Genomic DNA, 144,179 nt, shown 5'->3' with positions numbered 1-144,179 from the left:
TTATTGGGGTGAAAATTTTACATTTTAGCAACTTTACGGTCATTTGTCCGAGAAAAAAAAAACGTGAGTCAAACGTATGGCAAAATCAGCAAAAATAGGAATTATTGGGAAAGTGATGGAAATGGGTCAGAAATGATGGTAAGACTATAGTAAGGCTATTAAAAGGCTTATTGGGGTGAACATTTAACATTTAGGGAACTTTACAGTCATTTGTCCGAGAAAAAAAAAACGTGAGTCAAAAGTATGGCAAAATAAGTAAAAATAGGAATTATAGAGAAAGTGATGGAAATGGGTCAGAAATGATGGTAAGACTATAGTAAGGCTATTAAAAGGCTTATTGGGGTGAAAATTTAACATTTTGGGAACTTTACAGTCATTTGTCCGAGAAAAAAAAAAACGTAAGTCAAACGTATGGCAAAATAAGTAAAAAGAGGAAATATTGGGAAAGTGATGGAAATGGGTCAGAAATGATGGTAAGACTATAGTAAGGCTATTAAAAGGCTTATTGGGGTGAAAATTTAACATTTTGGGAACTTTACAGTCATTTGTCCGAAAAAAAAAAAAACGTAAGTCAAACGTATGACAAAATAAGTAAAAATAGGAATTATTGGGAAAGTGATGGAAATGGGTCAGAAATGATGGTAAGACTATAGTAAGGCTATTAAAAGGCTTTTTGGGGTGAAAATCTAACATTTTAGGAACTTTACGGTCATTTGTCCGAAAAAAAAAAAACGTGAGTCAAACGTATGGCAAAATCAGCAAAAATAGGAATTATTGGAAAAGTGATGTAAATGGGTCAGAAATGATGGTAAGACTATAGTAAGGCTATTAAAAGGCTTATTGGGGTGAAAATTTGACATTTTGGGAACTTTACAGTGGTTTGTCCGAGAAAAAAAAACGTAAGTCAAACGTATGGCAAAATAAGTAAAAATAGGAATTATTGGGAAAGTGATGGAAATGGGTCAGAAATGATGGTAAGACTATAGTAAGGCTATTAAAAGGCTTTTTGGGGTGAAAATCTAACATTTTAGGAACTTTACGGTCATTTGTCCGAAAAAAAAAAAACGTGAGTCAAACGTATGGCAAAATCAGCAAAAATAGGAATTATTGGGAAAGTGATGGAAATGGGTCAGAAATGATGGTAAGACTATAGTAAGGCTATTAAAAGGCTTATTGGGGTGAAAATGTAACATTTTGGGAACTTTACAGTCATTTGTCCGAGAAAAAAAAACGTAAGTCAAACGTATGGCAAAATAAGTAAAAATAGGAATTATAGAGAAAGTGATGGAAATGGGTCAGAAATGATGGTAAGACTATAGTAAAGCTATTAAAAGGCTTATTGGGGTGAAAATTTTACATTTTAGCAACTTTACGGTCATTTGTCCGAGAAAAAAAAAACGTGAGTCAAAAGTATGGCAAAATAAGCAAAAATAGGAATTATAGAGAAAGTGATGGAAATGGGTCAGAAATGATGGTAAGACTATAGTAAGGCTATTAAAAGGCGTATTGGGGTGGAAATTTAACATTTTGGGAACTTTACAGTCATTTGTCCGAGAAAAAAAAAACGTAAGGCAAAATAAGTAAAAATAGGAATTATAGAGAAAGTGATGGAAATGGGTCAGAAATGATGGTAAGACTATAGTAAGGCTATTAAAAGGCTTTTTGGGGTGAAAATCTAACATTTTAGGAACTTTACGGTCATTTGTCCGAAAAAAAAAAACGTGAGTCAAACGTATGGCAAAATCAGCAAAAATAGGAATTATTGGGAAAGTGATGGAAATGGGTCAGAAATGATGGTAAGACTATAGTAAGGCTATTAAAAGGCTTATTGGGGTGAACATTTAACATTTTGGGAACTTTACAGTCATTTGTCCGAGAAAAAAAAAACGTAAGGCAAAATAAGTAAAAAGAGGAAATATTGGGAAAGTGATGGAAATGGGTCAGAAAGGATGGTAAGACTATAGTAAGGCTATTAAAAGGCGTATTGGGGTGAAAATCTAACATTTTAGGAACTTTACAGTCATTTGTCCGAGAAAAAAAAACGTAAGTCAAACGTATGGCAAAATAAGTAAAAATAGGAATTATAGAGAAAGTGATGGAAATGGGTCAGAAATGATGGTAAGACTATAGTAAGGCTATTAAAAGGCTTTTTGGGGTGAAAATCTAACATTTTAGGAACTTTACGGTCATTTGTCCGAAAAAAAAAAACGTGAGTCAAACGTATGGCAAAGTCAGCAAAAACAGGAATTATTGGGAAAGTGATGGAAATGGGTCAGAAATGATGGTAAGACTATAGTAAGGCTATTAAAAGGCTTATTGGGGTGAACATTTAACATTTTGGGAACTTTACAGTCATTTGTCCGAGAAAAAAAAAACGTAAGGCAAAATAAGTAAAAAGAGGAATTATTGGGAAAGTGATGGAAATGGGTCAGAAATGATGGTAAGACTATAGTAAGGCTATTAAAAGGCTTATTGGGGTGAAAATTTAACATTTTGGGAACTTTACAGTCATTTGTCCGAGAAAAAAAAAAACGTAAGTCAAACGTATGGCAAAATAAGTAAAAAGAGGAAATATTGGGAAAGTGATGGAAATGGGTCAGAAATGATGGTAAGACTATAGTAAGGCTATTAAAAGGCTTATTGGGGTGAAAATTTAACATTTTGGGAACTTTACAGTCATTTGTCCGAAAAAAAAAAAAACGTAAGTCAAACGTATGACAAAATAAGTAAAAATAGGAATTATTGGGAAAGTGATGGAAATGGGTCAGAAATGATGGTAAGACTATAGTAAGGCTATTAAAAGGCTTTTTGGGGTGAAAATCTAACATTTTAGGAACTTTACGGTCATTTGTCCGAAAAAAAAAAAACGTGAGTCAAACGTATGGCAAAATCAGCAAAAATAGGAATTATTGGAAAAGTGATGTAAATGGGTCAGAAATGATGGTAAGACTATAGTAAGGCTATTAAAAGGCTTATTGGGGTGAAAATTTGACATTTTGGGAACTTTACAGTGGTTTGTCCGAGAAAAAAAAACGTAAGTCAAACGTATGGCAAAATAAGTAAAAATAGGAATTATTGGGAAAGTGATGGAAATGGGTCAGAAATGATGGTAAGACTATAGTAAGGCTATTAAAAGGCTTTTTGGGGTGAAAATCTAACATTTTAGGAACTTTACGGTCATTTGTCCGAAAAAAAAAAAACGTGAGTCAAACGTATGGCAAAATCAGCAAAAATAGGAATTATTGGGAAAGTGATGGAAATGGGTCAGAAATGATGGTAAGACTATAGTAAGGCTATTAAAAGGCTTATTGGGGTGAAAATGTAACATTTTGGGAACTTTACAGTCATTTGTCCGAGAAAAAAAAACGTAAGTCAAACGTATGGCAAAATAAGTAAAAATAGGAATTATAGAGAAAGTGATGGAAATGGGTCAGAAATGATGGTAAGACTATAGTAAAGCTATTAAAAGGCTTATTGGGGTGAAAATTTTACATTTTAGCAACTTTACGGTCATTTGTCCGAGAAAAAAAAAACGTGAGTCAAAAGTATGGCAAAATAAGCAAAAATAGGAATTATAGAGAAAGTGATGGAAATGGGTCAGAAATGATGGTAAGACTATAGTAAGGCTATTAAAAGGCGTATTGGGGTGGAAATTTAACATTTTGGGAACTTTACAGTCATTTGTCCGAGAAAAAAAAAACGTAAGGCAAAATAAGTAAAAATAGGAATTATAGAGAAAGTGATGGAAATGGGTCAGAAATGATGGTAAGACTATAGTAAGGCTATTAAAAGGCTTTTTGGGGTGAAAATCTAACATTTTAGGAACTTTACGGTCATTTGTCCGAAAAAAAAAAACGTGAGTCAAACGTATGGCAAAATCAGCAAAAATAGGAATTATTGGGAAAGTGATGGAAATGGGTCAGAAATGATGGTAAGACTATAGTAAGGCTATTAAAAGGCTTATTGGGGTGAACATTTAACATTTTGGGAACTTTACAGTCATTTGTCCGAGAAAAAAAAAACGTAAGGCAAAATAAGTAAAAAGAGGAAATATTGGGAAAGTGATGGAAATGGGTCAGAAAGGATGGTAAGACTATAGTAAGGCTATTAAAAGGCGTATTGGGGTGAAAATCTAACATTTTAGGAACTTTACAGTCATTTGTCCGAGAAAAAAAAACGTAAGTCAAACGTATGGCAAAATAAGTAAAAATAGGAATTATAGAGAAAGTGATGGAAATGGGTCAGAAATGATGGTAAGACTATAGTAAGGCTATTAAAAGGCTTTTTGGGGTGAAAATCTAACATTTTAGGAACTTTACGGTCATTTGTCCGAAAAAAAAAAACGTGAGTCAAACGTATGGCAAAGTCAGCAAAAACAGGAATTATTGGGAAAGTGATGGAAATGGGTCAGAAATGATGGTAAGACTATAGTAAGGCTATTAAAAGGCTTATTGGGGTGAACATTTAACATTTTGGGAACTTTACAGTCATTTGTCCGAGAAAAAAAAAACGTAAGGCAAAATAAGTAAAAAGAGGAATTATTGGGAAAGTGATGGAAATGGGTCAGAAATGATGGTAAGACTATAGTAAGGCTATTAAAAGGCGTATTGGGGTGGAAATTTAACATTTTGGGAACTTTACAGTCATTTGTCCGAGAAAAAAAAAAACGTAAGTCAAACGTATGGCAAAATAAGTAAAAAGAGGAAATATTGGGAAAGTGATGGAAATGGGTCAGAAATGATGGTAAGACAATAGTAAGGCTATTAAAAGGCTTATTGGGGTGAAAATGTAACATTTTGGGAACTTTACAGTCATTTGTCCGAGAAAAAAAAACGTAAGTCAAACGTATGGCAAAATAAGTAAAAATAGGAATTATAGAGAAAGTGATGGAAATGGGTCAGAAATGATGGTAAGACTATAGTAAAGCTATTAAAAGGCTTATTGGGGTGAAAATTTAACATTTTAGCAACTTTACGGTCATTTGTCCGAGAAAAAAAAAACGTGAGTCAAACGTATGGCAAAATCAGCAAAAATAGGAATTATTGGGAAAGTGATGGAAATGGGTCAGAAATGATGGTAAGACTATAGTAAGGCTATTAAAAGGCTTATTGGGGTGAACATTTAACATTTAGGGAACTTTACAGTCATTTGTCCGAGAAAAAAAAAACGTAAGGCAAAATAAGTAAAAAGAGGAATTATTGGGAAAGTGATGGAAATGGGTCAGAAATGATGGTAAGACTATAGTAAGGCTATTAAAAGGCTTATTGGGGTGAAAATTTAACATTTTGGGAACTTTACAGTCATTTGTCCGAGAAAAAAAAACGTAAGTCAAACGTATGGCAAAATCAGCAAAAATAGGAATTATTGGGAAAGTGATGTAAATGGGTCAGAAATGATGGTAAGACTATAGTAAGGCTATTAAAAGGCTTATTGGGGTGAACATTTAACATTTTAGGAACTTTACGGTCATTTGTCCGAAAAAAAAAAAACGTGAGTCAAACGTATGGCAAAATCAGCAAAAATAGGAATTATTGGGAAAGTGATGTAAATGGGTCAGAAATGATGGTAAGACTATAGTAAGGCTATTAAAAGGCTTATTGGGGTGAAAATTTGACATTTTGGGAACTTTACAGTCATTTGTCCGAGAAAAAAAAACGTAAGTCAAACGTATGGCAAAATAAGTAAAAATAGGAATTATAGAGAAAGTGATGGAAATGGGTCAGAAATGATGGTAAGACTATAGTAAGGCTATTAAAAGGCTTATTGGGGTGAAAATTTAACATTTTGGGAACTTTACAGTCATTTGTCCGAAAAAAAAAAACGTAAGTCAAACGTATGGCAAAATAAGTAAAAATAGGAATTATTGGGAAAGTGATGGAAATGGGTCAGAAATGATGGTAAGACTATAGTAAGGCTATTAAAAGGCTTATTGGGGTGAACATTTAACATTTTAGGAACTTTACGGTCATTTGTCCGAGAAAAAAAAACGTGAGTCAAATGTATGGCAAAATAAGTAAAAATAGGAATTATAGAGAAAGTGATGGAAATGGGTCAGAAATGATGGTAAGACTATAGTAAAGCTATTAAAAGGCTTATTGGGGTGAAAATTTAACATTTTAGCAACTTTACGGTCATTTGTCCGAGAAAAAAAAAACGTGAGTCAAAAGTATGGCAAAATAAGTAAAAATAGGAATTATAGAGAAAGTGATGGAAATGGGTCAGAAATGATGGTAAGACTATAGTAAGGCTATTAAAAGGCTTATTGGGGTGAAAATGTAACATTTTGGGAACTTTACAGTCATTTGTCCGAAAAAAAAAAACGTGAGTCAAACGTATGGCAAAATAAGTAAAAATAGGAATTATTGGGAAAGTGATGGAAATGGGTCAGAAATGATGGTAAGACTATAGTAAGGCTATTAAAAGGCTTATTGGGGTGAACATTTAACATTTTAGGAACTTTACGGTCATTTGTCCGAGAAAAAAAAACGTGAGTCAAATGTATGGCAAAATAAGTAAAAATAGGAATTATAGAGAAAGTGATGGAAATGGGTCAGAAATGATGGTAAGACTATAGTAAGGCTATTAAAAGGCTTATTGGGGTGAAAATTTAACATTTTGGGAACTTTACAGTCATTTGTCCGAGAAAAAAAAAAACGTAAGTCAAACGTATGGCAAAATAAGTAAAAAGAGGAAATATTGGGAAAGTGATGGAAATGGGTCAGAAATGATGGTAAGACTATAGTAAGGCTATTAAAAGGCTTATTGGGGTGAAAATTTAACATTTTGGGAACTTTACAGTCATTTGTCCGAAAAAAAAAAAAACGTAAGTCAAACGTATGACAAAATAAGTAAAAATAGAAATTATTGGGAAAGTGATGGAAATGGGTCAGAAATGATGGTAAGACTATAGTAAGGCTATTAAAAGGCTTTTTGGGGTGAAAATCTAACATTTTAGGAACTTTACGGTCATTTGTCCGAAAAAAAAAAAACGTGAGTCAAACGTATGGCAAAATCAGCAAAAATAGGAATTATTGGGAAAGTGATGTAAATGGGTCAGAAATGATGGTAAGACTATAGTAAGGCTATTAAAAGGCTTATTGGGGTGAAAATTTGACATTTTGGGAACTTTACAGTGGTTTGTCCGAGAAAAAAAAACGTAAGTCAAACGTATGGCAAAATAAGTAAAAATAGGAATTATTGGGAAAGTGATGGAAATGGGTCAGAAATGATGGTAAGACTATAGTAAGGCTATTAAAAGGCTTTTTGGGGTGAAAATCTAACATTTTAGGAACTTTACGGTCATTTGTCCGAAAAAAAAAAAACGTGAGTCAAACGTATGGCAAAATCAGCAAAAATAGGAATTATTGGGAAAGTGATGGAAATGGGTCAGAAATGATGGTAAGACTATAGTAAGGCTATTAAAAGGCTTATTGGGGTGAAAATGTAACATTTTGGGAACTTTACAGTCATTTGTCCGAGAAAAAAAAACGTAAGTCAAACGTATGGCAAAATAAGTAAAAATAGGAATTATAGAGAAAGTGATGGAAATGGGTCAGAAATGATGGTAAGACTATAGTAAAGCTATTAAAAGGCTTATTGGGGTGAAAATTTTACATTTTAGCAACTTTACGGTCATTTGTCCGAGAAAAAAAAAACGTGAGTCAAACGTATGGCAAAATCAGCAAAAATAGGAATTATTGGGAAAGTGATGGAAATGGGTCAGAAATGATGGTAAGACTATAGTAAGGCTATTAAAAGGCTTATTGGGGTGAACATTTAACATTTAGGGAACTTTACAGTCATTTGTCCGAGAAAAAAAAAACGTGAGTCAAAAGTATGGCAAAATAAGTAAAAATAGGAATTATAGAGAAAGTGATGGAAATGGGTCAGAAATGATGGTAAGACTATAGTAAGGCTATTAAAAGGCTTATTGGGGTGAAAATGTAACATTTTGGGAACTTTACAGTCATTTGTCCGAAAAAAAAAAACGTGAGTCAAACGTATGGCAAAATAAGTAAAAATAGGAATTATTGGGAAAGTGATGGAAATGGGTCAGAAATGATGGTAAGACTATAGTAAGGCTATTAAAAGGCTTATTGGGGTGAACATTTAACATTTTAGGAACTTTACGGTCATTTGTCCGAGAAAAAAAAACGTGAGTCAAATGTATGGCAAAATAAGTAAAAATAGGAATTATAGAGAAAGTGATGGAAATGGGTCAGAAATGATGGTAAGACTATAGTAAGGCTATTAAAAGGCTTATTGGGGTGAAAATTTAACATTTTGGGAACTTTACAGTCATTTGTCCGAGAAAAAAAAAAACGTAAGTCAAACGTATGGCAAAATAAGTAAAAAGAGGAAATATTGGGAAAGTGATGGAAATGGGTCAGAAATGATGGTAAGACTATAGTAAGGCTATTAAAAGGCTTATTGGGGTGAAAATTTAACATTTTGGGAACTTTACAGTCATTTGTCCGAAAAAAAACAAAACGTAAGTCAAACGTATGACAAAATAAGTAAAAATAGGAATTATTGGGAAAGTGATGGAAATGGGTCAGAAATGATGGTAAGACTATAGTAAGGCTATTAAAAGGCTTTTTGGGGTGAAAATCTAACATTTTAGGAACTTTACGGTCATTTGTCCGAAAAAAAAAAAACGTGAGTCAAACGTATGGCAAAATCAGCAAAAATAGGAATTATTGGAAAAGTGATGTAAATGGGTCAGAAATGATGGTAAGACTATAGTAAGGCTATTAAAAGGCTTATTGGGGTGAAAATTTGACATTTTGGGAACTTTACAGTGGTTTGTCCGAGAAAAAAAAACGTAAGTCAAACGTATGGCAAAATAAGTAAAAATAGGAATTATTGGGAAAGTGATGGAAATGGGTCAGAAATGATGGTAAGACTATAGTAAGGCTATTAAAAGGCTTTTTGGGGTGAAAATCTAACATTTTAGGAACTTTACGGTCATTTGTCCGAAAAAAAAAAAACGTGAGTCAAACGTATGGCAAAATCAGCAAAAATAGGAATTATTGGGAAAGTGATGGAAATGGGTCAGAAATGATGGTAAGACTATAGTAAGGCTATTAAAAGGCTTATTGGGGTGAAAATGTAACATTTTGGGAACTTTACAGTCATTTGTCCGAGAAAAAAAAACGTAAGTCAAACGTATGGCAAAATAAGTAAAAATAGGAATTATAGAGAAAGTGATGGAAATGGGTCAGAAATGATGGTAAGACTATAGTAAAGCTATTAAAAGGCTTATTGGGGTGAAAATTTTACATTTTAGCAACTTTACGGTCATTTGTCCGAGAAAAAAAAAACGTGAGTCAAAAGTATGGCAAAATAAGCAAAAATAGGAATTATAGAGAAAGTGATGGAAATGGGTCAGAAATGATGGTAAGACTATAGTAAGGCTATTAAAAGGCGTATTGGGGTGGAAATTTAACATTTTGGGAACTTTACAGTCATTTGTCCGAGAAAAAAAAAACGTAAGGCAAAATAAGTAAAAATAGGAATTATAGAGAAAGTGATGGAAATGGGTCAGAAATGATGGTAAGACTATAGTAAGGCTATTAAAAGGCTTTTTGGGGTGAAAATCTAACATTTTAGGAACTTTACGGTCATTTGTCCGAAAAAAAAAAACGTGAGTCAAACGTATGGCAAAATCAGCAAAAATAGGAATTATTGGGAAAGTGATGGAAATGGGTCAGAAATGATGGTAAGACTATAGTAAGGCTATTAAAAGGCTTATTGGGGTGAACATTTAACATTTTGGGAACTTTACAGTCATTTGTCCGAGAAAAAAAAAACGTAAGGCAAAATAAGTAAAAAGAGGAAATATTGGGAAAGTGATGGAAATGGGTCAGAAAGGATGGTAAGACTATAGTAAGGCTATTAAAAGGCGTATTGGGGTGAAAATCTAACATTTTAGGAACTTTACAGTCATTTGTCCGAGAAAAAAAAACGTAAGTCAAACGTATGGCAAAATAAGTAAAAATAGGAATTATAGAGAAAGTGATGGAAATGGGTCAGAAATGATGGTAAGACTATAGTAAGGCTATTAAAAGGCTTATTGGGGTGAAAATTTAACATTTTGGGAACTTTACAGTCATTTGTCCGAAAAAAAAAAAAACGTAAGTCAAACGTATGACAAAATAAGTAAAAATAGAAATTATTGGGAAAGTGATGGAAATGGGTCAGAAATGATGGTAAGACTATAGTAAGGCTATTAAAAGGCTTTTTGGGGTGAAAATCTAACATTTTAGGAACTTTACGGTCATTTGTCCGAAAAAAAAAAAACGTGAGTCAAACGTATGGCAAAATCAGCAAAAATAGGAATTATTGGGAAAGTGATGTAAATGGGTCAGAAATGATGGTAAGACTATAGTAAGGCTATTAAAAGGCTTATTGGGGTGAAAATTTGACATTTTGGGAACTTTACAGTGGTTTGTCCGAGAAAAAAAAACGTAAGTCAAACGTATGGCAAAATAAGTAAAAATAGGAATTATTGGGAAAGTGATGGAAATGGGTCAGAAATGATGGTAAGACTATAGTAAGGCTATTAAAAGGCTTTTTGGGGTGAAAATCTAACATTTTAGGAACTTTACGGTCATTTGTCCGAAAAAAAAAAAACGTGAGTCAAACGTATGGCAAAATCAGCAAAAATAGGAATTATTGGGAAAGTGATGGAAATGGGTCAGAAATGATGGTAAGACTATAGTAAGGCTATTAAAAGGCTTATTGGGGTGAAAATGTAACATTTTGGGAACTTTACAGTCATTTGTCCGAGAAAAAAAAACGTAAGTCAAACGTATGGCAAAATAAGTAAAAATAGGAATTATAGAGAAAGTGATGGAAATGGGTCAGAAATGATGGTAAGACTATAGTAAAGCTATTAAAAGGCTTATTGGGGTGAAAATTTTACATTTTAGCAACTTTACGGTCATTTGTCCGAGAAAAAAAAAACGTGAGTCAAACGTATGGCAAAATCAGCAAAAATAGGAATTATTGGGAAAGTGATGGAAATGGGTCAGAAATGATGGTAAGACTATAGTAAGGCTATTAAAAGGCTTATTGGGGTGAACATTTAACATTTAGGGAACTTTACAGTCATTTGTCCGAGAAAAAAAAAACGTGAGTCAAAAGTATGGCAAAATAAGTAAAAATAGGAATTATAGAGAAAGTGATGGAAATGGGTCAGAAATGATGGTAAGACTATAGTAAGGCTATTAAAAGGCTTATTGGGGTGAAAATGTAACATTTTGGGAACTTTACAGTCATTTGTCCGAAAAAAAAAAACGTGAGTCAAACGTATGGCAAAATAAGTAAAAATAGGAATTATTGGGAAAGTGATGGAAATGGGTCAGAAATGATGGTAAGACTATAGTAAGGCTATTAAAAGGCTTATTGGGGTGAACATTTAACATTTTAGGAACTTTACGGTCATTTGTCCGAGAAAAAAAAACGTGAGTCAAATGTATGGCAAAATAAGTAAAAATAGGAATTATAGAGAAAGTGATGGAAATGGGTCAGAAATGATGGTAAGACTATAGTAAGGCTATTAAAAGGCTTATTGGGGTGAAAATTTAACATTTTGGGAACTTTACAGTCATTTGTCCGAGAAAAAAAAAAACGTAAGTCAAACGTATGGCAAAATAAGTAAAAAGAGGAAATATTGGGAAAGTGATGGAAATGGGTCAGAAATGATGGTAAGACTATAGTAAGGCTATTAAAAGGCTTATTGGGGTGAAAATTTAACATTTTGGGAACTTTACAGTCATTTGTCCGAAAAAAAACAAAACGTAAGTCAAACGTATGACAAAATAAGTAAAAATAGGAATTATTGGGAAAGTGATGGAAATGGGTCAGAAATGATGGTAAGACTATAGTAAGGCTATTAAAAGGCTTTTTGGGGTGAAAATCTAACATTTTAGGAACTTTACGGTCATTTGTCCGAAAAAAAAAAAACGTGAGTCAAACGTATGGCAAAATCAGCAAAAATAGGAATTATTGGAAAAGTGATGTAAATGGGTCAGAAATGATGGTAAGACTATAGTAAGGCTATTAAAAGGCTTATTGGGGTGAAAATTTGACATTTTGGGAACTTTACAGTGGTTTGTCCGAGAAAAAAAAACGTAAGTCAAACGTATGGCAAAATAAGTAAAAATAGGAATTATTGGGAAAGTGATGGAAATGGGTCAGAAATGATGGTAAGACTATAGTAAGGCTATTAAAAGGCTTTTTGGGGTGAAAATCTAACATTTTAGGAACTTTACGGTCATTTGTCCGAAAAAAAAAAAACGTGAGTCAAACGTATGGCAAAATCAGCAAAAATAGGAATTATTGGGAAAGTGATGGAAATGGGTCAGAAATGATGGTAAGACTATAGTAAGGCTATTAAAAGGCTTATTGGGGTGAAAATGTAACATTTTGGGAACTTTACAGTCATTTGTCCGAGAAAAAAAAACGTAAGTCAAACGTATGGCAAAATAAGTAAAAATAGGAATTATAGAGAAAGTGATGGAAATGGGTCAGAAATGATGGTAAGACTATAGTAAAGCTATTAAAAGGCTTATTGGGGTGAAAATTTTACATTTTAGCAACTTTACGGTCATTTGTCCGAGAAAAAAAAAACGTGAGTCAAAAGTATGGCAAAATAAGCAAAAATAGGAATTATAGAGAAAGTGATGGAAATGGGTCAGAAATGATGGTAAGACTATAGTAAGGCTATTAAAAGGCGTATTGGGGTGGAAATTTAACATTTTGGGAACTTTACAGTCATTTGTCCGAGAAAAAAAAAACGTAAGGCAAAATAAGTAAAAATAGGAATTATAGAGAAAGTGATGGAAATGGGTCAGAAATGATGGTAAGACTATAGTAAGGCTATTAAAAGGCTTTTTGGGGTGAAAATCTAACATTTTAGGAACTTTACGGTCATTTGTCCGAAAAAAAAAAACGTGAGTCAAACGTATGGCAAAATCAGCAAAAATAGGAATTATTGGGAAAGTGATGGAAATGGGTCAGAAATGATGGTAAGACTATAGTAAGGCTATTAAAAGGCTTATTGGGGTGAACATTTAACATTTTGGGAACTTTACAGTCATTTGTCCGAGAAAAAAAAAACGTAAGGCAAAATAAGTAAAAAGAGGAAATATTGGGAAAGTGATGGAAATGGGTCAGAAAGGATGGTAAGACTATAGTAAGGCTATTAAAAGGCGTATTGGGGTGAAAATCTAACATTTTAGGAACTTTACAGTCATTTGTCCGAGAAAAAAAAACGTAAGTCAAACGTATGGCAAAATAAGTAAAAATAGGAATTATAGAGAAAGTGATGGAAATGGGTCAGAAATGATGGTAAGACTATAGTAAGGCTATTAAAAGGCTTTTTGGGGTGAAAATCTAACATTTTAGGAACTTTACGGTCATTTGTCCGAAAAAAAAAAACGTGAGTCAAACGTATGGCAAAATCAGCAAAAACAGGAATTATTGGGAAAGTGATGGAAATGGGTCAGAAATGATGGTAAGACTATAGTAAGGCTATTAAAAGGCTTATTGGGGTGAACATTTAACATTTTGGGAACTTTACAGTCATTTGTCCGAGAAAAAAAAAACGTAAGGCAAAATAAGTAAAAAGAGGAATTATTGGGAAAGTGATGGAAATGGGTCAGAAATGATGGTAAGACTATAGTAAGGCTATTAAAAGGCGTATTGGGGTGGAAATTTAACATTTTGGGAACTTTACAGTCATTTGTCCGAGAAAAAAAAAAACGTAAGTCAAACGTATGGCAAAATAAGTAAAAAGAGGAAATATTGGGAAAGTGATGGAAATGGGTCAGAAATGATGGTAAGACAATAGTAAGGCTATTAAAAGGCTTATTGGGGTGAAAATGTAACATTTTGGGAACTTTACAGTCATTTGTCCGAGAAAAAAAAACGTAAGTCAAACGTATGGCAAAATAAGTAAAAATAGGAATTATAGAGAAAGTGATGGAAATGGGTCAGAAATGATGGTAAGACTATAGTAAAGCTATTAAAAGGCTTATTGGGGTGAAAATTTAACATTTTAGCAACTTTACGGTCATTTGTCCGAGAAAAAAAAAACGTGAGTCAAAAGTATGGCAAAATAAGTAAAAATAGGAATTATAGAGAAAGTGATGGAAATGGGTCAGAAATGATGGTAAGACTATAGTAAGGCTATTAAAAGGCTTATTGGGGTGAAAATTTTACATTTTGGGAACTTTACAGTCATTTGTCCGAAAAAAAAAAACGTAAGTCAAACGTATGGCAAAATAAGAAAAAATAGGAATTATTGGGAAAGTGATGGAAATGGGTCAGAAATGATGGTAAGACTATAGTAAGGCTATTAAAAGGCTTATTGGGGTGAACATTTAACATTTTAGGAACTTTACGGTCATTTGTCCGAGAAAAAAAAACGTGAGTCCAATGTATGGCAAAATAAGTAAAAATAGGAATTATAGAGAAAGTGATGGAAATGGGTCAGAAATGATGGTAAGACTATAGTAAGGCTATTAAAAGGCTTATTGGGGTGAAAATTTAACATTTTGGGAACTTTACAGTAATTTGTCCGAGAAAAAAAAAAACGTAAGTCAAACGTATGGCAAAATAAGTAAAAAGAGGAAATATTGGGAAAGTGATGGAAATGGGTCAGAAATGATGGTAAGACTATAGTAAGGCTATTAAAAGGCTTATTGGGGTGAAAATTTAACATTTTGGGAACTTTACAGTCATTTGTCCGAAAAAAAAAAAAACATAAGTCAAACATATGGCAAAATAAGTAAAAATAGGAATTATTGGGAAAGTGATGTAAATGGATCAGAAATGATGGTAAGACTATAGTAAGGCTATTAAAAGGCTTATTGGGGTGAAAATTTGACATTTTGGGAACTTTACAGTGGTTTGTCCGAGAAAAAAAAACGTAAGTCAAACGTATGGCAAAATAAGTAAAAATAGGAATTATTGGGAAAGTGATGGAAATGGGTCAGAAATGATGGTAAGACTATAGTAAGGCTATTAAAAGGCTTTTTGGGGTGAAAATCTAACATTTTAGGAACTTTACGGTCATTTGTCCGAAAAAAAAAAAACGTGAGTCAAACGTATGGCAAAATCAGCAAAAATAGGAATTATTGGGAAAGTGATGGAAATGGGTCAGAAATGATGGTAAGACTATAGTAAGGCTATTAAAAGGCTTATTGGGGTCAAAATTTAACATTTTGGGAACTTTACAGTCATTTGTCCGAAAAAAAAAACGTAAGTCAAACGTATGGCAAAATAAGTAAAAATAGGAAATATTGGGAAAGTGATGGAAATGGGTCAGAAATGATGGTAAGACTATAGTAAGGCTATTAAAAGGCTTATTGGGGTGAAAATTTGACATTTTGGGAACTTTACAGTCATTTGTCCGAGAAAAAAAAACGTAAGTCAAACGTATGGCAAAATAAGTAAAAATAGGAATTATAGAGAAAGTGATGGAAATGGGTCAGAAATGATGGTAAGACTATAGTAAGGCTATTAAAAGGCTTTTTGGGGTGAAAATCTAACATTTTAGGAACTTTACGGTCATTTGTCCGAAAAAAAAAAACGTGAGTCAAACGTATGGCAAAATCAGCAAAAATAGGAATTATTGGGAAAGTGATGGAAATGGGTCAGAAATGATGGTAAGACTATAGTAAGGCTATTAAAAGGCTTATTGGGGTGAAAATTTAACATTTTGGGAACTTTACGGTCATTTGTCTGGAAAAAAAAAACGTAAGTCAAACGTATGGCAAAATAAGTAAAAAGAGGAAGTATTGGGAAAGTGATGGAAATGGGTCAGAAATGATGGTAAGACTATAGTAAGGCTATTAAAAGGCTTATTGGGGTGAACATTTAACATTTTGGGAACTTTACGGTCATTTGTCTGGAAAAAAAAAATGTAAGTCAAACGTATGGCAAAATAAGTAAAAAGAGGAAGTATTGGGAAAGTGATGGAAATGGGTCAGAAATGATGGTAAGACTATAGTAAGGCTATTAAAAGGCTTATTGGGGTGAACATTTAACATTTTGGGAACTTTACAGTCATTTCTCCGAGAAAAAAAAAACATAAGTCAAACGTATGGCAAAATAAGTAAAAATAGGAATTATAGAGAAAGTGATGGATATGGGTCAGAAATGATGGTAAGACTATAGTAAGGCTATTAAAGGGCTTATTGGGGCGAAAATTTAACATTTTGGGAACTTTACAGTCATTTGTCCGAGAAAAAAAAACGTAAGTCAAACGTATGGCAAAATAAGTAAAAATAGGAATTATAGAGAAAGTGATGGAAATGGGTCAGAAATGATGGTAAGACTATAGTAAGGCTATTAAAAGGCTTATTGGGGTGAAAATTTTACATTTTGGGAACTTTACAGTCATTTGTCCGAAAAAAAAAAAAACATAAGTCAAACATATGGCAAAATAAGTAAAAATAGGAATTATTGGGAAAGTGATGTAAATGGGTCAGAAATGATGGTAAGACTATAGTAAGGCTATTAAAAGGCTTATTGGGGTGAAAATTTGACATTTTGGGAACTTTACAGTGGTTTGTCCGAGAAAAAAAAACGTAAGTCAAACGTATGGCAAAATAAGTAAAAATAGGAATTATTGGGAAAGTGATGGAAATGGGTCAGAAATGATGGTAAGACTATAGTAAGGCTATTAAAAGGCTTTTTGGGGTGAAAATCTAACATTTTAGGAACTTTACGGTCATTTGTCCGAAAAAAAAAAAACGTGAGTCAAACGTATGGCAAAATCAGCAAAAATAGGAATTATTGGGAAAGTGATGGAAATGGGTCAGAAATGATGGTAAGACTATAGTAAGGCTATTAAAAGGCTTATTGGGGTCAAAATTTAACATTTTGGGAACTTTACAGTCATTTGTCCGAAAAAAAAAAACGTAAGTCAAACGTATGGCAAAATAAGTAAAAATAGGAAATATTGGGAAAGTGATGGAAATGGGTCAGAAATGATGGTAAGACTATAGTAAGGCTATTAAAAGGCTTAGTGGGGTGAAAATTTAACATTTTGGGAACTTTACAGTCATTTGTCTGAAAAAAAAAAACGTAAGTCAAACGTATGGCAAAATAAGTAAAAAGAGGAAGTATTGGGAAAGTGATGGAAATGGGTCAGAAATGATGGTAAGACTATAGTAAGGCTATTAAAAGGCTTATTGGGGTGAACATTTAACATTTTAGGAACTTTACGGTCATTTGTCCGAGAAAAAAAAACGTGAGTCAAATGTATGGCAAAATAAGTAAAAATAGGAATTATAGAGAAAGTGATGGAAATGGGTCAGAAATGATGGTAAGACTATAGTAAGGCTATTAAAAGGCTTATTGGGGTGAAAATTTAACATTTTGGGAACTTTACAGTCATTTGTCCGAGAAAAAAAAAAACGTAAGTCAAACGTATGGCAAAATAAGTAAAAAGAGGAAATATTGGGAAAGTGATGGAAATGGGTCAGAAATGATGGTAAGACTATAGTAAGGCTATTAAAAGGCTTATTGGGGTGAAAATTTAACATTTTGGGAACTTTACAGTCATTTGTCCGAAAAAAAAAAAAACATAAGTCAAACATATGGCAAAATAAGTAAAAATAGGAATTATTGGGAAAGTGATGTAAATGGATCAGAAATGATGGTAAGACTATAGTAAGGCTATTAAAAGGCTTATTGGGGTGAAAATTTGACATTTTGGGAACTTTACAGTGGTTTGTCCGAGAAAAAAAAACGTAAGTCAAACGTATGGCAAAATAAGTAAAAATAGGAATTATTGGGAAAGTGATGGAAATGGGTCAGAAATGATGGTAAGACTATAGTAAGGCTATTAAAAGGCTTTTTGGGGTGAAAATCTAACATTTTAGGAACTTTACGGTCATTTGTCCGAGAAAAAAAAACGTGAGTCAAATGTATGGCAAAATAAGTAAAAATAGGAATTATAGAGAAAGTGATGGAAATGGGTCAGAAATGATGGTAAGACTATAGTAAGGCTATTAAAAGGCTTATTGGGGTGAAAATTTAACATTTTGGGAACTTTACAGTCATTTGTCCGAGAAAAAAAAAAACGTAAGTCAAACGTATGGCAAAATAAGTAAAAAGAGGAAATATTGGGAAAGTGATGGAAATGGGTCAGAAATGATGGTAAGACTATAGTAAGGCTATTAAAAGGCTTATTGGGGTGAAAATTTAACATTTTGGGAACTTTACAGTCATTTGTCCGAAAAAAAAAAAAACATAAGTCAAACATATGGCAAAATAAGTAAAAATAGGAATTATTGGGAAAGTGATGGAAATGGGTCAGAAATGATGGTAAGACTATAGTAAGGCTATTAAAAGGCTTTTTGGGGTGAAAATCTAACATTTTAGGAACTTTACGGTCATTTGTCCGAAAAAAAAAAAACGTGAGTCAAACGTATGGCAAAATCAGCAAAAATAGGAATTATTGGGAAAGTGATGGAAATGGGTCAGAAATGATGGTAAGACTATAGTAAGGCTATTAAAAGGCTTATTGGGGTCAAAATTTAACATTTTGGGAACTTTACAGTCATTTGTCCGAAAAAAAAAAACGTAAGTCAAACGTATGGCAAAATAAGTAAAAATAGGAAATATTGGGAAAGTGATGGAAATGGGTCAGAAATGATGGTAAGACTATAGTAAGGCTATTAAAAGGCTTAGTGGGGTGAAAATTTAACATTTTGGGAACTTTACAGTCATTTGTCTGAAAAAAAAAAACGTAAGTCAAACGTATGGCAAAATAAGTAAAAAGAGGAAGTATTGGGAAAGTGATGGAAATGGGTCAGAAATGATGGTAAGACTATAGTAAGGCTATTAAAAGGCTTATTGGGGTGAACATTTAACATTTTAGGAACTTTACGGTCATTTGTCCGAGAAAAAAAAACGTGAGTCAAATGTATGGCAAAATAAGTAAAAATAGGAATTATAGAGAAAGTGATGGAAATGGGTCAGAAATGATGGTAAGACTATAGTAAGGCTATTAAAAGGCTTATTGGGGTGAAAATTTAACATTTTGGGAACTTTACAGTAATTTGTCCGAGAAAAAAAAAAACGTAAGTCAAACGTATGGCAAAATAAGTAAAAAGAGGAAATATTGGGAAAGTGATGGAAATGGGTCAGAAATGATGGTAAGACTATAGTAAGGCTATTAAAAGGCTTATTGGGGTGAAAATTTAACATTTTGGGAACTTTACAGTCATTTGTCCGAAAAAAAAAAAAACATAAGTCAAACATATGGCAAAATAAGTAAAAATAGGAATTATTGGGAAAGTGATGTAAATGGATCAGAAATGATGGTAAGACTATAGTAAGGCTATTAAAAGGCTTATTGGGGTGAAAATTTGACATTTTGGGAACTTTACAGTGGTTTGTCCGAGAAAAAAAAACGTAAGTCAAACGTATGGCAAAATAAGTAAAAATAGGAATTATTGGGAAAGTGATGGAAATGGGTCAGAAATGATGGTAAGACTATAGTAAGGCTATTAAAAGGCTTTTTGGGGTGAAAATCTAACATTTTAGGAACTTTACGGTCATTTGTCCGAAAAAAAAAAAACGTGAGTCAAACGTATGGCAAAATCAGCAAAAATAGGAATTATTGGGAAAGTGATGGAAATGGGTCAGAAATGATGGTAAGACTATAGTAAGGCTATTAAAAGGCTTATTGGGGTCAAAATTTAACATTTTGGGAACTTTACAGTCATTTGTCCGAAAAAAAAAACGTAAGTCAAACGTATGGCAAAATAAGTAAAAATAGGAAATATTGGGAAAGTGATGGAAATGGGTCAGAAATGATGGTAAGACTATAGTAAGGCTATTAAAAGGCTTATTGGGGTGAAAATTTGACATTTTGGGAACTTTACAGTCATTTGTCCGAGAAAAAAAAACGTAAGTCAAACGTATGGCAAAATAAGTAAAAATAGGAATTATAGAGAAAGTGATGGAAATGGGTCAGAAATGATGGTAAGACTATAGTAAGGCTATTAAAAGGCTTTTTGGGGTGAAAATCTAACATTTTAGGAACTTTACGGTCATTTGTCCGAAAAAAAAAAACGTGAGTCAAACGTATGGCAAAATCAGCAAAAATAGGAATTATTGGGAAAGTGATGGAAATGGGTCAGAAATGATGGTAAGACTATAGTAAGGCTATTAAAAGGCTTATTGGGGTGAAAATTTAACATTTTGGGAACTTTACGGTCATTTGTCTGGAAAAAAAAAACGTAAGTCAAACGTATGGCAAAATAAGTAAAAAGAGGAAGTATTGGGAAAGTGATGGAAATGGGTCAGAAATGATGGTAAGACTATAGTAAGGCTATTAAAAGGCTTATTGGGGTGAACATTTAACATTTTGGGAACTTTACGGTCATTTGTCTGGAAAAAAAAAATGTAAGTCAAACGTATGGCAAAATAAGTAAAAAGAGGAAGTATTGGGAAAGTGATGGAAATGGGTCAGAAATGATGGTAAGACTATAGTAAGGCTATTAAAAGGCTTATTGGGGTGAACATTTAACATTTTGGGAACTTTACAGTCATTTCTCCGAGAAAAAAAAAACATAAGTCAAACGTATGGCAAAATAAGTAAAAATAGGAATTATAGAGAAAGTGATGGATATGGGTCAGAAATGATGGTAAGACTATAGTAAGGCTATTAAAGGGCTTATTGGGGCGAAAATTTAACATTTTGGGAACTTTACAGTCATTTGTCCGAGAAAAAAAAACGTAAGTCAAACGTATGGCAAAATAAGTAAAAATAGGAATTATAGAGAAAGTGATGGAAATGGGTCAGAAATGATGGTAAGACTATAGTAAGGCTATTAAAAGGCTTATTGGGGTGAAAATTTTACATTTTGGGAACTTTACAGTCATTTGTCCGAAAAAAAAAAAAACATAAGTCAAACATATGGCAAAATAAGTAAAAATAGGAATTATTGGGAAAGTGATGTAAATGGGTCAGAAATGATGGTAAGACTATAGTAAGGCTATTAAAAGGCTTATTGGGGTGAAAATTTGACATTTTGGGAACTTTACAGTGGTTTGTCCGAGAAAAAAAAACGTAAGTCAAACGTATGGCAAAATAAGTAAAAATAGGAATTATTGGGAAAGTGATGGAAATGGGTCAGAAATGATGGTAAGACTATAGTAAGGCTATTAAAAGGCTTTTTGGGGTGAAAATCTAACATTTTAGGAACTTTACGGTCATTTGTCCGAAAAAAAAAAAACGTGAGTCAAACGTATGGCAAAATCAGCAAAAATAGGAATTATTGGGAAAGTGATGGAAATGGGTCAGAAATGATGGTAAGACTATAGTAAGGCTATTAAAAGGCTTATTGGGGTCAAAATTTAACATTTTGGGAACTTTACAGTCATTTGTCCGAAAAAAAAAAACGTAAGTCAAACGTATGGCAAAATAAGTAAAAATAGGAAATATTGGGAAAGTGATGGAAATGGGTCAGAAATGATGGTAAGACTATAGTAAGGCTATTAAAAGGCTTAGTGGGGTGAAAATTTAACATTTTGGGAACTTTACAGTCATTTGTCTGAAAAAAAAAAACGTAAGTCAAACGTATGGCAAAATAAGTAAAAAGAGGAAGTATTGGGAAAGTGATGGAAATGGGTCAGAAATGATGGTAAGACTATAGTAAGGCTATTAAAAGGCTTATTGGGGTGAACATTTAACATTTTAGGAACTTTACGGTCATTTGTCCGAGAAAAAAAAACGTGAGTCAAATGTATGGCAAAATAAGTAAAAATAGGAATTATAGAGAAAGTGATGGAAATGGGTCAGAAATGATGGTAAGACTATAGTAAGGCTATTAAAAGGCTTATTGGGGTGAAAATTTAACATTTTGGGAACTTTACAGTCATTTGTCCGAGAAAAAAAAAAACGTAAGTCAAACGTATGGCAAAATAAGTAAAAAGAGGAAATATTGGGAAAGTGATGGAAATGGGTCAGAAATGATGGTAAGACTATAGTAAGGCTATTAAAAGGCTTATTGGGGTGAAAATTTAACATTTTGGGAACTTTACAGTCATTTGTCCGAAAAAAAAAAAAACATAAGTCAAACATATGGCAAAATAAGTAAAAATAGGAATTATTGGGAAAGTGATGTAAATGGATCAGAAATGATGGTAAGACTATAGTAAGGCTATTAAAAGGCTTATTGGGGTGAAAATTTGACATTTTGGGAACTTTACAGTGGTTTGTCCGAGAAAAAAAAACGTAAGTCAAACGTATGGCAAAATAAGTAAAAATAGGAATTATTGGGAAAGTGATGGAAATGGGTCAGAAATGATGGTAAGACTATAGTAAGGCTATTAAAAGGCTTTTTGGGGTGAAAATCTAACATTTTAGGAACTTTACGGTCATTTGTCCGAGAAAAAAAAACGTGAGTCAAATGTATGGCAAAATAAGTAAAAATAGGAATTATAGAGAAAGTGATGGAAATGGGTCAGAAATGATGGTAAGACTATAGTAAGGCTATTAAAAGGCTTATTGGGGTGAAAATTTAACATTTTGGGAACTTTACAGTCATTTGTCCGAGAAAAAAAAAAACGTAAGTCAAACGTATGGCAAAATAAGTAAAAAGAGGAAATATTGGGAAAGTGATGGAAATGGGTCAGAAATGATGGTAAGACTATAGTAAGGCTATTAAAAGGCTTATTGGGGTGAAAATTTAACATTTTGGGAACTTTACAGTCATTTGTCCGAAAAAAAAAAAAACATAAGTCAAACATATGGCAAAATAAGTAAAAATAGGAATTATTGGGAAAGTGATGGAAATGGGTCAGAAATGATGGTAAGACTATAGTAAGGCTATTAAAAGGCTTTTTGGGGTGAAAATCTAACATTTTAGGAACTTTACGGTCATTTGTCCGAAAAAAAAAAAACGTGAGTCAAACGTATGGCAAAATCAGCAAAAATAGGAATTATTGGGAAAGTGATGGAAATGGGTCAGAAATGATGGTAAGACTATAGTAAGGCTATTAAAAGGCTTATTGGGGTCAAAATTTAACATTTTGGGAACTTTACAGTCATTTGTCCGAAAAAAAAAAACGTAAGTCAAACGTATGGCAAAATAAGTAAAAATAGGAAATATTGGGAAAGTGATGGAAATGGGTCAGAAATGATGGTAAGACTATAGTAAGGCTATTAAAAGGCTTAGTGGGGTGAAAATTTAACATTTTGGGAACTTTACAGTCATTTGTCTGAAAAAAAAAAACGTAAGTCAAACGTATGGCAAAATAAGTAAAAAGAGGAAGTATTGGGAAAGTGATGGAAATGGGTCAGAAATGATGGTAAGACTATAGTAAGGCTATTAAAAGGCTTATTGGGGTGAACATTTAACATTTTAGGAACTTTACGGTCATTTGTCCGAGAAAAAAAAACGTGAGTCAAATGTATGGCAAAATAAGTAAAAATAGGAATTATAGAGAAAGTGATGGAAATGGGTCAGAAATGATGGTAAGACTATAGTAAGGCTATTAAAAGGCTTATTGGGGTGAAAATTTAACATTTTGGGAACTTTACAGTCATTTGTCCGAGAAAAAAAAAAACGTAAGTCAAACGTATGGCAAAATAAGTAAAAAGAGGAAATATTGGGAAAGTGATGGAAATGGGTCAGAAATGATGGTAAGACTATAGTAAGGCTATTAAAAGGCTTATTGGGGTGAAAATTTAACATTTTGGGAACTTTACAGTCATTTGTCCGAAAAAAAAAAAAACATAAGTCAAACATATGGCAAAATAAGTAAAAATAGGAATTATTGGGAAAGTGATGTAAATGGATCAGAAATGATGGTAAGACTATAGTAAGGCTATTAAAAGGCTTATTGGGGTGAAAATTTGACATTTTGGGAACTTTACAGTGGTTTGTCCGAGAAAAAAAAACGTAAGTCAAACGTATGGCAAAATAAGTAAAAATAGGAATTATTGGGAAAGTGATGGAAATGGGTCAGAAATGATGGTAAGACTATAGTAAGGCTATTAAAAGGCTTTTTGGGGTGAAAATCTAACATTTTAGGAACTTTACGGTCATTTGTCCGAGAAAAAAAAACGTGAGTCAAATGTATGGCAAAATAAGTAAAAATAGGAATTATAGAGAAAGTGATGGAAATGGGTCAGAAATGATGGTAAGACTATAGTAAGGCTATTAAAAGGCTTATTGGGGTGAAAATTTAACATTTTGGGAACTTTACAGTCATTTGTCCGAGAAAAAAAAAAACGTAAGTCAAACGTATGGCAAAATAAGTAAAAAGAGGAAATATTGGGAAAGTGATGGAAATGGGTCAGAAATGATGGTAAGACTATAGTAAGGCTATTAAAAGGCTTATTGGGGTGAAAATTTAACATTTTGGGAACTTTACAGTCATTTGTCCGAAAAAAAAAAAAACATAAGTCAAACATATGGCAAAATAAGTAAAAATAGGAATTATTGGGAAAGTGATGTAAATGGATCAGAAATGATGGTAAGACTATAGTAAGGCTATTAAAAGGCTTATTGGGGTGAAAATTTGACATTTTGGGAACTTTACAGTGGTTTGTCCGAGAAAAAAAAACGTAAGTCAAACGTATGGCAAAATCAGCAAAAATAGGAATTATTGGGAAAGTGATGGAAATGGGTCAGAAATGATGGTAAGACTATAGTAAGGCTATTAAAAGGCTTATTGGGGTCAAAATTTAACATTTTGGGAACTTTACAGTCATTTGTCCGAAAAAAAAAACGTAAGTCAAACGTATGGCAAAATAAGTAAAAATAGGAAATATTGGGAAAGTGATGGAAATGGGTCAGAAATGATGGTAAGACTATAGTAAGGCTATTAAAAGGCTTATTGGGGTGAAAATTTGACATTTTGGGAACTTTACAGTCATTTGTCCGAGAAAAAAAAACGTAAGTCAAACGTATGGCAAAATAAGTAAAAATAGGAATTATAGAGAAAGTGATGGAAATGGGTCAGAAATGATGGTAAGACTATAGTAAGGCTATTAAAAGGCTTTTTGGGGTGAAAATCTAACATTTTAGGAACTTTACGGTCATTTGTCCGAAAAAAAAAAACGTGAGTCAAACGTATGGCAAAATCAGCAAAAATAGGAATTATTGGGAAAGTGATGGAAATGGGTCAGAAATGATGGTAAGACTATAGTAAGGCTATTAAAAGGCTTATTGGGGTGAACATTTAACATTTTGGGAACTTTACGGTCATTTGTCTGGAAAAAAAAAACGTAAGTCAAACGTATGGCAAAATAAGTAAAAAGAGGAAGTATTGGGAAAGTGATGGAAATGGGTCAGAAATGATGGTAAGACTATAGTAAGGCTATTAAAAGGCTTATTGGGGTGAACATTTAACATTTTGGGAACTTTACGGTCATTTGTCTGGAAAAAAAAAATGTAAGTCAAACGTATGGCAAAATAAGTAAAAAGAGGAAGTATTGGGAAAGTGATGGAAATGGGTCAGAAATGATGGTAAGACTATAGTAAGGCTATTAAAAGGCTTATTGGGGTGAAAATTTAACATTTTGGGAACTTTACAGTCATTTGTCCGAAAAAAAAAAAAACATAAGTCAAACATATGGCAAAATAAGTAAAAATAGGAATTATTGGGAAAGTGATGTAAATGGATCAGAAATGATGGTAAGACTATAGTAAGGCTATTAAAAGGCTTATTGGGGTGAAAATTTAACATTTTGGGAACTTTACAGTGGTTTGTCCGAGAAAAAAAAACGTAAGTCAAACGTATGGCAAAATAAGTAAAAATAGGAATTATTGGGAAAGTGATGGAAATGGGTCAGAAATGATGGTAAGACTATAGTAAGGCTATTAAAAGGCTTTTTGGGGTGAAAATCTAACATTTTAGGAACTTTACGGTCATTTGTCCGAAAAAAAAAAAACGTGAGTCAAACGTATGGCAAAATCAGCAAAAATAGGAATTATTGGGAAAGTGATGGAAATGGGTCAGAAATGATGGTAAGACTATAGTAAGGCTATTAAAAGGCTTATTGGGGTCAAAATTTAACATTTTGGGAACTTTACAGTCATTTGTCCGAAAAAAAAAAACGTGAGTCAAACGTATGGCAAAATCAACAAAAATAGGAATTATTGGGAAAGTGATGGAAATGGGTCAGAAATGATGGTAAGACTATAGTACGGCTATTAAAAGGCTTAGTGGGGTGAAAATTTAACATTTTGGGAACTTTACAGTCATTTGTCCGAAAAAAAAAAACGTAAGTCAAACGTATGGCAAAATAAGTAAAAAGAGGAAGTATTGGGAAAGTGATGGAAATGGGTCAGAAATGATGGTAAGACTATAGTAAGGCTATTAAAAGGCTTATTGGGGTGAACATTTAACATTTTAGGAACTTTACGGTCATTTGTCCGAGAAAAAAAAACGTGAGTCAAATGTATGGCAAAATAAGTAAAAATAGGAATTATAGAGAAAGTGATGGAAATGGGTCAGAAATGATGGTAAGACTATAGTAAGGCTATTAAAAGGCTTATTGGGGTGAAAATTTAACATTTTGGGAACTTTACAGTCATTTGTCCGAGAAAAAAAAAAACGTAAGTCAAACGTATGGCAAAATAAGTAAAAAGAGGAAATATTGGGAAAGTGATGGAAATGGGTCAGAAATGATGGTAAGACTATAGTAAGGCTATTAAAAGGCTTATTGGGGTGAAAATTTAACATTTTGGGAACTTTACAGTCATTTGTCCGAAAAAAAAAAAAACATAAGTCAAACATATGGCAAAATAAGTAAAAATAGGAATTATTGGGAAAGTGATGTAAATGGATCAGAAATGATGGTAAGACTATAGTAAGGCTATTAAAAGGCTTATTGGGGTGAAAATTTGACATTTTGGGAACTTTACAGTGGTTTGTCCGAGAAAAAAAAACGTAAGTCAAACGTATGGCAAAATAAGTAAAAATAGGAATTATTGGGAAAGTGATGGAAATGGGTCAGAAATGATGGTAAGACTATAGTAAGGCTATTAAAAGGCTTTTTGGGGTGAAAATCTAACATTTTAGGAACTTTACGGTCATTTGTCCGAAAAAAAAAAAACGTGAGTCAAACGTATGGCAAAATCAGCAAAAATAGGAATTATTGGGAAAGTGATGGAAATGGGTCAGAAATGATGGTAAGACTATAGTAAGGCTATTAAAAGGCTTATTGGGGTCAAAATTTAACATTTTGGGAACTTTACAGTCATTTGTCCGAGAAAAAAAAAAACGTAAGTCAAACGTATGGCAAAATAAGTAAAAAGAGGAAATATTGGGAAAGTGATGGAAATGGGTCAGAAATGATGGTAAGACTATAGTAAGGCTATTAAAAGGCTTATTGGGGTGAAAATTTAACATTTTGGGAACTTTACAGTCATTTGTCCGAAAAAAAACAAAACGTAAGTCAAACGTATGACAAAATAAGTAAAAATAGGAATTATTGGGAAAGTGATGGAAATGGGTCAGAAATGATGGTAAGACTATAGTAAGGCTATTAAAAGGCTTTTTGGGGTGAAAATCTAACATTTTAGGAACTTTACGGTCATTTGTCCGAAAAAAAAAAAACGTGAGTCAAACGTATGGCAAAATCAGCAAAAATAGGAATTATTGGAAAAGTGATGTAAATGGGTCAGAAATGATGGTAAGACTATAGTAAGGCTATTAAAAGGCTTATTGGGGTGAAAATTTAACATTTTGGGAACTTTACGGTCATTTGTCTGGAAAAAAAAAACGTAAGTCAAACGTATGGCAAAATAAGTAAAAAGAGGAAGTATTGGGAAAGTGATGGAAATGGGTCAGAAATGATGGTAAGACTATAGTAAGGCTATTAAAAGGCTTATTGGGGTGAACATTTAACATTTTGGGAACTTTACGGTCATTTGTCTGGAAAAAAAAAATGTAAGTCAAACGTATGGCAAAATAAGTAAAAAGAGGAAGTATTGGGAAAGTGATGGAAATGGGTCAGAAATGATGGTAAGACTATAGTAAGGCTATTAAAAGGCTTATTGGGGTGAAAATTTAACATTTTGGGAACTTTACAGTCATTTGTCCGAAAAAAAAAAAAACATAAGTCAAACATATGGCAAAATAAGTAAAAATAGGAATTATTGGGAAAGTGATGTAAATGGATCAGAAATGATGGTAAGACTATAGTAAGGCTATTAAAAGGCTTATTGGGGTGAAAATTTAACATTTTGGGAACTTTACAGTGGTTTGTCCGAGAAAAAAAAACGTAAGTCAAACGTATGGCAAAATAAGTAAAAATAGGAATTATTGGGAAAGTGATGGAAATGGGTCAGAAATGATGGTAAGACTATAGTAAGGCTATTAAAAGGCTTTTTGGGGTGAAAATCTAACATTTTAGGAACTTTACGGTCATTTGTCCGAAAAAAAAAAAACGTGAGTCAAACGTATGGCAAAATCAGCAAAAATAGGAATTATTGGGAAAGTGATGGAAATGGGTCAGAAATGATGGTAAGACTATAGTAAGGCTATTAAAAGGCTTATTGGGGTCAAAATTTAACATTTTGGGAACTTTACAGTCATTTGTCCGAAAAAAAAAAACGTGAGTCAAACGTATGGCAAAATCAACAAAAATAGGAATTATTGGGAAAGTGATGGAAATGGGTCAGAAATGATGGTAAGACTATAGTACGGCTATTAAAAGGCTTAGTGGGGTGAAAATTTAACATTTTGGGAACTTTACAGTCATTTGTCCGAAAAAAAAAAACGTAAGTCAAACGTATGGCAAAATAAGTAAAAAGAGGAAGTATTGGGAAAGTGATGGAAATGGGTCAGAAATGATGGTAAGACTATAGTAAGGCTATTAAAAGGCTTATTGGGGTGAACATTTAACATTTTAGGAACTTTACGGTCATTTGTCCGAGAAAAAAAAACGTGAGTCAAATGTATGGCAAAATAAGTAAAAATAGGAATTATAGAGAAAGTGATGGAAATGGGTCAGAAATGATGGTAAGACTATAGTAAGGCTATTAAAAGGCTTTTTGGGGTGAAAATTTAACATTTTGGGAACTTTACAGTCATTTGTCCGAGAAAAAAAAAAACGTAAGTCAAACGTATGGCAAAATAAGTAAAAAGAGGAAATATTGGGAAAGTGATGGAAATGGGTCAGAAATGATGGTAAGACTATAGTAAGGCTATTAAAAGGCTTATTGGGGTGAAAATTTAACATTTTGGGAACTTTACAGTCATTTGTCCGAAAAAAAAAAAAACATAAGTCAAACATATGGCAAAATAAGTAAAAATAGGAATTATTGGGAAAGTGATGTAAATGGATCAGAAATGATGGTAAGACTATAGTAAGGCTATTAAAAGGCTTATTGGGGTGAAAATTTGACATTTTGGGAACTTTACAGTGGTTTGTCCGAGAAAAAAAAACGTAAGTCAAACGTATGGCAAAATAAGTAAAAATAGGAATTATTGGGAAAGTGATGGAAATGGGTCAGAAATGATGGTAAGACTATAGTAAGGCTATTAAAAGGCTTTTTGGGGTGAAAATCTAACATTTTAGGAACTTTACGGTCATTTGTCCGAAAAAAAAAAAACGTGAGTCAAACGTATGGCAAAATCAGCAAAAATAGGAATTATTGGGAAAGTGATGGAAATGGGTCAGAAATGATGGTAAGACTATAGTAAGGCTATTAAAAGGCTTATTGGGGTCAAAATTTAACATTTTGGGAACTTTACAGTCATTTGTCCGAAAAAAAAAACGTAAGTCAAACGTATGGCAAAATAAGTAAAAATAGGAAATATTGGGAAAGTGATGGAAATGGGTCAGAAATGATGGTAAGACTATAGTAAGGCTATTAAAAGGCTTATTGGGGTGAAAATTTGACATTTTGGGAACTTTACAGTCATTTGTCCGAGAAAAAAAAACGTAAGTCAAACGTATGGCAAAATAAGTAAAAATAGGAATTATAGAGAAAGTGATGGAAATGGGTCAGAAATGATGGTAAGACTATAGTAAGGCTATTAAAAGGCTTTTTGGGGTGAAAATCTAACATTTTAGGAACTTTACGGTCATTTGTCCGAAAAAAAAAAACGTGAGTCAAACGTATGGCAAAATCAGCAAAAATAGGAATTATTGGGAAAGTGATGGAAATGGGTCAGAAATGATGGTAAGACTATAGTAAGGCTATTAAAAGGCTTATTGGGGTGAAAATTTAACATTTTGGGAACTTTACGGTCATTTGTCTGGAAAAAAAAAACGTAAGTCAAACGTATGGCAAAATAAGTAAAAAGAGGAAGTATTGGGAAAGTGATGGAAATGGGTCAGAAATGATGGTAAGACTATAGTAAGGCTATTAAAAGGCTTATTGGGGTGAACATTTAACATTTTGGGAACTTTACGGTCATTTGTCTGGAAAAAAAAAATGTAAGTCAAACGTATGGCAAAATAAGTAAAAAGAGGAAGTATTGGGAAAGTGATGGAAATGGGTCAGAAATGATGGTAAGACTATATTAAGGCTATTAAAAGGCTTATTGGGGTGAACATTTAACATTTTGGGAACTTTACAGTCATTTGTCCGAGAAAAAAAAAACATAAGTCAAACATATGGCAAAATAAGTAAAAATAGGAATTATAGAGAAAGTGATGGATATGGGTCAGAAATGATGGTAAGACTATAGTAAGGCTATTAAAAGGCTTTTTGGGGTGAAAATCTAACATTTTAGGAACTTTACGGCCATTTGTCCGAAAAAAAAAAACGTGAGTCAAACGTATGGCAAAATCAGCAAAAATAGGAATTATTGGGAAAGTGATGGAAATGGGTCAGAAATGATGGTAAGACTATAGTAAGGCTATTAAAAGGCTTATTGGGGTGAACATTTAACATTTTGGGAACTTTACAGTCATTTGTCCGAGAAAAAAAAAACGTGAGTCAAACGTATGGCAAAATCAGCAAAAACAGGAATTATTGGGAAAGTGATGGAAATGGGTCAGAAATGATGGTAAGACTATAGTAAGGCTATTAAAAGGCGTATTGGGGTGGAAATTTAACATTTTGGGAACTTTACGGTCATTTGTCTGGAAAAAAAAAACGTAAGTCAAACGTATGGCAAAATAAGTAAAAAGAGGAAGTATTGGGAAAGTGATGGAAATGGGTCAGAAATGATGGTAAGACTATAGTAAGGCTATTAAAAGGCTTATTGGGGTGAAAATTTAACATTTTGGGAACTTTACAGTCGTTTGTCCGAGAAAAAAAAAACGTAAGTCAAACGTATGGCAAAATAAGTAAAAATAGGAATTATTGGGAAAGTGATGGAAATGGGTCAGAAATGATGGTAAGACTATAGTAAGGCTATTAAAAGGCTTATTGGGGCGAAAATTTAACATTTTGGGAACTTTACAGTCATTTGTCCGAGAAAAAAAAACGTAAGTCAAACGTATGGCAAAATAAGTAAAAAGAGGAATTATAGAGAAAGTGATGGAAATGGGTCAGAAATGATGGTAAGACTATAGTAAGGCTATTAAAAGGCTTATTGGGGTGAAAATTTTACATTTTGGGAACTTTACAGTCATTTGTCCGAAAAAAAAAAAAACATAAGTCAAACATATGGCAAAATAAGTAAAAATAGGAATTATTGGGAAAGTGATGTAAATGGGTCAGAAATGATGGTAAGACTATAGTAAGGCTATTAAAAGGCTTATTGGGGTGAAAATTTGACATTTTGGGAACTTTACAGTGGTTTGTCCGAAAAAAAAAAAACGTGAGTCAAACGTATGGCAAAATCAGCAAAAATAGGAATTATTGGGAAAGTGATGGAAATGGGTCAGAAATGATGGTAAGACTATAGTAAGGCTATTAAAAGGCTTATTGGGGTCAAAATTTAACATTTTGGGAACTTTACAGTCATTTGTCCGAAAAAAAAAAAACGTAAGTCAAACGTATAGCAAAATAAGTAAAAATAGGAAATATTGGGAAAGTGATGGAAATGGGTCAGAAATGATGGTAAGACTATAGTAAGGCTATTAAAAGGCTTATTGGGGTGAAAATTTGACATTTTGGGAACTTTACAGTCGTTTGTCCGAGAAAAAAAAACGTAAGTCAAACGTATGGCAAAATAAGTAAAAATAGGAATTATAGAGAAAGTGATGGAAATGGGTCAGAAATGATGGTAAGACTATAGTAAGGCTATTAAAAGGCTTTTTGGGGTGAAAATCTAACATTTTAGGAACTTTACGGTCATTTGTCCGAAAAAAAAAAACGTGAGTCAAACGTATGGCAAAATCAGCAAAAATAGGAATTATTGGGAAAGTGATGGAAATGGGTCAGAAATGATGGTAAGACTATAGTACGGCTATTAAAAGGCTTAGTGGGGTGAAAATTTAACATTTTGGGAACTTTACGGTCATTTGTCTGGAAAAAAAAAACGTAAGTCAAACGTATGGCAAAATAAGTAAAAAGAGGAAGTATTGGGAAAGTGATGGAAATGGGTCAGAAATGATGGTAAGACTATAGTAAGGCTATTAAAAGGCTTATTGGGGTGAACATTTAACATTTTGGGAACTTTACGGTCATTTGTCTGGAAAAAAAAAATGTAAGTCAAACGTATGGCAAAATAAGTAAAAAGAGGAAGTATTGGGAAAGTGATGGAAATGGGTCAGAAATGATGGTAAGACTATAGTAAGGCTATTAAAAGGCTTATTGGGGTGAACATTTAACATTTTGGGAACTTTACAGTCATTTGTCCGAGAAAAAAAAAACATAAGTCAAACGTATGGCAAAATAAGTAAAAATAGGAATTATAGAGAAAGTGATGGATATGGGTCAGAAATGATGGTAAGACTATAGTAAGGCTATTAAAAGGCTTTTTGGGGTGAAAATCTAACATTTTAGGAACTTTACGGTCATTTGTCCGAAAAAAAAAACGTGAGTCAAACGTATGGCAAAATCAGCAAAAATAGGAATTATTGGGAAAGTGATGGAAATGGGTCAGAAATGATGGTAAGACTATAGTAAGGCTATTAAAAGGCTTATTGGGGTGAACATTTAACATTTTGGGAACTTTACAGTCATTTGTCCGAGAAAAAAAAAACGTAAGGCAAAATAAGTAAAAAGAGGAAATATTGGGAAAGTGATGGAAATGGGTCAGAAATGATGGTAAGACTATAGTAAGGCTATTAAAAGGCGTATTGGGGTGAAAATCTAACATTTTAGGAACTTTACAGTCATTTGTCCGAGAAAAAAAACGTAAGTCAAACGTATGGCAAAATAAGTAAAAATAGGAATTATAGAGAAAGTGATGGAAATGGGTCAGAAATGATGGTAAGACTATAGTAAGGCTATTAAAAGGCTTTTTGGGGTGAAAATCTAACATTTTAGGAACTTTACGGTCATTTGTCCGAGAAAAAAAAAACGTAAGTATGGCAAAATAAGTAAAAATATGACAAGTTGAGATAGTGATGGGAATGGGTCAGAAATGATGGTAAGACTATAGTAAGGCTATTAAAAGGCTTATTGGGGTGAACATTTAACATTTTGGGAACTTTACGGTCATTTGTCCGAGAAAAAAAAAACGTAAGTCAAACGTATGGCAAAATAAGTAAAAAGAGGAAGTATTGGGAAAGTGATGGAAATGGGTCAGAAATGATGGTAAGACTATAGTAAGGCTATTAAAAGGCTTATTGGGGTGAAAATTTAACATTTTGGGAACTTTACAGTCATTTGTCCGAAAAAAAAAAAAACGTAAGTCAAACGTATGGCAAAATAAGTAAAAATAGGAAATATTGGGAAAGTGATGGAAATGGGTCAGAAATGATGGTAAGACTATAGTAAGGCTATTAAAAGGCTTATTGGGGTGAAAATGACAAAGTTTGGGAGGGTGATAGAAATCGGTCCGGAAAAAAACGTAAGGCTATAGGCAAAATAGGTGAAAATATGACAAGTTGAGATAGTGATGGGAATGGGTCAGAAATGATCTTAAGACTATAGTAAGGCTATTAAAAGGCTTATTGGGGTGAAAATGACAAAGTTTTGGAGGGTGATAGAAATCGGTCCGGAAAAAAACGTAAGGCTATAGTATGGCAAAATAGGTGAAAATATGACAAAGTGAGATAGTGATGGGAATGGGTCAGAAATGACGGTAAAACTATAGTAAGGCCATTAAAAGGCTTATTGGGGTGAAAATGACAAAGTTTGGGAGGGTGATAGAAATCGGTCCGAAAAAAAACGTAAGGCTATAGTATGGCAAAATAGGTGAAAATATGACAAGTTGAGATAGTGATGGGAATGTGTCAGAAATGACGGTAAGACTATAGTAAAGCTATTAAAAGGCTTATTGGGGTGAAAATGACAAAGTTTGGGAGGGTGATAGAAATCGGTCCGGAAAAAAACGTAAGGCTATAGTATGGCAAAATAGGTGAAAATATGACAAAGTGAGATAGTGATGGGAATGTGTCAGAAATGACGGTAAGACTATAGTAAGGCTATTAAAAGGCTTATTGGGGTGAAAATGACAAAGTTTGGGAGGGTGATAGAAATCGGTCCGGAAAAAAACGTAAGGCTATAGTATGGCAAAATAGGTGAAAATATGACAAAGTGAGATAGTGATGGGAATGGGTCAGAAATTATCTTAAGACTATAGTAAGGCTATTAAAAGGCTTATTGGGGTGAAAATGACAAAGTTTGGGAGGGTGATAGAAATCGGTCCGAAAAAAAACGTAAGGCTATAGTATGGCAAAATAGGTGAAAATATGACAAGTTGAGATAGTGATGGGAATGGGTCAGGAATGACGGTAAGACTATAGTAAGGCTATTAAAAGGCTTATTGGGGTGAAAATGACAAAGTTTGGGAGGGTGATAGAAATCGGTCCGAAAAAAAACGTAAGGCTATAGTATGGCAAAATAGGTGAAAATATGACAAGTTGAGATAGTGATGGGAATGGGTCAGGAATGACGGTAAGACTATAGTAAGGCTATTAAAAGGCTTATTGGGGTGAAAATGACAAAGTTTGGGAGGGTGATAGAAATCGGTCCGAAAAAAAACGTAAGGCTATAGTATGGCAAAATAGGTGAAAATATGACAAAGTGAGATAGTGATGGGAATGGGTCAGAAATGATCTTAAGACTATAGTAAGGCTATTAAAAGGCTTATTGGGGTGAAAATGACAAAGTTTGGGAGGGTGATAGAAATCGGTCCGGAAAAAAACGTAAGGCTATAGTATGGCAAAATAGGTGAAAATATGACAAAGTGAGATAGTGATGGGAATGGGTCAGAAATTATCTTAAGACTATAGTAAAGCTATTAAAAGGCTTATTGGGGTGAAAATGACAAAGTTTGGGTGGGTGATAGAAATCGGTCCGAAAAAAAACGTAAGGCTATAGTATGGCAAAATAGGTGAAAATATGACAAGTTGAGATAGTGATGGGAATGGGTCAGGAATGACGGTAAGACTATAGTAAGGCTATTAAAAGGCTTATTGGGGTGAAAATGACAAAGTTTGGGAGGGTGATAGAAATCGGTCCGGAAAAAAACGTAAGGCTATAGTATGGCAAAATAGGTGAAAATATGACAAAGTGAGATAGTGATGGGAATGGGTCAGAAATGACGGTAAAACTATAGTAAGGCCATTAAAAGGCTTATTGGGGTGAAAATGACAAAGTTTGGGAGGGTGATAGAAATCGGTCCGGAAAAAAACGTAAGGCTATAGTATGGCAAAATAGGTGAAAATATGACAAAGTGAGATAGTGATGGGAATGTGTCAGAAATGACCGATTTCTATCACCCTTCCAAACTTTGTCATTTTCACCCCAATAAGCCTTTTAATAGCCTTACTATAGTCTTACCGTCAGCCTTACGTTTTTTTCCGGACCGATTTCTATCACCCTCCAAAACTTTGTCATTTTCACCCCAATAAGCCTTTTAATAGCCTTACTATAGTCTTAAGATCATTTCTGACCCATTCCCATCACTATCTCAACTTGTCATATTTTCACCTATTTTGCCATACTATAGCCTTATGTTTTTTTTCGGACCGATTTCTATCACCCTCCCAAACTTTGTCATTTTCACCCCAATAAGCCTTTTAATAGCCTTACTGTAGTCTTACCGTCATTTCTGACCCATTCCCATCACTATCTCAACTTGTCATATTTTCACCTATTTTGCCATACTATAGCCTTACGTTTTTTTCCGGACCGATTTCTATCATCCTCCCAAACTTTGTCATTTTCACCCCAATAAGCCTTTTAATAGCCTTACTATAGTCTTACCGTCATTTCTGACCCATTCCCATCACTATCTCACTTTGTCATATTTTCACCTATTTTGCCATACTATAGCCTTACGTTTTTTTCCGGACCGATTTCTATCACCCTCCCAAACTTTGTCATTTTCACCCCAATAAGCCTTTTAATAGCCTTACTATAGTCTTACCGTCATTTCTGACCCATTCCCATCACTATCTCAACTTGTCATATTTTCACCTATTTTGCCATACTATAGCCTTACGTTTTTTTCCGGACCGATTTCTATCACCCTCCAAAACTTTGTCATTTTCACCCCAATAAGCCTTTTAATAGCCTTACTATAGTCTTACCGTCATTTCTGACCCATTCCCATCACTATCTCACTTTGTCATATTTTCACCTATTTTGCCATACTATAGCCTTACGTTTTTTTCCGGACCGATTTCTATCACCCTCCAAAACTTTGTCATTTTCACCCCAATAAGCCTTTTAATAGCCTTACTATAGTCTTACCGTCATTCCTGACCCATTCCCATCACTATCTCACTTTGTCATATTTTCACCTATTTTGCCTTACTATAGCCTTACGTTTTTTTCCGGACCGATTTCTATCACCCTCCCAAACTTTGTCATTTTCACCCCAATAAGCCTTTTAATAGCCTTACTATAGTCTTACCGTCATTTCTGACCCATTCCCATCACTATCTCACTTTGTCATATTTTCACCTATTTTGCCATACTATAGCCTTACGCTTTTTTTCCGGACCGATTTCTATCACCCTGCCAAACTTTGTCATTTTCACCCCAATAAGCCTTTTAATAGCTTTACTATAGTCTTACCGTCATTCCTGACACATTCCCATCACTATCTCACTTTGTCATATTTTCACCTATTTTGCCATACTATAGCCTTACGTTTTTTTTCGGACCGATTTCTATCACCCACCCAAACTTTGTCATTTTCACCCCAATAAGCCTTTTAATAGCCTTACTATAGTCTTAAGATCATTTCTGACCCATTCCCATCACTATCTCAACTTGTCATATTTTCACCTATTTTGCCATACTATAGCCTTACGTTTTTTTTCGGACCGATTTCTATCACCCACCCAAACTTTGTCATTTTCACCCCAATAAGCCTTTTAATAGCCTTACTATAGTCTTAAGATAATTTCTGACCCATTCCCATCACTATCTCACTTTGTCATATTTTCACCTATTTTGCCATACTATAGCCTTACGTTTTTTTCCGGACCGATTTCTATCACCCTCCCAAACTTTGTCATTTTCACCCCAATAAGCCTTTTAATAGCCTTACTATAGTCTTACCGTCATTCCTGACCCATTCCCATCACTATCTCAACTTGTCATATTTTCACCTATTTTCACCTATTTTGCCTTACGTTTTTTTCCGGACCGATTTCTATCACCCTCCCAAACTTTGTCATTTTCACCCCAATAAGCCTTTTAATAGCCTTACTATAGTCTTACCGTCATTCCTGACCCATTCCCATCACTATCTCACTTTGTCATATTTTCACCTATTTTGCCATACTATAGCCTTACGTTTTTTTCGGGCCGATTTCTATCACCCTCCCAAACTTTGTCATTTTCACCCCAATAAGCCTTTTAATAGCCTTACTATAGTCTTACCGTCATTTCTGACCCATTCCCATCACTATCTCACTTTGTCATATTTTCACCTATTTTGCCATACTATAGCCTTACGTTTTTTTCCGGACCGATTTCTATCACCCTCCAAAACTTTGTCATTTTCACCCCAATAAGCCTTTTAATAGCCTTACTATAGTCTTAAGATCATTTCTGACCCATTCCCATCACTATCTCAACTTGTCATATTTTCACCTATTTTGCCATACTATAGCCTTACGTTTTTTTCCGGACCGATTTCTATCACCCTTCCAAACTTTGTCATTTTCACCCCAATAAGCCTTTTAATAGCCTTACTATAGTCTTACCGTCATTTCTGACCCATTCCCATCACTATCTCACTTTGTCATATTTTCACCTATTTTGCCTTACTATAAATAGCCTTACTATAGTCTTACCGTCATTTCTGACCCATTCCCATCACTATCTCACTTTGTCATATTTTCACCTATTTTGCCATACTATAGCCTTACGTTTTTTTCCGGACCGATTTCTCTCACCCTCCAAAACTTTGTCATTTTCACCCCAATAAGCCTTTTAATATCCTTACTATAGTCTTACCGTCATTTCTGACCCATTCCCATCACTATCTCACTTTGTCATATTTTCACCTATTTTGCCATACTATAGCCTTACGTTTTTTTCCGGACCGATTTCTATCACCCTCCCAAACTTTGTCATTTTCACCCCAATAAGCCTTTTAATAGCCTTACTATAGTCTTACCGTCATTTCTGACCCATTCCCATCACTATCTCACTTTGTCATATTTTCACCTATTTTGCCATACTATAGCCTTACGTTTTTTTCGGGCCGATTTCTATCACCCTCCCAAACTTTGTCATTTTCACCCCAATAAGCCTTTTAATGGCCTTACTATAGTCTTACCGTCATTTCTGACCCATTCCCATCACTATCTCACTTTGTCATATTTTCACCTATTTTGCCATACTATAGCCTTACGTTTTTTTCCGGACCGATTTCTATCACCCTCCAAAACTTTGTCATTTTCACCCCAATAAGCCTTTTAATGGCCTTACTATAGTCTTACCGTCATTTCTGACCCATTCCCATCACTATCTCACTTTGTCATATTTTCACCTATTTTGCCATACTATAGCCTTACGTTTTTTTCCGGACCGATTTCTATCACCCTTCCAAACTTTGTCATTTTCACCCCAATAAGCCTTTTAATAGCCTTACTATAGTCTTACCGTCATTTCTGACCCATTCCCATCACTATCTCACTTTGTCATATTTTCACCTATTTTGCCATACTATAGCCTTACGTTTTTTTCCGGACCGATTTCTATCACCCTTCCAAACTTTGTCATTTTCACCCCAATAAGCCTTTTAATAGCTTTACTATAGTCTTAAGATCATTTCTGACCCATTCCCATCACTATCTCACTTTGTCATATTTTCACCTATTTTGCCATACTATAGCCTTACGTTTTTTTCCGGACCGATTTCTATCACCCTCCCAAACTTTGTCATTTTCACCCCAATAAGCCTTTTAATGGCCTTACTATAGTCTTACCGTCATTTCTGACCCATTCCCATCACTATCTCACTTTGTCATATTTTCACCTATTTTGCCATACTATAGCCTTACGTTTTATTCCGGACCGATTTCTATCACCCTCCCAAACTTTGTCATTTTCACCCCAATAAGCCTTTTAATAGCCCTAATTATAGTCTTACCGTCATTCCTGACCCATTCCCATCACTATCTCAACTTGTCATATTTTCACCTATTTTGCCATACTATAGCCTTACGTTTTTTTCCGGACCGATTTCTATCACCCTCCAAAACTTTGTCATTTTCACCCCAATAAGCCTTTTAATAGCCTTACTATAGTCTTAAGATCATTTCTGACCCATTCCCATCACTATCTCAACTTGTCATATTTTCACCTATTTTGCCATACTATAGCCTTACGTTTTATTCCGGACCGATTTCTATCACCCTTCCAAACTTTGTCATTTTCACCCCAATAAGCCTTTTAATAGCCCTAATTATAGTCTTACCGTCATTCCTGACCCATTCCCATCACTATCTCAACTTGTCATATTTTCACCTATTTTGCCATACTATAGCCTTACGTTTTTTTCCGGACCGATTTCTATCACCCTCCAAAACTTTGTCATTTTCACCCCAATAAGCCTTTTAATAGCCTTACTATAGTCTTAAGATCATTTCTGACCCATTCCCATCACTATCTCACTTTGTCATATTTTCACCTATTTTGCCATACTATAGCCTTACGTTTTTTTCCGGACCGATTTCTATCACCCTCCCAAACTTTGTCATTTTCACCCCAATAAGCCTTTTAATGGCCTTACTATAGTCTTACCGTCATTTCTGACCCATTCCCATCACTATCTCACTTTGTCATATTTTCACCTATTTTGCCATACTATAGCCTTACGTTTTTTTCCGGACCGATTTCTATCACCCTCCCAAACTTTGTCATTTTCACCCCAATAAGCCTTTTAATAGCTTTACTATAGTCTTAAGATCATTTCTGACCCATTCCCATCACTATCTCACTTTGTCATATTTTCACCTATTTTGCCATACTATAGCCTTACGTTTTTTTCCGGACCGATTTCTATCACCCTCCCAAACTTTGTCATTTTCACCCCAATAAGCCTTTTAATGGCCTTACTATAGTCTTACCGTCATTTCTGACCCATTCCCATCACTATCTCACTTTGTCATATTTTCACCTATTTTGCCATACTATAGCCTTACGTTTTTTTCGGGCCGATTTCTATCACCCTTCCAAACTTTGTCATTTTCACCCCAATAAGCCTTTTAATAGCCTTACTATAGTCTTACCGTCATTTCTGACCCATTCCCATCACTATCTCACTTTGTCATATTTTCACCTATTTTGCCATACTATAGCCTTACGTTTTTTTCCGGACCGATTTCTATCACCCTCCCAAACTTTGTCATTTTCACCCCAATAAGCCTTTTAATGGCCTTACTATAGTTTTACCGTCATTTCTGACCCATTCCCATCACTATCTCACTTTGTCATATTTTCACCTATTTTGCCATACTATAGCCTTACGTTTTATTCCGGACCGATTTCTATCACCCTCCCAAACTTTGTCATTTTCACCCCAATAAGCCTTTTAATAGCCCTAATTATAGTCTTACCGTCATTCCTGACCCATTCCCATCACTATCTCAACTTGTCATATTTTCACCTATTTTGCCATACTATAGCCTTACGTTTTTTTCCGGACCGATTTCTATCACCCTCCAAAACTTTGTCATTTTCACCCCAATAAGCCTTTTAATAGCCTTACTATAGTCTTAAGATCATTTCTGACCCATTCCCATCACTATCTCAACTTGTCATATTTTCACCTATTTTGCCATACTATAGCCTTACGTTTTATTCCGGACCGATTTCTATCACCCTCCCAAACTTTGTCATTTTCACCCCAATAAGCCTTTTAATAGCCCTAATTATAGTCTTACCGTCATTCCTGACCCATTCCCATCACTATCTCAACTTGTCATATTTTCACCTATTTTGCCATACTATAGCCTTACGTTTTTTTCCGGACCGATTTCTATCACCCTCCAAAACTTTGTCATTTTCACCCCAATAAGCCTTTTAATAGCCTTACTATAGTCTTAAGATCATTTCTGACCCATTCCCATCACTATCTCACTTTGTCATATTTTCACCTATTTTGCCATACTATAGCCTTACGTTTTTTTCCGGACCGATTTCTATCACCCTCCCAAACTTTGTCATTTTCACCCCAATAAGCCTTTTAATGGCCTTACTATAGTCTTACCGTCATTTCTGACCCATTCCCATCACTATCTCAACTTGTCATATTTTCACCTATTTTGCCATACTATAGCCTTACGTTTTATTCCGGACCGATTTCTATCACCCTCCCAAACTTTGTCATTTTCACCCCAATAAGCCTTTTAATAGCCCTAATTATAGTCTTACCGTCATTCCTGACCCATTCCCATCACTATCTCAACTTGTCATATTTTCATCTATTTTGCCATACTATAGCCTTACGTTTTTTTCCGGACCGATTTCTATCACCCTTCCAAACTTTGTCATTTTCACCCCAATAAGCCTTTTAATAGCCTTACTATAGTCTTAAGATCATTCCTGACCCATTCCCATCACTATCTCAACTTGTCATATTTTCACCTATTTTGCCTTACTATAGCCTTACGTTTTTATCCGGACCGATTTCTATCACCCTTCCAAACTTTGTCATTTTCACCCCAATAAGCCTTTTAATAGCCTTACTATAGTCTTAAGATCATTCCTGACCCATTCCCATCACTATCTCAACTTGTCATATTTTCACCTATTTTGCCTTACGTTTTTTTCCGGACCGATTTCTATCACCCTCCCAAACTTTGTCATTTTCACCCCAATAAGCCTTTTAATAGCCTTACTATAGTCTTACCGTCATTTCTGACCCATTCCCATCACTATCTCACTTTGTCATATTTTCACCTATTTTGCCATATTATAGCCTTACGTTTTTTTTCGGGCCGATTTCTATCACCCTCCCAAACTTTGTCATTTTCACCCCAATAAGCCTTTTAATAGCCTTACTATAGTCTTAAGATCATTCCTGACCCATTCCCATCACTATCTCAACTTGTCATATTTTCACCTATTTTGCCTTACTATAGCCTTACGTTTTTATCCGGACCGATTTCTATCACCCTTCCAAACTTTGTCATTTTCACCCCAATAAGCCTTTTAATAGCCTTACTATAGTCTTAAGATCATTCCTGACCCATTCCCATCACTATCTCAACTTGTCATATTTTCACCTATTTTGCCATACTATAGCCTTACGTTTTTTTCCGGACCGATTTCTATCACCCTCCCAAACTTTGTCATTTTCACCCCAATAAGCCTTTTAATAGCCTTACTATAGTCTTACCGTCATTTCTGACCCATTCCCATCACTATCTCACTTTGTCATATTTTCACCTATTTTGCCATACTATAGCCTTACGTTTTTTTTCGGACCGATTTCTATCACCCTCCAAAACTTTGTCATTTTCACCCCAATAAGCCTTTTAATAGCCTTACTATAGTCTTAAGATCATTTCTGACCCATTCCCATCACTATCTCAACTTGTCATATTTTCACCTATTTTGCCATACTATAGCCTTACGTTTTTTTTCCGGACCGATTTCTATCACCCACCCAAACTTTGTCATTTTCACCCCAATAAGCCTTTTAATAGCCTTACTATAGTCTTACCGTCATTCCTGACCCATTCCCATCACTATCTCAACTTGTCATATTTTCACCTATTTTGCCATACTATAGCCTTACGTTTTTTTCCGGACCGATTTCTATCACCCTCCCAAACTTTGTCATTTTCACCCCAATAAGCCTTTTAATAGCCTTACTATAGCCTTACCGTCAATTCTGACACATTCCCATCACTATCTCACTTTGTCATATTTTCACCTATTTTGCCATACTATAGCCTTACGTTTTTTTCCGGACCGATTTCTATCACCCTCCCAAACTTTGTCATTTTCACCCCAATAAGCCTTTTAATAGCCTTACTATAGTCTTACCATCATTCCTGACCCATTCCCATCACTATCTCACTTTGTCATATTTTCACCTATTTTGCCATACTATAGCCTTACGTTTTTTTTCCGGACCGATTTCTATCACCCACCCAAACTTTGTCATTTTCACCCCAATAAGCCTTTTAATAGCCTTACTATAGTCTTACCGTCATTCCTGACCCATTCCCATCACTATCTCAACTTGTCATATTTTCACCTATTTTGCCATACTATAGCCTTACGTTTTTTTCCGGACCGATTTCTATCACCCTCCCAAACTTTGTCATTTTCACCCCAATAAGCCTTTTAATGGCCTTACTATAGTTTTACCGTCATTTCTGACCCATTCCCATCACTATCTCACTTTGTCATATTTTCACCTATTTTGCCATACTATAGCCTTAGGTTTTTTTCCGGACCGATTTCTATCACCCTCCCAAACTTTGTCATTTTCACCCCAATAAGCCTTTTAATAGCCTTACTATAGTCTTACCGTCATTTCTGACCCATTCCCATCACTATCTCAACTTTGTCACATTTTCACCTATTTTGCCATACTATAGCCTTACGTTTTTTTCCGGACCGATTTCTATCACCCTCCCAAACTTTGTCATTTTCACCCCAATAAGCCTTTTAATAGCCTTACTATAGTCTTACCGTCATTCCTGACCCATTCCCATCACTATCTCACTTTGTCATATTTTCACCTATTTTGCCATATTATAGCCTTACGTTTTTTTCCGGACCGATTTCTATCACCCTCCCAAACTTTGTCATTTTCACCCCAATAAGCCTTTTAATAGCCTTACTATAGTCTTAAGATCATTCCTGACCCATTCCCATCACTATCTCACTTTGTCATATTTTCACCTATTTTGCCTTACTATAGCCTTACGTTTTTATCCGGACCGATTTCTATCACCCTTCCAAACTTTGTCATTTTCACCCCAATAAGCCTTTTAATAGCCTTACTATAGTCTTAAGATCATTCCTGACCCATTCCCATCACTATCTCAACTTGTCATATTTTCACCTATTTTGCCTTACTATAGCCTTACGTTTTTATCCGGACCGATTTCTATCACCCTTCCAAACTTTGTCATTTTCACCCCAATAAGCCTTTTAATAGCCTTACTATAGTCTTAAGATCATTCCTGACCCATTCCCATCACTATCTCAACTTGTCATATTTTCACCTATTTTGCCATACTATAGCCTTACGTTTTTTTCCGGACCGATTTCTATCACCCTCCCAAACTTTGTCATTTTCACCCCAATAAGCCTTTTAATAGCCTTACTATAGCCTTACCGTCAATTCTGACACATTCCCATCACTATCTCACTTTGTCATATTTTCACCTATTTTGCCATACTATAGCCTTACGTTTTTTTCCGGACCGATTTCTATCACCCTCCCAAACTTTGTCATTTTCACCCCAATAAGCCTTTTAATAGCCTTACTATAGTCTTACCATCATTCCTGACCCATTCCCATCACTATCTCACTTTGTCATATTTTCACCTATTTTGCCATACTATAGCCTTACGTTTTTTTTCCGGACCGATTTCTATCACCCACCCAAACTTTGTCATTTTCACCCCAATAAGCCTTTTAATAGCCTTACTATAGTCTTACCGTCATTCCTGACCCATTCCCATCACTATCTCAACTTGTCATATTTTCACCTATTTTGCCATACTATAGCCTTACGTTTTTTTCCGGACCGATTTCTATCACCCTCCCAAACTTTGTCATTTTCACCCCAATAAGCCTTTTAATAGCCTTACTATAGTCTTACCGTCATTTCTGACCCATTCCCATCACTATCTCACTTTGTCATATTTTCACCTATTTTGCCATACTATAGCCTTAGGTTTTTTTCCGGACCGATTTCTATCACCCTCCCAAACTTTGTCATTTTCACCCCAATAAGCCTTTTAATAGCCTTACTATAGTCTTACCGTCATTTCTGACCCATTCCCATCACTATCTCAACTTGTCATATTTTCACCTATTTTGCCATACTATAGCCTTACGTTTTTTTCCGGACCGATTTCTATCACCCTCCCAAACTTTGTCATTTTCACCCCAATAAGCCTTTTAATAGCCTTACTATAGTCTTACCGTCATTTCTGACCCATTCCCATCACTATCTCACTTTGTCATATTTTCACCTATTTTGCCATACTATAGCCTTACGTTTTTTTCCGGACCTATTTCTATCACCCTCCCAAACTTTGTCATTTTCACCCCAATAAGCCTTTTAATAGCCTTACTATAGTCTTACCGTCATTCCTGACCCATTCCCATCACTATCTCAACTTGTCATATTTTCACCTATTTTGCCTTACGTTTTTTTCCGGTCCGATTTCTATCACCCTCCAAAACTTTGTCATTTTCACCCCAATAAGCCTTTTAATAGCCTTACTATAGTCTTCAGATCATTTCTGACCCATTCCCATCACTATCTCAACTTGTCATATTTTCACCTATTTTGCCATACTATAGCCTTAGGTTTTTTTCCGGACCGATTTCTATCACCCTCCCAAACTTTGTCATTTTCACCCCAATAAGCCTTTTAATAGCCTTACTATAGTCTTACCGTCATTTCTGACCCATTCCCATCACTATCTCAACTTGTCATATTTTCACCTATTTTGCCATACTATAGCCTTACGTTTTTTTCCGGACCGATTTCTATCACCCTCCCAAACTTTGTCATTTTCACCCCAATAAGCCTTTTAATAGCCTTACTATAGTCTTACCGTCATTTCTGACCCATTCCCATCACTATCTGAACTTGTCATATTTTCACCTATTTTGCCATACTATAGCCTTACGTTTTTTTCCGGACCGATTTCTATCACCCTCCAAAACTTTGTCATTTTCACCCCAATAAGCCTTTTAATAGCCCTACTATAGTCTTACCGTCATTTCTGACCCATTCCCATCACTATCTCACTTTGTCATATTTTCACCTATTTTGCCATACTATAGCCTTACGTTTTTTTCCGGACCTATTTCTATCACCCTCCCAAACTTTGTCATTTTCACCCCAATAAGCCTTTTAATAGCCTTACTATAGTCTTACCGTCATTTCTGACCCATTCCCATCACTATCTCAACTTGTCATATTTTCACCTATTTTGCCTTACGTTTTTTTCCGGACCGATTTCTATCACCCTCCAAAACTTTGTCATTTTCACCCCAATAAGCCTTTTAATAGCCTTACTATAGTCTTAAGATCATTTCTGACCCATTCCCATCACTATCTCAACTTGTCATATTTTCACCTATTTTGCCATACTATAGCCTTACGTTTTTTTCCGGACCGATTTCTATCACCCTTCCAAACTTTGTCATTTTCACCCCAATAAGCCTTTTAATAGCCTTACTATAGTCTTACCGTCATTTCTGACCCATTCCCATCACTATCTCACTTTGTCATATTTTCACCTATTTTGCCATACTATAGCCTTACGTTTTTTTCCGGACCTATTTCTATCACCCTCCCAAACTTTGTCATTTTCACCCCAATAAGCCTTTTAATAGCCTTACTATAGTCTTACCGTCATTCCTGACCCATTCCCATCACTATCTCAACTTGTCATATTTTCACCTATTTTGCCATACTATAGCCTTACGTTTTTTTCCGGACCGATTTCTATCACCCTCCCAAACTTTGTCATTTTCACCCCAATAAGCCTTTTAATAGCCTTACTATAGTCTTACCGTCATTCCTGACCCATTCCCATCACTATCTCAACTTGTCATATTTTCACCTATTTTGCCATACTATAGCCTTACGTTTTTTTCCGGACCGATTTCTATCACCCTCCCAAACTTTGTCATTTTCACCCCAATAAGCCTTTTAATAGCCTTACTATAGTCTTACCGTCATTCCTGACCCATTCCCATCACTATCTCAACTTGTCATATTTTCACCTATTTTGCCATACTATAGCCTTACGTTTTTTTCCGGACCGATTTCTATCACCCTCCCAAACTTTGTCATTTTCACCCCAATAAGCCTTTTAATAGCTTTACTATAGTCTTACCGTCATTCCTGACCCATTCCCATCACTATCTCACTTTGTCATATTTTCACCTATTTTGCCATACTATAGCCTTACGTTTTTTTCCGGACCGATTTCTATCACCCTCCCAAACTTTGTCATTTTCACCCCAATAAGCCTTTTAATAGCCTTACTATAGTCTTAAGATCATTTCTGACCCATTCCCATCACTATCTCAACTTGTCATATTTTCACCTATTTTGCCATACTATAGCCTTACGTTTTTTTCCGGACCGATTTCTATCACCCTCCCAAACTTTGTCATTTTCACCCCAATAAGCCTTTTAATAGCCTTACTATAGCCTTACCGTCAATTCTGACACATTCCCATCACTATCTCACTTTGTCATATTTTCACCTATTTTGCCATACTATAGCCTTACGTTTTTTTCCGGACCGATTTCTATCACCCTCCCAAACTTTGTCATTTTCACCCCAATAAGCCTTTTAATAGCCTTACTATAGTCTTAAGATCATTTCTGACCCATTCCCATCACTATCTCAACTTGTCATATTTTCACCTATTTTGCCATACTATAGCCTTACGTTTTTTTCCGGACCGATTTCTATCACCCTCCCAAACTTTGTCATTTTCACCCCAATAAGCCTTTTAATAGCCTTACTATAGTCTTAAGATAATTTCTGACCCATTCCCATCACTATCTCAACTTGTCATATTTTCACCTATTTTGCCTTACGTTTTTTTCCGGACCGATTTCTATCACCCTTCCAAACTTTGTCATTTTCACCCCAATAAGCCTTTTAATAGCCTTACTATAGTCTTAAGATCATTTCTGACCCATTCCCATCACTATCTCAACTTGTCATATTTTCACCTATTTTGCCATACTATAGCCTTACGTTTTTTTCCGAACCGATTTCTATCACCCTTCCAAACTTTGTCATTTTCACCCCAATAAGCCTTTTAATAGCCTTACTATAGTCTTACCGTCATTTCTGACACATTCCCATCACTATCTCACTTTGTCATATTTTCACCTATTTTGCCATACTATAGCCTTACGTTTTTTTCCGGACCGATTTCTATCACCCTCACAAACTTTGTCATTTTCACCCCAATAAGCCTTTTAATAGCCTTACTATAGTCTTACCGTCATTTCTGACCCATTCCCATCACTATCTCAACTTGTCATATTTTCACCTATTTTGCCATACTATAGCCTTACGTTTTTTTCCGGACCGATTTCTATCACCCTCCCAAACTTTGTCATTTTCACCCCAATAAGCCTTTTAATAGCCTTACTATAGTCTTAAGATAATTTCTGACCCATTCCCATCACTATCTCAACTTGTCATATTTTCACCTATTTTGCCTTACGTTTTTTTCCGGACCGATTTCTATCACCCTTCCAAACTTTGTCATTTTCACCCCAATAAGCCTTTTAATAGCCTTACTATAGTCTTAAGATCATTTCTGACCCATTCCCATCACTATCTCAACTTGTCATATTTTCACCTATTTTGCCATACTATAGCCTTACGTTTTTTTCCGAACCGATTTCTATCACCCTTCCAAACTTTGTCATTTTCACCCCAATAAGCCTTTTAATAGCCTTACTATAGTCTTACCGTCATTTCTGACACATTCCCATCACTATCTCACTTTGTCATATTTTCACCTATTTTGCCATACTATAGCCTTACGTTTTTTTCCGGACCGATTTCTATCACCCTCCCAAACTTTGTCATTTTCACCCCAATAAGCCTTTTAATAGCCTTACTATAGTCTTACCGTCATTCCTGACCCATTCCCATCACTATCTCAACTTGTCATATTTTCACCTATTTTGCCATACTATAGCCTTACGTTTTTTTCCGGACCGATTTCTATCACCCTCCCAAACTTTGTCATTTTCACCCCAATAAGCCTTTTAATAGCCTTACTATAGTCTTACCGTCATTCCTGACCCATTCCCATCACTATCTCAACTTGTCATATTTTCACCTATTTTGCCATACTATAGCCTTACGTTTTTTTCCGGACCGATTTCTATCACCCTCCCAAACTTTGTCATTTTCACCCCAATAAGCCTTTTAATAGCCTTACTATAGTCTTACCGTCATTCCTGACCCATTCCCATCACTATCTCAACTTGTCATATTTTCACCTATTTTGCCATACTATAGCCTTACGTTTTTTTCCGGACCGATTTCTATCACCCTCCCAAACTTTGTCATTTTCACCCCAATAAGCCTTTTAATAGCTTTACTATAGTCTTACCGTCATTCCTGACCCATTCCCATCACTATCTCACTTTGTCATATTTTCACCTATTTTGCCATACTATAGCCTTACGTTTTTTTCCGGACCGATTTCTATCACCCTCCCAAACTTTGTCATTTTCACCCCAATAAGCCTTTTAATAGCCTTACTATAGTCTTAAGATCATTTCTGACCCATTCCCATCACTATCTCAACTTGTCATATTTTCACCTATTTTGCCATACTATAGCCTTACGTTTTTTTCCGGACCGATTTCTATCACCCTCCCAAACTTTGTCATTTTCACCCCAATAAGCCTTTTAATAGCCTTACTATAGCCTTACCGTCAATTCTGACACATTCCCATCACTATCTCACTTTGTCATATTTTCACCTATTTTGCCATACTATAGCCTTACGTTTTTTTCCGGACCGATTTCTATCACCCTCCCAAACTTTGTCATTTTCACCCCAATAAGCCTTTTAATAGCCTTACTATAGTCTTAAGATCATTTCTGACCCATTCCCATCACTATCTCAACTTGTCATATTTTCACCTATTTTGCCATACTATAGCCTTACGTTTTTTTCCGGACCGATTTCTATCACCCTCCCAAACTTTGTCATTTTCACCCCAATAAGCCTTTTAATAGCCTTACTATAGTCTTAAGATAATTTCTGACCCATTCCCATCACTATCTCAACTTGTCATATTTTCACCTATTTTGCCTTACGTTTTTTTCCGGACCGATTTCTATCACCCTTCCAAACTTTGTCATTTTCACCCCAATAAGCCTTTTAATAGCCTTACTATAGTCTTAAGATCATTTCTGACCCATTCCCATCACTATCTCAACTTGTCATATTTTCACCTATTTTGCCATACTATAGCCTTACGTTTTTTTCCGAACCGATTTCTATCACCCTTCCAAACTTTGTCATTTTCACCCCAATAAGCCTTTTAATAGCCTTACTATAGTCTTACCGTCATTTCTGACACATTCCCATCACTATCTCACTTTGTCATATTTTCACCTATTTTGCCATACTATAGCCTTACGTTTTTTTCCGGACCGATTTCTATCACCCTCACAAACTTTGTCATTTTCACCCCAATAAGCCTTTTAATAGCCTTACTATAGTCTTACCGTCATTTCTGACACATTCCCATCACTATCTCACTTTGTCATATTTTCACCTATTTTGCCATACTATAGCCTTACGTTTTTTTCCGAACCGATTTCTATCACCCTCCCAAACTTTGTCATTTTCACCCCAATAAGCCTTTTAATAGCCTTACTATAGTCTTACCGTCATTTCTGACCCATTCCCATCACTATCTCAACTTGTCATATTTTCACCTATTTTGCCATACTATAGCCTTACGTTTTTTTCCGGACCGATTTCTATCACCCTCCCAAACTTTGTCATTTTCACCCCAATAAGCCTTTTAATAGCCTTACTATAGTCTTAAGATAATTTCTGACCCATTCCCATCACTATCTCAACTTGTCATATTTTCACCTATTTTGCCATACTATAGCCTTACGTTTTTTTCCGAACCGATTTCTATCACCCTTCCAAACTTTGTCATTTTCACCCCAATAAGCCTTTTAATAGCCTTACTATAGTCTTACCGTCATTTCTGACACATTCCCATCACTATCTCACTTTGTCATATTTTCACCTATTTTGCCATACTATAGCCTTACGTTTTTTTCCGGACCGATTTCTATCACCCTCACAAACTTTGTCATTTTCACCCCAATAAGCCTTTTAATAGCCTTACTATAGTCTTACCGTCATTTCTGACACATTCCCATCACTATCTCACTTTGTCATATTTTCACCTATTTTGCCATACTATAGCCTTACGTTTTTTTCCGAACCGATTTCTATCACCCTCCCAAACTTTGTCATTTTCACCCCAATAAGCCTTTTAATAGCCTTACTATAGTCTTACCGTCATTTCTGACCCATTCCCATCACTATCTCACTTTGTCATATTTTCACCTATTTTGCCATACTATAGCCTTACGTTTTTTTTCGGACCGATTTCTATCACCCTTCCAAACTTTGTCATTTTCACCCCAATAAGCCTTTTAATAGCCTTACTATAGTCTTACCATCATTTCTGACCCATTCCCATCACTATCTCACTTTGTCATATTTTCACCTATTTTGCCATACTATAGCCTTACGTTTTTATCCGGACCGATTTCTATCACCCTCCCAAACTTTGTCATTTTCACCCCAATAAGCCTTTTAATAGCCTTACTACAGTCTTAAGATCATTCCTGACCCATTCCCATCACTATCTCACTTTGTCATATTTTCACCTATTTTGCCATACTATAGCCTTACGTTTTTTTTCGGACCGATTTCTATCACCCTCCCAAACTTTGTCATTTTCACCCCAATAAGCCTTTTAATAGCCTTACTATAGTCTTACCGTCATTTCTGACCCATTCCCATCACTATCTCACTTTGTCATATTTTCACCTATTTTGCCATACTATAGCCTTACGTTTTTTTTCGGACCGATTTCTATCACCCTTCCAAACTTTGTCATTTTCACCCCAATAAGCCTTTTAATAGCCTTACTATAGTCTTACCGTCATTTCTGACCCATTCCCATCACTATCTCACTTTGTCATATTTTCACCTATTTTGCCATACTATAGCCTTACGTTTTTTTCCGGACCTATTTCTATCACCCTTCCAAACTTTGTCATTTTCACCCCAATAAGCCTTTTAATAGCCTTACTATAGTCTTACCGTCATTTCTGACCCATTCCCATCACTATCTCACTTTGTCATATTTTCACCTATTTTGCCATACTATAGCCTTACGTTTTTTTTCGGACCGATTTCTATCACCCTTCCAAACTTTGTCATTTTCACCCCAATAAGCCTTTTAATAGCCTTACTATAGTCTTACCGTCATTTCTGACCCATTCCCATCACTATCTCACTTTGTCATATTTTCACCTATTTTGCCATACTATAGCCTTACGTTTTTTTCCGGACCGATTTCTATCACCCTCCCAAACTTTGTCATTTTCACCCCAATAAGCCTTTTAATAGCCTTACTATAGTCTTAAGATCATTCCTGACCCATTCCCATCACTATCTCAACTTGTCATATTTTCACCTATTTTGCCATACTATAGCCTTACGTTTTTTTCCGGACCGATTTCTATCACCCTCCCAAACTTTGTCATTTTCACCCCAATAAGCCTTTTAATAGCCTTACTATAGTCTTAAGATCATTTCTGACCCATTCCCATCACTATCTCAACTTGTCATATTTTCACCTATTTTGCCATACTATAGCCTTACGTTTTTTTCGGACCGATTTCTATCACCCTTCCAAACTTTGTCATTTTCACCCCAATAAGCCTTTTAATAGCCTTACTATAGTCTTACCGTCATTCCTGACCCATTCCCATCACTATCTCAACTTGTCATATTTTCACCTATTTTGCCATACTATAGCCTTACGTTTTTTGTCAGGGTTCGTGGAATTCAATTGCACGGCAGACAAGAAGCTCAGTTCAAAAGTGTTTATTCTAAAAACCACAGCAGAAGCAAAATCAGGCAAGTTCAAGGTCAAAACCAGTTCCAGGCGCTAGAGGAGGAAATCCAGGAGACAAAGTCGGGCAGGGGAGGGGAACACGGGGGAGGGGAATACGGGGGGGGGGGAGTGAAACCTCTCAGGAAGGGAGGGGGGAGTGGGAGCAGGATCATGACACATTTGGCCTGTCAATAGCCTTCCTATATAGTCTTACCATCATTTCTGACCAATTTCCATCACTTTCCCAATTTTTCCACCTTATTTGGCCATACTATATAGCCTTACCTTGTTTTCCAAACAGATTCCATTATTTTCCCAATTTTACATATTGTGACCTTATTCGGCCTTACTTTTGCCTTACTGTTATTTCTTACCAAATTCTATGATTTTACCTTTCATTCATATTTTCACTTTTTTTGGACTGTTATTTCTTACTAAATCCCACAATTTTTCCCAAATTTGTTCACATTTTCACCTTTTTGCCCTTACTTTAGCCTCACCAGAACATCCTTCCTCGTTCTGATCTTGGGTAGTGCGCAGACAACAAGTAGAATATTAGTAAACAAGCACAGAAATAACGTCTGAAAGTTCAACTATGATGTCTGAAACTAGTCCAATAAAATATACCATTAAAAGTGGCACTGTACCGTTTCTCAGCCTGATCGTCCTTTACTTTAAGGATCTGATTGATGAATTTCAGAGTATGAAATACAAAACTTTAACCCGAAATCTTGGCACACTCTTCAGCCGAGTCAGCAACAATTATAGCAGAAGGTATTTTCACCACATAAAACAGCTTTACAATGAATAACTGCTATGAATCTTGATTTGCGGGTTAAATTAAGGTGTAATTTCTACTTTTAGGAATCTGCAAGGCCTATTCAACTGGCGGCCCACGGGCCGGACATCAGACCGGCCCGCAGATCAGTTCTGCTTACTTTTTTTTTTTTTTTTTTTATTAAAAAAAAGAAAGACATTTTTAAATACATTACAGTCATAACAATTTGCTTTTATAGAGAAAATAGAAAAGCCCAACATATACACATGAGCAGCAGGTGTGTTTGCGACGGTGGAAAGAAAAAACTTCCCAACAGGGAGAAACTTTGTAGAAACCAGAGTCAGAGGTGGAGGAATTCTGAGGACCGGTTGGGGTGAAAGGATGGAGGAGAGGAAAGAGGAAAGGAAAGGAAAGACAGAGAAAGACTTGGTGGGGAGATACATACAATACCCTTGTTAGTGCTACATACATTTTTTTTCTTTTTACTAATACAGTAATCACAGTGATCTACATATTTTCCAACTGCCATGAGATTAAACCAGCCTGAGCAGCAACAGAGCAAAAAACCAAAATAATCACAACAATTATAACAAAAGCAAAAACAAAAGGACACAAAACAAAGAAAAAAAAAAGGAGAAGAGAAAAACAGAACGAAACGAAAAAAACAAAAAACAAAATAAAAAGCTGTGGTATTAAGTCTGTTCGATGAAATCCATTGGCAAGTTCAGCTAATCTTTCAATTCTGATCATCTGTTTGCTCTCTTCTGTGGATTGCTAGAGAGAAAGGAGAGATGTCAGAATTTACAAAATTAGACAGAAAGACATACATAATCTCTCAGATGTTTCAGATATGTGTTTATGGGGCTGTAACAGCCTTTGTTCCAAAACAAAAACAGTATGATGTGTATAAAGTCAGTGATTTGTACTTTTTTGCCATGTACCAAAATAAAAGACTGTTGAATGTGGCAGAGCTTTGTGTCAGGTTGAGATCAGGAATAATAGCTCAGGGAATTGTCCGGCCCCCGGGTCCTCAGCTTTCTGAAAATGTGGCCCTCCCAAAAATAGAGTTGAATAGTCCTGGTCTACACGGTCAAGGTGCACTACACATAAAACTAAAATTAGACAGATATATGATAAAAAAAAAAGGTGAATTCTTGTGATAAAATGAAAATCTCAGCTCCACAACAACCCACCAACATACATTTAAAATATCTCAACATAGAAAACGAAGGTTAAAAAAATGATCAGTCAATAATTCTTTTAGTTTATATATATATATACCCCTATTTTGGCCAGCAGGTGGCGGTGTTACACCACTCTTTCTCAGTGTTTTTTAAACAGAGACTTGAACTCCCTGTCATAGATACACACACTATGCTTTATGATTGATAACAAGCATTACTATATTCGTACTGTAATTTTTACATATATATATATAGCTTGACTAAACTGCACTCAGATTTGTTTAGTTTCCTCTTCCAGCAAACCTCCTGAGTTATTCACGTGCGGAGGAATGTGCAGGGCTCCTTTTGTTAGTGCGTCTCCAAGGTGACCGCAGCGCAGCGGACAGTTTCAGGACAGAGAAAGTCAATCTCAATTTCTACCATCGCGGAGAAGGAGTCCTCTCTGAGCCAGCGGTAATCTGGTACGCGGTTGGATTATGGCGGACTATCGTGAGGCGCAGCATGCGCGCAATATGCGCTCTGACGCGCGCTTCAGCAGCTGGACGCCTCTGCACAACAAGCAGCAGAATCTGCAGGTAGTCAGCAGTCATCCACGCGAACATCTTAGAATTCGTGTTTCATTTGAATGCATGGAGTTTAAAAATACAAAACAAAGGTTTCCTGGTTATTTTGGAATAAGTTAAATAAATATTTTTTTCCCTGGGAGTGAGAACCACATGTCCATTATAATTATTATTAGAATAGATTCAAAGCAGTAATTAGTAAGATTAAAGTTGTGTCATAGTTTTCAACTCACTAAAAACAACAACCTCACTGGACTTGTATTTATTTTTTGATGAAACACAATGAAATAAAAGCCAACATTTGTGTTAGAATTGCCTATAGTAACTATGAGTTAAATCACCTACTCAAAAAATGGGCATCTAGTTTTTCTACAGCCAATTAGATTGAAAAGTATTCTACTTTTAAAATCATAGCTTACTAATGTGTGAATCTCGGTGTACTTTCACACGTTATTCCCATGCTTGTTTACTAATATTCTACTTACTGTCTAATAATCCTATTCCTTTATTTTAGGTATTTATTGAACACATTCTCAGTGGAATCTGTCATGAACACATTATTTGGCACTGGTATTGGCTATGAAATTAAATGTGGTTAAAAGTGACTAATTACGAAGGTAAACTTCATTTAAGTACTTTTAAATGAATCCCAGCAAACGTTTCTTTGAGTTTTCGAGTATGCCATTCGTCGGCCAGCAGAGGGCGGGGTTACACAGCTCTTTACAACTGAGAGCCTTGAAATACAGTGTATAACAGACATACATACACCGACTATGCTATACCCAACATACAAACATATCCAACACACACGCACAAACAAAAAACACATCCAGAGGCAGTGTTTCACAGCTTAAAAAAGACTTTCAAAAAACCTCTTTCCATATCAGTCCATTGAACTTCATTTTTTTTTAAGGAAAACTGTCCTGCTCAGAAAACAATGAAATGCAAGTGAAAAAAAAGCTTGACTTTTGAAATCTGACTATAGTATTTCAAATGGGTCTTAAAGTTCCAGTTCCAATAATAAAACAGCCATTGTTTACAGAGAAATAACCAAACAATCCTACTTGAGCGGCTCCGGAGAAGAACTGGAAAATCGATCCCAGCAATATAAACCTATAGCAGCTTCACTGAAAAAGAATCCTTTGAGCTTAATGCTCATTTAGATGTATTGTTCTTTGTGCTACGTTTTCTGCTACTGGTAGTTGTATGAAGTCACAGCACCCTCATGGTGATTCTGTCCTTTCTTCATTGCTTTGCTCTCCAGTTGTTTGAGGAGAGGGTGAACATGGTGCTGCACTGGTTCGACCTGTGGACGGACCGTCAGAGGAAACACCTGCTGCAACGTCTTCTGACTCGCTGCACCAAGTTCCAGCTCAAGTCAGACTCTCCTCCGTTCACATGGTGTTGATATTGTCCAGATCAAGTCGAAACCAGGACCAGACGGTCCAAGACAAGACTAACACTTTAAAGGGCAGAGACCAAGTCAAAAGCAAGTCCAGGACATCTCAAGACCAAGACTTTAAAGAGCTTAATCAGAGTTAAGACCAAGAAAAGACAAAGACATTGAGTGATCGAGACCAATTCAAGAGCAAGACCAGGGAATGTCAAGACTTAAAGGACCTAAGACCAAGACTTTAAGGGGCCAAGACCAGATAACTTCAAGACAAGTCCAATACTTAAAGTGATCAAGATCAAGTTAAGACCAAGACTAGGAAAGCTAAGGACAAAGACAAGACCAAGGCCAAAACCAGAACATCTCAAGACTAAAACAAGCCAAGATCTTAAGGGGCAGAGACTAAGACCAAGACCAGGGCATTTCAAGACCAATGCTTTAAGAAGCCAAGACATAGTCAAGACCAAGACTTTAAGGGGGGTGAAACTGAATGAGGACCAAGCCTTTGGAAATGTGGACGTATCTGAACGTTCGACAACACGACTCTTTACACATATTTCGAATCACATGATCATTTCTTTTAAGAGCAGATTGTGACTGATAATCTGTGCAGACACTGCAGAGATCTTCTCATTCAGACGGTTCCAGCGACTCAGGTGGACTTCACAGCGGTGCTACCTCGATTTCTGTCCCTCGACGTGTTGTCCTTCCTGTCCCCACGTGATCTCTGCAGGGCGGCCCAGGTCAGCTGGCACTGGAGGGTCCTGGCTGAGCAGGTAAAAGCGATTCTATTGGGACAGTTTGTAGAGAGAGGAAAGAAAGATTTAATGCCTTGCTTCTGTGCAGGACTGCCTCTGGGTGAGTCGGTGCGTCAGGAAAGGCTGGTTTCTTCCCTACGCTCCGGGAGCGAAAGAGTTCGGAGCGTGGAAGAGCCACTACATCTCATGTGTGTCCACACTGGACTGGCTTTCCCCATGGGAGGCCGCCGAGCGGTACGGGACCCGCGACCAGCCCGGTATGGAAGAGGAGGTGGAGAGGAGGAAGATGAGGCAAATCATCAGGGACAAGGTTCAGGAGGAGAAAAGTGAGTGGAAATGAAGGAAATGAAAAAGTTAGAGTTCTTTCGTGACACTTCTACTCACTGCTTCCAGAATGTTCAACGTAAATACATTTGCATTTGTTGTACCTCTGTTATACCTGCAGGGTTGTCTATGAGAACCAGGAGGGCCTGGGGCAGCTATACCAGGACTGATGGATTCCAAGATGGAGTCACGTCTCAAGCCACCTCTCTTTCTAGGATTGAAGGGTCTCCCGGCATCAGTCTCAGTCTGGATCGGGGACGTCCCATCACTGCCGCTCAGAGCCTGGAGACAATTCAGAGCAGTGGTCTGAACAGGTGACCACAGGATTGGTCTTTGCAGGTTTCCTTGTTTTCAATCTTTTACAATAAGTTAAAAATAAGTAACATTTTTTACAGTGAACAACTGGCCAGGCCCAGAGGGCTCCTATCTTTTACTTCTCGCCCTCCACCATCACACACATCCCCTCCTCCTCCTCCTCCTCCTCCTCCTCATTGGACCGCCTCCTCCCTCTTACTGCTTGTCTCCAACTCGATACCAGCCTATGAGGTGAGAGTGCCTCTATCCACCTGGCATTATCATGCATTTCGGGAGATCTGATAAAGACTTTTGGACTTTCATGAAGCTTTTAATAACTATTGCTCTTTAATACCTATTACCAGTCCCTTTTCAATCAGCTGGGCAAATTTGAGATAAATTGTATATAACTACCAAATCCCAAACTTTTTTGGGAGTTTTCTGAAGTTTGTAGCGTGTCGCACTTCCGGTAACAAAGCCTTTGTGGTGAGACGTGTCCCTGACCGCCTTGGGAAGTGGTTTGAGTGAAAGCGCCTTATTGTTTGCTGTTTACGCTTATCTTAGTGCTCGCCCTGAACACACGTTAATGCCAGGCGGAAACAGTCCCCGATTGTCCACAGGCCGCCTCTCAAGTGTGACGATGAAGCTATTGTCTCTCAATCCAGATGGTGCTGACTGGAGTGAAGGCAGAGGTCATGGTGGTGCTGTATGACCACCGGGGGAGCCTCTCGGCTCTGTTGGCCCAGGTGGAGCGAGCCGTCTGTGGCCGACCCATCCGGAGGCTTGGACTGCTCGCCCCGGGCGGAACGGAGGAAGTCAGCATACTGCACAGTGAGTATTTAAAGACTTTCTAAAGAGAAGGCCAATAAAATCCCAAGTTCATGACGTTATGCCACAGAAACAACTTCGTTGTGCTGTTTTCTTGAGAAAAAAGGCAAGTTACCTTTGTTCGGTAAACAGTCATTCAACGACCACCAAAACTCAAAAGTACACAGACGTTATCCCAATTCTTTGATCCATAGACTCATTTCACTGATTTCCTCACTTCAGCATTTGGTTCAAGGACCATATGTAAGGTACTTTGTCTTGACAACTAAAGGTACCGATCAAGTTTTTGAATGTCTCAAACCGACAATTGATGAAAAACTACATAGTTGGAGAAAAGAATATCTCAGTACTTCTGTTTCTTTGACCTGTCAGACAGTAGCCTGTTGGAAAAGAGTCTGCTGAACCCTGATCACAGGGAATTCTGGAAAAAATTGAGTGTCTGGGTGGCGCCGAGTCAAGAGGGAGGGGGAATCGACATCTTCTGCCCACTTGCTGCATCTGGTAACACACACACATATATATATATATATATGATATAATCCAGTGTCTGAATCTGAATTACAGTCATCTCACAGATCAGATCATCTGTGCTACCCTCACAGCTTCAGGAGTCTCTGTCATGAACAATCTCTCTACTCTGACTGGTCTTGAGGTTCAGGCACCGATGGGTCTTGCCACTGGAAGTTTCCAAAACAGTACGTGGAATCTAAATTAAATCTTCATTTTCAAAAGGGCATCACAGTAAATCTAAGCATGTGTCAGTCCTCAGCGAGTGGTCTGACAGCAGGGTCCACGCCGGACTCCCGGCGGCTCCGGCGCTGCGCTACTTGGGCGAGGGTGTGCTGCAGGCCTGGTGCATTCAAGCCTGGTGGATGGCCGAGGCTCTGGGGCAGATCAAGCGCTCCCTGGGGCGACAGCTCCAACGGTCCGGCCTCCAGGCCCGCGGCCGGGCTCTGGGTGAGATTCTCCCGTCACATCTGGATCAAGAGCTGGATGCTCCAGGGTCCTGTTAACGCAGTTCTGGTTTTCATAGGACTTTTTCTGTGGGATAAAATCTGCCTGGACAAGCTCCGTGTGTCCAGAGATGTCGGCGAAGCCCTGACGGAAGGACTGACTGCTCTTTCAAGACGAGACGAGGTGTGGGACGTTCTGCGAGGAACAATAGGGGAAATAAATAGGTGCAACATCTTTTTACTCTCGCATCTTTCAGACCAGACCACTGGAGTTTCTCTCAGCCTTTCTGACAAGATGGAGTGAGGAGAAAGATGCTGAGGAGACAAAATGGACAAACACAGAAGTAGAGGAGGCGTCTTCAAGACCTGATCTGTCACAGGTGTTTGCTTAGAAGAGAAAGGTCTGACGGAGAAGGTTAGATCCTGATCGTCTCTTCCGTGTTTTCAGACCGAGTTGGATTGGAGAGGGACAGTTGCCAGAGAGCTGCACCACAGCGAGCGTCTCTATCTGGAGAGACTGGGCAGTGTCCAAAAGGTATACTGATCCAAGAAATTCTTCCTACATCCATTTATAAGACGTTGCCCCGTTCATTGTGCCTCGTCCCTCTCAGGTGTACCAGGAGCGTCTGACAGAATCTCTGAAAGCCAACCGAGCCATTCTCAGCTTCACCGAAATCCAGATCATCCTGGTTCCTGTTGCACAAATAATGGAGCTGAACAGGTAGGCACACACAGATACCGGAAAAAAGTATCCAGTTTAATGCTGCATACAGCAAACTCATGAAATATAACTGATACAATGGTTGAGTGTTACGTGACGTCATCGGTCATCGAGAGCCCGAGCAACGTTCGCAGTTCAGAGATTCTATAATATCAAAGTTACTCTACATGTAGGAGACAGTTTTAGTCAAATGTCAAATGTCAACAGCTTGTACAATAGAAGCAACTTAATCATTAGATGTATTGACCAGCAGAGTCCGTCCGATGTTGCGTATCATTTGCGTATAGGGTATCAGTAAGGCTCAGTACTTAAAGGTAAGCAAGTTAAGGCGGAATTGGTGCGGTTTAAAACATTGTGGCGTTGCGTTGCCGTACCGCCCGTGCTCGTCGCAGGGCGTTCGAGGTGGACCTCCGGGCCCGGGTGCAGCAGTGGGGGGCCGACCAATGTGTCGGAGACGTGTTCGCCAAACTGTGCTCCCGCCTCAGAGTCTACACCAACTACCTGAACAACTACCCCACGGCCCTCAGCACCGTCGACAAGGTACAAATCAATGCAACATCATCTTCACGCTTCATGAGACGCAATGTGATCATGTACGTTTGCCTCAGTGCAGAGAGACAAAACCGGCGTTTCGGGCTTTCCTGAAGACCGTGGACAGGACTCTCGCGACACACATGCTGAGGTAAATAAATCATGCTAATTTTTACAAAATCCATGCGTCGACTCTGCACTGATCACCTGCATGCTTGTGAAGCCTGCAGGAGCTCCTGCTCAGTCCGGTGTGGAGAGTCGACGAGTACGTGACTCTGCTACAAGCTCTGGCTTTACACACGCGCCCCGAACACCCCGATCACACGGACGTCCGCGTCGGCCTCGACACCATGCTGCGGTTCAGAGACTTCATTCGGAAGGTACAGCGTACGATGTTGGATTTACTCTTCATGCGTGTGAAATTACAACAACGCGGATGTTTCAGTTGAAGTGGAACTCTGAGGCGGACGGGCTGATGGACGAGACGCAGCAGATGATCCAGGGCTGTCTGGTAAAACTCGTCTTTGATAATAAAACCATTGGAGATCCACCTACATAGCTTCGCTGTGGGCGACAGATAAATGACACTGGTGTCAGAGCGTCCCTAAAGACCCCATACACTGAGTCATGATTTGAATCAGGACTGGGTTTTGTGTGTGTTCAGTCCCTCCATGAAGGAAACAGGCATCTGATGACGAGTCAGGACGCTGCGTTGCTCCGGAGCGCCGACGAGAACGCCCCGGACTCTCTCAGGTAAGCTGATATTTACCTCCGCATTTGTTTTCTGCATCAAAGTCTGACTTCCCCGCGGCGCTCGCATTGGTCAGGACCTTCGAGCACGTGTCCGACGTGACTCTGTTCCTGTTCAACGACGCCCTGGTGCTGACCTGCCGGAGCGTGCGCCACGCGCCGTTCGCATTCGCCCACCGCAGCACGCACACGTTCATGGCATCCGTGGCTCTGGACAGCCTCGCGGTCAGGGAGATCACACACACTCGCTGTGAGTTGGACCAGGACCGCACTCCGGCTTTGGGATCTGCGAACCGTCTCTTCACCCGAGGTGTTTCGTTCCAGACGTGCGCCACGCCTTCGTCCTGGACGGCCCCAGGCGCTCCTGGGTTTGCGCCACCGAGCGGGGCGAGGAGAAGGAGCACTTCCTGTGCGTGCTGCGAGCCGCCATCAGCTCCGCCCTGAGAGGACGGTGACGCCAGGTTCCTGACACTTAAATATGACCCAGTCACAACACGACCCCGCCACCATCCATCATGAAAACATGTTACTTTTAGTATTTGCTTTTATGTTATCATTGCTATGCATGCAAAACCTCCGTTAATTTCCCCGCAAGTCTTCAAACTGCCTTAAATCTCAAACTTTCCAAAATCTCCTCAAAACCCTTCAAACCTCTTTAAATTGCCTTAAAGTGCTTTGATACCCTAGAAAGCCCTTCAAAGTTTCTAAAAACTCCAAAATACTCTGCAACCCTCTCAAAACTCTGCAAACGTCCATAAAATCTCGTCAAACTTCCTTAAATCTCCTCAAAACCCTTCAGACCGAACATCCTCAAATTTTCCAGCAAAAATGGAACGGTAAACCAAAATTACTCACGAAGTGAAGAGTCAGGTCGAGCTTGTGAATCTCTTTTGCCGTAGGTGTGTCTAGTCAGCTGATTACTGTGACACACACACACACACACACACACACACACACACACACAGTCACATGATGGTCACTGTAATGAGAAATGTTGAATAAATGAGAAAATTCAGTTCAAGGTACAAAAAGTCTTTATTGATAACCAAAAATAACACAAATATGACATTTGTTATTGATTATCACTATGAATGAGCAACATTACAACACATCAGGTTTACATTTATGTACATTATTGCCACTGTAATTAAAAAATACCCATAATCCATCTCTACAAACGAAGAAACAGTTTTCATTTACCTGCATGTTACAACAGATAAAGATCCGAGAAAATACAGTCAAAACATTGACACGTGAAGACCCCGTTTACACGGCAACGTTTCAAGTGAAAACGTTTTTGCGTTTCAGAAAAGTGTTGCGTTTCCACGGAAACAGCAGAAACACCGAAAACGATGTAGTTCGCATGATGGGCCATCTACACACATATGTCTGGAAAAATGATCTACTGTGGCCGTGATGCGTATCTGTAGAAGCAGAGTCTCACAAAAGTTGCGTCTCTTCTCTTTCTACAGAGAACAATTTGGAGCATTTTCAAAAAGTTGCATTATCGAATTCACCTAAACTCACCCCCGTTTCCACAGTGACGGAGGCGTGACGGTGTCGTTTTCACCCGGTTGTACGATGACAGATCCTGAATGTTCCACCTTCGGAACACATTTCAAAAAGTTGCATTTTAGCTGCTTCGAGGTGGTATGGTCCGAAAGCTTTGTGTTTTCACTTGAGACGGTCGCCGTGGAAACAGGACCTAAGAGCACACACAACATTCACATTTTGTTGTTTTCCTACTCGACTCGACAAAACGTTTCCTTTCGGGGAAACACAACATGACCGGACACCTGAACCACGACAGTCATCAGAGCACCGCGGACGAAGTTACAGCAATGGCGGAACGGGTGGCGAGGGTCTGTCACAGCCGCCGGTTGGCGAGATTTGGGTTGTTGTTGTTGTTGTTGTTATTGTTGTTGCTGTGTGGCAACGGCGAGTGTGCGTGCGACTCCTTGCCCACTTTGTTCTGGAGGCCCGGCGCGCTCACCGCCGTGCCGTTCGCCACCTTCTGGGCGCCGTAGCCCTTCGGTTTGGGGATCCTTGTAGGACCCGGACGTCGGAATGCTTCGAGAGGGATCTGCGGGTGGAAATGGAGAGAAAGGTGTCAGAAACAGGAACGAGCTCACAGGAGAAAGTTACATGCAATGTCCTCAAATAACCACTAGATGGAGGCATTTACACACTTTCCAGTGAAAACGCAAAACTTTCATCGGAATGTTTACGAGACAAAGGTGCTCTGAGCCGCTGAAAACAAAAGGTTGTTTTTTTTTTAAAATGGCTACCGAGGTGGAACTTCATGAAAGTGTTCCAACTTTGTGGAAACAGGGGAAATACGCAACTTTTTGAAAATGCTCCGATGTCATGTGAATGACTGAAAATGCATCTTTTTGACCACAGGGTAAAATTCTCAAGGTCAACAACAAGGTAAATTATTCAGATAAACAGCCGCCGACAACAAGAACTCCTACACTCTTTCAGATCGTCGAACAGTGTTGCTTCGTCTCCCATGTTGTATCATTTCATGGTGACTTTCGAATCCGTTGCATAGCAACCAGTGTTTGTTTGCTCGGCGAGGACACTTCCTGGCAAGCAGCAGGGTTCTTCCTCTCGCTGAAACAAGTTGGAGTGGAATCATTCCTCCATCAGCGTGTTTACGTGTCGGGATGCGACGGTACATCACTTCTCCGCGTGCAGTAGAAACTACTTCCTGTTTACAGAAAGTCTGATAAAACGTTCCGACAGTACGGAGAAACCTTGGCTTGATTGTGTGTTTGGAGTGGATTCAGACCAAGTGACCAGACATGGCAACTTTTTGAAAATGCTCCAACTCAGACTGTGTAAATGGAGGATAAAGCACATTTTTGAAACAAACTTTGTCTCTGTGAAAACAGGGAAAATGCACCTTTATGAAAACGCTCAAACTCCATCTCCATGTAAACGGGGAAAAACAATTTTTTGAAAATGGCTTATCGTTTTCAGCATTTTGGCCGTTGCCATGTAAACGAACATTATTTCCAAAACATAAATGTAAAACTTTTCTGACAGTAAAACTTGAAACATTGTTGTGTAAACGAGGACTGATAATTGTTCACTGATGACAACGATGTGACGAAGTTGTACTCGAACATTTTGCCCTCTTTTTCCCATAATGCATCTTTTCTAAAATATAGAATTAGGAAAAAACTATGTTTCGTGAAACGCTCGCTTTTAGTTTCTGGTATTTTCTTGCAAATGAGGCAGAAATCTGACTCATGAGAGAGCATTTTAAACTATAAATATATATAAATCTAAAATAGGTGTGATTTTGATCAGTATAAATGTGTATAAAAACTCACACATGCCCAGAAACAGACTTTAGGGGTTTTGTATTATAATGAGTACAACATAAAATAGTAAAAGTATAACTTAGTTTAAAAAAAAAAAGAAAAAAAAATGGGAGAGAAAAGCTGAAGGATTAAAGTCAGCATTTGTGTCATGGATCAAATATTCCATCAATGTGTGTGAGAGTGGTGGGTGGGGGGGCGGGGCCTCGTGGTGCAGAAAATCGAAGATCGTAATGTGCGGCTTGCTGCTCTCGTATGTCCGCGGTGCAGCCGGAGTTCAGCCGCGAGCGTCACGCTGTCTCCATGGCAACCAAACATGGGCTTTTGTTTTGGATTGTGGTGGGGGGGTGGGGGGGGGCTCGCAAACGTCTGCACTCGCACGGCTCGCAGGCCCCTTTGTTTGCGCCGTTTATCATCCCTTTCCTGGGTTTTATGTTTTACGGGCCCCCCGTTGGTTGAGGTGAGCGAATTCCTCGGCGGTTATCACGAGGACGCGGGGAAATCCGCCCGGGGCGTTTCCTCCTGGTTACACTCTCCCGGCCAGCAACCGATTCACATCAGTAGCTAATTGTTTGAATCGACATCCGGATGTTTTTTTTTTTTTTAATGCTATATTTCAACCCTGGTCGCGCAGTTATTAATCAAGTGTGATTTTGGAAGAGGTCACACTATCGCCCGGTTTTATCCGCGACATCGTGCGGAGACCCGTCTCCCTGCGCCGGACGAGCCCGGGGGGGGGGGGGGTAAAGCGAGGTCGCAGACGGCAAACCCCAGCTGGCCGAGGCTTTCTAATGAATAGCATCTTGTTTAGCTTACTGCGTCGCTCCGTCGCGCCCAGGGGATCTGGTTTCCCCAGCTGTGCCGCTTCTCGCCCGTTCGATTTAACGCCGGATTTAATCGTCTCGTCATCGTCACTCTGCCGCGGCGCGTTTACTGCAAGGTTTCAGACCCCGTTTACGCGTCGGCACGTCAAGGGAACTCGGATCGTTTTTGAGTTTCTGTTTCAATAAATGTTCACGTTTACATGGCGACGTTTTGAAAACAATGTCCGCTTCCGGGAGAATGGCAGGAACCTTGAAAATGTAGTTAGCATCTCAGGCCAGGAGGTGGCGCTGTTGGCTGTTTTTGTAATGGAACACCACACACACACACACACACACACACACACACACACACACACACACACACACACACACACACACACACACACACACACACACACACACACACACACACGCACACGCGCAAGCAGGGAACAATGTGTTTTAAATGTTAACAATGGAAGGACACGGATATTCTGATGAACAGATGACCACAATGACTGTCAAAATAAAAGTACCAAGTCCCAGGAGAAGGTGGATGGAAGTCATGACGCTGAGGAGGAAAATATTATCAGTCTACTGAGCACGTGCAGAACATTTACCGCGGCGTGCATGACCAGGAGCATCGTTTCCATTGTCGACATGGAAGAACGTGCTAAAAGTGTCGTTAGCATGACAGTGGGTGCATTTTCAAAAAGTTCATTTCTGCATTTCTATAGAGATTAAGCCTTTTTTTAAAAGATTGTGTAGTGTTTTACCAGTTTCCATGGCAACTGAGGTTGAAGTTTTCCCACCATTACTGTGAAGACAGAGCATTTTAGAAAAGTTGTGTTTTCACAGAGATGAATCATTTTGAAGTTGTTTTCCCACCATTTACTTGTAGAAAAGTTTTGTTTTCATGGAGACGGATCGTTTTTAAAAAGTTGTTTTTCCCCCCGTTTCCATGGAGAGGGAGTCAAAGCATTTTCAAAAAGTGAAATTTTCTCCCATTTACAGGGAAACAGTGTGTTTTCAAAAAGCGTATTTTCCCCCATTTCGATGGCAACAGAGCGGTTCTGAAAAGCTGCATTTTCCTTTGTTTACATGGAAACCGAGTCAGAGCACTTTCAAAAAGTGGTATTTTTCCATTTCCATGGGGATGGATGTTTTTCAAAAAGTTGCATTTTACCATGGCGACTGAATTTGAGCATTTCAGAAAAGTTGTGTTTATGAAGACGGATCGCTTTTAAAAAGAGATGGGAGTGAAACCTTTTTCGAAAAGTTGTTTCCCGTCGTTTACATGGAGATGGAGCATTGTCAAGAAGTTGCACCCCCCCCCTCCCCCGATTAGCACAGAAATGGAGCATTTCTGAGACATTCTTTATCCCTGTTTACACATTTTCAAAAAGTTACATTTTCAGTGACCCCGACCACCCAAAAATGCCACAAAGGTTTTCCATTTGAGCATGAAATCGTTTGACTAATTAGTCATCTGCAACAAATCTTGCCACATCCTCTCATCTGCGTCACGTCTTTGACGCAGACTTGATTTAAGCGGATCGCACGGTGAGGTTTCCACTGTGAGGCAACGCGGGAGTTTTGCAGATGACTCATTTCGCGGGACGCGATTCGAAGAATAAAGCCGCTGAACTCAGTTCCACATCCAAACGAGAACATTTATTTCAAGCACCGGGATTCACCTCCAGCGGCAGTTTTATGGAGCTCTGAGGTTTAAAGGTTTTTTTTTTTTTAAATAAAAAAAGTTTTCCATAGTGTCACTTCAGAAAACTGTGGGCTCTCGGTTTTCTCTGTGGGTCAGTGGGTTTCTATGCTCTGGGTGGAGGAAGAAACCAGGACGTTTCCAGCCTCATGCAGTGGAGTTGTCGGGTGAGACCCGGTCGGGCGTGAGCACAAAGATCGTCCAGGCAACTCGTACACGTGGGTGAATTTTAATCAAGAAAGTGTGCGACAGAAACACATTGGATTGAAGTCGTCACTGTTCGAGAAGTTACCGTGCATGCAAGCCAAGAATACGAAACAGCTGATTTCAATGTTACACATTCAAAAAAACAAAAAACATAAACATGCTTGATTTAGTGAATAAATGAAATCGGCAAGCATGGATGACAGACTAACATTTCTTTTTTTTGTTTGGTTTTTTTTACACACTTTAATTCTCAGGAAATCAAACAACTTATAATGCAGGATATGGAAGATGAAGTATAAAAACTGATATGATACATCAGTGTGAAAAGTATATGTGCCGTTTGAGTACAATACAGTAAGTGCACATAAGTTAAAAACAACAACAACAACAACAAAAACCCCGGTGTTAAATCAGATTAGGTTTATAACGCTTTTAGAATTTGTTTTTTTTTTATGTTTCTATTTGGGCATGCAGGCAAACAAGTTGTTTGAACTTAATCACACAGAATCGAGCAAACCGAGTAAACAGAAAGAAAAACATCAATGAAGTGAAACTGGCATTTTTTTTTTTTCTTTGAGGGGAGTTTGGGTGGGAGGAGCTAAGGCGTCGGGTCTGACGGGCAAATGACGGGACGGAGGGAGTCGGGGATGATGGGGTCAGTCGTAAGCGTTACTTACTGTAATTTGTGACGGCCTTTGGATTGGGGTGGAGGTGGGCTTAATCATGATGCTACTTGTGATTTTGCTGTTGCCCCTGACAACGGGCGAGGTGCAGTGAGTCCTTTGCTCGGCGAGCGCCGGCACGCCGACGCTCTGGATGAACGGGCTCCCCAGGTGGATGTGGATTTTGTTGTCCTCCGTCGTGATGACGTTGGGCCTCTGGACCTGCCAGCTGCTCTGTCGCTCCGGCGTCACGCGGAAGACGGCGTGTCCGCCGCCGCCGCCGGCCTCCGCGGTCTCCGCGGAGGCGGGGCCGGTCGTCACCGACACGATCTGTATCGGCGACATGGCTCGGTCCGGCGTGACGGAGCCGCACGAGTCCGGGGTCATTGTTCGGGAGTACGTGGACGTGGCGAACGGCGACAAGGCCCTGTCGGGGGAACGCGGCTCGTCGGGCACGGGGGAGCACTTCACCCTCGCCGTTGGGGAAATGGATTTGGCGGTGGGCGACATGGACGCGTTCTGGATGATGGTGATCCTCTGCTTGGGCGGGCCGCCGCTCGTGGGTATGACGGCGGTGCTGGTGAACGACGGGGCGCTCTCCGCCGTGGGACTGGTGATTTCCAGCGTGGCCGTGTTGTGTCCGTGGTCGGGGGTCACCTTGATGTGCAGCGGCTGCCCGGGGCTGTGGGTCAGCACCACGTCACCCGGCTGCACGGGGCTGCCGTTCTGCCGCGGCGGCATTTTGCCGTTCGCCTGGTGATGGGCGGCGTCTTTGCTCTTGAGGAACGGGCCGCGCGCCCTCCTCAGGTTGTTGTTGAGGTTGTTGACGTTGTTGATGAGCGACGGGCTGCACTTGGCGAGCTGCAGCTCGTTGCTGTAGTTCACGCCCTCGTCGGACTCGCTCCCGTCGTACAGCTTCCCGTTGACCACGGCTCGTTCCAGGGGCGCCATCGTCGGCGTCATGAGGTCCAGCGGCTCCGTCTGGACCTCTTTGGTGGAGACGTGCAGGTCGGAGAACCGCCTGCCGTTCATGCCCGGGCGGAGGCTTTTGCTGAATCGCCGGTACCTCTCCAGCTCCCGAGTGAGCGTCTCCATTTCCCTGGCCAGTTCTTTGTTCCTCACTTCCTGCTGAGTCAGCTTCCTCTGCAGCGTGGAGTGTTCCGCTTTCATGCGGCAGATGGACTCCTCCGTTCCCATGTACTCGTGGATCTTCTCTTTCAGGGCGGCGACCTCTCTGGTCAGGTGGCTGGACTTGGCCTCCTCCTCCTTCAGACGCTTGTAGAGAACGTGCTCCTGGTTGCACTCCTTCTTCTCGGCCAGTTGATACTTTGAAAGCTCTTTCCGGGATATTTCCAGCTCCTCCAGTAAAGCTTTGGCTTTCTCGCGCTCGTTGGTGAATCTCTTCTCCAGCGATTCCAGCTCCTCCGTCTTGGACGACTCGCCCTCCACGACCTTCATGTCCTTCAGCTTGCGGTGGAGGCGCTCCACTTCCTGAGTCAGGTCCTTGACTTTGTTGTCTTCCTGCTGGAATCGGTTCGCGATCGGTGTCTTTATGTGCTCCTCTTTGGCCTTGCTCCTCATGTATTCCCTCTCCACCGTCTCCAGGGACTGCAGCCGCTTCTTCATCATGTTGAGCTTGGAGTCCAGGTCGCTGCTCTTCTCCTCCTCGGCCTTCAGCCTCGTCTTCAGGTCGTCCCGCTCTTTTGTGGCGCTGCACATCTTCTCCTCCAGCTCGGCCTTGGACCGGAGCGCCTTCTTGCTCTCCTCGATCAGCTTCTCCGTGACCGACGTGACTTTGTCCTGCTCCGCCTGGAGCTTCCCGGTGCTGTTCTGGACCTTGTTCTCCATCTGCTTCAGCTTCTCCGCCATCGCCTTCCTCTCGTCCACCAGCATGACCGTCAGAGTCTTCAGCTTGGTGAGGTCCTCCTTCAGCGTCAGCTCCGTCTTTCCCAGCTGGCTCTCAGCCGCCTCCAGCTCCTTGACCCGGACTCTCAGGACCTCCATCTCGCCGGTCAGGACCTTGGACACCGTCCTCTCTCTCTCCAAGTTGCTCTTCAGGGAGCCGCACTCCTGCTTGCTCTTGCTGAACGCGTCCTCCAGTTTCTCCAGGTCCATGATCCTGTGGTTGAGTTTATCCACCTCGGCTTTCAGGCCGCGGCTCTGGGCGGCCTCCTTCTCCAGCTTCTTGTTGAGGTCCCTGCAGTGGTCCTCCATCCGGATCAGCTCCTCGTCCTTGCCCTCCATCTCCAGCACCCGCTTCCGGAGCTCCTCCAGCTCCGACATGAGGCTGGAGTTGCCGCACTCGCCGCGGCTAATTTTGTCCCTCAGCTCCTGCAGCTCGTCCTCGGCCCGGCGCAGCGTCTTGTTGGTCTCCTCCAGCTCGTCCAGCTGCCGGCTGAGTGCCGACAGCCTCTGACGCAGCTGCCGGTTCTGGGCGTCCTCGCCGGCCAGCTTGGCCGTCATGGCCTCCTGTTCCTGGTGGTGTCGAGTGGCCTGCTCGCGCAGCTCCGCCTCCAAGCGGCAAACCTTTTGCTCGTCCTCCTGCAGACGCGCATTCGCCGAGCCCAGCTCCTCCTGGGCCTGGGAGGAAGTGGCGCTCAGCTCTTGGACCTTGGCCGTTTGTTGATTAAGCTGCTCGGTGAGACGCTGCTGCTCATCCACCACCATCAACGCAAACGACTTCAGCTTGGTCAGCTCCTCCTTCAGACCGCCGACCTTCTTGTTGTTCTCCTCCTCCTTCCGTTCTTGGTAGGCCTTTTCCTGATCAATTAGCAGCTTTAACCTAGAAACACAAACAAAAACACAAAGTGTTGGTCAACTCGTTCCGCAGTAACATTCGCTGTCCTGGAATTGCTCCCGAGCGAACGTACTTGAGACGCCAATAAACTCGAAAGTTTGCGTTCTTTATCGCCTCACAATATACACCAAAGGTACTAAAGAAACTGCCATTCCTCCGAGCACCGACACGTCGTAAACACTTGCTTTCCCTGCATCTCGAAGGAGGCCGAAGGGTTTTGTGTCATGGAAAATTTAACACGTCGTTAAAACACGGCATTACTTCAGGAATACCTGCGGTTAATCCTTTTTGTTCCGCCGTTGCCAACTAATTCTCCAACGCTTTGCGAGCCTCTCAACAGTGGGTCCTTGAGTTTTAATGATTTCATAATGGGCGAAGGGTGGAGCATGAGACCTATTTTGTTCTTGGACCGCCGAACAGATTTCGTCTCGCCACACAAGGTTAATCGCCGAAACCAAATACATGGACGTTTGTGACCCAGACGGGGTATTTATGTGTTCAAGTGTTCACAGAGTCAGACTGAACAGAAATATGATATTACATAGTAAGTGGAAGGATGAATAATCGCCTTGTCCTTGAGAGCGGATGCCGACATCATAATCCAGCCATAACAAACAAAGACAAGCGATTTCAGATATAACGTTGGGATCATTCCTCTCCGGTTCTCAGCCCATATGAGTGCTGTCATTTCCGGACTATAAGATACTACTTCTTTTTTCACACGCTTTGAACCCTGCAGCTTAAACAACGGCGCAGCTCATTTATGGATTTTTACGGGTGATTGAGCTTCATGCCAATACATCGGTGATGCGTTCAGGTGCATCACGTAACTCTGAACTTTCTTTTTTTTTTTTCCCTCAATATTCCAGAAATTACGGTTGTTTTATACCCCCAATAGCATGAAATTCGTCGTCTGTCCTGACAAATGTCGGGTACTCTCAATTGTTAAACGATTCCAGAGTATTGTTCTCTTATGTGTACGTAGTTTCATTACAAAAACATCAATGCAAAAAATAAAATCTGGACACTAAATTTAAATAAGTTACAGTAAAAACATTGTTTTTGGCGTTGCTGCTGTTGTAGTGTCAATGTATATAGTTTTCAAAAAGTTGCCTTGTAAACGCAAAACATTACTTACGAAAAGGCAAAAATGATACTTAACGTGCAACATTCCTGAAATGAATACATTGTTTTCAACGTTTCTGTCATTTCCATGTAAACGGACTTTGTTTTCAGGACGTTGTCATGTAAGCACAGAAGTTTTCTAAAACAAAAAACAAATGCAAAAACAATACTTTTTCACTTGAAACGTTGTCATTTAAATGCAAAACACTGCCGCCTATAGGTCCGGCATGCTCATAGCAGCTCTTACCGAGGTGTTTAAGCTGCTTTGTGTAAATGAGGAGGGAAATATATATATGATAGTTATATATATGATCCACCTGATGCAGTTAGCGCCTTAAGTAAAGCGTATATCCAGGCTTCTGCTGGGTGGGTGGGGGGCGTGTGTGTGTGTGTGTGTGTGTGTGTGTGTGTGTGGGGGGGGTGGGTGGAGGTCATCTGGCACATGCACACATCACCAGTCTGGAGTGATTCCAGCCCCCGAGGGATGGGATGTTATGACTGCTGTGTGCGCAGCTGCCAGGCATTTCCACACAGAAGGCCCCACTGGCATGGAACAATCCTTTAATTAAGGGGTTCCTTTACTACCCCCCCCCCCCCCCCCTTTTTTTTTAAACCAAAACCACCACCTACCCTTATACATTTAAAGGAATTCCCCCGGCTTCCAGAGGCAATTACAGCCCCGCAGAGTTTATACAGAAATCCCCCCACGTACACTCCCGGGATCACTAATTCCACATGTACGGCGCGGCTGCGGGGCGAGATGATGATGTAAGTGTGGTGCGGCAGGGCGGGTCGCTTCGCGCAGCAGCAAAGTGTAGGTCATTTATTTCATCGGTAGCTGCTGAGAGAGGGGGGGGGGGGGTAACTGAATCCACGTGTTGCTCTCACACCGAACCGCACGCGGTTAAAAAAAAAACAATCGTTTGTAATCATTGAATATTAATTATTAGTGCGCTTTGGCTCCATTTATATAAGTCGTTGTTAGGAACAATGTTTTTAAGTGAAAATGCAAAATTTCTGTTGAATTTCTCGGGTTTGCCGGATGAAGTTAGTCGGAGCTACTGAAAACGCAACTTTTTGAAAAAGGTGGTACTTTCCGAAGAGATAAAAAATACTATTTGGAAATGGGAACAAGTGCAACTTTCTAAAAAAAAAAAAAAAAAAAGCTTTGACTCTGTAGAAGTGGGAAAACAAAACTTTTCTGAAATGCTTCAAGTCCATCTCAGTGGAAACGGGGGCAATGACCACTTTTCGAAAATGCCTTGAATTTCGTCTCCATTTAAACGAGGGAAAACCTAACTTTTCGAAAATTCTTTCAGTCCATCACCGTAGAAATGGGGGAAAGTACAGCTTTTTGAAAATGCTTTGTCTCGGTCTTTGTGGACACGAGGAAAAATACAACTTTTTAAAAAATTATTTAATTCCGTCTTCATGGAAATAAGAGAAAGTGCAACTTTTAGAACATTCTTTCAGTCCATCTCCGTGGAAACAGGGGAAAGTACAGCTTTTTGAAAATGCTTTGTCTGTGTCTCTGTGGACACGAGGAAAAATACAACTTTTTAAAAAAATGATTTAATTCTGTCTTCATGGAAATGAGAGAAAGTGCAACTTTTAGAAAAAAATACCTCCGTAAACCTCGCTTGTTTAGTTTATCCTCGTGTCCTGGTTTCGTACCAAAAGTTGCAGGACTTGACACAAAGTAAAGAAGAGTGTGTTTCAAGGCTCTATGATTAAAAAAAAAAGTGCATTTTTCCGTCAGTGTTTGTCGTTGCTAAGCGAAGTCTCCTTGAAAACACTCAGACGTCTCTGCTGCAAAGCCGCCCCCGTCGCCTCTAATCACTATTTATCCAATCTCTTATCTCACGCGTGGCTGTTTCTCAACTGATGTCATCCAGCGAAAATAGAAAGAGAAATGCACTTTGTCCCCCTCGACTGGAAACTCAACTTTAAGAGCCATTTTAAAGTCTTCAAAGAGGATATTACCGGTGGGGAAGCTCTCTCCGAGCCTCTAATCCCCGTGTCGCTTGTGGGACGACAAGACGTTTCAGGGGCCGGATCGTTTGTTCCTGGAGGTTTTCTCAGTTTGAGCACATGAGCAGATCAGCGCCTTCGGCTCGCTGAGAACATCAGAGTCCGTTTTAGTTGTTGGATGTAATTTGGGTGCAGACTTGTGAGTTGATGTGTCACACGGACGACGGGCCAACTTGACTCTAAAACTAAAAAAATAGTACATTCGTCACATATAAATACAATTTAGATTCACTTTACGTGACTATTTCTTTGGTATGTTTCTATAGAAAACTTTATGCATCTTTACTATTTAAGCCATTTTAGCTATTTTTAGCCACTTTGCTATGGAGCAAATACTTTTAGCTTCATTTGCAATGTTAAGCTTCATGACTGCTTTTAGTGATTTTATAAATTGTGTTTAGTTTTTTTTTTTTAGTTTTTGTAGTTTTAACCAATTTAAACTGTATATTTTCAAACGGTTCAAACAGTTTTTGCTACATTAGTAACTTTAAGGTTTTTTTGGACAGTTTTTCACTATTTGGAATTTTTCTTTTATTTCAGCTGGTTTTTTTTGCAATTCCGACTGTTAGCTTTTCTTTTTTTTCCCAAAAATTAGTTTTTGCTACTTTAGCAGTTTTTCTCTCAGAAATTATTGGAGCCTTTCTCTTTTTAATAAATGTTTTTGCTATTTTAGCCATTTTTACACTATTCCAACTGTTTTTGCTGTTTTTCCTGGAGATTACATCCTTTTTGCAAAACAATCTGTTGTGCACATGAAGGTGACAATTTTATATATTACGCCGATGACGTCCCGGTTTCACGGCCAGTACCGAACACTTTGCCGCAGCCCGGTTCCTGTTCCCTCCAAACGCGAGTCGTCAGAGCGTCACGGAAACAAAATGCGCTTGTTGGCTCACTGTGCAAAGAGGACATCTCAACTTTACCAGATTGTTTCTAGTCATTTGTTTTCGGCGTCGTAAAACGAACATGAAGTGCATTAAATCCTCAGAGCAGACGTCCCGTAGGGACCGACGGGGGAGCCACACATCGCAGGGCTTTTCCTCTCTTTAAGTGACTCCCGGAGCTGGAAACCGCGACTCGCGCGCTGCCCTGGAGCCGCGTTACACGTTCCATATGTCAGCGCCGGCTGTGCCGCTTCCTCCGGTGTCTTAGGTCATGCGTTCACGGACCGTTATCCCCTCGCACACGGGTGCAAAGGGTGTAAGGGAGGGGGGTGCGGGCGCTGATTGATGTAGTGCATGGACCCTGTACTTCAGTGGTACGTCCCTGGAGCGCAATCAAAAAGTCTCGGGATATTTATTAACTTCCTAAACGCTCAACGCTTCACGTCCAAAACACATAAATTCAACCTTCGTGCAGACATGTGAATCAAACAATGGAACTGAATTCGTCTTGTTTAAAGGCAAAACTCTAACCTTTGTAATGCGACGTTCCTCTTTCGAGGTGTCGATATTTAGTCATTAGGTGTGATTTTCAATCGACCAAGTTAAAGACATGCACTAAAGCCATCTGAGCTCAATCCAACAAGACGGATCGTTTAGACTGAAAGAAGCAACTCTGAGGGAGATTTAAGGTTTCTCCCTGAATAAAGCCAAAAGTTTTGGAGTCCAGCGTTCCTACCTGTGCCGAAGGTTGTTCCCAGCCTCACGGCCAAAAGCTCATTATCTGGCCCCGTACGACACCGACACAACTCCCTCGCTCGCTCGCTCGCTCTCGTTCTCCCTCTCTCTCTCTCTCTCTCTCGCTCCCTCAGCGTCTCGCTCTCTTAGCAGCTGTAATGTGGGCATTCCTGCAGTCAGACCAAACAATAAGGGATGTGCTCCCTGCCTATGGACCATTACATCATCAGCATGCCCTTAAATGGAGCTGCGTGTTGCAGACGAGAAAGAGGGTGTGTGTGTGTGTGTGTGTGTGTGTGTGTGTGTGTGTGTGTGTGTGTGTGTGTGTGTGTGTGTGTGTGCTTTCCTCATATGTGCGACTCACGTCTGAGAGTTTTTCTGCTGAAGTGACAGTTTGATTCGGACAAAATGCATCGGGGAGGGGGGAGGGTGGGGGGGGGGGTTGGGGGGGGGTCTTGACGTATGTGACGTGTGAAATATCTGCCCCGTCTGTCACTGCTGGGGGAAGAGGCAGGGCAGTAGGTGAGGAGAGACGAGCATCTCGGATTACTGCCTTTCCTCCTGGCTCTCGTCGGTTTTTGGCCCAAAAAAGAAAAAGAAAAAAAGAAAAAAGACAGAAGGGCGGGAGACGGTTGATGGACTGACGGAGTTAATAAGAGATCTCCGAGTGATGGTTTGTTGTCGGGACGAGTGCCGGAACAACAAGACGGGACGTGTAAACAACACGTGTGAAATGGATCCGGAGATAAGGCAGAGAGTCCTCTGGGGATTGGCTCCCAAGGTGGAACTTTTCGAAGATGCGAAGCCTAAATCTTGCACATGCTCAGTAGATGTCATGAGCCCCCCCCACCCTCGTCCATATTCTCCTGGGACGTGGTGCTTGTATACGCTTCCACAAACAGAAATAATCCACTTTCTGCTGCTTCATCATGTTTATATCACAACGCTCTGCCTCACCGAGTCCCTGCGTTTAAAAGTCTTAACACCGTGCGTCATCCTTTTGTCAAAGAGTATGTTACTCACATCGCCGGCGTCGTAAGCGACTCCAGCCGTCAAGGAATAACAAGCGCGAGCGTCTTCCCGTCGCCAGGCCGCAAAATAAAACATGTCACGGCGTTCACAATGGCTGAGGTCACCCTTGCTAAATATCGGGGGCTTCGCCAAGCAAAACGAGGAAACCGAGGGTTGATTTAAAGCACGAGGGGCAAGTTTTAGAAGACGACACAAGCGTGTCATGACCCCGCGGTTAACTGGCGGCGACGACACAATGGGAATCCGGGCTGGCGAGTTCATGTTGAATCTGCCCGCTGCCCACGAGGGACCGTCTTGGAGCGGAACATAGAGCAGGATTTGTCCTCGGCCAGCAGGCGAGCCGTGACTCAAAGTCCTGTTTATTCGGGGGGGGGGGGGGGGGTAGCGGGGCAACGTTTCCATGCGTCGCTCAACTCAAAGGGAAGATTTCCTGAAAAGAGCCAAACTCAAAACATGTGGTGGAGCGACTTTGCAAATAATGACGGTGCTTTCAAGCAATTTGTGGGAAGGGGGGGGGGGGGGGGGGGGGGGGGGGGGACAATGTATGATCCTGTTTGGAGTTTGGATGGTCAGTGTGCTGATGGAGGCCAAAGACGGCTTCTCTCTGCGGACGGATACTTCCCCAAGTTGCTTCTTGCACAAACATACAACGCTTGGGTTTGTTTGGAGACTTGGATTTGTTGCGGGAGGGTGGTGGTGGATTGGGGGGGGTGCTGGTGGTGGTGGTGGGTTCAAATCTCGAGTCAGACGCTATTTACACCACATTCGAAGTGAAAATGTGCTGTTGTTTGTTTCAGACAATTGTCGCGTTTTGAAAGCAATGTTTGTTTAAACGGACATGGCCGAAACAAGCCTTTTCTAAAAGTTACGTTTTCGTCCGTTTCCATGGACATGCAGCATTTTCTAAAAGTTGCTTCGTCCACCGTTCACACGGAGATGATAGGGTTTTAGAAAAGTTGCAATTTATCCTCTTTTCATGAGGAAAAGAGGATAAATTCATTTCCATAGAGACTGAGTCGCAGCATTTTCAAAAAGCTGCGTTTCCCCTATTTTCATGGCGACAGAGTCTCTGCATGTTCAAAAAGTTGTGTACCCCCCCCCCCCACATTTCCACAGAGGCGGAACATTTTCAAAAAAGGTGCAATTTCCCCAGTTTCCACGGAGACGGAGCAGGAGCGTTTCCAATCAAATTGCGTTCCCCCCCCCCCCCTATTCCACAGGCCTACGGGGACTTTCAAAAAGTTCCACATAAAGTCATTGTCCCGAAGCAATCTCGGTCGCAACAGTTAAAACTCATTTCCTCATCTCGGTGTCGCAGAGTTCAGCCGCCGTTCTCAAAGCGCCGAGCGATGATGTATTTCAGGTTTTGTATCCGTTCCAATTTCGCCGCAACAAACTGTTTGTTCTGGGAACAAACAACACGGTCATCCAGAATTAGACTCTATTTCCAGACGTATTCGGGGGCCGCGCTTTTCAAACAGATGCCGGGGCTCAAACACACACAAACATGTTTGCTGTGACAGCCGTATGACAAATAGCAGGGGTGGGGGGTGGGGTGGGGGTGGGGGGGGGGGTGAAGACGTGTTGCGTAACGTTTGCTGGAACGACAACAGACAGAAGAATGTCGAGGTTTGGGTTTTTTTTTTTTTTTTTTTGGCTCGAGTTCTTCTCGTCCTTCTACTTCAGGGCCGCGACTCGCCGGACCTTCGCCGCGCGCGGGGGGGGGGGACGTCAACACAAGCGGCCCCGTGGCGCCCACGTGGCTCGCCGTCCGCCGTCGTTGCGCGAAACTTGACCTGCCCTCCGTTGTTGCACCGCGTGCGCCGAGTGGCGTGAACGTCGGCACGCGATGCGAGGAGGGAACGATATCTCCGTCTGACGCTCGTGTTTTGTCGTGCGAGTTAAATCTCTGAGGTGTCTGCTCGCGGCCAGTGAGATTTGTGCGTCAGACGAACCGTCTGACACACACACACACACACACACACACACACACACACACACACACACACACACACACACACACACACACACACACACACACACACACACACACACACACACACACACACACACACACACACACACACACACACACACACACACACACAAGCGCTGGCGTGAAACACACAGGCCCCGGGGCTGATTACCTGACATATTATACATGACATCACCGGCTTGTAATTAAATCCACATGTCTCCGTCTTCCTACAGTCTATCTCACCGGCTCGTCCAATCTCTTGTCCTTCTTGTCTGTTGTTTCTCCGGCTGTTAAGAAGAAACGTGATTCGGGTTGCCAGGCCATGAGAAAAAAAAGAAAGAAAAAAAAAAAGTCTCTCGCTGACTTTCGCCGGCCTTTTATGGCCACAATGGGGGTTTTTATGGTCATTCTCTGGCAAGAGGACCTTTTGTTCATTCGTTGTGATGGCACGCTGCAGAGACCGAATAATTGCAGATTACAGTTTGTCTGTGGTTGCATTCTTCCTCTTTAAAGCCAGCGTTTGTTCTCTTCTATAATGGACTCCTCATTTCGGGACTTGGTGGCCGTAAATACTTTGCTTTAAATATGATCCACTCGCACTCATCTTCCATTTATCCAAATTTGGATTGGAGGAGCAGCCAGCTTGTTTGCCTCCGGTAACCTGCACACTGTTTGGCCAGAATTAAAGAACAGTCGGCTTCATTTATTCGTTTAAACAAAGAGGCGGGAGGTTTTCCAGAGAACGCGTCCATGTACTCCTGCACGATGATGCAGGAAGCGCGTCACCGGAGCGGGACGAGATCGCGGGGAGGGAATCCGCCGCGCGGCCTCTGATTGAGGGGCCGACCCCCTGCAGCGAGGCTGTAATTTACCGGCATAGACAAACAGCCGTCGCCTCGCCAACCCTGTGGCGGAGGAATTAGGAGCGGTTGCGTCAAAGTGTGCTTGTGTGTCTGCCACCTTAACTCGCTGCAGCTGATAACCATTAGCCCGCCGGGCCGCGTCCACTTTGATGTAAACGGCAAACACTTAAGGAGGATGTCGCGATCGTTGTTTGCACAGACGCGGTGGATTGTAACCCCCCCCCCCCTTCCATTACGTGTACGAAAGTGTGAGAACTGGGCACCATCTGTTTTTACGTAACGGGCCGTAGACGGTTGTTCGGGTTGGTTTTACTTTGACGCTTCTATCAGCATGCTGCTGGATTCTCTCCAAAGACAAATATGGAGCTGGATGAGTATTCAGTCATCAGTAATTCGGTAAAGGATAGTGCTCGCATGGGTACTCCGTATCGGCAAGTAGCTAAAGATTAGTACTCGTATCGGTACCCTGTATTAGCGAGTAGCTATTAGTCCTCGCATGGGTACTCCATATCAGCAAGTAGGTAAAGGTTGGTACTCGTTTGGGTACTCAGTATCGGCAATCGGCTGACGGTTGGTACTCGTTCTTTAGAAATACCAGGGATGCACCCAGCTTTTGCTTTTTCTTGCTACCCCAGAAGCTGCAGAAGAACCCCCCCACACAGGATCGAAGTCCCCCTATTAAGACAATTTGGAGCAAAACCTCCGCCATTAAACTCCCACAGGCCAATGATTTCATCCGACTTCTCACCCAACTTTCGTAAAGCGGCGCAGCTAAACACAAGCATGTGGGAGAAGCGCAGCCGCTCGTCCGTCCAGCTGTCGGGTGAGGAGGGTGCCTCTGGCTCCAGACGCTCTTTGATGGCTTCCCGAGGGATCAGCATTGATGTGAAGCCAAACAAGCGCTGCTCTGTACGACATCAAGGAGGTACACGTGCATCAATCACGCCAGCCGCTCCCCCCTGCCGTTGTACGCCGCCGAGATCAGTGCCCTTCATTCCGCCAAAGCCCTGTTTGCACACCTTGCCCGGCTTCCCGGAGAATTACGAGGTAGGAAGGAGCCGCTACCTGACTCGCCGTAATCCCTTAATGTTTGCCTTCCCAGGGGGCAACATTCCCACCCCAGCCTTTACCGCTCTCCTAATCAGCACCAAAACAAAGATGGTGTTTACACAGTGGCGAGATAACCGTGCCTCTCGGGCTGTGATTAACGGGGAGCATGCATATCTAAACGCTGGTTCAGCCTTGAGAAATTACAGTGGGACCGGCAGAGATTGAAGGAAACGCTCACAGTGTTTCTTATCAGGGTCTTCTAATTCTCTTGGACGCAAACTACAGCGTATCTATCCTGGCAGTATGGTTTTTAACATAACCACGTACTATTGCTCTGACGGCAAACAAACGTATGTCAGATTTACGGGAGAGGAAGTCCCCCAGCGCCGCGTGGCCCGCTCTGCCTTACAAACACCGTCCAGCGTCTCTAAACACAGGAAACGTGTTTCCTGATCTGGCCGCCGCGTCACAACTGCAACAGCAGGAACAAGTGGAAGGAGCTCCGTCCAGTGAGAAATTAACCGGGGTCTGGGGTGTCTGTTTACGTGAAAACAGCTTGAAAGTGGAACTTTTTGAAGGCACTCCAACTCCCATCTTCCTGGAAACGTGGGGGGGAAAAAAAACACTTTTTGAAAATGCTCTGACTCACATTGAAAAGCAGGAGTGAAAAAAACTTTTTGAAACTGCTCGGAGTTTGTCTGTGGAGACAGGGAAAAACAGAACTTTTTTGAAAATGCTCTGACTCAGCCTCCGTAGCAATATGGAAAAAAAATGCTACTTTTTGAAAATTCTCACACCCATCTCCATGGAAACGAGGCAAAGTGCAACTTTTGTGAAACCCTGCTACTGTGCTCACGGCTTCAGTAAATTGTTCATCTGCACAAACAGACACGGTTTGTTTTCACTTGAAAGTTGTAAACAGCGTCTAAAACTTTGTTTTTTCAGTTTACATTTGCGTCTAAATGTTTGCGTTTGAAGTCCTGGTCGACTTAGACATGACATGAGGACAACCGAACTGTAAATAATGTATGTCGATATATACAAAACAACAATATACAAGTACTGTAAGTCTGGAAAATGCGGTTGTGATTGAGAGACGAGCAGAAGAAAACATGTTTCACGCAGTTCACCATGTAATTGAAGACTAAAACCAAGCATCTTTTGTCTTTCTCCACCTCCATCTTCCTCTCACCATCCCTCCTTTCTCCCTCTCCGTCTCCACAGCATCTCTGTGGACGCCACACCCCGGGCTAAACTCGCCAGATGTCCTCATCCGTCATGCACCCGAACCCTCTCATAAGGTTTTGGCTCGGCGGTGCGACGGAGACCTCGGATGACACACTCCATTTATCAGGAATAATGACTCGCATGCGAAAGGATTTGAGGGATTCCATATAAATGACGGCTCATTTGGTTATCGGATTACCGCGAGGAGAGTCGAAAAGTTTGTGAATGGAACGAAAGCGTATGTGAATGTCTCGATAATTCCCCGTCACGTTGAAAGCTCAGAGGGTTGTTTCACGAGAAATTGATGCTTCAATTCCCCCGTAGTCGGCCGCTGCCTTGAATACTTAATTGTCTCGCAGATCTGAAAACGATCCCCGGTGCAGTCTTGACTTGTCATCCACTTTGTTGATACTCATCTCCTAGAATGGGGTCGGTGCCAAGTACCCAGGGACAAATGAAGTGGGAGTTCAGCCATTCGAAACCCGTTTTTAGTGAGTAGCATTTATTCTAAAGTAAATCCATGCTAACGTGCTAATCGATGCTAATCATGGCAATACGTGCGTCCATTACGTCCCACTGAGGGTATTTACTTCTCAGGACCGATAAGACATGGAGTATAATCCTCTTTGTCACCCTGGATGTGTTCGACATTGTGTTCAGGATGTGAAACGGCGACCTGTCCCCTCGCTCTTTGTCGGCCATCGCCACCTCGACAACTTCCTGGACGCGGTTCATTGGGAGGTCTGCTCCTCTGCTCACACTCTCGCTTCCTGTTTCCATCCCTGCCGGGCAGCTGCTTGCTCCCACTCGCTCTCCGCCTCTCCGTGTTCGGCAGGAATGTAAATGATAGTCATTGGAGACGGGGGCTGTGATGAAGCGTGAGTGTGCGTCTGTGACGTCGCCGCCCCCCCGCAGGGATCAGAGGGGAAGGGCCCCGGGTCCTGGATTTTGTATCGGCGGGTCTTTTCCTCCTCGGGCTGCATTATTCTATTACCTGGCAACTTGCCTTGGATTGTCTCAGGCTCCAGTTTTACTCGTCGTCAGGCCAACGACCTCAGATCAGACATGACGAGCCGCTGAGTTTAGAGGCATAATGACGGAAAAGAACAGGACAAGAACGTAACTACATTTAGGGCGAGCGTAGCTTCCGCCTCAGGGCTAGCTTCTCTTTGGAAGAGACGAGGCTAGCCCTAATGGAAGAGTTCGTCTCTTCCATTAGGGCTAGCCTCATCTCTTCCATCAGGGCTAGCCTCGTCTCTTCCATCAGGGCTAGCCTCGTCTCTTCCATCAGGGCTAGCGTCGTCTCTTCCATCAGGGCTAGCCTCGTCTCTTCCATCAGGGCTAGCCTCGTCTCTTCCATTAGGGCTAACAGTTGTCTCTTCCATCAGGGCTAGCCTCGTCTCTTCCATCAGGGCTAGCCTCGTCTCTTCCATTAGGGCTAACAGTTGTCTCTTCCATTAGGGCTAACAGTTGTCTCTTCCATCAGGGCTAGCCTCGTCTCTTCCATCAGGGCTAGCGTCGTCTCTTCCATCAGGGCTAGCCTCGTCTCTTCCATTAGGGCTAGCGTCGTCTCTTCCATCAGGGCTAGCCTCGTCTCTTCCATCAGGGCTAGCCTCGTCTCTTCCATTAGGGCTAGCATCGTCTCTTCCATCAGGGCTAGCCTCGTCTCTTCCATCAGGGCTAGCCTCGTCTCTTCCATCAGGGCTAGCCTCGTCTCTTCCATTAGGGCTAACAGTTGTCTCTTCCATCAGGGCTAGCCTCGTCTCTTCCATCAGGGCTAGCCTCGTCTCTTCCATTAGGGCTAGCGTCGTCTCTTCCATCAGGGCTAGCCTCGTCTCTTCCATCAGGGCTAGCCTCGTCTCTTCCATTAGGGCTAACAGTTGTCTCTTCCATCAGGGCTAGCCTCGTCTCTTCCATCAGGGCTAGCCTCGTCTCTTCCATTAGGGCTAACAGTTGTCTCTTCCATTAGGGCTAACAGTTGTCTCTTCCATCAGGGCTAGCCTCGTCTCTTCCATCAGGGCTAGCGTCGTCTCTTCCATTAGGGCTAGCCTCGTCTCTTCCATCGGGGCTAGCCTCGTCTCTTCCATCGGGGCTTGCATCGTCTCTTCCATTAGGGCTAGCCTCGTCTCTTCCATCAGGGCTAGCGTCGTCTCTTCCATTAGGGCTAGCCTCGTCTCTTCCATCAGGGCTAGCCTCGTCTCTTCCATCAGGGCTAGCCTCGTCTCTTCCATCAGGGCTAGCCTCGTCTCTTCCATCAGTGCTAGCGTCGTCTGCGCCTCAAGGCTAGCAACGTCTCTGCGTTATCCCTCGCGTTGTCTCCATGTTAGCCAAAGGTCAATTGCAAACAGTGAGGAATTATTGCTTTCGTGACTGTGAAGAAACGCTTTGAACTTAAGTCTGTAAAACAATAGCATTAATGATTTTATCTGGCGGAAACAGGTCTGACTTCCACTCTGGCGGCATGTTGGAGCCCGTTCTTTCGCGGCGGCGGCCTGTAAAACGTAAAACGTCTCCAGGGGGAGGAGGAGGCGCCCCGTTGGGGTCCAGGTGTTGATGAAGTGGCCCCGGAGGGACGCCTCGGTGCACGTTGAGGGGGGAGCCGCCTGGACGCACCGGGGCGGCAGCGTTATTAATGACCGTTGGGTTGTTAGCCGTCTTTACTCGGGGGGTGACGTCACCGTCTGGATCGACACGGCGAGTCTCACCGCGCTGACTGAACGCAGCAGATGGCTCACATCTGGAAGGATTCCAGGCAGGCGTTGGAGCGCCGGGGTTTATCTGTGTCCGCCGACTTCCAGTCACGAGGAGGATTGATGGAGGCTTTCTTTTCTTTTTAAGTGCAATTATCTCTGGAATGACTTTCTTAAAACCGGGCCCAGCGGAGGGGCCTCTTTCACTCTTTGATAAGAATTTCACATACAAAATCTTTTAAATTAAAATATAATCATTCCTCCAACTGCATATACGTATATTATGTAATGGCGTGTGAGGATATGTTCAAGTCGGTCAGTGTATTTACATTCAATGCATGGATTTTTAAAGTAATTTATGTATGTTGTTTATATAGTCAAACATCAGATCTTGATGAATACAAAACATAGATTTATTTAGGCTATTGTGATTGATTGAATAATATCCTTACATAATCATGATTATACTTTATTATATTTATTCTACATTGTATTAGAAAAATTATTTATTCAAAAACATGTGACTTACTTATACATTTCAATCTGATAACTTAATATAATAGATCTAACATGTTTAAATGAATAGATTATTAAAACAAAATCCCATTCTTTTTGGAGTTTAATAAGTTTTACTCTCCTTGATTATATTGTTTTGCTGTACTTGAATGAATTATATTTGTGTGATCGCTGTGCACTGTTGACTTTGATATTTGATTTTGACCATGTCTGAAATAAAAGAAAAAAAATGAAATGAAATGTGTGCAGCTGTATTATACAGGGTGCGCTCGGCGGCTCTAATTAAATAAACCTGCACTTTCTGAACTCTCTTAAGTCTTTAGTCGAGGGAGACTAATTAAAAACCAGAGAAAAACTGCTTCAGGCCCTGAAAACGGCTAAAAATGTCATTTGAATGTAATATTCGCCAAAGCCCATCGACACATATAGAAAAGCATCGTAATTCTTTTTCTTTTCTGGGTTGAGCATAAAAGCGGCTGTAATATACGGCTTCTGCAAACGAAAGCTCGTAATTTTCTTTGTTTGTTAAAAAAAAAAAGAAAATAAAATAAAAATAGAGTGAGCCTTAGGAATGAGCTCATGCTATACTTACTTTAAATTAGAGAGATTCCCGGCATGGCATTTATTCTCGCTTGCTTTCTGTCCAAACCGCGGATGCCATTCCTCCTCTTCCTCCTCCTCCTCCTCCTCCTCCTCCTCCGGCATGTTAGTGAGAACCCAGAGATACGAGAAGCGACACCGTGATCCCGGCGGACCGAAATTCGGACTTTCTCAGTGTTTATTGGCGCCGTCGGACCTTTAATGATCCAAGCTGATTCGTCTCCTCGCCGACACGGATACTTCCTGTTGCTTCGTCTTCTCAAAGTCTGAAACTGGAGAGACCATTCAAACCCGGTCGTCCCCCCCCCCCCCCGCTCGCCCCCTCCTCTGCCACTGCCAGGAGGATTTGCTCGGTTTCAGGCTCAGAAACACATGTTCTGATACATCTGGCTGTGGATTTTTGGCAAAGGCCTGGTTTTTGTCAGTCTAATCTGAAGTGCACAAGGCATCCGGACTCCTGTCATAGCCATCACTCCGGGACATCTTCATCCGGGTGGGGGCGGGGGGGTGTCCTTTTCTCGTCCGGTCGGTACAACAGCCGGGCAGGAGGGAACCCAAGCACAAGCGACTGCATAATTTCATCTTGGAAGAAGACGGTGTAATTGAGGTTTTGGACGTGCGGAAGGTGGACTCTGTTTGTTGTGTTGTTAAGGCCCGTCGCTTAAGAGGACTAGAGATCCTGTGGTGTGAAGATGAAGCATCGGGGGACGGCCCGGCCTCGACTGTGGGCTCAGATCCTGATCGCAACAACGACGACATCTAAACATCCAAGCTTACGACACAACGCAATGAAGTCCGTGGTCCGAGTGGAGTTATCTCTGTTGAATGGAGAATCCCTACAGCCATACCAGAACCAGGGTCTGAATCCCTACCTCTGCACCAGAACCAGGATCTGAATCCTTACCTCTGTACCAGAACCAGGGTCTGAATTCCTACCTCTGTGCCAGAACCAAGGTCTGAATCCCTAACCCCATACCAGAACCAGGGTCTGAATCCCTACCTCTGTACCAGAACCAGGGTCTGAATCACTACCTCTGTACCAGAATCAGGTTCTGAATCCCTACCTCTGTACCAGAACCAGGGTCTGAATCCCTACCTCTGTACCAGAACCAGGGTCTGAATCCCTACTTCTGTACCAGAATCAGGTTCTGAATCCCTACTTCTGTACCAGAATCAGGTTCTGAATCCCTACCGCCATACCAGAACCAGGGTCTGAATCCCTACCTCTGTACCAGAACCAGGGTCTGAATCCCTACTTCTGTACCAGAATCAGGTTCTGAATCCCTACCGCCATACCAGAACCAGGGTCTGAATCCCTACCTCTGTACCAGAACCAGGGTCTGAATCCCTACCCCCATACCAGAATCAGGGTCTGAATCCCTACCTCCATGCCAGAATCAGGTTCTTAATCCCTACCTCTATACCAGAATCAGGGTCTGAATCCCTACCTCCATACCAGAATCAGGGTCTGAATCCCTACCTCCATACCAGAATCAGGGTCTGAATCCCGACTGAACCAGGGTCTGAATCCCTACCAGACCAGGGTCTGAATCCCTACCTCTGTACCAGAACCATCTTCCTGCTTCTCCTTTCCACCATCACATGTAGGAATTATGGTCTTTTTTTTCTTCCTGTGTCTTGAATTGACAGTTTTATTTTTCGCCACAGACTAAAATTTAACTGAAAATACTCATCTTATAAAAGAGAAAAAAAAAAAAAACAGGTCAAGGTCGGTGGTTCAATTCCCTCTCTTGCTCTACTTATTGTCTTGGTGAAGACACCGGAGGTGGAGCAGCATTGCTGAGACTCCCGAAGCAGTAAAATTCGATATATTTAAGTCCATTCACAGTAAAAAGAGCAATAAACTTCCTCGGTCTTGGCTTTTTAAAAGATAAACTGCTGACCTGGATGCGTTTCAGCACATTCCTCACGGATGCATTTTAACTTTTTTATTAATTTCCCCCTCAAATATGTCGGCGAACAATCATTTCTATTGAGGGAAGAGGTGTGTCTGAAAAGATAATGTTTACCCTTGTGTGCGTTACGCGAGCGGTGCCAGCGTTTTCTACAGGCTCATAACCTTACAGGAAAAACTTCTCATCAATCATCCCCTTCAGCTCGGGGAGGAGGGGGATTAAAGACCCAACTGTGACTGCCATTTCCTGGTTTTCTTGGAGTTTTCACGTCAAAGCACCAGGATGCACTGGGGGTCGGCTTCCATTGTTCCCCGCCAAAGACTCAACCCCCCCCCCGGGGGGATTTAAATTTTGGTGTACGTATCACTTCTCGGATTTTACTTTCCCGACGTCTGAGATTCCCGATAAACGTCGGGTTTCTCGGCCCGGCGAAAGGTAGCAACGACGGCGGCGTGACTCCGCCGCGTCGGGGAGCGAACACGTGGCAGATGTTTCCACTCCGGACCGACGGGCGGAGAAACGATAAGCCAAGAGTCGTCTGCCGGGTGCCGGAGTGCGATCCCAAGGGTGGGATTTGTTACGGCCGCCTGAAACAGGATATGAGGTCACGACACCAGTTTCCTTCAGGAGTTTAATGCTTAAAGTCACTGTCGACAAAGGAGTCAGGATTAAAGAGGACAACTTAGTGACGGGGAAATCAGTCTTTCTCCGAGTCGGGGGTTTTGGGGTCGACGCGCGAGCAAAAGAGACGTTTTCTTAATTTAGGCTAAATAAATTGTTAATGCTCTGAAATGCATTAAAAAGAAAAATCCAAAGAAAATTGGGGTACATACAAAAACTGAGGTTGCATTCGTGACGGTTCAATAGATGTGAAAACATACAAAAGCTCAAAATTACAGGTTTTTCCCTTTTTTTTTATGGATTTTTGGCCATTTCAGCTACTCGTGCTCTTTATAACTGCTCTGTGTTTCCTAATTCGTGCAGTTTTCCCTGTTTTCTTAACTTTTTTTATTTTTTCAGTTTTTCTTTTCAAAAATGTTTCATTTTTCATTTTTTCTTATTTCCGCTTCTAAATTATTTTCTATTCATTATCTATTATTAAATTTTTCCTTTTTCTGATTTTATTCTCATTTTTCTTATATCTTTTTGCTGTTTAAATGTGTTTTTTTTATTTGCACTTTTTTCTTTTTTTTTCTCCGCCTATTTTTGTTTCCTGAAAAGAAAATTGTCTCTTGTAATTTTGAATGTATTATTACTTTTTTCAGTATTTTAATCTACTTTATCCTTTTTGTAGCAGTAGCATCTATTATAGCTGTTCTCGCTGTTTTACTATCTTTAGTAGTTTTATCTGGATGTATTCGTGTTGAACACATGTGCCTTAAAAAGGGTCACATACTCCAGCTTTTCAAAACTTCCACATGGTCTCATTGATGTTAAATTCAAAGTTGATTAACTCCAGCTTTTCCTCAATTTTCCTCCATTTGAATATTGGATCACAGGAGCTACATTCAGAATCTGCTGTGTCTGTGTGAGCTGGACTGGCTCCGCCCACACATGCCCATCTTGGAGAGAGGAGGAAGCACTTCCTCTGGTGATGCCATGTGCCAGAGCAGAGCTGCCTAATTGTGGGAGGAGTCAAAGGGGAGGGGCCTACCTTGATTGTGATTGGCTATACCCCCGATGACACTATATAGGGTTTGATTTCTGATTGGCTGGTTGGAGCAACACACTTTTTAAGAAGTGAAACAAGCCAGAGAGAGAGAGAGGACACACTTTCTTCACTTCTGGGGCGTCGTTCCAGGTATGAAGACAATTATTACTGTCGGAAAACCTTTAGAAAGTGAATTTTTCCCAATATGATCCCTTTAAGATTCACAAACGTGACTAATGGCCAAATCCCAGCAAACACGACGGGCGTGACTCCCTTTCCGCGTTCGCACAATTCACCGTAGCCTCGTCCAAATCGCCACGGCGGGGCATTCCAATTGGCAAATCAGCGCAGGCTCTGGCGTCCCTCCATATTTCACCCGCTATCTTGGAACTCATTGTTCCGGACGCCGCTGCCAGAAAGTGAGACTTTTCTCGCCGTCACTTCCTTCCAAGTCGGACGGGGCGGCGGCTTCCCTCCGCCGAGCCGTAACTCAGGAGGCTGTCCACTCCAACAAACGTGGGAGGAGGCGTAAATCAGCAGCCTTGCCACCGGTGGGGGTGGGGGGGGTCTCAGTCTGGCCTGTTATCCCGCCGTCTCCAGCGCTGGCGGAGGTTGCACGCGGTTCACGGCAAGCGCAGAAATGTCACGGCGAGTCGACACCGGCCTCGCCCCCCCCCACCCCTCCTTGACCTCCCGCCCCTCGCTGCTATTTCCTTCCACAAACAGACGACCGGGCTCGTACATCAATTCCTGCAGGTTTCACTCTGTCGAGCGCTAATCCTCGCCCCCCCCGACTCCACGCGAACTCCCACAAATCACCGCCTCGCCTCCTCCTCTTCAATCGACCGTTCAAAGTCTTTCAGTCCCGCGGAAACCTGCAGGTATTTCACCGTCGGCCTTAAAAGAGGGAAGCCGCGTCCAAACGTTACCACATCTCACAGAAATCCAGGTTGTTAATCCACTAAGTGAGTCCTACACAATGTGGGGAAACTTTCACGCAGGAAGAGACGCAAGAAAACATAAACGGTTGTTTCAAACCTTCGCCTGAAAACGTCTTGAAAAGGAAGAAAAAACGGAAAAATTCGATTCTATTTGCTGCATTCTGTCAGGGAGATGTAATCGCATTACACCATCGTGATGACAAAGCTCTTTTTTGAATATGTTCTGGGACATGGGAAAGGCACAACTTTTTGAAAATGATCCGCCTGTTTCCATGGAAACAAGGGTCAACTCAATATTTGAAAATGTCCCGACTCCGTAGACAATTGCAAATGCAACCTTCTGAAAAATGATCCAATTCTGTTTCCACGAAAACCGGGGGTAAAAATGCAAGTTTTTGAAAATGTATTGAATCCGTCTACAGCTAGACAATAGAAAACGCAACTTTTGAAAAAACTCCCTGACTGAGTTTACATTAAGACAACTTCAACTCTGCCTCTGTGGAAACGGTGCAACTTAAAAAAAAAAAAAAAAAAAATGCTTGTGCTCATTCTCCATGTTGGCCGAGGAAAACGCAAGTTTTTGGAAATGCTGCTCTGTCTGTCCATACAATGTCTCTGTACTCCCACATTTATAGTTTAGTGTGGGATGGTAACATCGTTTTCAACATTTCTGCCGTTGCTATGGAAACAGACTTCATTTTCAAAACTTTTCTGCAATGAAAAACCAAAAATCAATGCGTTTTCCCTTGAAACATCATGTAAACAGGCTCTCAAGATGTTGAAAATCCTAAATTCATAATCACACGCGTTCTATTAGGTTCATGGAAACCGATTCCAATAAAAATGGCCTTGAACTTTCGTCCGATTCCGAAGGAATTCCAGCGAAAACAAGGCCCGGAGTGTTTTCTCCTCCCGGCGTTGGACTCGTCTACATGCCATGTGTGTTGAGAGGCCGTGGAATTTCACGTACGCGTGCGATTCCCGACCCGGACGCGGGTCTCACGGGTCTCACGGGGGGAGACCTCAGAGTCCCGTCGCCGTCCTCCCCATACATGGAGGCGTGGGTCGTCGAGGCGTCGCGTATCTCCGGGAGGAACGCAGGTGCGACTCCCTCCGCTGACGAGCGGGGCCGACCTCCTGAAAACACGCCGCCATTTTGTTCAGAGTTCACAACCCGCCTCCGAGGCGAACGTGCCGCGGCAGGAGCCGCCATCAATAATAACCCAGAAGCCCCGGAATCACGAAAGAGAATCAAAGCGCGGTCTGGATAATGAGCATCTCGGCGGCGATGACAACATCGCTGTGGAATGCTCCCGATCACGTCCACATGATGTCACCGCCAGCAGCTCGCCCGGCAAGATGGCGTACACGGTGCGACCCGCAGAGGGTCAGAGGGCCGGGGGGAAAGGTCGCGGCGTGGCACAGCTACCGTAGCGGCGATTTTTTTTATTATCAGATAATTACTTGACGTGCAAATAAACTGCTGTGTTCTGAAAAAGTTGAATTTTTCTGGTCTCCATGGACATGGAGTCAGAGTGTTTTCGAAAAGTTGCATTTCCTTCCATTTCTGGAGAGATGGAGTGTTTTCAAAAAATTCACGTTTGCCCCTCTTTCCCCGGAGACGAATTCCGAGCATTTCCTAAAAGTTGCAACTCTACGAAAGCACTCCGACTCAGTCTCCATAGAAATGAAGAAAACGCAGCTTTTTGAAAATCTGGGGTGTTTCGAAAACGTTCCTTTACCCGTTTCCATGGAGACGAAGTTAAAGCATTTACCAAAAGTGGAATTCTCTCTCATTTCCAGAGACGGAGTCAAAGTGATTCGAAAAAGTTGCATTGGTCAGAGTCATGGAGTTTTCCCTGTTTCAAAGTAGCCTGAGTTGGAGTGTTTTCAAAATGTTTTCGCCCCAGTTTCAATGGAGATGGAATCTGAGCTTTTTCAGAAAGTTCAGTTACACCTGTTTCCATTCATACAGAGTCTGCGAGTTTTTGAAAAGTTGTGTTTTTCCCATTTCCATAGATGGAATAGGAGCATTTTCAAAAAGTTCCGCTTTGGGATCCATTTTCAAAAAGTTGAATCTCCACTGGCTCCAAACATTGTTGTCATGTAAACGGACCGCTGAAACACTCTGGACTTAAATCTTGTCTGTTTTGATACATTTTGTCTTTTGAGGCTCATAAGTAGGAATGGAGTTTGGAACGCTTTCAAAAAGTTGCATTTCAGTGGGATGAACCTGGCTCCCTTGTGATTAACCGCCCGCCGAGCAGCCGTCGGCGAGCGGTGACCTCATCTCGCAGAAGCAGCGGGAGTGTGAGAGCCAGAGCGGCATTCTAACCGTCAACAGATGTGACTTTTTAAAACAGAACGGCGCGAACATGCGGCCTCGACGGGCCGTTGGCGCTCCCCCGTCCCATCCCTCTGCGGAGTCTTGAAGACTTTTTGAAAACACCCCATCTCCGGAGAGAGCGGAAAATGCAACTTTTTTAGTGACTTCACGACTCTTGTAGTGTTTTGGGTGTCCGTTTACACGGCGGAGGGACTCAGAGCCACTGGAGAGGCAACTTTTTGAAAACGCTACTGGTCACGTGCACCATGGCTGGACTGAATAGTGAGTCTGCACATGCTCAGTAGATGACGATAAAAAGTGGGGTTAAAAAACACAACTTTTGAAAATGCTTCCACTCAGGAAACGGGAAAAATGCCACTATTTAAAAAAAACACCCTAAGTCATTCTCCATGGAAACTGGGGGAAAACAGCTTTTTGAAAATCCTCCAACTCCGTCTCCTGGGAAAATTGCAACTTTTTGAAAATTTGGAGTCTTTCCTAGAGGTTGCAGACATGAAGAGTTTTCAAAAAGTTGTGTTTTCTATGTGGATGGATTGAAAGCCTTTTTCAAATGGTTGTTCAAAAAGTGAGACCTTGCACTTTCAAAAATCTGCGCGTTTCCCGTTTCCGACGGCTGAGCGTGCATGTGCGTGTCATGCTATCGGCGGGAGTCCATCTTTATAAACAATTCATCTCGCGGTTCGTCTCGCGTCACGAGCCCTCCGCGGATCATCGTTTCGCCATCCGAGGCGTTAAGAACCCGCCTGAGCAGCACTGCCAAATACTTGTGACGTCTCCATAACAGTTTATATGAAAAAAAATTAATAAACAAACAAAAACAAGCCGATTAGCAACATGGATGAAGTGACAGCAGTGGCGTGTTGTTAGCTTATTACTGGCGCGCGCAAAGGATTACAGAGAAATCAGTCATACTGAGTAAAGTCGGTTCATTCTCCTTGTAGCGTGATGATATAATGATGGCAATTAGCTCAAATGGAAATGTGTTTTCTGAGTATCATTATGTTGTTTGTTTTAATACTTGAATTGACGCCCTTAATCAGTTTCATATTGTTGCAGTGCTGCGAAAAGAACTGAAGATATCAACGGAATTAAGTAACGACTGAAATAATGGATCGTCTGTGTAGAAGGACAACAACGGATTAACGGCTCTCTGATTATGTGTAATAAAGACACGATTAACTCTTATTATGGTAAAGCCAAGCTGTGACAAAGGGGCCGTACTGGCTATTTCTACATAAACAACAAAACTGGGATAGAAAAAAGATACAAATAATAATAATAAATAATATTTTTTTAGGGGCTCGGATTCCCTGAAAGCTTAAAATCTCACTTCCATCTTAATTAGCATTTAATGACGTTGCGACTACCGTAATTTCCGGACTACTGGGCCACACCCATCACATAAAAAAAAAAGAAGAAGAAGAAATATCGGAGTTACGTGATGCACCTGAACGCATCGCCCTTGTCAATTGTCAAAGTGTGTGAAAAAAGTAGCGACCTATAGTCCGGACATTACGGTATAGACAAGCCGCGCTGAACTGGCGTGAACCGGGCGACGATGAAGTCATTCTCTTTTATAACCTAGCGACGGACGTCCTCAACTCCGTCATCCCCCCAGACTGTTTGACTTACGTTACCGGCGGAACTGAAATGAGCTTTCGTTTTCAATCAAAGCCCATCTGACCAAAGTCAAGCCTGAAGTTTTGCTCCGATCCCGCCAAAGGAAAAGTCAGCGGACCACCAAAGCGACGACAATCCATCGGGTACAGCGACGTGCCAACAATTGCAGCGATCCGTCAAGTCGTTTCTCCGGAGACTGAAAAGATCCCCGACGTCATGAGGCATGGGGTTCAGGCTCGACGGGAGAATTTCCAGAAACAACTCTCGGCGCGCTCCAGCCCGGCGTAAACTTGTTCGATAAACGCCGATAATAAAAGTAAAGGACGTACTTGAGGTCATGGGAACAATAATGACGGAGTACCCTTTGTGGATTTTCCCCTGTAATCCTCCACACTTTGATTTAATGCTGACATTACGCCGGATTGCGAGGCCATTTGTACTCTGGCAGCCGCAGCTGGATCCAGGGTTTGGACGGGGTGCATCGTGGGTAATTAGAGGTGGGCACTGACCTCTCGCGCTCCTGCTCCAGCAGGTTGGTGAACTCGTCGCTCTTCTTCATGAACTCGCCGTGGTTCCTCTTCTCGTCCTCCAGCTTGTACAGCGCCTGCTTGTGCGACTGCTCCACCATCAGCAGCTGCTCCAGCATCCGCCGGTGGGTCTCCCGCTGCTTCTCCACCAGCTTGTCCAGCTGCGGCGGGGGGGCGGGAGGTGGGGGGGGGGGGGACACGGCAGAGCACATCTGTAACGTCTGGACGGAACGCCACGACACAGCCGTTTGAGGCGCCGTTTGAGGCGCCGTTTCCACGGCAGCGTTTCAAACAACGCGGTTGGCGTGCCGGGACAACAATACGCTATAAACGTTAACAACGGGAGTGGGATGATTCAGAGCATTTTCAAAAAGTTGCATTGGGCCCCGTTTCCATGGAGACGGAATTGGAGCGTTTCCATGGGGACGGAGCATTTTCTGAAAAGTCGGATGTCGCACCACTTTCAATGGAGACGGAGTCAAGTTACATTATGTCCGGTTTCCATGGGCCCAGCCGGAGAATTTTCGAAAAGTTACGTTTGCCCTCGTTGCCATGGAGACCGAGTCTGACTATTTTCGTAAAGTTGCTTTTTTCACCACTTCCATCGAGACCGAGTCTGGAGCATTTTCAAAACGTGACGTATTCAAAAAGTTTCATTTTCCCCCGGTTTCCATGGCGATGACTGTTTTTGCGATGACCGTTTTGGGAAAGTTGCGTTGCCCGCTGTTTCCATGGAAACGGAGTTAGAATATATATTGTAAAGTTGCGTTTTCCCCCATTTACATGGAGACGCAGTTGGAGTGTTTTTGAAAATTTGCATTTTTTTCACCTGTTTCGAAGGAAACCGAGTCGGAATGTCTGGGAAAAGTTGCATCCCCCACCCCCGCATTTTGAAAAGGTTCCACCTTGCGAGCCGTTTCCAAAAAGTTTCGCATTTTCAGCGGCTGGGGGCACCGTTGCGTGAACGAACCCCCGAAACGCACCGAAGGTTTGGCACGGCAACGGCTGCAGGTCAGAGTGGGCGTTACCTCCACCATGGGCCTCTCGTAGATGTCCTCCTGGTAGGCGTCGGCCTTGCCCTGGACGTCGTCTCTCTGCAGCGCCTGCAAGACCTTCGGAGGCGTGACGAAACCGTATTTGGCCTCCAGGAGGGCCAGGTCGGTTTTCTCCGCCTTCAGGACGGTGATCACTTCGTCTCTGGCCTGCGATGGAGAAAGACGGATTAGGACCTAGTGGTTCCATCCAGAGGACAAACCACACACACACACACATACACACACACACACACTCCTCATTGACGAATTATCAAAATCAAGTTGTTGTTTGCTCTTTTTGTTGTTGTTTTTTTTTTTCCTCTTCCTGTTTTTGTTTGTTTCATTTTTTGTGTTTCGTTCTGTTTTTCTCTTTTCTTTTTCTTTTTCTCTTTCTTTGTTTTGTGTACTTTTGTTTTTGCTTTTGTTATAATTGTTGTGATTATTTTGGTTTTTTGCTCTGTTGCTGCTCAGGCTGGTTTCATCTCATGGCAGTTGGAAAATATTTAGATCACTGTGATTACTGTGTTATTAAAAATGAAAAAAAATGTATGTAGCACTAACAAGGGTATTGTATGTTTCTCCCCACCAAGTCTTTCTCTGTCTTTCCTCTCCTCCATCCTTCACCCCAACCGGTCCTCAGAATTCCTCCACCTCTGACTCTGGTTTCTGCAAAGTTTCTCCTTGTTGGAGGAGTTTTTCTTTCCACCGTCGCAAACACACCTGCTGCTCATGTGGATATGTTGGGCTTTTCTATTTTCTCTATACAAGCAAATTGGAATGACTGTAATTCAGTGCTTCTCAAATGGTGGGGCGAGCCCCCCTGGGGGGGCGTGGTGGGGTGTCAGGGGGGGCGTGAGGCGAGTGCGACTTTCAGTATTAGTGTCTTTATTCATGCTTGAACGATAAAAAAGGGCCTCCAGCTCATTTTATTAATTTATTTTGATAATCAGGCGATTGTATGCAGAATGCTGGTGCCAGCAACTCATACAGTAAATAAATAAATATTATCAGGTTCTCAATGGTAGTACAATTCGGGGGGGGGGGGGCCTGAAAAAAATTCTGTCCTCTAGGGGGGGCATGACAGAAAATAATTGAGAACCACTGCTGTAATGTACTTAAAAATGTCTTTCGTTTTCTTTAATAAAAAAAAAAATAAAACAAAGGATTAGGCCTTAGTGGACAGACACCACATCTCTCTTTTTTTGTTTCTTTTCAAAATGTGCGTTTGACAGGACTTCCTCACCTGCAGCTCTCCCTCCAGCAGGCTGAGGAGGAAGACCAGGTCGTCCCGGGAGAGGTCCCTGCCCTTCTCCCGGCGGGCCCCGCTCTTCGCCGCCGCGTCGCCACCGTTCCCGCCGCCGCTGCCACCGCCGTTCTTGGGCACCTTGTGGTTCCGCTGCACGGTGCCGGTGTCGTCCGGCGCCTCCCGGTGGCGACTCCGACCTTCGGCCCGCCCCGAGGGATCCTCTCGCAGGTGCTGCTGCGCCAGCTTGGCCTTGGTCACGTCCTCCAGGCTGTTGCTGCGAGAACGCATCTTCCTTCACCTGGCGGACAACAGGAACGGGCTCGGTGAAAACGGAACTTTTCGAAAACGCTCCGTCTCCATTGGAAACTGAGTAAAACAATGAAATGTTGAAAATGCTCCACTTCTCCATGCAAACGAGGAAACTGCAACTTTTTAAAAGTATGCTCCTTGAGAACGGAGTTTTCCAAAACACTGCTATGCTCACTCGTGGCCCAACATGCTAACTACGTCGTTTTTGGCGTTCTTGCTATTGCTGTGCAAACGGACTTGATTTGCAAGAAGTTGCTGTGGAAACGCTGAACTTATCCGAGAGGAAAACGCAAAAATCGATATTGTTTTTGTCGATCATTCGCATGATGTGATGTTTTAGGAGCCCCAAACAAGTTGTTTACAAAAGCGGTGCCAGTACGGCTTCGAGGTGGACGGGCATTTGTGGAAAACGATGTGACATCATCGTTTTCCCAGCCCGTCGCCATGACGCTCCCACCCACACTTCATGCTGCACAAACTACTGATGCTAATCGGTTTAATGAGGCGATATGTTGGATTCACGTCTTCTCCTACGTTTGTAGCGTATTTGATGAGTCACGGCGCCCCCGACAGGCCTGGCATATGTACTACACCACACTGACGTGTAGACGGGATTCTTTTCAGAGAAAAAATATCCTTTTTGGCCCGTGTGGACGGGGTCCACGACACTTTTGACGATTGCTTCTACTATTGGACCGATCCTGTCAGAGACTGATGTCCAACATGCAGCTCCACATTTGTCATGCGTCGCCTGCACTGTTATTATTAGGCGCTGGGCGGAACAGAGTCGTCATCGCCACAGCTTGCCGCTCGCCACAGATTCTCCGGCGGTGCCAGGACTATTTCCGACCTTCATCCTTGTCCCAACGAATTACGCCAAAGTGCCCGCCGTCCTCCACAGCTGGCAAACCCTCCCCACAGAGTGACGGAGGAGCTCGGGTGGTCTCCGTGTTCGATCAGACGAAGGGTTAACGCCGGGTTGGATGACATCACGAGCGAGGAATAGGAAGCGTGGCGGCCCACCAAGGTCTGCTTGCGTTTAAGACTTGTGTTTCTCTGAAGTCTGGTTATGAATGGACCATTGAGGCCTTTCGTACGACAAATCCAACTGTGACAAATAGACGCTCGAAGCTCCTTTTGCCAAGTCATTTATTAGCCTCCAGCTAAAGTAAATAATTCCCCCCGGTTGGACGCGAAGCATGCCGAGACTCATTTGGGACGGTTTGACGAACGCCTGCGAGGGTCTGATCTAATCTGCCCGGAGGCACTACGTCATCTTCTATCCGCTCTGTTTGACTTGTAGTGTTCTCCGAGAGGGTTCCTCTCCGAAAGAACAACAGTTCAAAGCCGTTTCGTTGGGGATTCAGTGACGGTCATCAGGAGGCGTCCGTCCACATCGTCCACACCGTAGCTGGACGAGAAAAACCCAACAGACCTTTGATGGATTTGCCAACGGAAGACGCAAGTTATCATCAGAAGCAACCGAGATAATGTTTTGCCGGTCATGTGGAAAATGAGAACATCAAGGACAACAAAGGGGGAACATGTTGACCCTGATGGCGGCGAGGGGGAAAAAAGATAGAAAATAGAAGAGAAAAAAAAAAAAAGGATTTTTCTTTTTTTTTTTTTAAATTGGAAAATAAATAAATAAATTTAAAAAATGAATAAAAATGAAAAAAAAACACGGAAAAGGACAGATGACAAAGGGGGAAAAAATTAAAAATGGAAAGATAATTTAAAAAAAAATAATGCTACTTTAGCTAAAACTGCAACAATTGGGAAACAGAGTAGCTAAAATAGTTGCAGATCCATGAGAGGAGAGAACAAAAGAGGAAAAGAAAATCTAAAATTAGCAACAAAAGCTAAAAATGTAAAGACGTCTAGTAAAACCTCTGATGTAGGAAGCTCTAAAATCCCAGGTTATTCTTTTGTTTTTGACATTTCACTGTATTTTGCACCAGAATGTTTCATTTAAAATAGACTTTATTTAGTTTAGTTATTATGGGAAAATTTGACTGGTGCTGTCCAGTCAAGATGAAACTGGACGAGAGAGAGAGAGAGAGAGAGAGAGAGACAGAGAGAGAGAGAGAGACAGAGAGAGAGAGAGACAGAGAGACAGAGAGACAGAGAGACAGAGAGAGACACAGAGACAGAGAGAGACAGAGAGACAGAGAGAGAGAGAGAGACAGAGAGAGAGACAGAGAGAGAGACAGAGAGAGAGACAGAGACAGAGAGAGAGACAGAGACAGAGACAGAGACAGAGACAGAGACAGAGACAGACAGAGACAGAGACAGAGACAGAGACAGAGACAGAGACAGAGACAGAGAGAGAGAGAGAGAGAGAGAGAGAGAGAGAGAGAGAGAGAGAGAGAGAGAGAGAGAGAGAGAGAGAGAGAGAGAGAGAGAGAGAGAGAGAGAGAGAGAGAGAGAGAGAGATGACTCAGGGCTGAGGTCATTCCCCCGCAGTCCAACATGGACTCCACGCTGGCTCAGTTCTAATCTGGACGGATTTCGTCACCGTTCCCTCCGGTGCAGCGCGTTGAAGAGTGTGTTTTCACATCAGATGAAGAAACGACGCAAACGTTGAGGGGAATTAGCCGTTTGGAGGATACGAACACAAACAAACACAGAAGAGATTTGGGAAACAAGTTGGGTTTCTGTTCTGTGTGACGGCGTTTCTCTAGAACGGAGGCCTGAAAACTTCACCACCAGAGGTTTTCAGGATTTTACAACAAATCAAATTTGTCCTGGAGCCACAAAACATGATTAAAAAACATATATTAAGAAAAAAGAACAATCTAAAGGAAATGACTAAACATACAAAAACTGAGGTTGCATTCATGAAGGTACAATTTAGAGATTTTTAGCTTTTGTGGTGAGTTTATTCCGCTTATTTTAATGGATTTTTTGGGGTTATTTTAGCAACTGGAGCTTTTTATAGCTGCTCTGTCTTAAAGCAGTTTTAGCTCTATTTAAAAAAAATTATTTTCTTCATTTAATTTTTGCTTCTTTTTTCCTTATTTCACCTTTTTTTGTAATTATTTTTTCTGTTTTCCTCATTTCTTCTTTGTTTTTCCCCCTTTTTCTTTTTCTAAATTACTTTTTTCTTTTTCTTCTAACCATTTTTCTTTTTTGAGCTTTTTTTTTTTGCCTTTTCTCTAATTTTCTTTTCCATGTTCCCTGATCCGGCGTAAGCGCTCGGCGCCTGCTGGGATTCCTGCAGGTCTCACGTATCTACTAAATCTCCAAGATGGATCAGAAATATATCACGTACTTCATAGGAAAAGTTCAGCGAGAGGACGGCTGGGGGGGGGGGGGGGGGGGGGGGGGGGGGGGGGGGGGGGGGGGGGGGATATCTCCCGAATGAATTTGATGCTGCAGCCACAAAACCAAATTCGTACGCTCCTAATTATAAAGGCAAATCTAAATAAACGCAACTGGACTCTCGCGCTGCCAAATGAACGCTAAAAATGAAGCGTCTGATAATGTCTTCCTTAATAATTCGTGGGTATTTTTACCTGGGCGGCTGCGTCAGCATGAGAAAATGTGTGAATATACAAGTGTGGATTTATTAATTAGCCTCTGTCAGTTTGGATTTTCCATGACGGCTGCCTCCAGAGTCGTGGAAATAAAGATTTAGATTTTTGGAATTGATTACAAATTACTGTTACAAAATAATAAAATTAATAGTAAATAAAATATTACTTAGTTTGGATCTATTCAGGAAAAGAAAAAAAACGGGGAGAAAAAGGCACAAGGGAAAAAAAACAAGAAAAAATTATAGTGAAAAATAAGAAGAGGAACATTTAAAAAAGAAAACAACAAAACCGAAAACTGAAGGACAAAGGAAAAAGAATAAAATTAACAAAAAAGAAAAAAGGCACAAAGAAGAAAGAGAAAATAGAGAAAAAAAGAAGAAGACATCAGGAAAAAGAAGTAAATAGGAAAAGAATTAAGAAAATGAGGAGGGGGGGTTGCTAATAACTAAAACTACTTTAATAATTAGGAAACACAGCGGCTAGAAATGACTCCAGTAGCTAAAATCCATGAAAAACAGAGGAAGAAAATAACTGCAACTGCTAAAAATGGAATGAAGCATCTCTACATTGTACCTTCATGAGAGCAAACCTTGTTCCTGTAGTTCTACATTACATCCCTGCGACCAAAAGGACGAATAAAGACGTAGCTGAAGCTGATTGGTCGAAAACCTCCAGGCGTCATGTTGGAACCTGCCGTCTCTAACGCAACACGCACCGTTTCCATCCGCTGGAGTTCTTGTTATTAACGATGACGGCATGAATGAGCGACGTGTACGAAGCTGCCCACAATGACGACTTCATTCTTACTAATCCCCCGCCAGTCAGCGCCGAGCGTCTCTTTGTCAAAACCGACTCCCGGTCGGGTTTTTCTTTCCGTGTGAACGGGGATCGGTGCAGGAGGCGGCGTCGGGACCGACAGGTGCCTCGGATCTTACGCAACACTTGGCGGCTGCAGCGGCGGGGACCGAGGGTTGATCAAGTGCAATTTGTGAACCGGCCCTTTAAGGAGGAGGAAGACGGGCAGTAAATACCCGCATGACTGTTTTGATACGGGTCATTTGGATGATCCCACACTCAAAACTCTCAAGGGTGAAAATCCACGTTTTAACGATGTTGCGCATTCAGACGTCCAAGTTTTACGACCAGAAAAGCGCTTCAAGAAACATTTCGGTGCACATTTTGGTAAATCAACTATCGGTGCCGTTTAGGACGTCTGTTTTACACAACATCTGTGCCCGGAGCTTGAAAACGGCACCCAAGGTGAAACTTTTCAAAATTGCTCTGAATCCGTCGCCATGGAAACAGGGCAAAACGCAACTTTTACAAAATGTTCCAAACCCGTCTCCGGGAAAACGGGGGAAAACGCGGAGTTTTTGAAAATGATCCGATTTTGTCTCCATGCAGGCAGGGAGAGGACAACTTTTTGGAAAGACTGACGTTTCAAATTGTCTCTCTGAATAAAGTGACCAGGTGGATGCTCCACTGAACGGAGCAATCCCAGAATGCTTTGCACCGTGGACGTCCAGCCTGCAGTTCTGCGTGTCTGCAATGCTCGTCTGGACGTTTTCCAGTCATTTAATCCGTCCAGCGCCGACACTCAGCATTCATACAGCTGTGCAAACAGCAGGCAGCTCTCAACCGCCGAGGCCATTTATCATCCATTCATGGATTTCTGTGTCAAATCCAGACGTGCTGTTAGCATACTGGTACAATAGCATGTTTCACTGCATATCAATCCAAAACACAGTGTTTAAGTCTAGACCGGGTCTGTATGAGTGGTTCTGATGGACGCAGATGTCATTTTCAGAAAGCTCCAGGGAGCCACGGCAGAAGGACGAAACCGTTCATGACGCCAACTCTTCACTGAGCGGAATTAGCATCATCAACAGCGCGGTCGTTCATCCGTTGGATTAGCTCAGCCAAAAGTAAAGGCGTCACCGGGAACGGTGGGGACCGCCGAGGTTCGCCCAACTCGCTACCGGGTCGAAAGGCTCATTGGGAAGTCTCGCCCGGCAGACGCTCGCGAGTCCACAAACCCTCCGTAACGTCCGACCTTGGTAATGGTTTCGCGCCCCCCCACGGAGCCCTCGAGAAACCGTTCCCAGATGTGATCCGCAGTCCGCCCCGTGCGCTTTTAAATAAACAGGGTGAAAGAGACGATTTCGCAACGCGAGTGTTTCGGCGGTGACTTCACTTTTTCATGCGAGGCGGAAAGCCGAGCCGTTAAAAAGCGGGAGGGTGAAAGGTGAGGAAGCAGGTGTGCTACAAAGAGACGTACCTCCTCGTGCGCACACACACACACACACACACACACACACACACACACACGGCGAAATGCAAACAGCAGGCCGTGTGGACGCCCCGGTCAGGCAGAATATATACCGACACACCCACCGCGGCGCACAGGCACACACAAATTACAGAGTAAATTCCTGCAGCCTGACATCATGCTGCTGTCAGGGTGATTGAGGGGGGGGGGGGGGGCACACAGATCAAAAGGGAAAGGAGACGAGGAGGGAGCTTATCCTCCGGAGGATCTTCTGCTCGTCTGCAGATTCCTTACTGCTCAGAGTCGTCTTTCTGGCGACGTGCTGAGTGGATTCAGGTGCGTTGAGCAGCGGCACTTCACCGCGTTACAAACGCCGCGGGATCAACTCGGACGTGCAAAGTGGAATCAAAGTGACTCGAGATCAAAGCGAGGACACAGCAGAGCTCCGAGAATCGCAATGAGATCTTAGTTTTTGTTGGAATTAACCTGGAGGTCTCTCCTGGGTTAGCCTGTGGTCATCCTAGAAGTCTGTACTGTGTTATCATATATTATCTTAGAGCTTTATCTGAGGTTGTCCTGGGGTTCTATGCTCCATCATTCTAGCTTTTCTGAGAGGATCCCATTTCTAGGAAATTCAAGAATTCTACTCAAAGGTTTCCTAGAGTTCTATCCTCGGAAAAATGCCAGGGTTCTATCTGAGGTTATCCAAGAGTTCTATCCTACATTGTCCAAGATTTTTCCAAAGGGTCCCACGTTCAGGTTATGCAAAAGTTCGATTCAAGGTGACCTTCAGGTTCTACAGCGGGTGACCGTTGGCTTCTCTCCTCGGTTATCCTCAGGTTCTATCCTAGGTTCTTTCGTAGGTTGTACTTGGGTTCTAGCTGATGATATACTATGGTTCTATAATAGGTTATTGTCGGGTTTCTTTGCTAAGTTATCCTGGGGTTCAATCCGAGGGTTCTATTGCAGGTTAATTTTATTATCCTAAATCACAGTTGTAGGCCTGTACTTGTGATTTTTCTGCAGCTGTACCACATTCTTTGTTTTTTTTTTGCATCATGAAAATCCTCCACACGTTCCGGGCAGACAGTGTCTGTATTTTTGTTCGTGCACATCGTTATTCACCGTCGTAATTAAGCGTTTGGGGGTATGCGAGGACACGCACCGAGAGAACTTGAGCATTTCCGGCGTCTCTGATGATTAAAGTACAAACTCATAAGGAGGTCAGAAAGCCCCAGAACTGTGATGAACTCATCCCGGTTTTTTATTCGGTTCAGTGGAATGTGTTTTTGGCAGAAACTGGAAGAAAACATCCTGAAATATGAAAGATACTTCATGTGATGTATTCTTTTGAGTGCTGTTTGGCCTCTGGCTGTTTACACATACCAAATGTGTTTGCTCAGAGTGAAGACATCGCGCTTCGTTTAACTTGTTCGTGTGTGTGTGTGTGTGTGTGTGTGTGGGGGGGGGGGCAATAAACTCCTGAGAGCATAAGGACTGTTTTAGTGAGAGAAGTTAATCCACTGTAAAATGTAATATAGTTCAGCGTCGGATGCAAAAAAAAAAAGAAGAAAACAAATGGTGAAATGTTTACAAACAGTGAGGCTGTTTCCGTGGCAACGGGCGGTGATCAGCCCCCACCCCCCCCCCCCCCCCCCCCCCCCCCCCCCCTCCCTCCGAGGCTGCCACGAGAGGTTTCCCCGGGTGGATTGTAACTGTAACTAGCACATTGAGGCCCGCTGGTATTTAAAGCGTGAGGATGTGTGACCGTGTGGTGGAAATGAACCCCGCTACACATTTTTTCACATCGAGGCCTCCGCTCAGAAACATGATGCAATCCTCGGAAATCCCGCGGCCGGAGTGTGTTGCACCGTCGGCTCTGGGAGACGGACATCATGTACCTGGCAGTTCTCGTGTCTGGCGTATGGGAGGAGCACGAGATCCTGACGGGGGCGAGAAAACTCATCTCAGCAGTTTGGAACAATGAGAAATCTTCCTTCCTTCCTTCCTTCCTTTCTTTCTTCCCTAAATTTACTGCCTACCTAACTAAATTACTTACCCGCTATACCTTACTAATCTACCTACCTACCTTAACCTAACTTACACTACCTTCCTACCTTAACCTAATTTAATCTACCACCTACCTACCTAAACCTAATTTAACCTTCCTACCTAAACCTAATTTAACCTACCTACCTACCTAAACCTAATTTAACCTACCTACCTTAACCTAATTTAATCTACCACCTACCTACCTAAACCTAATTTAACCTACCCACCTACCTACCTAAACCTAATTTAACCTACCCACCTACCTACCTAAACCTAATTTAACCAACCCACCTACCTACCTTAACCTAACTTATCCTTCCTTCCTACCTACCTACCTACCTAACTCCCCTAACTACCATAATTGACTAACTACCCACCTTACCTACCCTATCTACCAGCCTACCTTGCTTAACTACCCATCCACCTTACTTTAATAACATTAATTTGTGTATTCTTAAAACAGGTGGTCTGACTTTAACCGGTTTTCTCCGTGGATCTAACATCAAGGACAATTCTGATGGATTATGTTTCAGTAAATTCTCAAATATTCTAACAATAATGTAAAAAGTTGCAGTGAACAAACGTTGAAATGAAAACAAACTTTGTGTTTTCAGGATGAAACACCGTCACATAAACGTGGCCTCAGCTGATACCAACGTTACGAGGCCACGTGGAGTTTGGATTATTAGAATCAAATATCTGGGCCTACTGGGCCAACTGATGCAACAAAAAACAAAATCCAGAAATTGAATTCCTTCTTACGCAGAAAGCTGTATACAAAGCTCATAGCTAATGTTTCTATCCCTTCACCCCGGCTGCTTCTGTTGCTCTTTTCTCTCACGATAAAGTGACGCTATGTTTAGCCGAGCGGCCTCCCAGGTCAGCATCAATACACGTCCCGAACACGCCCAATATATTTAACATCCCAGATCGTCTGTCGGTGGTTTGGCAGGCGCTCCCCGCACCGGTGTCATCAGACTGTAACCTTGCCTGGTCGGCAGCAGGTGATTATGAGGAGGACTGAGGGGATTTGAGCTGGCAGAGAGGGGGGGGGGGTCGCTGGGTTCACTGGGCGCTGGAGCTTCACACTCAACAACACGCCTTGCAGGTGCACTTCTTTATTCAGTTTTCTCTTAAGGAACATCGGCTGCAGCTCCAGAAACTATTGGGATCCCCGAGTCCCTCCAGTTTAAACTGTAGTCATGCTTGAATCGGTTTCTAGCCCCAGTTCTACCTTCGCTCTGGTTCTACCAACCTCTCGCTCAAGGTACCCTCAGTTCTATCTGCCCTCGGTCCATCTTCTGAGTCATACCACCCTTTACTCTCCCTACCCTCTGTTCTCCCTACCCTCTGTTTTACCAACCCTTCATTCCATCTACCCTCCATTCTACCTACCTTGTGTTCTACCCACCGTCTGTTCCTTCTACCCTCTGTTCTACCCTCAGTTCTAGCCCCAAATACAAGGAAATCTGGCATCCCAACCCTCCCTGATTACTAAAATACACACGTCAATGTAAATATACACGTGATGCACTCATTCGTCTATTACATTGCGTTGTAATTTCAAAGTCACAAATCCGTGTCAAATGTCTGTTTACAGAGGAAACAGGAACAGGAAAACTTGTTCAGCTCAGACTCGGGATATTCTCAGTGCAAACCACTACAAACAGGCCAATGTTTAGCGAGAGCATGATTATCTTATTCAAAAATCGACACAATTATGAAACCATTAAATTGTCCGCCTGGTTTCTGTCCTTGCACGGAGCGTGACGTCATCACAGCGCTCTTCCGCCACTTGGCAGGGAAGATGCTGCACCAGATAACGAGGGTTACGGGAAGAGCGGCGCAATTATACCCGGACCGATAACGCGGAGAACAAAACCAAGCGCGTTGGCATGTGTGTCACATCCCTACATTTGCTCTCAGTGACACTGAAGCCGCGGTTTCAGCTGCTGCGTTTCAAGCGGTTGGGCAACATTTGTAGAAAACGTTGAGGACGTGCCCCCCCGGGCCCCCCCCCCCCCCTCTTCCAGGGGGCCCGTGTGCCCAAAACGACAGAGCAGCTCCAGACGGATCCAGTGTTTGGAAGGTGTGAATAGCTTTAATGGGCTGTGGGAGCATCAGGCCACCGGGGGCGAAGACGGATCATCAACAAGCATAAAGAAACCACGACCCTCTCAGCAGAACAAACATCCACACACATCCTTGCATGCAGAAGTATGCAAAATCAACATTAAGCGCCCAAAGAAATAGAGGCCGGTAACAACTGGGCCTGCCAGCAGAGGGCAGCGCTTATTTATTTTTAGATGAGGCCCAGAGGAGCGTCTGTGCTTCAAATGATGCCCCTTGTAGGCCATTTAAACCTGTAGTAGTGTACATACAGGGGTACGTTTTCAACATTTTGGCCTTTTAGTCCTCAATTATTTGAGAATATGCCAAAATGTGGTGTGTTCAATTGTCATAGACCTTGAAAAAAAACTAAAGATTTCTCACTTTCTCACAAAATGAGAGAAAATCATGACTGAAATGCCTAAAAAAAATGTAATATAGGTATTTGTATGGAGTGTGCATGCACTAACTGTGGCTTCCAACCGTCTGTGCAGAGATGGAGGATTGACCCACGGAGGATTACAGGGTCACTGGATCCATCACCTGTCGCTTTGCCCTCAGCCCACCTGAAAAACTTTGGACTTCCAAAAGTCGGTCAAGCTGTCGTCAATTAATGCGTCGGCTCAGAGCACCTTGCTAGCAGAACGGCGAGACGAGAGCCGAAACATCAAAAAGACTGAGTCCGTTACAACGGTGGCAGAGAGTATAAACACCACTGAATCAGGGTTATAAACTGACAAATAATAGAATTACATTATGTTTCAAGCCAAAAACGGTTTTGCCAGAAAATCTGCAGAAGTTATTTGTTTTTACTTCAGAGGAGAGGATTTGATTTTAACCACCAAGTTGTGCAGACTAATTTGAAACAAATGAGTATTTTAATTACTGGTGTAAAAATATGGAATTTCTCAATGACAAGCTTGTAAATTTTGTTTGTTTATTACATCATTGTGTTGATAGTAGAGGGTGTGATGTGCATGTGTCAAATATTGTATTGTTTTTTTATCAATTAGACATTTTCTTCTTGCTGCTGATGGAAAATCTGAAGTGCATTTTTGTATAAATTCTGGTTCCACTTTGATGAAAGGAACAAATAAATGAATTACAATAAAAAAATTTAATAAAATATTTTATTTGAAACATCAGTCCATCACTTTGTCCACTACTTGAAGATAACCGCACTCTTATACGTCGGTTCACATTTGCCCGGCACCAGAACTAATGGCGTTCCCTTCAGCCTCAGCTGTTCTGTACGTCCAAGGCTCATCCGCGCTGAGTTAGCATGCTAACATGCTAAATTAAGACGGCGGCAGACATACTAGCATGTTAGCGTCGTCACTGCGCGTACGTACGAACGCTGCCGTTCGCGTTCAGCCCATTAGCACACTACGGTGTAGCAACAGATTTAAGAATTGTTTTAAATAAGGTGAAAAAAAAAAAAAACATTGCTTCTTTTTGCTTGTAATTGAAACTGTCCAGCGGCAGACGAACTCGCGGCTAAAATTAGGAGGTCATCCAATCTGGAGCGCGGTGAAGGAAAGACCTGAGTCAAGAGTTGCGCTGCAGACGGACACCATCAGCCTTCAGCGGCCAAACTTTCAGGTATCGAGAGTTAAATTTACAACTTGGGGAGGTGATGTGAAGTTATTTTAGCAGCAAAATAAGCACAAAGTGTCAACGGCTTTCTCCAAACTGAAAAAGACAAACTGTGACGGGTTTAACACCGCCAATGGACGTGCGATTGTCGGTCCGTGCCGCTGCCGGAGGCTCCAGATGTCGGTGATCACGGGAAGATTAGCAGTTTGTTGACACACTTGAGCTCCGCTTTAAAGTCTTAGACCCACACGACCTGCAGCGGGAAACGCCGACGGATCGACGGCTGCCACTGAGCAAAGCCACACAAAGTCGTCAGGAGTAGAATACTTCAATATTAATGATCGTCCCTTCTTGAATTGACCCTTGGTTAAGCCACACCCCCAAGCGAACCAATAGCATTCAGCTGCCAAGTGCGAGGAACTCGGACAGACGATGCAATTGAGATACAAGGGATCCCGAGAGGACAAACAAGGATGACTTTCTCTCATTTCCAAAACAAAACGTGGACAAATGTCTCCTGTGGATGGAGGCGTGTGGCCGACCACACAAACTCTAAAGAAGGACGTCTACACTTGTTCCAAAGTAAGACAATGCCTCGTATAACTCGAGCGTTCAGTACCGTATTTTCTGGACTACAAGTCACACTTGTTTTCATAGTTTGGCTGGTCCTGCTACAGATCAAAACAACCTCTTCTCCACCGAGATGATCGAGTATGAAGCCAACTTCACCAGTCCGCCATTAGCACAGCCGCCTGCATCGCCGTCAACCAGCTAACAAGCTAACAAGTTGTTCAGACTTGCCACCAATGGTCATTTTCAAACAGGTAATTTGGTGTCCCAATTCCACTTAATGACCAACTGATGACGTGACACAAGTTGTTGAAACACGGCCATCGTCATGGGTACAGCTCCCCAACTCGTACAACAAATGCACATTTCTTAAAAATGTGGGTCAATTTAAAAGGAAAATACTTTCCAGTGTTACAGCAACTATTCCCAATATGACAGAGACTTTATAGAGTTTATATTTGCTGGAGTGTATAACGCAATTCCCATAAGCGAATACTGTGACGCACTTGTGAAGTTCCCAGCGATTTTCGAGAGAAGACGAGCTCGTCCCACTTGAAGACGCGTCCCGGAGTATTCCCAGAGAACTTATTGTAGATTTGGGACAGCTGTCGTTCCGTTAAACCGTCGTCATCCGGGGAGCGAGCCAGCGTGGATCCAACTCCTGTGTCTAAAGTTATAATTACATGTGGGGGGGCCTTTCTCTGCCTCCTTCCCGGTTGCCCGGCAACCTCCTCAATAAACTGTCAAATGTGTCGCACCTTTGGTTATTTACAAGTACAAATGTCTCGGCTCTAATTATACCGTAGACCTTGTGACAGGCGGCGATCGACCGACCTTCCCCAGGATCAGGCGCTTCAGCGAGGTACCTTCCTCACACGGGAAGCGACGGTACGATGAGAGATTATGGACGTTAGTGCGCCCGATGTCCCGAAGCTCGAGATGAAGCTGTACTTCTTAGAGGGAAGTATTTTCCCTGGTCGGTGGTTTAAACCCCGACGTCTGTGTCCGCCCGTCCGCAGTATGAGAATAGCATTGTGGATTACAGGAGATTGCCTGGCGAGGTTACGCAAGAGACGGTGTGCTTTTCTAACCTGGTGAATCTTAACGTTGATCCATTCACTCGAAACTCTATTTGAGGCTGTATGATTTATACCGAGCGATTTCTTCCTAATCCTTGCGTTTTCACACCCCCGTGGAGTCGTTTCTGGCCATATTAAGAGGTACCTCTATACTTCCATTGCTCCATTAGCTGACTCATTGTTTCCTCTGAGAACAGACCTTTGTAGTTTACTGGTGCGAGCTGGATATTGGTGCACTGCCGGGTTTAAACTGTGAGTCATGACTGCAGACGAGAGGAAGAAAACAAAAAAACAAAAACGCGGTTCCAATTTGAGTTGGGTTCGATGTAACCGATTCACAGAGGAAGACAATCAAAGGGACGCGAAGCGGTGCTCCGCAGCCTCAGTTCATCCGTCATTATTTGGACGGAGAACTCTGAAGCACCATTGTGGCTTTGGCCCCTCGGCGCTGGTCGTGAGTCATCCTGTCAGACGGGTGTAACGAACCCTCTTCCTCCCTCGCCGCCGTTATTTGCTCTCTCGAGCTCTGGGCCTCGTCCTTCTGCTCAATACGACGACGTACTGGACAAAACTCACACGACACCGTGCCCCCCCCCCCCCCCCCCGTTTGACACTGAAACAGCATTTGTAAAAAGTTGGGTTTTTTTGCCCGAAAATTGCGTTTTCCTCCGTTTTTATTGAGACAGTCGAGGTGTTTTCAAAAAATTAAGGTTGCCTCCGTTTCCATGGAGATGGAGCCTTTTCAAAGAGTCATGTTTCCACCCCGAAGCAGTTTTCCCGAAAAACTGCTTCGTCCCCAAAACATCATGCTTTCCTGCATTTCCATGGAGACGGAATCAGAGCTTTTTCAAAAAGTTGCATATTTCTCCATTTCCATGGAGACCGAGGAGGACAATTATCCAAAAATGGCATTTTCCTCAGTCTCCATAGAGACGGAACGTTTTCAAAAGTTGCATTTTACCTCCTGAGTCCATGGAGACGGAGGCAAAGCATTTTCAAAACGTTTTACCTTGGGAGCCGTTTTCAAAAAGTTGCCCCCCGCCCCCACGCTGGACTGAACCCGAGCGTTTCCAGATCGTTTTCGCTCGTGAACACAGCAACCTGAGCATTTTCAGTGACTCCACGCACCGCTGTTGTGTAAAATGACGCCCAAAACGTAACGACAGTTTAGCGTTATCACTTTAAAGTCTTAAGTGCTTCCCGTCTGCCCCTCCTCTGCTCCTCTTCAGCTCTCGCGTCTCTTTAAACAAGAGGCAGCGAAGAAAATGTTAGTGGGTCATCAGAAAATAGCCCCATAATTGACCCTGTCATTTAGCGAAGGCGCGAGCCGCTAAGGCTCGCTGAGCCCCCTCTCATCTCGTTCCCATAGCAACCGCAAACACAGAGAACTTCAACAATGGCGGGGCTTAAGCCCCCAGAGGAGAGCTGCATGTTTAGCATCCCGCCGCCACCTGTGTCACTTTATCCAATCATGTTACTTATGCCAAGAATTTCACAACCAGAGCCGAGCGGCCCGGCGGGAACACGACGCAGGAATAGCAGCGAGCATGATGGGAGTGCTGCGTATAGACGGCGCTTATATAAAGCATCGCTGCGTCGATCGCTACATAATCCAGTGAGAACGAAATCTGACGGTAACAGATGGAAAAGGAGTGGTGCAGTTTGAGTTGTACTTGCAAGTAAAATTACATTTATTTTTTTTAATATTCCAAAAATCAAAATGTGCAGATTTTTCAGAACTTTCCGCTACAGCTTTTTAATATCTTTTCATAACATTAAAACTTTTCTACAAAGTTTAAGTCAGACTAAAATGCTGGGAATTGGGAGCATAGCCATTTTACGAAAAGGAAAAAGAGGGTAGGAGAAAAATAAATTAGAAAGTAAGAAAAAGGGCAAAGATAAAAAAAGAAAAAGAAAAAAGGTGGGAAAAAAAGAACCAAAAAAAGAGGGAAAAAGACAAAAAAGTAAAAAAAAGAAAAAATAGAAAAAATGTGAAAAGAAAAAGGCTGGAAAAAATAACAAAAAAGAAAGGAAAAATATAGAAATAAATTGAATAAAGATAAAGGTAGTCAAAAAAATAAAAAACAAAAGGCAAAAATGAAGAAATAAAGGAGAGCAGGAAAGGGGAAAATAAAGAGAAAAAAGGAGAAAATTAAGAAAAGACAAGAAAAAAGAAAAAAAAAGCTTGTGAAACCTAAACTGCTGGAACCGGATGGGAACGGAGCTAAAGAGGTGAAAATGGTCAAGATGCATAAAATGACAAAAACAGAAAAATCGACGAAAATTAATCTCTAAAAATGTCCACAAAAGATAAAAAAAATAGTGGACAGAGACGTTTGATTTGTTGGAAAAATACAGGAATTTTTTTAATTCCGGTAATAAACATTGCAGAACTCTGGTCTACATTTACTGAAAATCTTTTTACACCAGCAATTTTCCCACATATGTGCAAAACACAACCAGCTGACATCAGCAACAAAAACCACCTCTGGATTTTTGCAGAGTTTCTCACAAACTCAAGAAGCTGGAATCTCTATGAAATCCAGTTCACGTACGTTGACCTTGAGACGTTTGGAATCAGCGGAGCGTCTTTTTCTGCTGCATCATGGAAAGAAACAACGTGGTGGAGCAGCAGGCGGAGGAATCCGGCTGCATATTTAACATAGAACATAAATAAAGGCGCTGACGCACGGACAAACCCCTGCAACGCTCACGACTAATAGGAATAGCAACAGGAAATTAAACGCATTGAACATTGGTGGAGGCGATAAAGGTCTCCTGCAGAAAAAAACGTTTCAAGCGAAAAATGCATCAATTTCACGCTTTTTGTTTTTTGGACATTTTAAATTTATACAGCACCGTTTTGAAAACGATGACCGTTTTGACCATTTTAAAAGTTGCGTTTTTTCCTCCCTTTCCATGGAGATTGAGTTGACGCGTTTTATTTTCACAGTTGCAAAAATTCGCGTTTTCATAAAGTGGCATTTCCTCCCCATTTCCACGGAGTCGGACCATTTTTGAAAAGTTCCACCTTGCGAGTCATTTTTTCAGGAATGTTCAGGCTGCCAATTTTTCCATGGAGACGGAGTGTTTTCCCCGTTTTGGATTCTGGAACCAGTTTTGAACGCGTCAAGTGAAAATGCATTGTTTTTGCGATTTCTGGTTTGAAATGTTTCACGTTTATACGCCAATGTTTCAAGTATCCTTTCTATAATAACAACGCATTGTTCTTTCATGTTCAAGAAGATGCACATTTGGGGACTCCAAGCACCGTTGTCATGGAAACCGACACCCGAAATACTGTAACAGTTTTGCGGTTTTCAATTTGGAATCGTTGGCGTGTAAACGGACGCTGGGCCTGGTCTGTTTGTGAGGATTCGCTCGCTCATCATGGGAACGGCTTCTGCGAAAGCACTCGGCTCGTCTCTCGGGGCGAGAGAGAGAGATAGAGAGAGATGGAAGGAGAGAGAGAGAGAGAGGCTAATGTTGGACAACACTGGCGTTTCACTCCCGGTATATTTAGCGCTCTTTTCCCAGAGCTCTGAGCCGTTGCTATTCTGTGAGAGAAACTGGATCCCCACTGGCGAAAAAGAGCATGTGTCCCTCGATCCACAAACTTCCTGGACTATCTGACCCCAATCCAGCCTCTCGTTCTTGTAAGGGACGGGACGCCAACAAGCAGCGTCTCCGACGTCGAATTCTTGGAATTGATTGGCCCGTCCACTACCTCTTTACGGCGTCGTCTCTCAGAGCTCCACCGTCGACTGGCGTTTTCTCCACGACGTTAATAAAACATGAAACCGTTTATCAGCCCGGTCTCAGTCCACCTCAATAAGTAACGCGACTCTTTTATTGATTCCTGTCGGGGAACGACTTTTTCTTTTGGCGTCAGTTCAAGCCGGCGATTGGGTGTCCCGCTCAAGGGCACTCCGGCGAGGTCCGGCCGGGAGTTACGAGGAGCCGTGGACACATGTGAACGAGACAGAATGACAGTTACGACCCATGAACTTTTCACCCGGCATGTTCCCGTGGTGTCGCATGGATTCAATTCAACTGTATTTATATAGCGCCAAATACAACACGGTCACCTTAAAGCAATTTTGCAGAGAAAAACCAACAATTCTATATAAAATTTCCTAAAGAAACCTGCAGAACCAGGACCAGAGGTGGAGGTGGTTGGGGTCGGGATTCAGACCCTGGTTTGGAAACGGCGGAAAACGCAACTTTTTGTAAACTAACGAGCCAACTAACTAACCATACTTGACTAAATCCTTTTTCCACATTGGCCAACCCTATTCCTAGGAAGTGCAGACACATGCATCGGGTTTAAAAAGCCTGAATATAAAAAGAATGAACAAGCGTGTTTGATCTGCTTTTTAAAGCCTCATCAAGGGGATCTCTGCTCTGATTGGCTCTTTCACATACACACACATTCGACACCAGTCTCTTCTCATTGATGAATCAAACACCCTCCATAAAGCCTTTGAGCTGAGCCGTCTAATCCAACCTACAGCTGGTGAAGCTTAGGGTGCCAGGAGGTTTCGCCGTAAAGCACGTTTGGCTAATGGTCTTTGCCCCAGTACCCTCAAACTGTCAATCACCCTGAAAGAGGAGGTAGTTTGTGTCCAACTCCCCTAAAAACCCAAGGTAATCATGGTCCGTGTACCTCTGTCGCTCTAAAAGTACACCGATCTATTCCAGATATTGGGATCATGAGGAGCTTGTCAGAACGTTCTCACCGGTTTAACCTCACGGATTCTTTGCATGAGTTAGTCCGAGCACGTATACAATACCGCCGTCCATACGGTCGACCCCACCCTAAATCCGCAGGGGGTTAACCGGCTCTTTTGTTGCCTCGCAGCAAATTACCGGCACCAGAAGGCCGCGGACCCACTGCCCCACTATCGTCCGCACCTAAACTGATTAACTTGTCACTCCAAGTCATGTGCTAAGGCGTAAGCCTTTTAAAGCTGCATCTGGAGAGAGCGTGCCGGGGTGCCCTTCTGTCAGCACGGATATTCGCACACAGGGAGGTCCGACGGAGGAACACGGCGAGGCGTCTTGAAATACCCCATTTCTCAGATCATCAAAACGATGTTGTTGGATGGAAACATGCGCCGTCGGTCCCGCTAGAAATGTGAGCCACACCTGTGAGAGTAACCACGAACCATCATCTTTGGTGAGGATTAGCGATCCCAGTGTCCGGTATCAGGTCTGATACTATACAGAGTACTGTAAAGATCCTCGATACAACCAGGCAAGTAACTACGTGAAGTCATGCATCAACATCACTGTGCTACATGCTAAAGCATCGCAGGGCTCACACCACAGTGATGCGACATGCTCCACATTATTAAAATACGGCAATATACTCAATAACGGCAGGATCAGTCCCTCAGTCTACTGTCTATAGTCCACATAGCAGTGTGTAGATAGATGCTATGCACTGCGCTATGTGTACTACAGACTGTTGGAAGTGACGTGTAGCGGAGATGGTTCACTGTAACACGTAGATCTTGCATATCCTTTGCGTTCAGAGTATGAATTGGGCTTTATGGCATTTAATAAGTACTCGCGTCAGTACTTTGTATCGGCAAGTACTTAAAGAACAGTACCCGTATTGGGTACTCGTTAAAAGTTAGTACTCGTATTGGTACTCCATATGATCAGGCTGCCAAATGTCAATAGTTATGCATCGGCACTCAGTATTGGCATTAATTAAAGGTTTAGTACTCGTATCAGTACTCAGTATCGACATAAGCTAAAAGTCAGTACTCATATCGGTATGCCGTATTGGCATTAGCTAAAGGTTGGCACTGGTATCGTATCGGTACCGTATCGGTATCGTATCGGTACTCTGTATTGGCAAGTAGCTAAAGGCTTGTACTTATATCAGTAGTTATCGGTATTAGCTCAAGGTTAGTACTGGTATCGGTATTCGGTATGAGCTCAAGGTTAGTACTTTTATCGGTACTCGGTAGCCAAAGGCTAGTACTCATATCGGCACTCTGTATCGGCAGATGGTACTCGTTCTTTAATACGAGGGTATCAGTGCCTCCCCAGAGATGATCTTTGTTAATCCACCACCAAATCCCAACACATCATCAAGGTGTGGATGAAATTCCTCCAGAATTCATGTGCCGAGAAAAATACTTTACTGGGCTGACATTTGACTGTTGTGTCTCTCCTGTGGCTCTTCACGGGTTCAAACTGAGCACCCGTGTGCAGGCCTGGTAACTTGACCCCCCCACCCCTCCCCTCCCGGCACGTACATACTGTATGACACTGCTGCAAGTTCTCATGGACACGCTGCCCTTTGGAAATTCCCCGGCTGCAACCCATATGGCCGCGCGGCGCGGCGTCCGCCCCGAGTATCACTGCACAGACGGGGATGAATTATCGCCGCCAGCTTTTGATGTGGTGGGCAAATTGACCAATGGGGCGTGCGGCACACGCCAAGTGGCGAGGTCATATTCAACCGTCGTCAGCATATCGAAAACGACGGGCGATTCAGTCAAAAACGACAGACTTTTTTGTCTCGTGGCCAAATCATTTCAACCCCGTTCGGTTGAATCAAGATCTGCAAGAACCCTTCCCCATTCGAGTCCAACGCTCTTCTCTGGCCTCTAATCTTTATCTGTCCAATTAGTAGCAAGCGTGCCGAAAAGCTTCAGATCACAGGGTTTTTGTGCGTCTCTACTTTGGGACAAATAAGCAAACATCGCGAGAAATATCCCAGAAATGGATAAACCAAAGAGGCTGGGTCGTCACTGCATCACACGGCGTCTCCGGTCTCACCTCTCACAGCCGACGCTTTAGTCCACAGTGCTGCTGGCTGCCGTCGCCTCTGCAGTGACGAGCCGCTAGCCTGTCCTCCCTCTCGGCGACGGCGTCCTCAGCTGGCCTCCAGAGCCATTCAGGTGGTCCGGCGAGTCCAGGAACGAGGGAGGAGGAGGAGGAGGGGGGGGAGAGAGAAGGAGAGCGTCTCCTAACAGAGCGGCAGAGCTGCTTCTCGCTGCTCGCCGACTGGCTGCTGTGACGATATGTAAGAGAGAGAGAGAGAGAGAGAGAGTGTGAGGGAGGGAGGGAGAGAGAGGAGAGTGCAGAGGGAACCTGCCATGCAGATATCAGCAGTTAAATTTAAACCACCCTCCCTTCTGACACCTTGAGCCGCCGCCGCCCTCCCTCTCCCCGCCCGGCACCATATGCCCCCCCCCCCCCCCCCCTGCAGGAGGCTTGAGCCTTTGGGAGTGCGTCCCATTCGTAATCGCTTTTGACCGCACCGTTGCACCCGGGGGAGGGTTTCGGACGATCGTTACTTCGTCACGACAAGCGGCTCGCGTCACCCCACGGCGGGAGTTCCCCCCTCTCCGCCGAGCCCCGTCCTCCGTCCTCTCGGAGTGGGTGGGGCTGCAGCAGAAAATAGGCGCCTCACGCTTTACGGGCCACTTCAAATGGAACCGTTTTACCTTGTGATGCAGTCCAGAGGCGGGAGGGTCACAGACGGTCACTCCTCCGTCGGCGGACGTCAGCGCTGTAATAGAATTATGGGCATTGTTCAGCTTGAGCCGGCATGAGGAGCCAAAATAAACCCAGTTAGTTTTCTATTTTAGAGTCGGCCCTTTTAACGGACGAGAGAAATATCAGCCCGATAAGAGCAAGGAAGCATTGACCTGTAGATATGTGTGTGTGTGTGTGTGTGTGTGACCTGAATTGCGTCAGCGCCCGAGAGTCCTCCAGCTGTCAATTGCACCTCTCCTTGACACGCTGCCATTAATCCCCAAGACGACTCTCTGTTCTTTCACCTCTATCTACCCAGGTGTGTGTGTGTGTGTGTCATTGCACTCTTTTCTGAATCACAGTTAATCTCTCACATACATAAATCATCTCCGACGACACGGAGCTACAAAAAATGTACATATTCAATATGTGACCTCTGCATGAAGTCAGGATAAGATTCAAAAGTCCAAAAGTAGCTAAGGATTCAAAATCAATCCAGAAATGTTGAAAAACCTGCTAGAAGCCTTGTTCAGAAATCAGTCACTAAATCCAGCCCCAAAAGCATCAAATTAAACTGTTAGTGGGCTTTTTTTTTCCAAAAAAAGGACCAAACCCAGTTTGGCTTTAAGATAGAAACCCAGTCTGACACCCCTGACTCAGCGCCTTACGGAGCCCTGGTACTCCCAAACACTGTCGCTTCTTTAAAAACCCATGCTGAGCAGAATTAAGGGAACCTTTAACGTCGGGACGGTCCGGGACTCGGTTCACTTGGGAGCCGAGAAGTTTCACCTCGTCATTTGGTTCGCGAGGTGTTTACATTCACTTGTGAGACCGGATCAAACGTCACGCAATTACACCAGCTGCTCTTTTGGGGGCGCTGTCACCCGAAACGAGACTGACCAGAGAGGAAGCGAAGAAGAGACACGGCTCATTGACCGGTTTGACATGACACGTGATTTCGACGCACCAATGCGTCCGTCAACTCCGCATTACATTGGTATCGGCATATCGGATATCGGCACGTATCCAATATCGTGCGCCTCCAGTTTTCTGCCGTTTCCATGGAAACAAACATAACGTTTCCAAAACAATGGAAGACAAAACCACTGCATGGAAAAAAAACAAAAAAAACCCCAAAAAACAATAAAAACTAAATAAATAAAAGTTGATATATAAACAACTTCTGGTTTCCACGGTTACGCCCCCGGCTGCATGCGGTGACTTTCCACTGCTCCGCCAATCACAAACATCCCAAAATTCACCACACTGACAGCTTGGCGAGCGGCAGGGCAGAAAGTTTCCAACGAGCCAGCTCTCATCGCTTTCCCATGGTGTGTGTGTGTGTGTGTGTGTGTGTGTGTTGTAGAAGCCTATATGCACGTGTGTATACATGGTCAGCAGCATCACGTTACCGCTCCCCGGGGTGTTTACTCTCACGGGTTATTTTAGATTGAGGAAAATTGCAAGAGGAATTAAAGTCGGGCTGCACGGTGGAGGAGTGGTTGGGCAGTATTACCTCACAGCGGGGGGGGTCTTCGGTTTGAGTCCCGCTGAACCCTTCTGCAAGTTGTCCGAGCAGGAGCTTCACTTCTTCTGTGTGGTTTATTTAGTTGCTTTTTTTATTGTGTGATTATAATTTGTTGCCTGGTTAATTAATAAATACACCAATATATCATGTATTTATGTTTTGTTTTTTAACCCAAAAGCAGTGTAATGTGATTCAGCCAATCGGAGCAGCGCATGCATTGACCTTTGAACTCACAGCTACTTGTTAATACCAGCATGCAGCAGTGAACAGAATCCCAAAATGGAAGGAAAGTTTCGCCTTCTCAGTTGAAAACGTTGCCAATTGAACAGCAGAGCACCTCGTGCTTCCTGCTCTTACCTTCTTCCCCGTCACACCTGGGCCCAATGATTGCGTGTGTTGCGTTCAGGGGCAATGAGAGATAACATGATTCATATATGAAGGTGCTTCCATTAAAAAAAAAAAAACCCACAATAAAGAGATCAAAACACACAGCACAATCGTAATGATGGAAAATAAATAAATAAATGCAATTAAAAACCTGAATCATTGCCCAAAATAATTCTCTATTTCAATAGTGGATTCAATTGTTGATATTTTAAGATCTACAATCACATTCTCACATTTTACAACAATACCTTTTTTTTTTTTTAACCTTAAATGACATTTCAACTCCATTAACTGACATTTTAATACCATAACATTATTTGTTGACCCCTATAAAGACATTATCATCCAAAAATGACATTTTGACCTCCTTAAGTAACATGTTGACCCCAAATATATAACATTTTGACCCCCCCAAAATTGCATAATGGCCCCCAGAGTGACATTTCTGTCTTTGCATCACCTTCATTGCTCTTAAACAGTAAATCATCTGAGATTTTGCTTCTCATAACTCACTGTAACAAGACAGGAATACAACATGGACCTCCTGCCGGAGACAACGTGGACTACACCGGCGAGGAATCATCGGCACGAGGGGGGCGAGAGAAAAGTCTTTTTTAATTTGAAATTTATTGAGCAGTGATTTGTGAGCCGCCATGTGAAACCATGCAAATGTTTTCCACTGCAGTGTGCCAGGGCGGTGTCATGAAGACACACACACACACACACACACACACACACACACACACACACACACACACACACACACACACACACACACACACACACACACACACACACACACACACACACACACACACACACACACACACACACACACACACACACCCTGACCCTCCTCCTCTGCGGGTTTAAAAGCAGAAGTATTTACGACTCAGCGGTCTGCAGTTCCTGGAGCTCTGCTCAACATGTGGGATGAGCTGCCAGGGGTTAAAGATAGCCGGGGGGGCCGGGGGGGGGGGGGTCTGTCTGCACACCTGCCTGTCTGTCTTCAATATCTACCTGCATTTCTTATTCAGGACAATAAATTAAAATTAATTACATTAATTAATATTCAAATTGTCACAGATTAAAAGTGAATCCATGAACAAATAAATTAATATATCAACGAGATGGATTGAATTAACTTAATTTCTTTAAAATAAAATTGAAATAATTGAACAAACAAACCAATAAACAAATACAAATTATGAAAAAAGCTCAAATATTCCCTCTTAAATTATACATGACTAATGATATTTAAATAGCAGGAATTTCCCCATTGCATTTGCCATTTAATAGATTAATAAAGAATGTGGAGCAAATCTAAATTACCTTACCAGGGATTATTTGAATAATAATTTTAAAAACATTTTGCAGTAAAATGTGGGAAAACTCTTGGTTTTAACTATCCATAGTAGTTTAAAAATATATTTTTCATTATTCCAGTGAGTTCCTAATGATAGGTTGAGCATAAGGTGAATAAATGTATTGGTAATAAATTAAAATCCCAGTAAAAATGTTTAAATGTAATATGTCATGGACATTTTTGTAGCAAACAAATGAAACTTTTAAAAAGTGCAGCCCTGCAACTGAATACTGTGTATTTCACAATTATACTAATGTTATATACAGACACCCTTCAGTTTATTTGCCTTCTAGAATACAGACACAACCGATTTGCACCATTGGATTTTAGGAGCCGTCAGTGGTTTTTGTTGAAACTCTGCTTCCTCTAAGATTGTAACATGTCTCCATCTGGTGGTTGAAGAGAGAAACTACACTAATTCTCTGAGCCACAATCTGTTGGGATGAAGTTCTAAATTGTAACCATTGAAACCAGATGTCTTATTCAAACTCTACTCGTGAGTTGAGTGATGACGGTTCAGCGGGAGATTTTAACCGGTGCAGAAGAATTATCCTTAAAGCCACAGAACGTCACGATCTCTCGGAATCCCATACACTTGAGATGGGGCCGTCATCCAGCAGCAGCCCCTTCTTGTTTCCATAGAAACCCCAACGGCCTATATTTCCGCACGTCAGACTCGTACAGGCATTTTTAATGGATTTTATACTCCCCCTGAAGTGTCGTCGCTTCCCCCGCTCAAAAAATGCGAGATAAATGTGAAAAATGCTGGATGCTTTAAGTTCGTAAAGTCTAAAATTCCCATAAATACATGTCAGTGTGTTTAAACAATATGCAACTTTTTGCAAACCCTTCGATTGAGGAAAAAACAAAAGAATAACTTCTAAAAAAGGCTCAGACTCCGTCTTCAGGGAAACAGAGATGAAACGTGAATTTTTACAAACGCTTCAACTCAGTTTCCATGGAAACCATGAAAAACATTTTTTTTTTTTTTTTTTTAAAAGCTTAAAAGCTTTAAAATGCAATTTTTTGAAAAGGCTCCTCAGTTTCGAGGAAAGTCGCAACGCTTTGCTTTCCATTTTCATGAAAACACGGACAAGTGCAACTTTTTGTAGACGCCCCATCAATGTGCAATGGGGAGACGCGCAACTTTTCGCAAATGCGTATAATTCTTACCTGTACACGTTGCGTTGCCCAGGGTGAGGAGAACAAACAAACAATATTGGATGACTGAACACAAAAATGACAGACGTTCATCTCCTTCAGCACGGTCAGACCACTTCCCATTAAGAATCCATCGATGAAGTGACATTTTGAGAAATGTTTATTGACGAGATGATGGATGAAAAGACGTACAAAGCAATTATAATCACATAGAGTTTGACTCATCAACATTTCCCAGTTCGCTCTTTCTTCCCTGTGACGCTCGAAACTATTCAGACCCGTGTCCAATACTGGCATACATGGATGTTGTATAACAGAACATTTGATCCAGCTCCCATAATAGTAATACAATTGTACATTCTACCACTTTCATAATGGTCTATGGCACAAAAATTGCTGCAAAAATTGTCGCGTCAACATGCGTTTCGGGTGATCTGAACCCCTACGGAAGACCGTTTACAATTGTCCATATCGTGCGATGAAGTCAGATTGTGTTACTACCTCTACGAAATACGGTCTTGAAAGATACGAGAACTGCATTTCCGCCATCTCTTGCCAAACGCATTATGGGTAATTTGGCTTCCCAAGTCCAGTCTTGATGCATTCTTGACAATGTGGGCGGAGCCAGGACACATCCGGGCAATTCACTTGTACTTGGCGTGTACCCTCCAGGCATGGACGTCCAGGTTCTTAAATGACTTGCGCGTTCCCTTAAACGAAAAGGTGGTGCGTACTGACCAAGTTTACAAGCGATGTATTTCGTCCCCGGTCACACTACAAAGACCTTGACCACCTCGGGAAGCGGTCCAGTTCCTGTACACATTTTAGGACTCGCCACTTGTGATCAGATCACCTGAAACGCATCTTAACGCCCGGAGACGAGTACGGCTCAATGACCACTTGGCGACACGTCGCGATACAAGAAAGCATCATAAATTAAATACCAAGTGTTTCATAGGGCGAATTCTTTGACTTGACCTAAAAACGCGCTTGTTTTTCATCACTATATACATTCAAAACTGCCGTTGCTGTTCATATATGTAAATACATGTAATGTAAAGAGTATTTCAATGATGTACGTTTCTACGATGAGTGTCTGCGGACACTGGCTGGAACCTATTCCATTGGACCTGCGAAGTGTGGCTGTCCTTGCGTCACTCTGTTCAGTTTTTGATTACATGGGGTACAACAAGTACCCTGAGAACGTCGAGTGAACGTACTGACCGGCGTAAAGTCCAGCCGCCTGGTCAGACGGTAGCTGCATGTGCACCGTGTCTCCTTTTCGTAACGGGAGCACTGCGCTTCCCGAAGCCTGGTCCAGTGATCCCTTCTTGTACTCGTCGTAGGTGTACATGACGGGTTCGTTGTTTTTCATCAGCGCCACCCAAACGTTCCCTCCTTTGCAGTGGACGTGGTACGCAAAGTAGTAGACCCCAGGGACGCTACACGTGAAAATCCCATTTTGAGGATTGTAATCCTGCCTGCTGTTGTGCAGCAGTTTGTCGAAGACCACCGGGGTGCCCACCAGAGGGAACGGATTCGTGAGCTTCGCCGTGAACGCCGGCATTTCCATCCCACTTCCACTGACCTCAGCGCCGTTCTTGGGTTTCTGATAAACCTGTTTTTGGCCGGCATACGGGCCGCTCACAGGTAGGATCCCGCCGAGGTCAGGATAGGCAGCTGGCGGTCCTGGAGGACCAGGTTGTCCTGGTTGCCCTGGAAGCCCAGGAGGGCCGCTCGGCCCGGGGCTGCCCTGGGGACCAATCTGACCAGAGGGTCCTGTGTTCCCCTCGCCAGGATAACCAGGTTTGCCTGGTTGGCCTACTTCACCTTTTGGTCCTGGTAGCCCAGGAGGTCCAATTGGTCCCCCCGGCCCTGTAAGTCCCGGAATACCCTGTGGTCCCTGGTGACCTTTGTCTCCTGACTGCCCCCCTTCTCCTCTTGGTCCCAACATTCCAGGGGCACCAGATGAACCAGGTAAGCCCTTCATACCAGCTTCTCCTTTGGGGCCAGTAGGACCCTGCAAACCCCTTGGTCCTGGTTGTCCACCCTCTCCTGGCCTTCCAGGTTGTCCTGGAAGACCAGGAGTCCCGATTTCACCCTTTGCTCCAGGATTTCCTCTTGGCCCCCCAGCACCATCTTCTCCCTTTTGTCCTGGGAAGCCGAGAGAACCAGGAAGCCCTATTGGACCTGGGGGGCCTGGAATTCCATTAAGGCCGGCAGGACCAATGACCCCAGGCATACCTCCAATTCCTTTATCTCCTTTTGGGCCTGATGGTCCGGGAAGTCCTGCATGTCCCTTATGACCTTGAGGTCCTGGAAACCCTGGCTTACCATATCCTGGCAACCCTGGGGTGCCAGGTAAACCAGAAAGTCCTGTTTCTCCTTTACTACCAGAGTTCCCAGGCTGACCCTGGAAACCATCTTTCCCTGGTTTGCCAATTCCTGGTATGCCTGGGAGTCCTGGTTGTCCTCTTTCCCCAGGTGACCCTGCCAATCCTGGTTCTCCTGGAAAACCAGGTTTACCAGGAAGACCTGTTTGCCCAGGGACACCATTGAGACCCGGTTTACCAATGCCAGGAATTCCAGCATTTCCAGGTGGACCCGATGGTCCACTGGGTCCTTTTAAACCTGGAAGACCAGGGAGGCCTAATCCCTTGTCTCCCTTAGGACCAGGAAGACCAGGAAGTCCAGCCAGGCCTTTTTGGCCAGGCTCCCCAACAATCCCTGGCTGTCCTGGTAGACCCTGACCTCCTGACTTCAAAATCCCAGGGAGTCCTATTGGTCCTGGAAGCCCAGGAAGCCCAGGTGGCCCAGTTTGTCCTTCGCCACCATTCGGACCGAGTTCACCTTTTGGTCCCGCTAAACCAGGTCCTCCGGGTTTTCCTGGCAAGCCCGGCACGCCAGGTTTTCCGATTCCTGGATAGCCCCGAGGGCCCGGCGGCCCCGGCTTTCCTGGCACACCTGGAATTCCCTGTCCTGGAGGCCCCATGGGGCCCTGTGATCCCGGTGGTCCTGGGTGGCCCTGAATTCCTTGGGGGCCCTCTCTCAAGCCATCAGGAGGGACGGGGTGAGGTGGACCTTTAGCTCCCCGGAGGAACGTCTGTCCTGTAAAAACGACCCACAGGTTAGAACCCATTAAATCAAGTCAAGTCGAGAGGACGTGTGAACACCCACCTTTTCCATCGGTCTGTAACATCAGCGGTCTGTCCTTGCCCTTTTGGACGGGCAGCTGAGGAAACTCTTTCCCATACTGAGGCAGCAGCGGCCCTTCTTTGCTGTACGGCAGGTGCGGCATCTCGTTCCCCAGGAACTGCTGCTGGGGGAATCCGTCATTGTACTGGGGCAGAGGCTGGACCACTGGCGGCGGCTGCTTCGGTCCGTAATACGCCCCGCCGTCAGCGCGGTGGAGCAAGCACAGGTGGAGCATGGCGCCGAGCACGTGGAGGGAGCGAAGAGGTACCGCCGACATTTTCTGCAGCGGGGGAGGGGAGTAAAAAGAAGCGTTAAGTACTTCAAAAACCCCAAAACCAGTTTGGAACGCAGCTAATCGGACGGGAGCAGTCGGTGTTTCGGATTAAGTCGTTTCCCTGTTAACTGGTGACCGACTTCCTTTTGCGTACCTTGTTGCTGTGGTCGATGTTGAAAACTCAACAGAAATCTGCGAACGCCGTTTAACCACATTCACAATAAAGTTTCGACACGTTGGACCTATAGGAGTCTTATTTTGACATCTGCTGTCGCGAGAGGTAGCATTTTCCACCAGTTACACGGATATGGAGTTTTAAAAAAAAAATCTGAATTGCTCCATTTCGAGAGTCGGAGCAAAAAGTTGCATTTTCCCCCGCTTGCACAGAGATGGTGTGCTTTACAAAAGTTGTATTTTCTAAAAAGTTCTCTCTGCTACGTAGTTTTCAAAAAGTTGTGTTCTCATTTCCACGGGATCGGATTGTTTTCCAAAATGTGCGTTTTCCGACATTTACATGGAGACGGCGTGTTTTCAAAAAGTTCCACTTTGGGAAGCAGTTTTTCCGCATTTCCAAAGAATTGGACCATTTACAACAAGTTATGTTTTCACAAAAATGGAGGTGGAGTGATTTCACAAAGTTGCGTTTCTCACTGTTTCCATGGAGACTGAGTTGGGCCAATTTCAAAAAGTTGCTTTTTTCCACATTGCCATGGAGTTGGAGTAATTACACGTTTTTAGTAAAAACACGTTTTTTCACAACGTGTTTTCAGTGGCTCACGTAAACAGACGCCCGAAACGCTACAAAAGTTGTCCATGAAGTGAAAACCCAGACCTTCACTTCTCAGGAAACACCGATCCTGCATGTAAACAATCGCCTTGGACGTTAAGTGCGTGTTTATTATGATGTCGACTCGAGGCCGCCGCACGGGATGCGGGCGGTGTCGAGCGTAATCCGTTAAACATGTGCCGCCATGAGCACGCTGTGAAAATAAACCGCGTTGACAGCAGTGTTTGTGTTTCCTAAAACCGAACGAGATCCATCAAGACGTTGGGTTTTTATTTTTCTACCCGTGCGTGTCGACCTGGTGCGACGTCACTCGTCTGGGACGGCAGCCGGGATCCAGCTGAGAGAAATACTTAAAAAAAAAAAAAATGAATGTCAGGAGATGACCTTTCACACAGGACGGAGGTTTTTAACACCGAGCCGCCATCCCCACGTGTTCTACAATATGAGGCAACGTTTTTTGCGTGTATGCACACACACTGATGTTTCCATGTTGGGACACTCGGCGGTGCTGTTGATTATTTATGTAATGAAAAGAGTAGAACAGGTGCGTTTGTGCCCCCCCCGTTTCCATGGAGACAGTAAGAACATTTTCAAAAAGTTGTACCCCCACCATTTCCCTGGAGATGGATTCGGAGCGTGGTTTCTTTAAGAACTTTTCTTTTCTCCCATTTTCAACAAGACGACTTGTTCTTGAGAAGTTGCGTTTTCTTCCGTTTCCATGGAGACGGAGCATTTTCCCTTCATTTCCACAAAGAGGAATTCGGGGTGTTTTTTTAAATTTAATTTATTTATTTACTTTCTAAGGAGTTGCGTTTCCCCGTTTCCAACGAGACGGCGTGTTTTCGAAAAGTTGCAGTTTCCTCCGTTTCCATGGACATGGAGTCAGAGCATTTTCAAAAAGTTCAACCCAGGAAGACGTTTGAAAAAAAAAAAACAGTTCCATTATTTCACTTTCACTTTTCACTGTTCCCCTGATATACGGCTTATTTTCAGATTTGGTTTGGCTTGTTTCCAGAATGTGTGGAGAATAATAAATAATAATAAACTTATTAACAACAACAACAACCTTATTCTGTGAGGAGAAGAGACTTTATGAGTGGTTTCATTTACCAACTTCTTTTTTGCTTGTCATTTTTCCTAAACCTCAGAGTTGGAGAGAATCTTTCATTAAAACTTTATTTTGTTGTTTTTTTCTAAAAGCAGCCAAAACCGCAAGAATTGTTGTTGAGCGACTCGAGCATTTACACCACAATGTTTTGAAACCAGTTTACCCGGCAGAAACACTGAAAATAATGTCGTTGGCATATTGCACGCCCCCCCGTCTCCATGGAAACAGCAGGAAGCGCAACTTTGTGTAAATGCTCAGACTTCATGGAAACATGGGGGAAAAAAAGGTCACTTTTTAAAAACTTCCTGACTTCATCATCGTGAAAACACAACTTTTTGTAAACACTCCAACTCCGTGGAAACCTAAAGTAATGCAACTTTTTGAAAATGCTTCGACAAAGTCTCCATGGGAATGGGGGTAAAACGCAACTTTTTGTAAACAAGCTGCTGCTGAATTTTTCGCTGAAACAAGCTTCGTGAAAGCGAAGTAAAATTTTACTTTTTGCAAATGCTCCGACGTTGTGGAATCGAGGAAAAAAAAAAAGAGTTTGAGGAAATACTCAGACTCCATCTTCAAGAAAATGCAACTTTTTGAAAATGTACGGACTCCGGCTACGTGGAAAGAGTGGGAAACTCAACTTTTTGTAATTACTCCAACTCCACGGCAATGTGGAAAAAAGCAACTTTTTGAAATTGGCCCAACTCAGTCTCCATGGAAACAGTGAGAAACGCAACTTTGTTAAATCACTCCACCTCCATTTTTGTGAAAGCACAACTTGTTGTAAATGGTCCAATTCTGTGGAAATGCGAAGTAACGCACACTTTTTTTTTTGAAAACTCCCCGGCTCCATCTTTGCGGAAATGGGCGAAAACGCAACTTTTTGCAAACGTGCCGACTCCATCTCCATTGGAAACAGCGGGAGGCGCTTTTCTTTTTAAAAAGAAAAGGGTGATAATGTATCAACGCTGCTGCTGGTACTGCTCCGTTAGCTCTGGTGCCACTTGGCCAGGATTCCTACACCCGAGGTTAACGCGTCCCGACGACTCCGCCGTTTCAAACATTCCTGGATCCGTCGTTTCCCCGCGTCATGAAATCCCGGACTCCGGTTTCCTTCCTCCTCCGTCTGCAGTGGAGCGTCGCTCTCTCTCTCTCTCTCTCTCTCTCGCACGCCGTCGGATTCCAGAGCGGCCCGATCCGTCTGCAGGCAGGTGATTTATCCCGAATCGTCAACTGACACTTCCAGGTTTCTTCCCATCCCTCGCATTTCTTTTTTTTTGTCTTCCTCCACTCGCTCCTCCGCATTCCTTCACACCTACTCGAGACTGAAAAGGCTCATTTTTGACCCGGGAACAAACCATCGGAAACCGGGAGGAAGTCGCGCCCTCACGCCTCCTTTGACCTTTTACCGCGAACGAAAGAGTACGTACTTCTGTCTCACCCGTCGACGGAAAGAATGTCAGATTTCCCCTTTCAGCTCTTGAGTATCGCGGCTGGATAGAAGCGGATCAGAATCACTTCGGGGGGGTTTTTCTCCCTGGAATCCCGACATATTTACACTGAGGACAGTTTATTTGACCGGACGTGTTCCACAAACTCGCGCAGCGCGAAGGAAACGCTTGAAAGGAGCGTCTTCCAGACGCTTTCGGCCCTCCGGTTCCAACGTCCTTGCGGTTTCCGCCACATTTCTCTCTCGCCGCCCCTCATATTTGCTCTGGCTCGCCGAGGGATGTTTTCACAAGCGGCAACAATGTTTGGCCAATAATCAGATACGATCACTTACACTGCGCCGGAGCCACAGACGCCACGGAGGGAATTCTGCACGGTCGCAGCTGCGTAAATACGCTTCGTGGAGTTGGTGGATCGGGAAAAGAACCGGTTCAGACTCTCGTTTGTCTCCGAGTCGCCATTCAGCTGCTCCTTTGTACACTTTATACACATCTTTGTTAGATTTACCGTAATTTCCAGATGATAAGCCGCTAATATTTTCACATACTTAAACAGAACGGGGCTGATTGGTGGAGTTTTACATGGGTGATGCGTTCCGGTGCATCACGTAACTCCAAACTTTCTTTTTAGCTTTTTTAAAATTTGATGGGTGTGGCTTATACTAAGGTGTCCTCAATAATTATAGTAGTTAAATCTCGACTTTGACGTCCCATTTACGCAACGCTTTCAAGTTTTTGTGTAATTTCAGAAAACTTTCACAATTCGATGTGACTTTTTGAAAATCCTCTGTCTCCGTGGAAACAGGAGAAAACTACTTTGTTTTAAATGCTCCAACTCCATCTGCATGGAAATAGTTGAAAACGGAAGTTTTTGAAAACAATCCGTCTCTGTGGAAACAGGGGAAAACAGCATTTTTTTTTTTAACGCTCCGTCTCAGTGGAAATGGGAGAAAACGCAATATTTTGAAAACGCCGACTCCTTCACCATGTTCATGGGGGAAAACACAACTTTTAGAAAAAGTTCTGTCACCGAGGAAATGGGAGAAAATGCAACTTTTTGATAACACTGACTCCTTCTCCATGTCAACAGGGATAATTCAACTTTTTGAAAATGTTCCATCTTCCTGGAAATGGAAGAAAACTTTATGAAAACGCACTCCATGGAGACAATGGAAAGTGTGACTTTCCTGGAACTCACGTGCCAACTGCATAGTTTTAAAAACGTTGTCGGGTAAACACAAAAACGGTGCGCTTTCAATGGAAACGTCGTCGTGGAAACGGGGTCTAAACTTTAAAATGATGGAGAAAGTTTTCATGCGAGTGTTTTCAGACTGGACCTGCTGAGTGAGACTTGAAGAAAAGCCTTCAAGTGCTTCACGCGGCGGATAAATGTCTAAACAGACCTCGACTCTCATAGGACATATGAAACCTTCCAGGCGAGCGAAAACTCCAAAGTACCTTGGAGGACGGGAATGATTTTGAAAAATGGCTCCCACGACGGTTTCGCTCTTTATAATCCTCGGCCTTCGCCGAGTTTCTTTCTGCATTCGCAAGAACGCTTCCTACTTCGGTACGTTTATTGAGATTGCAAAGTCGTCCCGGGGATCGTTCACGGCTTCGCTGCAGCACGCGGCCCGACCGGTAACGCGATACGAACGACGGTTTGGGGTTAGCTTAATGCGTTATGCAGTCGCCCCGTTAAATGTGTCACTCGGAGAAAAACGATCCTTCCTTTTCCGATTTCCCTGCCGTCCAGATGTTTTGGGGTTTTTTTGTACCGAGGATGATTTATGAGGGGTCGTAAGAACTACGACTCGGAGGCGTTCAGGTAAAAGCCCGTAAAATTCGACGCTGTAATTTTAGTTATGCGTTTCCCCATTTCCAGAGTTGGAGCGCTTTCAAAAAGTTGGGTATTAATCTCAAGGTTTTTGCCGTTTAAATAAAAAGTAAATAAAACATTTGATGCTTTGACGCAATTTCAAAAAGTTGCATTTTCCAGTCTATGCCGATAGTGTGTTGTCAAAAAGTTGTATTTTGCCTCATTTCCATGAAGACGGAGTCTGAGCATTTTCAAAGAATAGTCTCCCCCATTTCCATGGAGTCGAAGCATTTTCAAAAAGTTGAATGGTTCCCCAATTACAGGTAAAATGAGCATTTAAAAAAGTTGCACTGGCCTCCATTTATATGCAGATGGAGTCGGACCATTTTCAAAAGGTTGCAATTTCCACCCCTTTCCATCGAAATTGAGTTGGAGCATTTTCAAAAAGTTGCGTTTTCCCCAGGTTTTCACGGAGTCGAAATGTTTTCAAAAAGTTGAATTCTTCCCTGTTTTTACGTGAACTGAGCATTTTCAGAAAGTTGCATTTTCAAAAAGTTGAGTTTTCCCCCCATTTCCATGGAGTAGAAATATTTTGAAAGCGTTGAAGATTATTTAAAGCCAAAATTCAGTTTCTGAGGATTCATCTATGTCCTGGAGCAGTTTATGCAACTCGTGGTCCAGGACAGGTGAGCAGACTGTCACCGAGCAACATACAGTAACTGTAACTGTACTTGTAACTGTAACCTGTGTTTTAAACTGACGCGGCAACGATTTCAAGTGAAAGTGCAAAAAACTGTTGTTGCTTTTTGAAAACTGCTCTCAATGTGATGCTCGACAAAAATGCAAGGACTTCGACTCCATGGAAAGCGGTAAAAAAACAACTTTTTGAAAAGGCTCCATCTCTGTCTCCATGGTAACGAGGCAAATCCTCAGCACCATCCTTGAGCAAAGCCAGTACCACATATCAATACGAGTACAAACCTTTAGCAACTTGCTGATACCGAGTACCGATATGAGGCCAATGCAACTTTTGAAAATGTACGACTCCGTGGAAACGAGGAAAACACAAGTTTTCTGAAATAGTCCTTGGAAATGGAGGAAAACTGAACCTTTTGAAAAAGCTCAGTCTCAGAGTTGGACCGGTCTCCCTGGAAATGGGGGGGAAACGCAACTTTGTGAAAATCCCCCCGACTCTGGAAATGAGGCAAATGCAACTTTTGGAAAATGGTCAGACTTAATGGAAATGGATGGGATGCATCTTTTTGAAAATGCTGACTCCGTCTCCATAGAACCGGGATACACAACTTTTCTGAAATGGTCCATGTCTGAGGAGACGCTTCGACTCGGTCTCCGTGGAAACAGGGGAACATGCAACTTTTCGAACACGCTTCCACCCCTCCTCTGGGGGAACATGCAACATTTCAAATCTGCTGCTGCACATGCTCAGTAGATGACAATCAGAACAATCATTCCTCCAGTGTCTCATGACTCCCAGTCCATATCCTCCTGGGACTTGGTACTTTTATTTTGACAGTCACCATAATAACAATCCAAATTAATTGGACGTCTGTCCACTAGAACATGTGCTCTCCAGTTGTTGACGTTTACAACGCATTATTCTCTTTGTGTGATCAGTTTCATTACAAAAACAAGCAATCAACACCCACATGACATCGTTGTCAGTGTTGCCGTGGAAACTGACATGGTTTTCAAAACGTTGCTGTGTAAACACCAAACTTCACTTAAAGCTTTATCGTACAAAAGACGACATTACGGATGAAATTATACACAATCAACTACTAGACCTTGAACGCCTCATCTCATAAACGATGTCATCAGGCCTCCGTGTGAAGCGCGACAGAACCAACACGTCCAACGACTTTACAGAGGAATTTTATTTCTGTGCCAAAGAAACCAAAGTCCAACCGTTGCCATTAATCCACGTCGGAGGAGGAGACGGGATTCCCGGCGGTTTCCTGGCAGGTGCACACTCGTAGTCCAGAATCAACGCTGGAGATCAAAAAACACGAGTTGCCAAGAAGTTTGCCCAATCCAAAAAAAAACAAACAAAAAAAACCAAGCGGCCAGAAATCCCTTTGAAATTCTTTTTTTTTCTTTTCCCCCTGGTATTTATGATGTCTGACCTGAAAACCTCATGTCTTCTCCTCCGTGCGTCTGAAAGATCGAAAAGTGTCGAGACATTCCGTTAACCGGTGCTAAATCCTGTCAAGACGCTCGGCATTTATTTCAACGAGCTTAAAGCCCCGAGTTATTCCTCCCAGGTGTCTCTTTTTTGGATTTGCTTTTCTTTCTCCCAGTCAGGCGCCCGCCGTCGTCCCCCCCCCCCACCCTCCTTCAAAAAAAATTGTAAGAGAAAGCCAGACGGAATGGAAACGATCCCTTTGCAGTCGGACGGTGCAGAGGAAGGATACGAAGGTGACGCCCCCCAGACGACGACCCTAGCGCTCGTCGTCGCAGGTCGTCAGGTCGTCAGGTGGTGGTTTTTACCAACCAAAACATGAAAACCTGACGGGTCATCACTTACCTCCGTGCTGCTGCTGCAGAGGATCCCAGAGCTCTGAGGGCTCCGGGACCGACGCCGAGCAGCAGCCCCCGCTGAGGGTTTGGCTTTTGGCTGCTGGGAGGTGGAGCTGAGAGAGAGAGAGGGAGAGAGAGAGAGAGAGAGATCATGCAGCGAAAACCGCGACTGGAGCCGCGGACGAGTTGGTGGGTTCAGAAACGGAGCACAAGAAGAGGAGAAGAGTTCTCATTTGACTTGGACCGCTCGGCGCATTCTTTGCCTGAGCACAAGTATTTGAGGGGTCGGGTCTGAACGTCGGTTCAGCCAGCGTCGCCTCAGGTCAAGCTCAAGCTGGGGGGGGGGGGGGGGGGGGGGGGGTTAGTAGTTGAGAAAGTGGGAGAAACTTTGCGAAATTAAAATTTCCCGGTTTCCTGATAAAAGAACTAACCTTTAGTCACTTGCCGATACCAAGTACCGATTCCAGTACAAGCCTTTGCTATTTGCCGATACAGAGTACCGATAAAAGTAATAACCTTTAGTCACTTGCCGATACCAAGTACCGATACAAGTACCACATTTAGCTACTTGCGATACTGACTACCCATAAAAGCACTAACCCCTTCATACAAAGTACCGATAAAAGAAAGACCACGCATGAAAATGAAAATACCTACGACAATGAGAGTCGAGGATTAAAAGGCAAGACCTAACATTTCGCCACGATTGTTATCCTCCGTCTGCGTCGACCAAAGGTTGCGCGACGCGTGTCGCGGCCTTAAGCCTGCAACAGTCCAGAAAAACAAAAACAATTTGGCCAACGACCGAAGTATTCTTTCAAGGTCCCGATTCCCTCCTGCAGAAATGGTCCGAGGCGACGTAGCGCAGTCGCTTGAGCATCTGACCGCCGCGATAAAATAGTTCCTTCTGCTCATGCACATGTGAACAAACATGCATTGGGGTTTAACGGAGTTGGAGTCACCGGCCGAGGCAAAGGCAAGAAAAACAACACACAGCTGCTTCAAATTTAAGAAATTATACTTTGTGCTGCTATTTTGGTTCTCCTACCTCGAGAAAGAGTTGCTTATACCCCCCCCTCCCCCACCCCCGAGGTCACTGTCGGTTTGCGTCCAATCTCACTGTGCTAATTTTTGCCCATTAAAGCAATTTGAAAAGCAAACAGTCATGAATCCAGTCACTGTTCAGCTGCGATGACGTCAAAGCTTGAAAACACTTTATGTTCTAACGACCATTGTTAATCCTCTGCTCGTTTTTTAAAATTCTGTTTTCTCAGCATTACAGCAAAAAAACAACAAAAAAAGAGAACGAGATGCAGTCGGCTGCATGGAAACACTGAGCTCATACTTGTCTGCTAGCTGGATTCCTGTCCGTGTAGCTATTAGCCTGCCGCTTAGATCTCAACGCCAAGTTTCTCCGGCAACGTAAACGGCGCTAATGACCGCCATCAGCCGCCGTCCAATGTTCTTGAGTCCTTTTTTTGGGGGGGTAAATGCTCAGACTCAGTCTCTGTAGAAAAGGTGGGGAAATGGAAGTTTCTGAAATTGCTCCGATTCAGTCGCAGTGACAAGTGGACATACTTTATAAAAATCAGAGACCGTGGAAACGTGGATAAACAACTTTTTGCAAATGCTCAGTCTCTGTGGGAGCAAGAAATAACGCAACTATTTGCAAATGCTTCACTGCTGACCGTAGAACCTGTGAAAAATTTTACTTTTTGCAAATGTTCCGATTCCATCGAAGTGGGAATAATGCAACCTTTTGAAAAAGCTTGGATTCCACCTCTATAGGAAACACACGTTTTTAGAAGTATTCCAACTCTGTCTCCACAGAAACAATGCAACTTTTTGAAAATGCTAAAAGCTTTTGGGAGGATCCTCATTCGCTCCTCGATCAACAGACGTAGAAGGGTTAGGGTGAACCCTCCCTTTTCACCACATCTTGACATCAAACGATCAAAGTATTTCTACTCTGTCCAAAATGACCTGACATTTTTTCAAAACTTCAGCTGACCGGTTTGGCCGTCGTCCGTTAGAACATCTCAGTAAGACCGAGGGAAACGCAGACCTTCCTTTTCCTGCTGTGCCTCTTGGCTGCAGCACTGACGAGACAGAACGTTGGACAGAAAGAGGAAAAAAACGTCATGAGCGTTTGATTAAAGTTCGGCGTTGACGGCTCAGATTTAGACACTTTGCACTTCTCACATCTCGCTCACGATCCAGCGAATAATTCCAGTGGCGTAAAAGGCAACCACCGACTTGGCAAACCTCAGTGAGTTCACACTCGACCTCGACCTCAGTCCACCTCTCAGGCGGATCGAGGCATGAAAGGGTTGCTCGGTACTCAAGAGTCACACTTATTAAAATACTGGACCCTGGACGACAGTATACTTGTCGGAGCGCAAGCTTAAGGAAGGTAGTTTGACGAAATGGTCTGGCTGGCTTTGTGGCGCCAAACGTCGAGACGAAAAGGTAAGCAAGAATAATCCCAGAATCCTCGAGCGCAAGAAGATAAAGTAAGAAAGTAATCAGATACCAGTGTTGGATCAGGAGGATTTCACTCCAAGCTGTGCTACATGCTAAAGAGTTTCAGGGTACACAAACCACCAATGCTACATGGCAAATGCTACATGCTAAAGAGTTTCAAGGCTCCCACACAAACTATGCTACATGCTAAATGCTAAAGAATTTCAGGGCTCACATACCAGTGATGCTACATGCAACATGCTAAAGATTTTCAGGGCTCACATAGCAGCGATGCTAAATGCAACATACTAAAGAGTTTCAGGGCTCACACACAGGTAATGCTACATACTAAAGAGTTTCAGGGCTCACACACAGGTAATGCTGCATGCTAAAGTGTTTCAGGGCTCACACACAGGTAATGCTACATGCTAGAGAGTTTCAGGGCTCACACACAGGTAATGCTACATGCTAAAGTGTTTCAGGGCTCACATACCAGCAATACTAAATGCTACACGCTAAGGAATTTCAGGACTCACGCACTAGCGATGCTCCATGCTAAATGCTACATGTTAAACAAATCAGGGCTCACACACCAGCGATGCTACATGCTACATGCTAAAGAGTTTCAGGGCTCACACACCAGCGATGCTACATGCTACATGCTAATGAGTTTCAGGGCTCACACACAAGTGATGCTACATGCTAAATGCTACATGTTAAAGAAATCAGGGCTCACACACCAGCGAGGCTACATATCACATGCAAAACAGTATTTGTATCAGTACTCCACTGTATCAGTACTTTACTGATATTTACTATACCACTAAAGGCTAGTACTTATTTCAGTACTCATTCTTCCAAAAAGTGGTATCGGTGTGTCCTCAGTTTCTTCTCAAAACAGGGAAGAAAAAAAAAGACATCAAAAGGGAAAATTCTAAACCTGTATTTTGTTTATGGTCAAATCAGACAACTCCTTAAACCACATGCGAAAACTGCACGAAACGTTCAACAGATCCATGTCTAACAAAGCGGATCTGCTTTCTGTTCTCGAACTGCACTTTTCACATTTTGGCTCTGGTCCTGATTTTAGTCATCAACAGATGCGTCTCCTGACTGCAGTTACATGATGTCATTACATGAAGCGCAAGCAAAGTAAATACCGGCTGAAGCTGCGAGGCAAAATGCATCGAGGCAGACCTGCTGCGGTACGACCCCCGGAGCGGCGCACACAAGCCGACATGTGGTTTGAAGTAAGAGGCGAACACATCCGTCAGTGCCGTCTGCGGCACTTCCTCCAAGCGAAACAAGCAAACCCTCAGATTCCTCGTGTGGCGACCGGCGCTTCGCTCTCTCACGGCCACCTCCAAATTCTCCTGTCTGGCCGTTAATCCAGTTTGGCTCAGAGTTGGTCTCCAAAACACGTCCACCCACCACCACCACCGCCGCCGCGACGACTCGAGAGTTTGGGGAAAAACTGCGAGCAATCAGATACCGACGGCCCCCGAAAGCACCAGATTTGTTTTCATGCAGAAAATGGATCTGGCACTTTTGAGAAACTGGCGCAGGTGGGTGGCACATAGTTGGCCCCGCCGCCGTCTGAGTTTACCGTCAAACATCTAATGAACTGGAGAAGTCACAAGGAAAGTCACGTGAAAGTACTGAGAAGTCGAAGCAATCGCAGAATAGAAACTAGATACTTGCAATCTTGCCTTTTAAAAGGCCACTGCACACATTTCCGACCGTCCCATCATACGAGAATCGTGACGCCATCTTTGGTCTTGGTTCGAATTTAACAGAGAACTGAGAGACGACTGTATTTCAGAACTGCGATTAAATCTGTTTAAGTTACGTTTTCGAGCGAGGAACTAAAGTTCAACACCTTCTTGACGACAACTTTGCCAAACTTCATCAGGACGATCTGAAGCATTTAGATTCAGCCAAAAGTGTTCCAAAGGTGTCCTTTTAACCTCGTGGATGGAAAACACAATGTTTCAAAAATATGTGTTATTTCAATTACATGAGGCCGTGTTCCAATCCCGTCAGTCGCAGCTCCCTGAAGCGTTCAGAAAAGTGTGTCTAAATATACATTTTATCTTCTTTTTGGATTATTTAGGGGGGAAATGTTCCAACAATTTTTTTTTAAAAAGAGGAAAATTAGGTACTTAAAAGAAAAAAGCTTTAAAATGAAAGTAAAGCATTCACAGAGAGCTGAAATGGTTAAATTCTTGGGAGTTTCTATATAAAAGTGCCCCAAAACGATTTTGTTGTATTTGCCGAGATATAGATAGTTGACGTGAAGTAAAATAGCTAAAATGTAAAAATTGTCTTAAAAAAACCAACACTTTAAAAAAAAAGGGTGAAGCTGCAAAATCAGATCCTAATTAGGATCCTAGTTTAATTTTTTTCAATTAGTGTCAAGTCAGCAGATCCGTAGTCATTAGCGCTTTTTGAAAACGGTAAATTACGGTTGAGGGAAGGTTTTTGGGTAATTTCACATAATGGCACGCGGTTGGTATCAAGATTCCTGATGTGTCATTAAGTTTAATTTGTTCACCTCAACCTCCTCGTGAAAATTAAAAAAAAGTCGTCTCTTAATGAACCACGGCCCCAAAACTCATTAAAGCGAAGTCGTCATGATGAAATCAGTCGAAAAACGACCGATGGCGTCTCGAGCGTCGCCTGCAACAGAACATGACCCATGATCAGTAGCAGCAGTTTAGAAAAGTAGCATTTGCCCGGTTTCCACAGAAAGTGAGGTGGAGCGTTTTCGAAAAGTTGCGTTTTGCCCATTTTCCATGAGGACCAAGTTGGAGTGTCTTCCAAAAAATTTGAGTTATACTGTTTCCAAGGACTTGCAGCAATCTTTATTAAAAGTTGCTTTGGGCACATTTCCACAGAGAGAGTTGGAACGTAGTTAAGGATGGAGCACTTTCAAAAAGTTGTGTTTTCCTCCCCTTTTTCGAAAATGTATATTTTCCCCTATTCCAATGAGTCGTCGCATTTTCAAAAAGTTGCTTTTTGGCCCCTTCTACAGAGACAGAGTTGTAGCGACTTTGAAAAGTTGTGTTTTCTCCCATTGGAGACAGAGTTGGAACATTTTCTAAAAGTTGCATTCCACCCGTTATCAGCAAAGCGTGTTCTCAGAAGCTCTGCGCACCGTTGCCGTGGAAACGGGCCCGAAGACCAGAATCTGTTGTTGGACATTCAACAGGAACAGAGTGTTTTCAAAAGCTGAACGTCTCCATCAATTGGACCATTGTACGTTTTTTCTTCAGGATTGTAACAGTTGGCAATTAGAATGTCGGAAAATCTTGAACACGATCCACGACTCTTTTCTCCTTCTGCAACTCGTCTGTCAGCGACTGGCTGACCGAGTCGTTTCCCCACTTTTAACTATTCCTCGGACTTTCGTCCACGGTGACGATAAGACGGTTAAAACTTTCCACAGTCTTTCCGGCGCGGCCCTCCATGTTTTCTCGCAGCCATCCGACTCTCCAGCTTTGTCGGCCTTGAACATGAAGCGCGAGTCTCCCTGCCCGTGCAGATGAGGGAACGCCGCCACTTTAAGAGCGGCTCCCTAATCGAAGGTTTTATTTATTTGGCTCCGAGCTGAAGCCAAACGCTTCGGTTTGCGTTCCATTCCTCTGCCGGCCTTGGGACGGCGGCCAGATTAATGCGGACTGGGGATGGGGGGAAAAAAAATGGTGAGAAGTTGGTTATTATGTTTTCGACGGACTCTGGAAAAAAAACTGCTGAGTCACCGTTTGCTCGTCTCATCTGGCCAGAGATTGTGAAATTGCCGTTGTTTGGAAACAAAGATTGTTGTGATCCTTTTTGGTGTTTTCGTTCCAGAACAGCATCGTTTTCGTGTTTGTTTCATTGGCGCTTACACAGCCATGTTTTGAAAACTATGTCTGTTTATACAGAAACGGCAGAAAAGCCGTCAACTATACCCAGCATTGACAAGGAGCTAAACATTAGCACTAGTATCGGCACTTGGTATTGTCAAGTAGCCAAGGGTTAGTATTGGTATCGGCAAGTAGCCTAGGGATAGTGCTGGTATCGGTACTTGGTATTGTCAAGTAGCTAAAGGTTAGTGCTGGTATTGGTACTTGGTATTGGCAAGTAGCCAAAGGTTAGTACTGGTATCGGTACTTGGTATTGGCAAGTAGCCAAAGGTTAGTACTGGTATCGGTACTTGGTATTGGCAAGTAGCCAAAGGTTAGTACTGGTATCGGTACTTGGTATTGGCAAGTAGCCAAAGGTTAGTACTGGTATCGGTACTTGGTATTGGCAAGTAGCCAAAGGTTAGTACTGGTATCGGTACTTGGTATTGTCAAGTAGCTAAAGGTTAGTACTGGTATCGGTACTTGGTATTGTCAAGTAGCTAAAGGTTAGTACTGGTATCGGTACTTGGTATTGGCAAGTAGCCAAAGGTTAGTACTGGTATTGGTACTTGGTATTGGCATGTAGCCAAAGGTTAGTACTGGTATCGGTACTTGGTATTGGCATGTAGCCAAAACTTAGTACTGTATCGGTACTTGGTATTGGCAAGTAGCCAAAGGTTAGTACTGGTATCGGTACTTGGTATTGGCAAGTAGCTAAAGGTTAGTACTGGTATCGGTACTTGGTATTGTCAAGTAGCCAAAGGTTAGTACTGGTATCGGTACTTGGTATTGGCAAGTAGCCAAAGGTTAGTACTGGTATCGGTACTTGGTATTGGCAAGTAGCCAAAGGTTAATACTGGTATCGGTACTTGGTATTGGCAAGTAGCCAAAGGTTAGTACTGGTATCGGTACTTGGTATTGGCAAGTAGCCAAAGGTTAGTACTGGTATCGGTACTTGGTATTGGCAAGTAGCCAAAGGTTAGTACTGGTGTCGGTACTTGGTATTGGCATGTAGCCAAAGGTTAGTACTGGTGTCGGTACTTGGTATTGGCAAGTAGCCAAAGGTTAGTACTGGTATCGGTACTTGGTATCGGCAAGTAGCCTAGGGATAGTACTGGTATCGGTACTTGGTATTGGCAAGTAGCCTAGGGATAGTACTGGTATCGGTACTTGGTATTGGCAAGTAGCCAAAGGTTAGTACTGGTATCGGTACTTGGTATTGGCAAGTAGCCAAAGGTTAGTACTGGTATTGGTACTTGGTATTGGCAAGTAGCCAAAGGTTAGTACTGGTATCGGTACTTGGTATTGGCAAGTAGCTAAAGGTTCGGACTGGTATCGGTACTTGGTATTGTCAAGTAGCTAAAGGTTAGTACTGGTATCGGTACTTGGTATTGGCAAGTAGCCAAAGGTTAGTACTGGTATTGGTACTTGGTATTGGCAAGTAGCCAAAGGTTAGTACTGGTATCGGTACTTGGTATTGTCAAGTAGCTAAAGGTTAGTACTGGTATCGGTACTTGGTATTGTCAAGTAGCTAAAGGTTAGTACTGGTATCGGTACTTGGTATTGTCAAGTAGCTAAAGGTGATCTCCTTTCTGATCCCAGGAATGTTGGCGTGTGGACTTACTTCGTAGTAAGAATAAGCTCCTGTTGTTTCAAAGTCGGGACTGGCAGCTGGAGATGAATGTCAGAAATATTATCGCTTCATGAACATTGAGCCAAACTCTCGTCTCTTTTTTAAATTTTATTTTATGAGACGCGACTGTCGGAGCTGTCTGGACTAATTTAGGGATCATTTTCACATAAACGATGGATTCTTGTTCCTCCAGCAGACCCTATAGGAGTGGGAGGGCGAGAACGTACAAGCCGTCGACTCTCCGGGCTGCTTGCAGTGTGCATTACTTACTTTGAACTACAGAACCAGACCGCAGGTATTTCAGGCTCACTTCGTGAAACAGTCGACGGAATCCTTAAAGAGTCCTGTCGTGCGTGAGCAGGAACATTTGTCAAGTCAAGCAGCGTGACGACGAACAGGAATACTTGTGACCGTGGCAAAAAGCGAGGAATTCTTTCCCGCTTGTGTGTCAAACGAAGCCACAAAGTCCTGTTTTATGTCTGCGCTTGGCAAAATATTCCCATTAATACCTTCAAAGCGGGTTCATTTTCTACAAGGAGATCGGAGGGCTGCCTTAAAGGTCCCATATTATGCGAAATCGACTTTATCGTGGTTTTTGAACAGTCATACTGTCGACGTTCTCAGAGTCTGTGTACGACGCCCCAGTTCATCCCCGTGGAAAAAAAATTCCCGTTTTCAAAATGCTTCAATTCCTTGGAAGTGGGGAGGGGGAACGCAAGGTTTTGAAAAACGCTCCATCTCCACGGAAATGGGAAAAAAAATTTTACTTTTCAATGCTCCGACTGTGGAAACAGGGGACAACGCAACTTTTTGAAAACACTTCCACAGCGTCTCCATGGAGACGAGGGCAAAACTGCTTTTTGCAAATGCTACAACTGTGGAAATGGACACAACTTTTTGAAAACAGTCCGAGTCGCCATGAAAATGGGGGGGAAACACAACTTTTTGAAAATACTCCATCGTCATGAAAATGGGACAAAAACAACTTTTTAGAATCGCTCCAACTGTGGAAACAGGGGGAAAATGCAACTTTTTGAAAACGCTACCACTCCGTCTTTGTGAAGACATGTAAAGGGGATAACCATATATATATGGGGAGAAATGCAGCTTTTTCAAAACAACTCCATCTCAGTGTCAAAAATGTGCTCATGGCTGCTGCTGGGACCTACGTCATTTAATTAACCAATAGAAATGCAGTGTGAAATGATGTGCTGAGCAGCACTACACCCAAATAGATGCTTTGCAGCTACAGTGACAAAATGGGAAAAAAAACCAAACAAACTATAAATGAAAGCCTGGATGAACACAGAAAAGCAACTTCCAATGCTTGTAATTTGACACCAGCCTCATTGCCTTGCCAGCAGCTGGAGCAGACGTCCATGTAAGGACATCTACCGAAGACAACTTAACCAAATTGGACTTTACAAAGGTCTGAATCCAGCATTTCCCCCTAAGAGGTGTTGTAAACCTGATCACTTAGCACTAATAATGAACGACCAAAAAAAACAATCTAATAGGTTGGACACCTATTAGAAGTGAGTGTGAGTGTCAGAACAGAG

The 144,179-nt window shown here is 42.1% G+C and overlaps 3 protein-coding genes across 3 annotated transcripts; 1 reads left to right on the top strand and 2 right to left on the bottom strand.

Moving 5' to 3' along the window:
- Positions 1 to 55,839: 55,839 nt before the first annotated feature.
- On the top strand, positions 55,840 to 62,933 carry ect2l (epithelial cell transforming 2 like; the record flags this gene model as incomplete). Its single annotated transcript, XM_080520108.1, has 21 exons — positions 55,840 to 55,938; positions 57,191 to 57,303; positions 57,933 to 58,095; positions 58,166 to 58,403; positions 58,523 to 58,715; positions 58,797 to 58,947; positions 59,361 to 59,526; positions 59,896 to 60,024; positions 60,126 to 60,218; positions 60,286 to 60,480; positions 60,557 to 60,660; positions 60,734 to 60,856; positions 60,925 to 61,011; positions 61,088 to 61,197; positions 61,590 to 61,737; positions 61,806 to 61,879; positions 61,952 to 62,108; positions 62,174 to 62,239; positions 62,393 to 62,481; positions 62,556 to 62,728; positions 62,803 to 62,933. The coding sequence occupies 21 exons, from the start codon at positions 55,840 to 55,842 to the stop codon at positions 62,931 to 62,933; spliced, it is 2,802 nt and encodes a 933-aa protein (XP_080376234.1).
- A 634-nt stretch (positions 62,934 to 63,567) lies between these two features.
- filip1l (filamin A interacting protein 1-like) lies at positions 63,568 to 118,567 on the bottom strand. The gene is made up of 6 exons (XM_080519729.1): positions 118,328 to 118,567; positions 98,004 to 98,304; positions 96,755 to 96,928; positions 95,709 to 95,887; positions 69,212 to 71,978; positions 63,568 to 64,561 (listed from the first exon to the last, which is right to left on the bottom strand). The coding sequence occupies exons 2-6, from the start codon at positions 98,292 to 98,294 to the stop codon at positions 64,346 to 64,348; spliced, it is 3,627 nt and encodes a 1,208-aa protein (XP_080375855.1). The 5' UTR covers positions 98,295 to 98,304; positions 118,328 to 118,567; the 3' UTR covers positions 63,568 to 64,345.
- Positions 118,568 to 123,613: 5,046 nt separating this feature from the next.
- Positions 123,614 to 134,762, bottom strand: LOC308147461 (uncharacterized protein). The gene is made up of 3 exons (XM_080519600.1): positions 134,645 to 134,762; positions 126,649 to 126,946; positions 123,614 to 126,579 (listed from the first exon to the last, which is right to left on the bottom strand). Exons 2-3 carry the CDS (start codon positions 126,941 to 126,943, stop codon positions 124,646 to 124,648), a joined length of 2,229 nt encoding a protein of 742 aa, XP_080375726.1. The 5' UTR covers positions 126,944 to 126,946; positions 134,645 to 134,762; the 3' UTR covers positions 123,614 to 124,645.
- Between the last annotated feature and the right edge of the window lie 9,417 nt (positions 134,763 to 144,179).

Source organism: Blennius ocellaris (assembly GCF_963422515.1).
Source record: "Blennius ocellaris genome assembly, chromosome: 24".
In the NCBI taxonomy this organism is placed as follows: Eukaryota; Metazoa; Chordata; class Actinopteri; order Blenniiformes; family Blenniidae; genus Blennius; species Blennius ocellaris.
This window is presented reverse-complemented; position numbering and strand designations above follow the sequence as displayed.

Excerpts from the sequence above, each read along its gene's own strand:
- filip1l (XM_080519729.1), bottom strand. The coding sequence starts at position 98,294 with ATGCGTTCTCGCAGCAACAGCCTGGAGGACGTGACCAAGGCCAAGCTG. Across the intron at positions 95,888-96,754 it reads ACGAGAGGCCCATGGTGGAG|CTGGACAAGCTGGTGGAGAA; the intron begins GTAACGCCCACT and ends CCCCCGCCGCAG. Across the intron at positions 64,562-69,211 it reads AAAGGCCGTCACAAATTACA|ATCCCTCTCGAAGCATTCCG; the intron begins GTAAGTAACGCT and ends TTCCACCCGCAG.
- LOC308147461 (XM_080519600.1), bottom strand. The coding sequence starts at position 126,943 with ATGTCGGCGGTACCTCTTCGCTCCCTCCACGTGCTCGGCGCCATGCTC. Across the intron at positions 126,580-126,648 it reads GTTACAGACCGATGGAAAAG|GACAGACGTTCCTCCGGGGA; the intron begins GTGGGTGTTCAC and ends TCGTTTTTACAG.